At 42.4% G+C, this 110,894-nt stretch overlaps 2 protein-coding genes across 3 annotated transcripts; one reads left to right on the top strand and one right to left on the bottom strand.

The window, feature by feature from the left end:
• Positions 1-35,654: 35,654 nt before the first annotated feature.
• TMEM252 (transmembrane protein 252) lies at positions 35,655-39,274 on the top strand. The gene is made up of 2 exons (XM_063128757.1): positions 35,655-35,932; positions 39,007-39,274. Exons 1-2 carry the CDS (start codon positions 35,655-35,657, stop codon positions 39,272-39,274), a joined length of 546 nt encoding a protein of 181 aa, XP_062984827.1.
• A 2,571-nt stretch (positions 39,275-41,845) lies between these two features.
• PGM5 (phosphoglucomutase 5) lies at positions 41,846-110,152 on the bottom strand. 2 transcript variants are annotated; one of them, XR_010025589.1, is made up of 12 exons: positions 109,838-110,152; positions 99,263-99,425; positions 97,231-97,377; positions 95,467-95,592; positions 93,601-93,791; positions 91,661-91,815; positions 74,240-74,355; positions 67,624-67,759; positions 65,561-65,744; positions 64,405-64,539; positions 45,214-45,381; positions 41,846-42,422 (listed from the first exon to the last, which is right to left on the bottom strand). XR_010025589.1 is itself a non-coding variant. In XM_063129306.1 (11 exons), the coding sequence occupies exons 1-11, from the start codon at positions 110,096-110,098 to the stop codon at positions 45,292-45,294; spliced, it is 1,704 nt and encodes a 567-aa protein (XP_062985376.1). In that variant the 5' UTR covers positions 110,099-110,152; the 3' UTR covers positions 43,947-45,291. The 2 variants fall into 2 exon arrangements, 1 of the variants encoding a protein (XP_062985376.1); XM_063129306.1 differs by lacking the exon at positions 41,846-42,422 and having other exon boundaries at positions 43,947-45,381.
• Between the last annotated feature and the right edge of the window lie 742 nt (positions 110,153-110,894).

The following is a 110,894-nucleotide window of genomic DNA, read 5'->3' as shown; positions in this document are numbered from 1 at the left end:
GAAGCAGAGGATCGCCATTTGGGGAACCCTAGAGGGCCAGACTGGAACTCCAGGAGGACCACATTCGCCCTCCACCCCTGCACTAAGTAATACTACACAATTTGGCTTCAATTTACTTTTTTACCAGTCTGCCATTTAAAATTAATCTTCAGATTGCTAATATAAAGACCGTAACATATCTCTTTTTTATGCTCTCTGTCTCCTGAGGAACCTGTGTGTTTTACGCAAGGCAAGAGAGATTTGAGTTACAGAAGGCCTTTATGTTTTCAGCAATTACTTCTTTGTCCCAAAATGCTAGATGTAATCTGATACCTGCAGCACCTACTGGAAATTAATTCAGTTTGTCTGCAATCTCCATCTTGAAATTTGAGTCTAAACTGCAAATCTCATGGCCACAACATCTGCCTTAAGTTTTGGACTTTTCTGTTTCTTCCCCCATGCCCAGCTTTTTGTACCACCCAGCCTGATGAAGATTTCTGAACAACTCGAAAGCTTGCACATCCTTCTGTGGCATTTTTTGGTTTTCCTAATAAAGTATTGCCCAATAGTGGATTTTTCTTTTCTTTTCTCTCTCTTAGACTTTTATTGCTATCTTTGTTTTAAAAGTTTTATAAATGTATCTGCAAAAACACTTGGCACTTTCCAATTTAATATTTTCAGGCTTGCTCATGAAATATCTTAAATGTTCATCTGAAAACGTAATGGAGCGAGAATCAGTGTGGTGTAGTGATTAGAGTGTTGGGACTTGGGAGATCCAGGTTCTAATCCCAACTGGGTGACTTTGGGCTAGTCACTGACTCTCAGCCTAATCTACCTCACAGGGCTATTGTCAGGATAAAATGGAGAGTAGGAGGACTGTGTGACCTGCCTTGGGCCAGATCTACACCAAGCAGAATATGACACTTTGAAAACAGTTTGAAAACTGTATATGGAGTGTGTCCTGTGCCCCAACAGTTGTCACTACTGTTATAAACCGTTTCAAAGCAGTAGTGTAGATCCTGCCTTGGGTTCCTTGCAAGAGGGGGAAAAAAGGCTGGATATAAATGTAATAGTAAATAAATAAAATAATATGTAGAGACCCAGAAAAGATAGTCTGCTCAAACAACCAATAGTGGCTGCTAATCCATGTACCTGAAACAGAAAAATCTCTGACATTGCCCCTTTTATGCAATTTCCTACACATGGCTGATCTCTATGGAGAATAAAAGTAGCATATGAAGCAGCCCTTAGTAGAAGAATGTGAGCAGTGGATGGATCTCTTGGCTTACTCATACACTGTGCTGGTGGAGAATTGAAATTAAAAAAGAAACCATAGTCTAGGCACACCCTTTCTCTCCGGCTTGACAGATAAGCCATGCAGGCATTTATCTATTCTGTGCCAATGTACAAGGCCCTTTCACCTCAAGGGAGGATCCCAGTGAACTGTGTCTGTTATCTTAACCTGTTTTGCTTTCTACAAACAGTGCTATTCGCTTGCAGGTAGGACAAATTCATATGTACTAATGGTGGATGGCAGATAAGGATAGGATTGGTATTGTTTAGCTTGGAAAAAAGGCGAGTAATGGGAGGCATGATAGAGGTGTACAAAATTTTGCATGGTGTAGCTGATGTGGATAGAGAGACATTTTTCTCCCTCTCTCAAAAGATTAGAACCTGGAGTTATCCTGTGAAGCTGATTGGGTGGGAGATTCAGTACAGATAAAAGGAAGTACTTCTTCACACAGCGCATAGTTAAATTCTGAATTCGCTACCACAGGATGTAGTGATGGATGGCCAATTTGGATGCCTTTAAAAGCGGGTTAGACAAATTTCAGGAGGAGAAAGCTATCAATGGCTACTAGTCCTGATGGCTCGAAGACCTTTGCTAGACCTACCTGTTGTTCTGGGATGGACGAGGGGTGATCTCGCGTGGTAAAGACGCTCGTCTTGATGTCAGGTGAGGCGACTGAAGTATAGAGACGTCGCACCCGCCATTTTTTCCATTTAAAGGGAAGGATGCGCACGAATGCTCGTGTGCAAAGGTAAGTGGGCTTTTTTAACCCTTGTCCGCGATCCCCCTGTAAGAAATGAAGGGGTTAATTGAACTCTAAGCTGCCCTTTGTGTTTTCTGTAGACCCTGCTAGAGGAAGTAGCTGACTCACACATTCCAGAGAGATGTGGAATGGCAGGGAAGGGAGATGGGATTAGGTAAAGGTATCCTGTTTAGCTCACTCCTCTCACACAGGTTGTGTAAATGTATTCCACTCCCCTTTTTCTTTGTGCATCCCACCCCCTTCATTCCACTCCCTTTTTTTCCATTGTCAGCTGACCCTATGTGAATAAAAGTGGTGTGCAAGCTCCGATCAGGGTCCGACCCGGTTCGAGTCGCACCTCAGTATACTGATACGTGGTGTCCTCTGCAGTGCTTTTTCTACGCTCGTCTTTCGTACCTAAGGCCAGGGACAAGAACCTGCCATATTTCTAACAATTTCTGGTGCCGTGGACTCGGATCCGTCCCTGAGTGGGCTGCGGTAGTCCAAAGCTGCGAAGGCACGGTGGAAGAGAAGTCGCGACCGGCTGAGTTCAGCTGTCTCTCCAACGTGGGACCGCGCTTTGTAGCTCCGTAGAACCCACTGGTCGGAAACGGGCTAGGCTCGAGCCACTGCAGACGCGCCTAAAGGGTCGGCCGAGGGAATGGAAGGAGTGCACCAAGACCCGGTGAGTGTGATCTGTGAAACGCCAGACACATAGAGGGAGGGCAGGGTCTGCTTGTGTGGAGTTGATTGAAGGACACTAAGGAGACCTTCCGAGCAGGGTCCGACGGTCCGAGCGAGTGTGGAGCTCTTAGCCGCGGTTCTCTGATTGCAAGCTGAAAGGCGGATCAGGGCCGGCGAGGAGCAAAGCGATTGGCAAGAGCGTTTGGGAGCAGACCCTAGGACCCCGTCACGATGGGTGGTGCACAGTCCCGTTCAGGAGGGGAAACGCCTCTAGGATGTTGTTTGAAGAATTTTAAGGCATTTTGTGGTGATTATGGTGTTAAGATGAAGAGGGATAGGTTGCAGCACTTATGTGAAAAAGAATGGCCTGTTCTGTATCCTTCTTGGCCAAAAGGGGGGTTCTTTCTCCCCGGCACTTGTTAGCGCTGTTCATGTTATAGTGACAGACACAGGGAGACTAGATCAATTTCCCTATATCGATTCCTTGGCAGACTGTGGTCACCTCTAAGCCACCACCCAAATGGGTGTTTGCCTGCAACCCTGTCATGGTGATCCGTAGAATAAAACCTCAGGAAGAATCATTGAAACATTCTGTGAAAAAAGAAGTGTTTCAGCAAAGAGAAGATGATGATCTTGTGCCTCCTCCATATACCATGCTCACGGCCCCCATGGCATCCGCGTCAGAAGAGTGAATCTCTCGCTAGTACCCACTGCCCACATGGCATGACTCCCAAATGCTCCTTAATTCTTGCCTGCCGGAGATTAAGTCCACGATATTGGCAAGAGCAAGAGTGCAGTTTCTGTCTGGGAAGCCTGGGGCCACTGAAAATGAAATTACAGCTGCCCTCCCTACACAGGACTCTGGTTGGGACGTGAATAGTGATGCAGGAAGAGAAAGGCACCAGAGATATTTTTCTCTGCTACTAGAAGGAATGCGAAAGTCAGCCAGGAAAGCCCCGAATCTCAGTAAGGCCCTTGCTATCAGGCAGGAGAAGAATGAGACTCCAGCTGCCTTTTTGGAAAGGCTGAAGACAGGGTTCGAGGAATATACGGACCTTGATATGAGCCTACCAGAGAATTTGCATTTAATGACTATGCAATTTATCGGGCAGGCTGCCCCAGATATTCAGAGAAAGCTCCAAAAGACTCCGGGAGCTCTGAGATTGCCCCTGCTGGCCTTACTAGAGATAGCAAGGGGGGTGTTTGAGAGAAGAGACGAAGAAGAAGAAAGGGCGAAGGAAAAGAGAACTGTGAAGATGATAGCAGCATTTTAGAAGGAAGGAGAGGGGCAGAAGAAGGGACCAGGTGAATTGTGAAGCCAGACCTTGAGATGTTTGTGGATGGATCCAGCTTTGTTAAAGATAGACAGAGATATACCGGATGTGCTGTAATCATGATTAAACCCGCTCGAAAGTACCTAGAGAAATTGCCCAGTAAATATTCAGCTCAAGCAGCTGAGTTAATGACATTAATGAGAGCCCTTGAACTTGGAGAGGGGCAAGAAGTGAACATTTATACAGACAGTTTGTATGCATTTGGGGTTTGCCACGCCCATGCTAGACTTTGGTCCACTCGGGGGTTTGTGTCTTCAAATAGACAGCCTGTACAACACCAGAGTTTGCTAGAACAACTGCTTTTGGCTGTCAAGCTTCCAGAAAAAGTCTCCATAGTGCATGTGCAAGCACACGGGAAGAGCACTGATCCATACCTTCAAAAAGGAAACCAGCTAGCAGATGAGGCAGCGCAAGAGGCCGCTAGAAAAAGAGCTGACTGTGATGGACCTCCCAGAAAGATGGAAGGGGATCCCAGATAGAAGAATTTATATCCCAGAGGCCTTAGTGCACCTCTTTGCTGTAATGATTCATGCCCAGTTGGGGCACCCAGGAATGACAGCCCTGATTGAATATGTTAAAGGGCAAATGTTTTGCCCAGGGATCACCATGGCAGCGAAGCGGGTCACCCAGAGTTGTCAAGTATGTCAGAAGGCTGGACCTTCTGCAAAAGAAGTGCCACCAAGTGGTCGGCCGCTTGCATATTACTCTTTCCAATGAGTGCAAATTGATTTTGCTGAGCTCCCGCCCTCCAAGGGATATAAATATCTTTTAGTTATTGTTTGCCAGCTTACGGGGTGGGTAGAAGCGGTTCCTTGTAGAAACTGTACAGCTTGCATTGTGGTTGTTAAACTGTTACAAGAGATTGTCCCCAGGTATAGAGTATCTGAATGTTTAGAGAGTGACTTAAAGTCTCATTTTACTTCAAAAGTAACACAGGCTTTTGCACAAGCTTTGCAAATTGAGTAGAAGCTGCATGCACCCTGGAGGCCTCAGGCCTCAAGGCAGGTTGAGAGAATGAATAGGACTCTGAAGAGCATGTTGCAAAAATTACAAATAGAACTTCAGATGTCTTGGGTAGAGGCGTTACCAATAGCCCTGACAAAAGCTTGAATCATGCCCAGAAAGGGGATGGGGGTGTCTCCCTTTGAGATGCTTTTTGGATTTCCACCCCCCATTCCCCGGCCACATTCATTTGGAGTTACATGGGAGATAGGAGACAGCCAATTACGAGAACACTTAACTGGCTTGCAGTCCTGTCTTTCACAGCTTCGAGAATATGCAGTGATGACCCAGACACTTCCCTTGGACGCCCCCTTGCATCAATACAAGCCAGGAGACCGAGTGTGGCTGAACAAGTAGAATAAAGTGACTTTGGGGGAGTCTTGGGAAGGGCCATATGTGGTTGGACTGGTGATGCATGCCTGTATAAAATTGCTAGGATCAACTAAGTGGACACATTGTAATAGGTTAAAGCCATACATCCCTGAGGACACCAACGTAGGTCCCTCTGCCACAGTACCGGAAGCTGACAGAGGTCCCACACAAGAAGCCAGCAAGGAAAAGACATACACGTCAAAGCACCTTGGGAAGGCTAAGCTTAAAATCTGTACCTATGAACAGTAGCACACAAGAAAATCTATTGAGGTTTGCAATTGCGAAATCATGAGAATGTGGGCAAAAATTGTGTTGTTCCTTACCATTCCTTCCCAGGTATATGCTCTTGAGTATAAAGAAAAACATCTATGAGAGAAAAATGCATATTTTCAGGATATTAAGCAATTGTCAAAAACCCTAAATGTATCTGATTGTTAGATGTGTCTGCATGTTCCACCGGGAAGGGGAAGAGTAAAAGATTGGTAGTGCATGCTATCCCCTTTAATTATTCATCATAGGTCACAATCAAAAAAAGGCTTCGTAATCGAAGGGAAGTTAACTCTCCCTTAAGATTTAATTGAGGGACGGAGGTTGCTAGAAGAATAATTCCAAGAGTGGGAGTTGCCTTTAACTATAGAGACTTACACCTATTATCCAATTGGACGGAGAGTTTGTTCAATGATACAATTTCTAGTGTTAAAATATTGGCCAAGGAACAAAGTGAAATTAGGAATGTGGCCTTACAAAATCGCCAAGCCCTCGATTTTATTTTAGCCGCAAAAGGAGGTGTGTGTGTTTTGATCAAGTCCCATTGTTGTATGTATATTTCTGATTATGCACCAAGTATTGACCGCACTATCCATCATATGGAAACGCTGATTCAAGAAGGCCCTTAGAAGAATGAGGGAAGTGATTCTATCTTTTCTTGGCTATGGTCATAGTTGCCTGATATTAGATGGCTTCGCAGTCTGGTTCCCATAGTGCTTATGGTGTCATTACTGTTTCTTTTATTGCCATGCTGTATTCCCTGCCTTACTGTTTTGATTCATAATGTGTCTGAGTCAGTCACTCAAAAGCAAATAAGAGTTACCTACATGGCCCTAAGCCAGCAAGATCGAGACTCGAGAAGAAAATACACCATGATACCTCGTGAAAGTAAAACAGATAAGTGAGACTTCACATCATTTTAAAGAAGAAGTGAGTCTCAAAGGGGGGATTGTAAGAAATGAAGGGGTTAATTGAACTCTAAGCTGCCCTTTGTGTTTTCTGTAGACCCTGCTAGAGGAAGTAGCTGACTCACACATTCCAGAGAGATGTGGAATGGCAGGGAAGGGAGATGGGATTAGGTAAAGGTATCCTGTTTAGCTCACTCCTCTCACACAGGTTGTGTAAATGTATTCCACTCCCCTTTTTCTTTGTGCATCCCACCCCCTTCATTCCACTCCCTTTTTTCCATTGTCAGCTGACCCTATGTGAATAAAAGTGGTGTGCAAGCTCCGATCAGGGTCCGACCCGGTTCGAGTCGCACCTCAGTATACTGATACGTGGTGTCCTCTGCAGTGCTTTTTCTACGCTCGTCTTTCGTACCTAAGGCCAGGGACAAGAACCTGCCATATTTCTAACACCCCCGTCCGCAATCTCCCCCACCCTGCTTTGTCCCGATCTCCCCCCACCCTGCCCTGTGTGTGGCTTCTCCCAGCTCCTCGCGAGTAATCGCCAAAGCCGGCAGAAGCCGTGGAACAGCCCAAGACCACGGGAAATACCGGGCCCAAAGTGGAGCCCGTTATCCCGGGGCAAGGGAGGGCTGACCCCTCCCTGACCCCGGGATCCCCTGTGCATCATCTGGACACACAGGGGCGATCCTGGGGTTCACCCCGGGATAAAGACTGGTCTAGCAAAGGCCGAAGTTCCTTCCACTTTCAGAGGCTGTAAGCCTATATACACCAGTTACTGAGGAACATAGGCAAGAGGGTGCTGTTGCCCTCATGTCCTGCTTGTGGGTTCCCCATGGGCAGCTGCTTGGCCACTGTGTACATAGAATGCTGGATTAGATGGACCCTTGGTCTGATCCAGCATGGCTCTTCTTATGTTCTTAGCTATGCGGCAAGGTCACACTGCACTGAACATTAAATGCAATCATGATACATTATTATCAGAGAGCGATTGCGCTAAAATCAGTTTTTGATACCTATAATGGTTGCAATTAATTTGGCTTCCTCCTTGGAATCTAATTTCCATCCAAAGTGATAAAAATGGACGCTGCTTTGAAAGCAGTGTTTAAAACTGGAATATCCTTGGTTCTGCTTTCCCATTACCTTTTAACACCATCAACAAGAGCTGCGGATTTTATTCTAGAGTTTGACACATTCCCTCTTAGCCCTTCATATTAGCATTGGTAGGTAAGAACCTGAAATGATTTGTTTCTCTTTAGGCAGCCTAATCAAATTATGGTCTGGTCTGAATGCTTAGCTGGAAAAACGGATCTATATGCTTCCTTGCCCACAAATATGCTCAGTTATTAAAATAAAACAGCTGTCTTCTCTCTTGTAAATTCATCACTGTATCTCTTTGCAGTAATATTTCAAGTTCAAACAATATAAAACTTGCATTTTAATTACACATTCTGTATTCACATTCAGGATAAAATACTTAAGAACACACTCTGGATTGGATCCAGGATCTGCTTTTTGCAGACAGAAGGGCTCCATTAATGGAAGTTTCCTTCACCAGAATTTTAGGAATCTCCCCTCTCTCACCCCATTCATCAGGTTCCCTTTACCCTCTCTGCAGCATTTTCAAGGGGCTGGAGGGCCAGTTGCACACACCTAAATCTGGCCCAACCCTCCAGACAGAAGGACAGTATCTCTCCCATGTGTTTGGAGGCTTGTTTATGCAAGTCACTGTCAAGCCATTTCCTTTTCAATCAGTCCTTCTATTTTCCAAAGAGCCACTATGCTCTTCAGTGCTCCACTTCTCATAGTAATCAACCGTTATCAACAGTAGCTGTTGTAGAATTTTCTTTACACATTTGCAGAACTATATACAGAGATAGCACTAACAACCGGTTCTAAGAATTTATTCTAGTACGTCCAGGTGATGGCAGCACCCAGTGGCCTTAACTAGTATATGACCAGCCTAGCAGCCAGTGTGAGACAAATGAAGCAGATTGATCTTGCTGTGCTGTGTGTCATAGTGTACATAATCTGGCTGCTTACTCGATATATCAGGTGCATAACATCCATGGCTAACTATTGGCTAGAATGTAGTGATGGGGATCAGCCCACTGGGCTAAGTTTGTGTGACAGGGTGTGAGGAGGGTGTTTTGCCTGTGCCTGGTGCAGGGCCTTTTCTTTGTATGTTTCCTTTTGTTTTGGTGTGGGGCTTGCAAGTTTGCTTTGGTGTAGTGTGTGTTTTGACTGGGGTTGTGCATGTGTGTGCATGTCTGTGTTGTGCCTGGGTTTTTGCTTTGTTTTGTTTTGGGGTGTTTTTTGTTTTTGTTTTTCAAGTGTATGTGCATTTCTCTGAACTTTGCCAGTTTAATCTTCTGTAAAATGGGTATTTTATTGTGATTTGTGGGGGGAAATATGTGATTTGGCATTTGGGCCTGAGACACCCACTTCTTCCTTATACTCTTAGCCAAGTTAGTTGTCTCTGAGCCTCATCAGTTTGTCTTCTGTGACATGGGTGTTGTTGGAGCATACTACAACTATGGGTGATTCTGAGTTTTGAAGCTTAAATGCCACCTCTGCATTTTATTTAGGTTCTTGGCCAAGTTACATTTCTTTTAGCCTCGCTAGTTTTCCTTTGTGAAATGGATGTTTTTGAACTACCACTTCCACCATGGCAGCCATTTTGTGAATGGGGAAGCACATCCAGTTTGTCAGAGCATCTATGATACTCATTCAAACTTCCAAATGTGCCCCATCAGCCCCCAAAAGGTTCCCCCCTGCTTTAATGTTTCCCCTACTAAACATAATGAGCTGAGAAGGGGGGACATGACATGGGATTACTGTTTTGGCTGAAAACCGCATGATCTACTTCACATATAATTCTACCTTGTATACAAGAGAAGGAAAAAGACGTTTTCCAAGACTGCAATCTCCAAACCACTGCAGCTAATATACTTGCATTTAAAACACATTAGCTGCCTTGTGGGATTCACTGAGATGTCATTTTAAATGTGTTTATATTGTAATATATTTAATATATTTTTAACTTTGTATATTTCTATTTATAGGTTTTAAATGTATATGTTTAAAATTTTGTAATGCTGCTTTGAGGCCTAGCTTTGGACAAAAGGTAGGATATAATTAAATATCATCATCATCATCATCATCATCATCATCATCATCATCATCATCCTGCTGTCCAAGGGGCTGTCTATACAGCTTATTTGCCCTGTGGTGGCTGCATGGTGCTGCTGCATCAGTTATACAATGCAGCCTCTAACTCACAGCCACCACGGGGCTTTTCCCTGAAGCTGCGAATTAAAAAATTCGGGGACTTGATTCAACTTTTTGCTTTGAAGCAAAGTCACTATGGTCCTTCCACCATGTGACCTCACTTCAGTGTCAACATGGGGGCATTCCGGGGCAGATGGCAACCGTTGATAGGTGGCTGGAAGACTGGGCAGAGGGCAGGGATGGGCCCAATGAGCCGAATGGCCACAAGAAAACCCCTGCTCCCTCCTGCTGTGGGGATTTCCTTCTCCCATCCCCCAGCAGCGATAACGTGGGGTTTTACGAGGAAGGAGGGGCAAAGCGGTGTCATAAAGACAACCCCTAAGTGGTTTCTGGCTGGCATTCTGAAGTAAGCTGCAGGCAGGGCTTGCAGAACCTGAAACACCTAAAAGATTGCCAAGCAATTCCTGATTCTTGCCAATACAAAGGAAATTGTGGATACTGAAATTAGCATCACTTCCCCAGGCATAACTAAGCTTTGCTAATAGGATATTGCCATTTCTCCATGGTATGCTGGAACAAGGAATTACATATACAACATCAACATGAGTGCCTACTGCAGCTCTTTACAGTCAACAAAGCCTGCTAATCCATTAACATGGCCCTGCCTGTGAACGGACTACAATTAAAAGGCAGACAAAACAATAGGAAAGCCAAAACAAAAAACAAGACTAAATCTTGATGGATCACAAGAAGCACATTTCCTGGCATGGAGCGAAGTTTATGCAAGAAGAAAGGAAAAGTGATTGACATCATCCATCCATCCATCCATCTCTCAATCTTTTTTAGATGGAATAGATAGAACTTTGTTCAACTAAATTACAGAGGGTATAGTATGCATCAGAGTTTAGGCTTGCAGGACTCTATTTTGCTTTTCACTTGAAATCTGAGGTCCACCAATCAGAGCCAGGTGCAAAATAGTGGCTCAGGTAGGGTCTCCTACTTTACAGTCCAGTGTATGCTTTTTCTCTCTGGTAGGCTCTTCCTAGCTGGAAGCCATGGGATTCTTCTAGCTAAGGATACTGGTGGGTTCAGACTCGGCCTCATAGTAGCTGAGTGTGCTCTTCTTACTCTTTCTTAGCTAGACTTAGCATGTACATTGATGGTGCTATATAAATAAATAATAATAATAAATAAATAATAATAATAGACTTTGCAGCCCCGTTTCCCATTTCCTTTTTCTTGATGAAGACAGCCTGAAGCACAATGTCTGGATAATCCAATACTAGTTTTCTGTATCTGACTTGAAATTCAATACCCCGGCTTTTATTCGGTTAGAGTTCAAGAAGAGAAAATCTCTAATTTACACATTTATAGAGATTTGACATGTTCAATTGCCTGCATAGACATTAAGCAATTAATTTAATGACTCTAATTAAGAGGTGCTCTGCTTTCCCAAGCAGCTGCATGAAAGAGATACAAGGCAAATCACATTGGCAGAGATCCACAGATCCACATTCAGAAATGTAGACAATATGTAGAAACCAGGATAGACCTACCTGCCTGGAAAATGGACAACATGGTCAGCTTGACATTGAACTTTAGCAGTCCCAGTTACCTGTGTGCTCCACACCACCATAAGCAGGTCAAAGGTGCCTAAATGGTGACAGATAAGAGATGAACCCCCGGTTCTGGAGCAATCCAGAACAAAGATCCGTACACACTGTCCCAAAGGCTGGATAGAACAGAACGACACATACAGCACTGTTTTGTAGAAGATGGTTCTTGATCCAAATAGGATGAAAGCATGGAAGCCTATTCCGGGGAAGGGAAGATCAGTGCAGCCCATCCTGAGCAGGATTGGTGTTCACGAGGCAGGGGCTGTGATGCCACACAGCAGGAGTGTTGAACCTATTTCAGATCAACGGCCAGAATTCTCAGGAGCCCATTCCAGTGGGCGGGGCCAAAGGCAAAAGGGGCGGGGCCAAAATACCATCACATTTTAACTTAAAGTTCTTATTGCCACTAATGAAGCCTTAGAGGAGGCAATTTAGAACAGAGAACAAACCTCACAAAAGCTGAGGAACTATGAAATGATCGGTGGCTAGAGGAAAGATAGTGGGGCCAGGAAAGGGAATTCCAGAGGGCTGGATTGAGATCCCAGGCTTGAAGTTCTGCACCCCTGCCGTGAAGACGGCTGTGTTAGCAAGCAAGCCAGTTCAAATGCCATCTCCCTTTCTTGGGAACATAGGGAGGAATGTCTGGACTAGAGTTTAAGGAAATGCTCTGATAATTTTCCTTTAATATTTGTGTTTGCCATTGTGGAGCCAAGAAAACAAAGGGCAGCCTCTAATTAAATTAATTAGTTAGCTAGTTAATTAATTTTTCAGTTGCATTAGTACAGGTTTCCCCAACCTGATGCCCTCCAGATGTGTCACCTGCCAATGGGTGTGATAGCTGGGGATGATGAGAGTTGAAGTCCGACACATCTGGAGGGCACCAGGATCAGGTCGAGGAAGGCTGCACTAGTGGCTCTCCTATATACTTGTATACTTGACTTATGATGCAGTCCTATGCATGTTCAGACAGAAAATATTTCTACAACTCCAGCATTGCCGGCTGGGAAATGCTGGGAGTTGTAGGACTTTATTCTGTCTAAATATGTATCGGATTTTGCATCCTAACCATTTAGGAATTACTAGATTAAAAAGTCTGGAGCCAATAAAATGACAGTACTTTCTCATAGCTCACAATCACCATTAGATGGTGCTGTTGCTGTACTTTTCCTTATCACTAGCGAAAATATATATATTAATGAAGGAGCTCCTAGTCCTCCTAACCGATTTAAAAATGAGGTTGCAATAGAGGTTACCTTAAAGACAGGGCCATGACTGCTGGTCCACATCATTTATTTATTTATTTGAGAGGCCTCAACCTTTACTGGCTAAACATGTCCATAGTGCACTACACATTTCCATGTATATTAGGTGTCTGATGCTTTTATTTATAACACTGAAAATCACAGAACAAGAAACGGTAGTGCAAATTAAGATGTGCTTCGTCATGATTTCTCAATATAAGGGGCATCATTCGGACATCTCTAGCAATAGCTTGAAACAAGTCTTAGATACTTCCTCATACTTGTCACATTGTTAAATCAGAAAGTATATTTGTCAACTCCGGAGACCGAAGTTCAAATATAGAAGAATTCTTCAGGCAGTTTGTATTGTGATCTTCAGGCTATCCTTATATAAGAAGAGGGTGTGGTTTTCTCTGACATGAATTTCAGCAGCTGGAGTTGGGGCTCCGACTCAGGGCCTGGCATTTTTGCCACTGGAAGCAAGGGACAAAATGGTGCCCTCTCCTGGCAGCTGAATCTTACTTCCACACTGTGATGGGAAAGCATCCTCCACCACACCAGAGGGCTCAGGCAAGCTTAGATGATGGTGCAGGGCAGTTTGGCCCTCTGAACAAGTGGCTATAGCTGCTTTCCTCCAAGGATCTGCCACCCGAAGCAGCTGCTTCAGTCTGCCTAATGGTAGAGCTGGCCCTGCTCACACTCACCAGGGCTCCGCTATTCAGGCTATTTGAATTGATGTCACGTAATATTAGAATGTGCCATGTAATAATCAAGAAGGATGACTCTGAACATGTAAAGAGTACATCTCCTTTAACACTGGATAACTGTAGTTGACTTCCACACCTTTAGGATTAGAGGGCAATTCTTGAGCTTTCCATACAGGCTGAACTCTAAGCTCCTCCATAACACACTACAGCAGCTTTCCCCAACCTAGTGCCCTCCATATGTGCTGGACTGCAACCCCCAGACAGCATGGCCAATAGCCATGCTGGCTGAGAATCATGGGAGTTGCAGTCCAACATATATGGAGGGCACCAGATTGGGGAAGGCTGCACTACAACTTATTAAGAAAACTTAACACTGCAGTATTCAGAGTGGGAGAGTCAGTGGCTTTGAGCGTCATCACACAGGGGGAAATTGCGTTTGCTTACTGTCGCTTCTCTGCCCACACGTTTGTCCCTCATTACTTCCTCTTTTGAAAGACGTGGTCCATTTTGATCCCGCTGCTTCTGCACACAGCAGGAGATAGGGGCAACTTCCATCTTTAAAAATAAATCAGACTTGCTGAGGTGTTTTTCTTTTTGCCACTCAAAGAAGGCTAGAAGAGGCGGGAGGCGCATGGGAGGCAGACAATGTCATGAGAGGGACCTGTGAAAACCCGTGAGTGCCCAGTAACAAGCATGCAATAAAACACTCGTTTGATGGAGCTCTCTGATTTTTATTTACCCCCGTAGGGGCTTTGTTGTGAGAGATTACTGCAGTAATTGCCTGGACACTTGGTCGCTAGTTATCAATGGGACTTCACTTCAGAAGTAATTTTTTTTAATGTTTTCCTATCCCCATTAATCAGCTGTCTTCAGTGCTGAAAACTGAGCTGACTCCTTAAAATGAACGTGCACACGGCTAGTTAATAGGTCAACAATGCTATAATATTTAACAAGAAGTTCCTGAAGTCTGCAGGAAAGGTTTGTACTATCTGGATATGTTTCACTAAAAGAGATGCAGGCCAAAACCTGGGGGCTGCCTTGATGCCACAGCATTGGTGCCATATTCCCCCTAAATTCCACAGTTTTGCTTCTGTGAGGTGGCACCTGGTAATCCCATCACCAAAGAGGGAGCATGGGGTTTCCCGCAGTCATCCAGGGACTAGAGCTGCCCCACCCTCTTCCTGGTTTCCAGTGACCAATTGCCAAATGCCATCCTCCTGGAATGCTCCCCGAAATGACCACAGAGCAATGTCAGATGGCAGAAGAGCCAGGGTGACCTCTCTCCCACCAAAAAAGTCAAAGTAAAGCCCCGATTTTTTAACTGCGCAGCTTCGCAGAAAAGCCCCGCAGTGGCTGAGAATCTGCGGCTGCATCATATAACTAGTGCAATGCCGATTCGCAGCCACTGCAGGGCTTTGAGCACATAGACACAGTTCCCTGGGGCGTTACTAGACGAGGCTCTAGCGCGCGTTACCTTCCGCAGTCACGTCGAGGCTTCCAGATGACGTTCACGAGGATCCGCCGTTATCCTGCGGCGAAGCCTCTTTCTCCCGACTTTAAAAAAGTGAGTTTTAGGGCGCCTTTTCCTGCCGTCCCGCGGTAATTCGGAGTACGTGTGGGAGGATGTGAGGTCACTGCGGTCCGCACTGGGCAGGAAAAGGCGTGCTAAGGGGGAGTGGTCAGCGGCTTCGGTCAAGCCGCCTCCGCCATTTGCGCGCAGTCTGCCAGCTGGGGCAGCGCGGCGGAGCGTCTTTTTTTTTTTACTCACCCACTGATAGTTTGCGCAGGAACGGAGGAACGGAAAAGTGGCTAGTGTGCTGCTGGGGTGTGTGGGGGATGGGTGGGGGATGTGCGCCTGTTCTAGTGGTTTTTTTTTATTTCCCCAGTGACAGTTTGCGCAGGACCGGAGGACCGGAAAAGTGGCTGGTGACTCCTTGCGGTGGGCAGCTACCGTGGCCGCATAATGGCGGTGCTGTACGCTGCCTGTTAGTGTGGGTACCAGGCTGGCAGAGGGCAGAGCTGTTTGTGGGCTGCTGCCATGGCTACGGCCAGATGTGGGTTGGCTCCTTGGGATGGGGCAGAGGGCACAGAGGCGATCATCGCCGCCGACACCTCAGAGGCATGATGGGAGATGTAGGCACAGAGTGGCCATGCAGACGATTGACCTCGGGTCATATGACACCCGCCACGACCCCCATCAGGAAGTGAGCGCATCAATGTTGACCCTCAACAGCACCAGCAGCACTTCAGCTGGCACTGGCACTGCCGCCGCTGCCGCCGCCAGGGCCGCCGGCGGCATCGCTGACGGCTGCGCAAGTTTGCGGTCTTTCGGACGTGCGCAAACCGTGCAGCGAGCAAAAAAAAAAGCCGCGGCAATCAGGCCGGTGTGGCTGCGCAACCGTGCTCGCGGCGGCAGCAGCACAACCGGCGCAAACTTCCGCCACAAATCGAAGGCAGGTGTGGAGCATGAGGCGTCACGGCTGAACGGGAAAAGCCGCTTTCACCGCTCCTCAACGACGGAACACCCGGTAGGTCTAGCAACGCCCCTGGTGTCTGATCTTGGCTTAGCAAAGCTTCACACACTGAGGATGCCTGGGGGAAGGGGGATACAGAAATATCTTTGGAGCACTGATTTCTTCCTAATGCTCTGACTCCTCAGGGATGGAGAATCAGGATCATGGAGAAGTGACTATTTGCATTTTAAAAAGCAAGGTCTTCCAAGATGTTCTGAGTGGTCTTGATGATTCCAGTCAGAATGGGCTTCGTGGTAATCACCAAAGACAGAGCTGGAAACATAGGCAGCACCAGGGAGGGGCGAAGAACGTAAAGCACCACCCCAACCCCCCAATAGCTTGCCCTTCCATTTGCCCCACCACTGCTACCACATTGCTGGGCTCTTGTGGTTACTTGAAGGAAATGCAAATTTTGACTGGATCATAAATTGGGAATTACAACAAGGCTGCAGTGTTAAGCACATTTACTTGAAAGCTAACTATCAAAATCAATCGCATGGAAGTGTTTTTAGGGTGCCACTCCTGGCTGGAAGGGACTTTACCTGAACGTGTAAGGAACAGAGCAGAATTGGAATCTGGAAGCTGAGACTGGTACACCTGAGGAGGGAATGGCAGTTGGCCACCCTAGGGCAGCACGTGGCTCGTGGCTTAATTTCACGTGGCTTGTGGCTTAATTTCAATTTGGTCTCCGCAAACCATCAATTCAGACCTCTGGCAAGAGCAATCTGTCCCTTCCTCGGCAGCTCATTGGAAGGAGAGGAAGAGAGAAAGGAGGGGATGTCAGAAAGAGAGAGAGGAAAAGGGGCTGCCTATACAGTGCTGGGATGCCATTGCCTTAAGCAAAACCACCCTGCTTTCTCTGTAGCAGGGTGGCAGCAGCTAATCCCACTGCAGAGGGAGGACATGAGGTTTCCAATGGCCATGGGAACACTGGGCACACACCCTACCCTCTGCCTGGGTGGACAGCGACCAATCAGGGGTCGCCAGCTGCTTGGGAACACCTCCGGAGTGAGGATAGATGGCAGATGCATCATACTCGCCTTGCTCTGGGGAAAAAAGTTGGGGTAAGCCCCCAACTTTTTAAAGTCACAGCTTTGCAGGAAAGCCCCATGATGGCTGCCAGGTGGCTGTTGTGCTGTATAATCGATGTAGCACCACTGCGCAGCCACCACGGGTCTTTCAGACCATCTAAGCAGCCCCAAGGAGGTGGAAGAAAGAGAAAACAGGTGACCCTGCCTACTGCCAGTATGTGGCCCCTGACAGATTACCCCCAAGGGGATGCAGCATGTATAACAGGGGTGGGGAACTTATGATGTGCCCCCCTCAGACTTTGACTTCCACCAATGGCCATGATGGCTGAGGCTAATAGGAGTTGGAGCCCATCAACATCTGGAGGGCCAAAGGTTCTCTATCACCTAACCTCTAGTTTTAGAAATGGCAGTTAGAGACTCTCTTTTTGCTTAAACAAGATTGTTTGTCAAAAGGATCAGGCAAAGCTTTAATGGGAGCATCACACCCTTGCTAGACCTGCCGGGATAAGCCGGCAGGGAGGCGGGGCGACGGCGTGCTAAGTTTAACGCGCGCCGCCCAGCCTCCTAGACGGCCGACCCGCAGGGACGACGGAAGCCCTGCAGCGTCGGCCATGTTTTTTTTTTTTTAAAGGGGCCATGTGGGGCCCGAAGCCGCCGGAGAAGGTAAGGGTTTTTTTTTAATTTAATCCCCCCCATCCGCCCCCCTCGCCGTCTCCTTCGTCGCCCTCCGCCCCCCCACCATCTCCTTTGTCGCCCTCCGCCCCCCCACCATCTCCTTCGTCGCCCTCCGCCCCCCCACCATCTCCTTCGTCGCCCTCCGCCCCCCCACCATCTCCTTCGTCGCCCTCCGCCCCCCCACCATCTCCTTCGTCGCCCTCCGCCCCCCACCATCTCCTTCGTCGCCCTCTGCCATCACCTCATCGTCTCCTTCGTCGCCCTCCGCCCCCCCACCATCTCCTTCGTCGCCCTCTGCCATCACCTCATCGTCTCCTTCGTCGCCCTCCGCCCCCCCCCAACATCTCCTTCGTCGCCCTCTGCCATCACCTCGCTGTCTCCTTCGTCGCCCTCTGCCATCACCTCGCTGTCTCCTTCGTCGCCCTCCGCCATCACCTCGCTGTCTCCTTCGTCGCCCTCCGCCATCACCTCGCTGTCTCCTTCGTCGCCCTCTGCCATCTTCCCCCCCCCCCGGATCACCCACCTCCTGGCACGATGGGCACAGCGCATCGTGCCAGGTCCGTGGCTTTTCGCGGCTCCTCGCGAGTAAGCGAGGAGCCGCGAAAAGCCGCGGAACTCTCCACACTTTCCCCAGCTCCGGCCTGAGGCCGGAGCTGGGGAAAAGGCGCGCCATAAGCGACTTCGCTTATGGCGGGTAAGACCAGGCCTCAGCGCGGCCTGTCTGCGGATTCCCCTGTGCGTCATCTGGACGCACAGCAGGGAAGCCGGGACAGAATGCGCGCTAAGGCCTCGTCTAGGAAGGCCCCCAGTGAACCTAGAGGAGGTCACAAATTGCACCATGATTACAAACGTCAAACTCAATGAAGCTGAACAACTTGTTAGGTTTATTCCAACTGGGCTTCCTAAAAAGAAGTGCTTTCTGAAGCGCTTTTTATGCTGCTGTTCATCTTTGGCCAGCGCCACCCTCAGCCTTTACACATTATTAGTTAACCTATTTCCTCCACTGGATCCTCATTAGAGATAATTCACTTCCTGGTTAGCAACATGAGAATGTCATCTATTCACGCAATGTGAAAAATGTGTTTGCATGTTGTGAACTGAACAAATGACAGGCAAAGGTTTTAAATAAAATCACCCCCTTCCTGCTTCTGACCCAGTATCATAAAACTATATTGTTTGCATGTTTTTAAAGGGCCTTAATGAATAGAGATATACCAGCCTAGTTCCTTCCCATGTTTCCTTTACAGTGCAATCCTAAGGGATTGATGCTCTATGGAAAAGGTTGGAGCCCTCCGTCTCTCCTGTCCTCTGCCAGCCAGAGATAGACAGTGTAGGAGCCCACATCCTCTGTGTTCCCTCCCCTGCCCACCAGCACAGATCCTTTCAAGCCTTCCCAACCTCTTCCAAGGACACTGCAAAAGATCAAAATCAGAAAGGATGGTTAGATCACACTAGGCATAATGTATGGGCAGTATTCAGCACTGCCGCTCTGCTTACACAACTGATGCAACACTGGTGTAAGTGACCTCTTGCACAACACCAATAGTTTGATGGGTGTTTTGGGGAAACCTGTCATGCCAGCATACACTTATGCTAGTGCTATGTCAATGGAATGGCAGCATTGGATATTCCCTTATGAGATCAGATTTCTCAACTTCTTCTTTTCCTAAAAGGAGGAGGATTTGGATGAGGGCATTGGGAAAGGGGCAGTTAACCCTTTATCCCAGCTCTGTTCCTTAATAGAGGTCTTCCCCCACCCCATCAGTTGTTATCAGCTGGGGAGGGAAAACACAGGATCAACCCTCCCTACCCCCAGCATTATTGACCCAATCTAAATTGCCCCTTCCCTCTACATGCAGGGCTCTATGTCATATGTAGCTTAACACTAAGAACCACTGGCTGAAGCTACTGAGGGTATGAAAAGGTGTTGCAATACTATCCCTGGTCCAGCAATCTCCTTTACAAGTAAAGCTAAGTGACTGTAAAGTGTTCAGTGCGGGTTTCATTGGTATGTTTGGTTGGGAAAGCAGCTCCCTCACATTCCATTGCAAGATGCTTTTAAAACTTGGGGTGGTTAAATAGTGACTACCAAGCCGGCATACAGGACTAATGTTATGAAAGAGTCCTACTGCAGAAGCAGATCTCTTCCTCATGTTTGTCTGGATCAGGTCTTATTTATTTATTACAATTATATCCCATTTATTATTACATTCAAATATATATACAAGGAGCTGAAAGCAGTGCACATGGCTGCCTGCGTTTATACTCACAACAACCCTGTGAGGTAGGTTAGGCTGAAAGACAGTGACTGGTTCAAGGTCGCCTACAGTAGTGAGCTTCAAGGCTGAGTAGGGTTTTGAACCTGCATCTCCCAATGGCCATGCTGGTTAAGGATTGTGGGAGTTATAGTAAACACAACTGGAGGGCGACAGTTTGGGGAGGGCTGGTGCATTGTATACATATCATAAAAATACACATACATATTAGAATAAAGTTGCTTTTTCTGGAGTGCTGTTTTAATGCCTTATTTTTTTAATTGTGGCTGAGGCAAGGAGATTTGATGATAACGTGTTTTTAAGGGGTAGCCCATGCAGGTCTGTTGCAGCAAAAACGACTAACAGGTTTTTTATAGCATAATCTTTCAAGAACTGATGAAGAACATAATCTTCATAAGATGCATGAAGTGTTATCCTAAGTTACAGGTACTGGAGGGGTGTGAGGGATTGTAAACAGTGAGATCAGAGGGAAATGAAATGCAGAAAGTACAGAGAGTGACAAACGTGTAATTAATAATGGCCATTCACAAAATAGTTGTTGCTGTAAAATACCAGGATATTTTACACAAATATCCTGGTGTTGATGCTGCAGAAGGGATGAAAGGTTAAGAATCATTGTTCTAACCCTTACACTCACAACGGCTGCCATAGTAAACAAGCCAATAATGCCCCAAGGAGGCAAAATGTACAAGACAGACTGAGGGCTTATTCTGGCATACAATTTTCCTACACAAATATATCACTTGTGCGTAGGAATCAAAAGCACGTACACCACATTTGTTTTACTGTGAGTTGCCAAATAGGAAATGGAAACCACCTGAATAGAAACAGAAAAAGTCTATCTGATCTTAGACTTTTTTCTTTTAAAAAGTTTAAAACAATATGAAGGGTCATAAATATACATACACGTATGAAACCATCAACCAGCCTTTCCCAACCTGGTGCTCCTCTGGATGTGCTGGACTACAACTTCCATCATCCTCAATAGCCTGGCATCATGTACATGGTGGGAGTTGCAGTGCAACACATCTGGAGGTTGGGATAGATCACCTTAGACCTTCATCCTGTAAGGAAAGTCGTGCAAAGGGGCAACTTCTGCCTGCCCCTTTCAGTATCCCTTACTGGGTGCAGAATTTTTGCGCAATTGCATGTGTGGTTCCCAAGGACAGGGAGCCACACGTAATCTCGGTCAGATGGTTTTATTTATTTGCTGCATTTATGTATCACCTTTCAGCCAATGCACTGAAGATAGTTTACATAAAAAATATCATGCAATCTCATAGACATAATGCAAAATGAAAAATGTATAATATGAGAAGAGGAAAGTAAGCAAATTCAGATGCCAATCCTTACTTAATATTACATAATTGTTACGGCATCAACTGGAATGGCTGGTGATGGAGACAGTTCTGGGATGGGAGAGGCTGCGGCTGTTGTCGGAGCTGAGCTCACTAAGGGGCTGCCTTTAAAGTGTCACATTGGTGCCCCTTCCCCCCAAACCCCGCGGTTTCATTCCTGTGGGGTTGTGCCAGGTAATCCCCACTCCAAGGAGCGAGCGCAGGGTATACGGCAGTCCTCAGTACTGGAGCTGCCTTTCCCATCCCTCCCAGGGTTTTTACCTTTGGTCTCTTTCAAAAACTATGACACACAGCCTTACCTCATAAAATCTTCTGTAGCATTTCAGCAGACAAAACTGTAAACACGATAAACAAACATTTACAGGCTCCTCCTGCAATCTGCAAAAGGAATACTTCCCTGCAAAAGAGACTCTTCTCCCCACGCTGAAGGCAGCACAGGGGCATTCCAGCAGACAATCGGCTCACTGCCCTGCCTCCTGCCCTCTTCCTGGGTGGACAGCGACCAATCAGGGGTTGCCACATGCCCAGCCACGCCTCTACATTGAGGATGGAGCAAGGTTAGATGGCTGGAGGGCCGTGTTCGCCTTGCTCCATCCTGAAAAGTCAAGGTAGGTGCCCAACTTTTAAAATGCAGGGCTTCTCTGGAAAGCCCCACGATGGGTTCGAGGTGGCTGCTGCGTCATATAATTGATGCAGCACCACCGTGGAGGCACCTCAGGGTTTCCAGAGTGTATAGACAGCCCCTAAGTGGCCCTCTCTGTATCAACTCTCCTGCATGCAAAGGGAATGGATGTAAATGGGAAGGAGGAGCCAAAAGGGACTTGGTCCCAGCTGCATTTATGATTGGGGCAGAGCCCTAATATCTGGGTCTTAAGGCTCCAATCCTGCTGGCTTCCTTGTTGGACAAGGAGGGATCTTGTTTTAATTAGGAAGCAAGTAAAACGAGGATCCATGAAATTGAAAAGGTATTCTCATGATTTCATATGATTTTTAAAGAGAACCCCCCCAAAGCCACCATCCAATCATAGAGCACATCTGCTTCCACAGACTGAACCACAAAAACCAGGGATCCACCATTTGTGGACATGGCCCCTGTGCAAAAACAAGGAAAACAGGCATGGATCCTTATGATTTCATATGGTTTTTACAGAGCAAACCCGCCCCCACCACCACCACCACAATCCAATCACAGAGCACATCGGAATCCATGTTCTGAACCACAAAAATCAGGGACCTACCACTCATGGGTGCAGCTATGGTTCAAAAATGTAGAGAAGAAGCTGGGATTCTCATGTTTTCTACATAGAAAATACCCCAAACCACAAGTTAATCAGAGAGCCATTTTGCCTCCACAGACTGAACCAGAAAAATATGGTTCCGCCACTCATGCGTGCAACCATATGCAAAAACATGGATCTGAGGCAGGGATCCTCAGGGATTCTCATGATTTCCCAAATCATACCCCAAACCACAATCCAGTTACAGAGCACATGGGCCTCCATGGAGTGAACTGAAAAATCAGGATTCCACCAGTTGTGGGCACTCTTCTCCATGTAAAACATGGAGAAGAGGCAGGGATCCTCTTGATTTCATAGGATTATTACAGAGTAACACCTCCCACCCACCCCAAAAAATACAATCCAATTACAGAGCATATCGGCCTGCATGGACTGAACCACAAAAATGGGTTCCCCACTCATGGATCCTTGTTTTACCCAGATCCATTTAATTATTTCTTTAGGATAGGACTGGACCTAGTAGGACCCTTCCCTAGACCTACACGGACTGGGAAAAGGTTTCTATTGACCATTATAGACTTTGCCACAAGGTTCCCGGATGCTGAAGCCCTTTGAAATGTTGATGCCTTGTCAGTAGCAGAAGCCCTATTAAAAATCTTCTGTCGCTTGGGTTTCCCTCATGAAATTTTGAGTGATCAAGGCTCAGCTTTTCTCTCTGATGTAATGAGATGTTTGTGGAGGTGTGGAGGTGTCAAACATATAACATCTGCTGTTTTCCACCCCCAAACAAATGGGCTAGTTGAAAAGTTTAATGGCACTATTAAGCAGATGATAAAGACTTATGTGGCAGACCATCCCTTTGATTGGGGTTCTCTGCATGCATTGCAATGGAATCCTGTGTTTGGATCTACTACTGCGTCTCATGAAAAGACTCAGCCAGGTTAAGGGGGTGGGGGGAAACAAGAACATTATTTATTAGTTTAATCAAATTATCAAGCCAGAAGGTTCCAGAGAGACACTGGCCTTAGCTAGACCTAAGGTTTATCCCGGGGTCGTCCCGGGGTCATATTCTGTGTGTCATTTATGTGAACGGGGATGACCCTGGGACGATCCTGGGATAAACTTTAGGTTAAGCTAAGGCCACTGTGTGTTGAACTGTATAGATCTCAGTTCAAATACCTTTTCAAGTCATAAAAAATCTCATCAGATGAACTTGCATCAATTATTATCTCTCAGCCTAACCTGTAGTCATAGAATCATAGAATAGTAGTGTTGGAAGGGGCCTATAAGGCCATCGAGTCGAACCCCCTGCTCAATGCAAGAATCCACCTTAAAGCATACCTGACAGATGGTTGTCCAGTTGCCTCTTGTGTGGGAGAGCCCACAACCTCCCTAGGTAACTGGTTCCATTGTTGTACTGCTCTAACTGTCAAGAAGTTTTTCCTGATGTCCAGCCGGAATCTGGCGTCCTATAACTTGAGCCCATTATTCCGTGTCCTGCACTCTGGGATGATTGAGAAGAGATCCTGGCCTAGTTTTCAACCTTTTGAGACCCATGAACCACCTTTAGTCTAAACATGCATTCCGAGACCTGATCCTTTTTCCTTTTTTGAATCAATCAATCTTCTTTCAATATTGGCCAGAGGGTTCATTATGAATCCATATTATTTATTTATTTATTACATTTTTATACCGCCCAATAGCCAAAGCTCTCTGGGCAGTTCACAAAAATTAAAACTATAATAAAACAACCAACAGTTTAAAATTACAGATATGGCAGTGCATATTAGTGTGACCTCTTTATTAGACCAACCAAAAGATCACAAAAAATGTACAAGAGATCTCTAGATCTCTTCATCAGGCAAGATGTTTCCAAAAGATATTTTGATGGTGAAGTCACAGTGTCTGCATGTTCAGAGTCCCAAGTTTAAGTGGGGGAGGAGGGGTCTGCAGACATTCAAATTAGGCTCTGAAGATCATGTCATGGCCAGAAGGTTGGACCTTGTCAGTTTTTCTCTCTCCATTCCTCCCCACCCCACCCAAAAAACCCTACTTTGTGCCTGATTAAGAGATCTGGAGATCTCAAATGCCTGTACGTTTTTGGAGATCTTTTGGTTGGCCTAATAAAGGTATGGCCCTGATATGGATTGTGTAATTTTGATAATGGCCAACAGGGCTGCCTTTGTTTTTGTTTTTTGTAACTTGATGAATATTGAATTTAGCCATTCTATGGCAGGACTTTATTCTCTGAGGGTTCATCCCTTCCAGTAGGTAAAACTACTGAATTTAGCTTCAATTGATTCTTTTTTTTAACCTTTGCGAGAATTTAACATCTAAAAATATCTCCAGATTGGTTAATATAAAAGTTTCTATCTGTGATTCACTGGTGAAAGGAGCCTGTGTTTCTCCAGGAAGGAAACATGTCTGAGTAACAACTGGATCTTCTATTTCCAAAATGGACAGAACCGGTGTCAGACTATTTTGCGCCCTAGGCAAGGTGAGCTACTTGCACACCCCCCCCCCAAATAATTGCCAATTTTGATTTTTAAGAACAGATGTTTTGTAGAAAAAAATAAAAAGCACAAAACTTGAAACTGCTAAATTTATTATGTTTTTTTCTTAAAACAGCCAATTTCTATAAAATGTGACCCTTAAAGGTCAGTACTGTGCCTCCCTGAGGTCTGGGCCCTAGGCTGCTGCCTAGTTGGCCTAATGGTAGCGCCAGCCCTGAAAATGGAGGAAACAACATTTCCCCCTTTTTATTCCTAACAAATTTAGGGGTAGCTGCAGGTCCAACCTTTCACATGACTGCAGAGCCTTATTTGAATGTCTGTAGACCCTTCCTCCCTTACTTCATCTTGGGACTCTGACCATACAGACTGGGTTTGGAGAAGAAGCCATCATGCCTCTCCCCCCCCCCCCCGCCCCTGCATGTGCCATATGTGTGACTGCTATTTGCATAAATCCCCATGATACAGTACAGGTTGGCAAGCTGTCCAAACCCAGTACACAGTCCAGCAGGAGTGACTTTGTACCCATCCTACAACCCACAACTTGCAACAGGGATTTTAGGGTGGTTACGAAGCCACCTCTGACCGGCCATATGACAGTTTCAGATGACATGCCAACCTGCGCTGCATCATGGGGAATTATGCAAATGGCGGTCATGCACCCAGCACACACAGGGGTGAGGGGAGAAGCCATGATGGCTTCTTCTCCCTACTTGATTGTCCGCACTCCCTCACTGGGTCAGTTTGCACGATCACAGTGTGGTTAATAAGCCATGGCAGTTAATAAGCAACCCTAAAACAGGCCCTGGGTTCTTCTGGGTGGTTTATTAACCACCTGAACTAACCACCCTCACCAAGTTCAGTTATCACAACAAGCCATGCCAATGTGGGTCATTGTGTTAATTCAGCCAGCATACAACCAGCATGTGCAGGGTGGTTAACAAGCCATTAGGCCTTATTAGCCGCTCTGTGATTGTGCTGACCAAAGGCATGTCTACGCAATCCATTTATCCTGGGGCCAGCTCAAGGTTGTCCCTGTGCATCCAAATGACTCACAGGGGATCTCAGGGTCAACCAGGAACGACCACTCACTTTCCCAGGGATAAAATTGACTACTTTTATCCTGGTTTTTCCTGCAGTCCTGGGACAACCCTGTGGCCAGAGCTCTTGGGTCCTCCCTCCTCCCTGCAAGTAGTGGGGCTCTTTAAATGGGCACAGAGCTGCACAGGGTGACTCCGTGCCCATTGGAGGTGGGAGGGAGCAATTTCACCACCCCCTTTTTGGCACTGAGTTTTATGGTTTTGTTTTTTTACTTACTTTTTCGGAGGATCTAGGCCATGCAATTGCACAATCGGCTCCTTCTTCCAAAAAACCCACACACACTGCACCAGAACTTCCCTCTTGACTTTCAGGATGTCACACTGATGTTTGGACGCTGGGGAAGGATCCCAGAAGCTGGAAAGCCCAAGATCCTCCCCCCTCCTGGTCCCAGAAGGCTCACAGGCATAGATGAGTCCCAAGTCTCTGTGTTTTTATTATTTATATCTATTTATTGCATTTATATACTGCCCCATAGCCAAAGCTCTCTGGGCGGTTTACAAAAAAGAATGAAAAAAATGTTCAGCATCGTCAGGTTTTATTCTCCCCACCCCTCCTGCATTATGAAACATCATGCCTAATAAAGAGATCTGGAGATCTCAAAACCTTGCACATTTTTTTTGTTATTGTTTGGTTTGCGTAATAAAGGTAAAACAACAGTAATAAGTAGTTTAGATTCTTTGCTTATGGTCAACATGACTACTCTTATTTCTTCTATAATATTACGGATCAACATTTGTTTTAAAGAATCGTACTTTATCCCAGAAAAATCACGCTCCCATATAACTTAACAGATTGCCATACAACATGGGATACCTCCTTCAATGATAACACATTATTTAACAAACATCAGCAGACCATTTTATATCTAATCTCCAAATGGATCGTTCGGGTGTCATTTCTGGGTGATCTTATTGCTGGCAAATAAAACAAGTCATTAAGTGCAACAGCAATATTTTCTTAAGTTCAGTGAGTGCAGTGTGTGCTCAGCATCCTAATTATTGCTACATGCCTTGTGTGTGGAGGTCAACAGGCACTGCAGATACAGTGATCTTTATTACAGTAATCTGTAGAAGCTATGGACTCTTTAATGTCTGTATTCACCCATGTGTCCTTATCAGCAAATCTGCAAGGTGTAAAAGGCTAGGGAGGACAAACGGTAACTGAAAACAGAAGGAAATACAGGAAAGAGACATTTAGGATTGCAAGCATGAGCAAAGCTTCAGATTAACAAAATTGATTAAAGGCACAATCCTATGCATGTTTAGACAGAAAAAGTCTAATCATGCATAGGATTGAGCCCTCTGTTAATGCAGGGAGGACTTCTATGGCTGCCTGTGTGTACAACCAGGGTTGTTGGCTGCTGGAATAAAAACGTTCTAATATTTGCAACATGCACAGGGCCTGGAGTGTAGCCTGTCTGTCAAGGGGTAGAGCTCAGAATGAGTTCAGTGGTGGAGGCCAGCCCAGAAGTTCTCGCTAAGTCTGGGGCAGGGTCCAGTTTGCTGTTGCAAACTTTATAAAATGATACTACTGGAGACTGAAATGTGGAACCAGACTGGACGCTAGTCCTTTCTGGATAGTATTTTGCGCAGAAAATAACATGTGAAGGGCTGGGGCAGTGCTGGCTCCAGGTTTTTGAGGGCCCTTGCAGAAGACACCCTGAATGGCTCCCCTCACTCAGTGAGTCTCCCTTCTCACCACCATTGTCACCTGCTGTTACTTCTTATCCTTGCTCCCAGCTTGCTTGCTTGATAGGCAGAGAGCCCGTGAGCACTGGCACTTACTGCTTCTTTTTCACCACCACCACCACTGTTTGGGCAAGAGCGAGAGGCAGGTGAACAAGCAGGTGGTAATGGTGAAGAAGAGGAAGAGATCTAGGGTGGGACTCTTGTCAGTGGGCCCTGCTGGGTAGTGGGCCTTTGGCAGGTGGCCAACCATGCCTACCCTTGACACCAGCCCTGGCTGGGGGGGAACAATATTGTAGCTGCAAGCGCTACCATGACCAATACTTGTTTGTTCAGCATCTGGAAGAAGACTAAGTGTAAGTGCTTGTAGGCACCTCTCCATGTGATCACGTGCTTAAACATGTACAGATCTACACATGCAGGCTCATTTAAGGTGAAACAAGTGTGTGAAGGTGAGGTACTGCTCCCCCCTTGCCTACACATCCATTTCTACACATAACAACATACAAAAAGGGCTTCTGTGCAATTCTTTACAATGTTTAAAATGCTGAAATGAATTCAAAGTGGTGGATGCCCTAGGCTTTAATTCTCAACCTGAGATCCCTGTGATATAGGGAGGAATATAAATGTTTAAATAAATAAATAAATAAATAAATAAATAAATAAATAAATAAATAAATAAGGCAGCCTAGGCTTCCATCCATACTCTCAGGAAAGACTTTAGTTCCTATTATTTCTTCTCCTTCTCCTTCTATATTATATGCCACCCTTCAATTAAGCTTCCAGGGTGGTTTACAAAATCCCCAATAATGCATAAATAAAATATAAAGACAACAAGATAAAAATATGTGTATTTATTTATTTATTACATTTATATACTGCCCCATAGCCGAAGGAGACACACACACATTAAAATGCACTGAAAAGCAAGGGGGGAATGTGTTTCCCTGGGTCTGAAAGTACGGAGATCATAGAATAGCAGGGTTGGAAGGGGCTGATAAGGCCATCAAGTCCAATCCCCTGCTCAATGCAGGAATCCACTTCAAAGAAGTCCTGACAGATGGCTGTCCAGCTGCATCTCGAAGGCCTCTAGTGTGGGAGAGCCCACAACCTCCCTAGGTTATTGGTTCCATTGCCATACTGCCCTAACAGTCAGGAAGTTTTTCCTGATGTCCAGCCGGAAGCTGGCTTCCTGTAACTTGAGACTCTTAGTCCATGTCCTGCACTCTGGGAGGATCGAGAAGAGATCTTGGCCCTCCTCTGTGTGAGAACCTTTCAAGTATTTGAAAAGTGCTATCACGTGTCCCCTCAGCCTTCTCTTTTCAAGGCTAAACATGCTCAGTTGTTTCAGTCTCTCCTCATAGGACTTTGTTTCCAGATTCCTGATCATCCTCGCTGCCCTCCTCTGAACACGCTCCAGCTTGTCTGCATCCTTCTTGAAGTGTGGTGCCCAGAACTGGATGCAATACTCAAGAAGATGGCTCTCTCCATTTGGCTGCCACATCTTACCTCACGGCATTAAAGATATCTAGTGGGCCATGACTGTATTGAGGATCTCTCTCCCGCTCCTAGTACAAGGTGGTTGCCCCAGGTATATTTCCTAGGAACTTCCTTTAAAACTTCGTAAAAGAAACCTCATTTCAACAATAGTAGAGTCACCTGCCACCTGCTGAACGATAAGAGGGAATTGCACCTCCAGTGTTCTCCCATTGGCTGTTCAGGGCAGATAAACACTGACACTCCCCAGGAATTTTCAGAGTCCGACGGGAGTACAACACCGGGTCCCTGGCAGCAATCCAGTGACCATCATGATCCCTTATTAGGAAACCTAGTTCCTGCATTAGCTACCTAATTCTACCCTCAGAAAGAGAAATTAGTTCAGTTGTGCTGCATACGATAAAAGCTTGAATAAATTACTAACACACCTTTGTTCATGGTGCTGTGGATAATAGCAGCTAAACGCCCAGCCAAATAAAGCCAGCAGGCCAAAGACTGTCCTGAATAGAAAATTTTTATTTTTCCCAAGTTGTTGTTGTTTTTAAAGGCAGTAGTGAATTGGGCAAGTGACTGTGAGGGAACCCATCTTTCTTGAACCAGCCCATCATGGCTAGTGCAACCATTAGAACAGGGCTCTTCCACCCTTTCCTTTAAATAGGTGCAGCTTTTCTCCTCCATGTACGACAAGCGGCAGCTGCTGGAATTCCCTCTTCCACACACCTGTTCAAAGTACAGGAGCCGTCGGTACCTTAGTGCAGGGTCAGGGATCATCTGGCCCTCCAGATGCTGTTGGACTCCAACTCCCATCAGTCCCCGCCAACACTGCCAGTGATTGGGGTGTTGGAAGTTGTGGTCAAACAACATCTGGAAGGCTATGCTACCCTTGCTTTGCATCTGGTCACCTGTGGAGGATTCCCAAGGGAAAGACTGTGGATGATCCTGTGCAAGATGAAGATGGTGGGTGGAGGATTTCTGGAGGGAAGGCAGCACTTGAGGAGAGGTGTTAGTAGAGATGGAAGGTATGGAGACTTGAGGAGTTGCAGGGATGCACAGGCCCTCAGAGGCTTGCCTGGTATCATCAACAGAGGTCAGGGAGCAGCACTTTCCAAAACAGTGCCAGATCCAGTGGGAAGCTGAGGTGCATGCTAGACCTTATCTTAGGACATAAGGGGATAAATAGCCCAATGCTTAAGGTGGAGGGGGACTGAAACTCGGAGCCCTAAAGACTGGGGGAAACACAACAGTAAACAAGTACAACAATACATAAGTTACCCAGCTATTCAAGATGTCTCTTGGAAGCCTATAATGGAGAACTCCACCCATAATAGTCTACGAAATTACAGAAGAGAGAGGGACTATTTTCGGAGAGAATCTCCTCATTCACTTTGGGAAAGGCTTGTAGCTTTGTAAGATGCATCTTTGACTTTTCAGGAATACTGGATGAAGTACCAGCAGCACTTCATTGATATGTGGGCCTGGGAAGCCAGGCCTCCTATGGACACATGAGAACAGACTCGCTAGATCAGACCAAGGTGTAAGCCTATGCGGCAGGGTTTTGCTATTTTATTGTTTTACTCTGTACAGCACCATGTACATTGATGGCGCTATATAAATAAATAATAATAATAATAATAATAAGGTAATCTAATCCAGCATTCTGTTTCAAGAACAAAGGAGCAGCTGCCTAGCTTTCATAAGTATCAGAGCCAGTGTGGTGTTGGACTAAGATTGGGGAGACCCAGGTTCCAATCCTCACTCAGCCATGGAGCTCAATAGCTGGCCTTCAGCCAGTCACTATTTCTCAGACTGTCCTACTTCACAGGATTGTTGTGAGGATAAAATTGGGAAGAGAACAATATATGATGCCTTGAACATAAGAACATAAGGAATGTAATAAATAGCGTATGAAGATGATGACAATCCCCTATAATTTTTTTCCAGTGTCTGATACACAGAGGTATATTGCCACTGCACATGGAAGTCCAATTGAGCTATCATGGCAAACAACTGCATGTTATCTTATCTGTATCTTTCTTGCGCAATCAATCTCAGATGTAATATATTGCAACATTTTATGGAGAACACCTCAGCAGAATTTGGTTGTGAACAGTGCAGGTAAATAGAGCAAGTGTGATCACTACTTCTTTGATCATAAAGAAGTACTAAAACCACTGCTTTTCCTCGTGCTTATTTTTAAAAAATCACCATTATTCTTCATGTTCACTGCTTCACCAAGCTATAATTTTGTCAATCAACCACTATCCACTAAGTTACACACACACACACACACACACACACACACACACACACACATGCACACCACTATGCACAGGATGGAATGCCTGGATTTTGTTTGGACTCCAGAATCCTTCCAAGATCATGGCAAGTTTAACTTTTGTAAACCGCCCAGAGAGCTTTGGCTATGGGGCAGTATATAAATGTAATAAACAAACAAACAAACAAACAAACTGCACAGCCCCTACAGGGTATATAGGGTATATAGGCAGGCCCTTAGTTACAATGTTCTTATAACAATCGAAAAAGTTTAAGGAGGGAGGAGCCAAAAGTTGCTGGACTCACAGCTGAGCTGATGGAGGGGGCCTTGCTTCCTTCCCTCCCTCTCATCAGCCTGATGGAATGGCTGCTGCCAGGTGACATTTGGAAGACAGAGCTATAGCTGCTATAGTAGTTATTTAAAGTATTTATGTCCCACATTTCCATTTGGAAATGTTCAAGGCAGCTCACAAACATCTCTTGAAAACAATGTATCCATAAACAATACAATACAATACAATACAATACAATATCAAACATCTACTGCAATGCACTCTATGTGGAGCTGCCCTTGAAGATGACTCGGAAGTTGCAGCTAGTGCAAAATGCAGCAGCTAGACTGCTGACTGGAACATCTCATATAGTATAGATCATATAACACTGGTCTTAAAGGAATTGGACTGGCTGCCAATACGTTTCCAGTCAGAATTCAAGGTGTTGGTAATGACGTTTATAGCCCTAAATGGCTTGGGACCTCGATACTTGAGGGAGCGCCTCTCTCTATGTCTGTCTGCCCAAGACCTGAGATCTGTCGGATAAGCCCTTCTCCATGCGAGATATACACTATGGTGGGACATGGGAGAGGGCTTTCTCTGTTGTGGCACCCCAGCTGTGGAATGCCCTCTTCCTGGACGCCCAACTGGTGCCAACAATGACTTCAATTCAGCACCAGGTTAAGACATGGCTTTTTAACAAAGCCTTTGAGGGCTAAATCCACCAGCCTGCACACTGTCTTGTTTTAATTGGATTTTACTGTTTTAAAATTTCATATTAGTTTTAACATACCATATTAATGGTTTAATTTGTTTTAGAATTGTATATTTCTTGTTCTATTTTATGTGTATGATTTTATCTGTACGCCGCCCTGAGATCCTTGTGAATTAGGGCAGCATATAAATGTTTCAATAAATAAATAAATGTCACCAGCAGATAAAACAGGCACACATCATGTATAATTTCACTCTCCAGGGAAGCTAATAATTTCAATTCAAGAGGCCAAAATCCTGCCAGAAAAGAAAGGTCTTTTCCAGGTGGCAGAAGATGACTGGAGAAGGGACAAACGCAAAGTGAGCCTCCCTAGACAGAGAGTTCCAGAAAGGCTTCCCCTCTTTCCTCACCAGTGCCTCTGATTACAGTGGCTGCTGACCCCAGCAATATGGGATGTCAAAGCTCCCAAATCCCAAGAAAGAGGTGACAGTTTTTGTGTATCTCCCCATGGGATCCACAGCAAGCAAATCCATTGTCACTATCCAACACAAATCTGGGAGTTCCTGTGAATGTGATGGGTGGAACAGCAGTTTGAGGCTCCTATAACACTGTATCACAGTAAAATTGAAATAGGATATAATCTGAATAAATGAAGGCCCTCGTTAAACAAGGTTTACTGCAATTTATTGCACTACATGAATTTCATTGTGGATGTATCAAATCATTTACAAGTTACATGGATGGATGACTCAGAAGCTCACTGGGTTCATTCATATCAGGAAACTAGAAAAAAAATCACGCCCTTCTGATAAACCCAATTCCCAGTTCAAATCCCAAGGTAATCTACCCCCCCTTTTTTTAAAGTTTCTTGCAAAGTATTTATTGGTGAAAGAAACGATGGACTAGATTCCAACAATATACAGAAGAACATAATTCAGGCACTGCACATTGGGCACAGTAACGTTTCTTTTTAGCTTACTTAAAAGCACCCCCTATCATTTCTTGCAATGGACGGAGGGAGGAACTGTTGGTGAAGCTAAAAGTGAGAAGATATGTAGTTTCTGCTGCAGGATTGCATGCACCTCCCATTCATCCTGAAAGGGAGGGTTTTTTTTCAGGTGCCTCAAGTGATCCAACTGAACACTCAAAGTAGCCCCAACGTGCCTGACACTGCTGGTATCATTTCCCCTGGTCCAAATGTCCCCAAAGCATATCATTCTTAAAGCCTGGCCCTTGAAGTTTCAGCCCTTTCCAATTTCAGAGCTGGTTTGGGGGACAGTCTTTGAGGGGAAATCAGCAGGCAGCAGAAGGAATCAGCATCTCCTGCCTGCCAATTGTCCCCTGCAATTGCATTGCCACCCCTGCATAAGCACTACAAGGCAAACACATGGCTGGGGACTCCATATTTGCCTTTAAATGTGCAATAGGATCCATAATCAAATACCTGGAATCTTTAATGAGCCGCTGGTAAAGATTAAAAACACATACACAAATAATAGCACTTCCATTTTACTTTTGTCAGCTGCAGCTATTTAACAAATCATGTTATCTTCCTTGTCACGTCTTATTTTGTTTTAAATGACTTCCACATTGCAAGAGGACTCTGCATTTAAACCCTGACTCTACAGATTCTAGCAGGATTTTCTCTGCTGGCATCACTGACATCGTATCTCCCTCCTGGAGTTTACTGTTTTGGTTGGGCATTCCTGTTTCCTTGGTAATTTTTATGGGAGGGACTCTGGTCATTTATAAGTAGATAGAGAAAGAAATGACAACAGTGAGGTCAATACAGGCAGAACTAGGATGACGCTGATTTATAACTGCTTTTATGGAGCATTGCGTAGTATCTGTTCTTTTCGCTCAGCGGCCTTGATTCCTTTGTACGCTCCTCATAAACCAGATGGAAGTGTACACTTTCTATGTAGTGTATGTAATGAAGGCTGCATTGTGTAACCACCTACCAAGAACAATATCCTAACTCAACCAACCTGTGTTGACAGGCTTAGGAGCAAGCTTTACTGGCAAACTATGGGTACTCCGGCTTCGGCTGCAGAGTTGCTGTAGCTAAAATGTAACCCAAGTGCTAGCAACTACCACAGAGCTTTCCTGGTATTCAAGCAACTTGGTTCCCCCCACCCTCCATCCCTTTATTCCCTGCTATTACCTTCAGCCAACATTCAGTTGTGCCAGTTATTTTACAAATACCACTGCTATTACAGCCTGAAATATGCTGTGCATGGGAGATAATGGGATGCTGCTACTCCGCACACTTCCAGGCTTCTGCAGTGCAAAATGTTTAGAGGGCATCTACTAGCACAAAAATAACAGGATTTGACTTGCTGGACAGTGGAATTGAAGATAGATCTTGTACTGAGAGGAAGGCACAAGCGCAGCCAATGTGCTGTCCCTGAGCTTCTTGTATGACCAGATCCTGCAAAATGCTGCTTTATCACAGCATCTCGCAGGGTTGGACCATTAGGTTGCAATCTGACTTACACTGGCCCCCGTTCAGACAACATGCTAAACCATGCTGCTTAACCACAAAATGGTTAATGGAATGGTTAGCGTGCTGTCTGAACGGGGCCACTAGTCGCACTGAAGTGTGTGTTGGTTAGCATCACAGTTCTAGCTTCCTAAGCTGGCTCTCTGTAATTCTTTAGTATATGATGCATGATATTAGTTAGCATACAGAGATCACCAAGGTAATGAAATGGATTAAATAGTCAAGACAAAGCCCAAAAATGTAGTAAAGGAAGAACAGCTTGATTAACAGCGATTTCTCCCCTGCCCACTTTTTAATAGAACATTAAAATCAATGGAATTTCCTTTGATCAAATAAAAACGACACTTGTGTAAAAGATTGTTCAAACTGTTCATGAGCAACCCAGAGCAGCAAAAGTTTGCAGAGTTTATGCTGGCAGCGAAACAATACAGGAAGCATTTCTTGCCTCTTCTTGAGCAGTGTTTTGATTATAAATTAATCTCTTGAGATCTTACGGCTGCTTCAAATAGTTAATGAGTATCTTAACACGTGTCCAAAGGCCAATTGGTCATGAACATATAAAACTGTGGACCTAGACAGGAAGGAGCACTTAAGAGATACCCAAAGTAGAGTCCAGGGAGGAGCCAACTGCAAAGATGTCGAAGAACGTCTTCTCCTTTCTCCGTTTGTTTGTGCTCCTGATTGGCTTTGCCACTATTTGCTTAGGAGCCTTTTGCATCTCTACAAATTCCTCTGTATGCAAGTGCAATACCTTGCCTATTTCCTATTTTCTGTTACCCTTGGGGTTCTTACTTCTCATCTCTGGGATCTTCTGGAGCACTTATCACGAGGCCAGCAAGCACAAGACCTTATTCCACAGCATTATTCAGGGAAGTCCCAGACTTCGAGATAGTCACATCAATACAATAGACAGGTATGTCTCATCATTTATTTCAGTCCATAGATTGGTCTTTGATGTTGTGCAACCCTTTTCAGTTTGCATGTTTCCCTCCTTTTTGCTTTGTTAAACTTGCTTTATTTAATGCATCTAGTCCTTGCTCTTCTTCCTTCCATGTCTCTCCAATTTTATTATATTATTATTATTATTATTATTAATTGCATTTGTATACCGCCCCATAGCCTAAGCTTTCTGGGTGGTTCACATAAGATCTTTGAGTAGTCCACCATTTCTTAGAATGTGCCCCATCCCTACAAAGACGGCCACCAATTTGGATGGCTTTAAAAAGCCGTCATACAAATTCCTGGAGAAGGCTATCAGTGGCTACTAGTCCTGATGGCTCTATGCTACATCCAGTATCTGAAACAGTAGGCTTATGTACACCAGTTGCTGGAGAACATGGGTAGGAGGTTACTGTTGCACTCATGTCTTGCTTGTGGTTTCCCATGGAGAGCTGGTTGCCACTGTGTGAACAGATTGCTGGACTAGATGGACCCTTGGTCTGATCCAGCAGGGCTCTTATGTTCTTATCGGAGATGATTCCCTCTTTTTACACTTGGCACAGTCCTTGTCCCTCCCTGAAATTCTATTCAATATTTATTAATTAGCTTCCCTTGCTGTGCAGGTTTCTTCACACAGTATTTCCAGGACATTTTGATTCTTTTTTTAAACCTATCATCATGTTTCATATCCATACAGAGCAGTACTCAATATGTATGTTTTTATATATGTTAATTTTTGAGAAATAGACTTACTCCTCCTGACAGCAGACATTTCATCTTAGAAACTGTCCTTTCTGGTTTTAATTTTACTCTAGATCATCTGTTCTCTGTTGTCTTGATTCCTGCTTACTTTTTTATGGCTCAGTATGCCTTCTATTGATTATATATAATATATATGTAATACGTATTGCAACTGATGGTTAAAAATGTTTATTTTATTCACACATTTTAGGCCATTGTTCTGAAAAACTCTTTTAAAAAAATTAATGGCTTGGATCAAGATCACCCATATTGGAGGAAAGGGGGAGAGGTGATTTTTGCCGATTCCCCCTTCCCCTACAACTTTGTTAACATGAAAAATCTGCTCTGACAGATCACGTGATCCTCTGATACAGTGTTGGAAGTGGGGCTAGGGTGATAAAGGAGGAATATGTGAAAATTGCCTCAGTCCTACTGCCTCTAGCAAAAGCCTCTGTTGGATCCAACCCAAGATGGATCCAGACTAAGTTAGTTGCATTTAGGCCCCCTGAAACTAATATGAAATGTTAGTCATAAAAATAAGTACGCCCCTTTGATTTTAATGGTATCTGAGTACAGTTAGCCTAATCTGGATCCAACCCAAAACATTCTAGAGTGCAGCTTTACTTCTGTCTCTGCCATTACTACAGATTAATGTCGTAGAGCCAGCTCACTAGGTGGCACTGCCTGGGTGAGTCAGTAACTCTCAGCCTAGCCTACCTCACACAGTTGTTATGAGAAGCCCTTCTGTAAAAGTGTAGCATACAAAATGTAAGAAATATATAACTGAATGACAAGATGACTTTTTTAGCTCCATGCCTGCTAGTGCACATACAGTATACTTTGAGTCTAAGGAAAACAAAATAGATTACATTAAAATAGTTCCAGAATAGTGTACACCCTGAAATTGAATCTAGGTCTAAGTGTGAAGGCATGACTCAAATCCATAAACACATGTGGCTGTTCACTGTTATCTGTGTAAATGTCTCTGCCATTCCTAGAGTGAAGACTGTGAGCGCTTTTTTTAATGTTAAGCTGGCCTCCGGCCTAGCAAAGTTTGTTAATGGGCCATGGATACAAATGTCACTTCCTGTTTTGTTGTGGTAACAGCACCATAAACATTCACAATTGGTAAAGCAGGAACTCTATAAATACGACACAGCACATAGTTAGATAACCAGGAAGATTTAACACTTTGAAAGAGCTTGCAGCTTGCACTGCAAAATAAATCTCCGAGTATAAATAAACTCGGATAAAATATGCATTTCCTGTTCAAATATGGGGGCTCTAATAGAACAAACGGATGTAACAATTGGACAAAAGTAAGGTTAATTCTTTCCTAAGCCTTAGCACATTCTTGCTAGAAGGTACAACTGTATTCCTAAAAGTGTCAGGGCCTTGCTAGACGAGGCCTTAGCGCGCCTTGAGAGCCGGTTTCCCTGCTGTGCGTCCACATGACGCACAGGGGAATCTGGCCCCAGGCCGCACTGAGGCCTCCTCTAACGCGCCATATGCAAAGTCGCTTATGGCGCGCCTTTTCCGCAGCTCCGGCCTGAGGCTACTCGCGAGTAGCCGCAAAAAGCCACGGACTGGCACAGCACTCTTACGAGCGCTGTGCCCATCTGGCCAGGGGCATCTGGGGGGGAGATGGGGGGGAAGGCCGGACCGGCAGGAGAGGAGGATGGCGGAGGGAGACAGATGTGACACATGGGAGGGCGAGGGGGGCAGAGGGTGACAGGCGCGACACACGGGAGGGCGAGGGGGGGAGAGGGTGACAGGCACGACACACGGGATGGGGACGGGGAGGGTGGGCGGATGGGGGGGCTTAAGTAAAAAAAAAAAGCCTTACCTTGTCCGGAGTCTTCGGGGCGCACGTGGCCCCTTTAAAACAAAAAAAAATGGCCGACGCTGCAGGGCTTCCGTAGTTCCTGCGCGTCAGCCGTCTAGGAGGCTGGGCGGTGCGCGCTAAAGTTAGCGCACTGTCGCCCCGCCTCCCTGCCGGCTTATCCCGGCAGGTCTAGCAACGCCCTCAGAGACAACGCCTATAATGCCAAACTGTTACCTAAATTGTACCCCTGGCCCCCATTTCTCTCTTCATAGCTTCACCTAAATATAGGCACCTTTGGTTCCTGAGGTAATGAATGGTTGTGAGGTACTACCTCTGAAATTTGAGGAGAAAGGACAATATGGTGAGCAGATGTGGAATTTGAACCCCAGGGTTGGTGCAGACTATTCAGCAACACACTATAGACTGTTGTAATTTTAACACAGAACTCTCTTTTAAACCATGTTTTATTGTAATTTTTGCAGGCCTGACTTTTACCCTCCATCTTACGAAGACAGTACTGATCCTGAAAAGCAGACTTTTCCAGTGCCAGTCTCCCCACTGGAACGAGAAGATACTTACAACATACCTCCACCTCTGTATACAGAGAGTAGCCTTGAATTCATTGAGGAAGCCAACTCTCAGGAACAACTGCCACCTTCGTATGAAATATCTGTGCAGCAGCAAGCTCCAGAGCGTGACTCAACACTTGAAGAGACTTCTACTGCACCTGTGCCAGAGACCAACTGCTAATGAAATGGCCTGCCAAAGGACATGAGAAGGAGATAAGCCGTGTCTGCTATTCTGGGACATAGGCAAGGCCGTGGTTAGGCCACTGTGTGCAAAGTACCGTTGAGGTGAACAGAGGACAGTGCTATTCCATCAGTGTGCACTGGTTGCAAAGATAGCCTTGTGGTAGCATGTAGTGGCTGGCCATGTGGCATTAGAAAGGTTATTTCAGATATAATATACTTCTAACCAGGAATAAAACCTGGTGTGGCATGGGTTGTGGATGACATTGCTGGGTTCAAACCAATATTGCTTGCTGGTTGCAACAATTAGATGTTTGTTTACATTATTGTGGTTTTATTCTGCCTGTATTTTTTTTTAAAATGGCTGCAAGAACCAATGCTGTTTTCTAAAGAGCAACGACACTAGAATGATGAAGCGCCAGAGGCAGGGTCATTTTTGAAAGAGTGAAAGAAGAAATCCAAAGCAAAGCATTGTGGTCTAATGACGAATGAGGGAAGCATATATACATACTGAGCGGGGAAAATGTTCTATTCTATCCTTGGCATTTACAAGGATGATGAGAAGCATTTTTCCAAAGTTAAACTCTTGAACTGCCTTAATTACTTTGCAGGCATTCCTCTGTAAAAGGGAATGAATAGATGTTGTAACAAAGTTAGCTGTGGTGAGAGAATGAGATTAAGTCTTGATTGTATCAGACCGTCCAATTCTACAGCCCAAGTAAACAAAGAATTAAATTTAATCTCAAATAGTTACAATGACTTGTATATGAGTTAAACTGAAGAATTTTGTTTTAAACTGTTTATCTGGGTTGTAGACTGTTCTTATTTTCTTTGTGGTTATTATTATGATGATGATGGTACTTTTATGCAATATATATACACATGTATATATACGGAACATAGGGAATAGGTTGAGGACTCCCCAGCCACAAAGGCATGAAGACAACATATTCCCTAGATAAAATATGCTGTTAAGAACATGTTTGTTATTCAAGAGTACTACGTTTGAAAATGGATATATGTATCAATAATGCAACTAGCGATTTTCCATTGTGTACTCTAAGAGCCTCTCAGATCTGGAGGTGGGAGGGAAATCCCTACAGACAGTTAATTGACCTGTAACTTGATAAAAATGACCAACTGAGGTATGGAGGTCATGGACACTTATCCTCTAAAATCATTAACATTAGTTCACCCAATGCCCATATGTAATACCTCAACTTTTTTAAAAATCTCCTGTGGAGCTTTGCCATCTACTTCCTTTGTTTTCTGTTAGCATTGGCTAACTTTGGGAGAGGAAATATTTTGATGAGCAGTTGGCATTTGTTATTTTGTAGTGACATGTTTGTTCTGTGTTCAGACGCTAACTGGTTTACATACTGCTTAATACTGCATTGCACTTTTTTCATAAAATAAAGTTTTGTATTGAAAAACATTATCAAAGAAAAGTGGCATTTGCTTGATGAAAGTGAGCACCGTGTGCTTCCACATTAGACAAACACAATCCCAAATAGAATGCAATAAATTTTTTTGCAGAGCTTCTGAAAGGTTTTAGCAAGTTGCTTCATGACTGAATAAAGAAATCCCACTAGAGAATTTTAGTATATAGTTTCATAGGCATATCCCCGTATGTATATATTTTCTCATCACCATGCAAGAGAGCCACTTGACAATGTTTCTCAGCTTTCTCAAGCATCATCATGAAGCCATGTTCTAGTTTGGAGAATATTCCTCCAGATTCACCATCATGATCTTTTTCTTTTCAAAGTGGTTTGTAGAATTAAGTACAGTTTATATTTCATTTTTCCTTATGACAGTACTGTACAGTAGGTTTAAGAGCCAGCAATTTCCCCAGCGAATGCTATGCGGAATTCCATGGCCAAATCCTAACAACTTCTTGAGTTCGGCAAGGAGGATTTCTAGTGATTCTTGTGGGAAGATGTGTGAGTGAATGATTCACTCAATTTACACACAGATCCTGAAAACTACAACTCTCTGTGAAGCTAGCTATGATCCACACAAATTGACCTAGATCAACTTGCATGGGTGATCCATTTCACTGAGTATTTTCATGCAAAAGAAACCATGAGTTGTTCCTGTAGTGACAAAATTAATAGGCTTGGAACTATTCCTTTATGACCCAGAGAACAGTTATTCCTAAGGGCATGTCCCTATGGGAAGTTACTACATCCCTGATTTAGTGTCTTCATGCATAAGCCTGTGTTGGAAGCTTGTTAAAAAAAGGTAACAAGGTTCACAATATTTCTCCCTGAATGGGTTCCTGTAAGTAACCAACAAGGTGATGTCCAAAAGACGATGTCAAATTAGCAATGTTTGTGCAGTTTAATACAAAAAAAGTTATATTCATTTCTAAATATCTCCCATTTTGCTCAGCACCCAGCTGTTTAGTCCATGACTACCTTATCCCTCTTGTTATCAGAGTAGCAAAGCCACACAGTGAAGGACCACCGGGACATCATAGCAAGTCAACCACTTGCTGCTGGATGATATTTACAGCCTGGGAACTGTGGATGTACTAGTACTGCATAAAAAGAAACCATAAAACTTCTTTTGATTTACAAAAAAAGCTGTTTAATAATTCTGCAATAAAACACTGTGCTTTTAGAAGTGAGGAAACAGTCAGTGCCTCATTTACTTAGATGCAACTAAAAAGTCTGATGTATTTGGCCAAACCTTGTCCTTTCATCAGCAATTTCATGCAAGGCAGAAATATGGCATTGCACTTTATTATATGTCGTAGCAAGTTCGGACAAATATCAAAGGAAGCCAAATCAATTTCTTAAGCACAAGAGCACTCAAGATTGCACTAAAAAGGAATATTTGACCATTGCAATGAACTTTACTAGGCTACAAAAGTATCAGATTGCACAAAAGCCCTCTCAACAAATGACAAGCAGCCACAACTCTGTTCCCAAAGAAAAAACACTCAAATGAGTCACATGTACAAGGAGTTCTTATCATTTCAGTGTCGTGTGCCACAGTTGGAGCTGTGCTATTCTTTCACAGGCGCACAAACCATTTGCTGTACCCAAGCATTCGCTGAGCAATCCTTTCTCCTCTCCTCCATCTGTTCCCTGATGACTCATCCTTTGACCTTCTGATAAAGCATTTGGTGGGCTTTCAGAGAGCTAAACGAATGAGAGAAGTACTGCTAGAACTTCATTCAATTTATTATAGTCCCACAGGTAGCACAGATGATGTTTTATTGGGGATAGTCTCCCTCTGGAGCTCTACTCGACTCAAAACACGCTCACAATTACAACACTTTAGCATGCTACACTGCACTCTAGTTAAAGGAAACTACTTGAAAAACAGTGTTGATATTCCTTTAATGATTAAAGGATTGTCAGTCCTGTTTCCCAAATAGTTTAACCAGAATTATGTAAAAATGGCACGTGCAATGCACTTTAGTGATGTTAAATCAACTCCAATGCACTCAAAATGAAGCCCTCTTAATTCTCTATCCTTTTGCTTGCCTTTTCAAATTTCCTTCCTCTTTTAAAGTCTTAAAGAGAAGAACCTGAATACTGCTGTGTTCTAAATGGCTCTGGAAAAAGTTTCAGAGGCATAAAATGACAGTTACACAGTTCTCAGGGCCAAAATACACGTTCTTCAAATCACGCATAACATTGATTCCAATGCAAACGGTTTTTTTGGACACCCTCCTCCCTGTGGGGGTGGAATTTTGGGATGAAAATGGGATGGGGAAACTTAAATCCCACTCTCCAGGAGTACCTGTGTCCCAATCTGAATTGAGGCCATGTGTGCTTACAACTGAGGTAATTAATCCAATCATTCATGTGTGATTTGAAGAACGTGTAGTTTGGCCCTCAGAGTACCATTTGTCTGAGAGGAGCCAAATCGAAGTTCCATTTATAAGAACATGTGTTTGACTGAGCAGAGCTGGAAGACATCTTCTCTAAGGCAGTGGTAGTTCTTTAACAGATGCTTCTGATGTAATGCTTTAGGGTTAGTGATAGGGCCTTTTAAGGAGACCACAGGAGTATATACAAGAAAGAACATTTATGTCCAGCTTATTATTTTGTGCTGGCTTTTAAGGGAAACACATAAGCAAGGAATTGTTGTGTGAGGACTTGAAACATTTCCTGGAGGATCCATGAACAGAATCCTCATTTTGTTGACTCCTGTTTTTAGACTCATCTCAGGGGACTAACACCTACAACTATATTTCCAACTGTAAAAGCTCAAAACAGCACTCTGGAAATGTCACTAAGTGGAACGTTCAGTTATCATGCACTTATGTAACCAGGGAGTAATGCCAATTTACTGTCTGCACTCCGGTGAAATCTGTGTGCAGAGGCATTTTGGGCATATTCATTTGATGTCACCATCAGGCTTTTTAAAGGGATCACATGACCCTGCCAGTATAAAAGTCTGACTCTGCTATGGCTACTTATCCCTAAAGAAGTGGAATATAAGGCTGTTTCTACACCTGCCTTTTTTCACAGGATCATCCAGGGATCATCCCTGTGCATCCAAATGACACACAAGGGACGCCGGGAGCAGGCAGGGACAATCCCTCCATTTTCCTGGGATAATCCTTAGTTGTAGAGAGGGTCTAAGTTCATCTTGAGAGAGAAAGTTTCTAAAAGTTTGGGATTTAATTCATAATACCTTTTTTTTTTAAAAAAAAAAAAAAAAAGGAGGCAGGAGGGAAATCCAATAATTTCCTTTCCAAAATCAGTAAAATCTAATGAAAAATATGGATCTATGCAGAGGCAGCTACAGCAGCTAAATGCTAAAAGAAGGAAATCTCTTCACGCATTGTTTAGTAAAAGTAAAATAGGTATCTCTTTTAAATTAAAACTGCACAGAGTCACATTCGGATAGAGGAAGGTTTATAAGAAAGCTAGGTGGAAAGGGCCATTGCACTTTTTAATTGCAAGCATGTAAACCACATGTGTAGAGCATTTGTGCTGGTGGGTAGGCATTTGGGAATAATACAGCAGACAAGAGCAGAAAATGAAAGCTGAATGCCAAGGAGTTTGCTGCATGGTAATTGCCTTTCTCTACCTTTTACAGTCAAACGTTTTACCTACATAAAATGTGCATGAATGTAATAGATGCCAGGCTTCAACTGTACAGTATTTGTTGTTTATGGAACTATGTCTGGGAGATTAGGAATGGCAGTTGCCAGTATGATTGGAAAAGATAATTAGTGAAATGAAATCTCAGTGTAAAGCTGCAATATTATGTACACTTACATGGGGGTATTTCTTAGTGGGACCTACTCCAAAGTAAACATGCAGAGGATCAGGCTACACATCTAAAACTAGTAGGGGTTAGAACATCCACACCTGCAGTTTCTGTGCATGAGCTGCATTGCTTTGACTCTGTGCCTAGTGTGGCATTTCATACCAAGAGGAAAAATTCTGGCATCTTGGGTAGTATAAGGCCCTTCTCAGCAGCAGAGCCTTCCAGACCACTGGAGTGACCAAGAGCCCTGTTACATTCCACTTCAAAATCATGGATCATCCCATCACTATCCCAGGAACTGAGAATTTTTGTGGTTTCTGAGCTTTTTCAAAACCTTGGCTACCATAATAGCATTTCCTTTTTGAATTAAAACTAAGGATTTTCAAAATACTAATCCCAAGAACCTGTGCATTGCAACAAATTCAACCAGGGGAGGAGGTAACCCACTCCTGCTTTGCAAATACAGAACACAAGAGTATTTTCTGTCATGCTGGTATTTTGTAATAACTGAGCCTTGACATAAAAAAGGAGCTTTCTCTTTGGTTATTTTTGGGTATAAGAAGATATTGAAGCCATAGTACAGAAGTAAGTGCACTGCTGTCTTAGCAGATCAATGAAACTGAATTATGAACAGCACTGAATTTTGTCCCCCCCTCCCTCTCCCATAGCCCTCAAACCCTTAGAGTAATATAAAGCACAAACAGCGGATGTGTTTGGGCAAGGTCTTCTTTCTCCCTTGCCCTCTCAAATTTGGCCCTGGGTTAGTGATCCTTTCTTGGTTCAGGTGATGACGGTAGGACCCTTTCGACCTGTCCTCTCATGAATCTGAGATATTTTCAGTGCAATTGCTATGAGAGGACTCAGTACGGCCTAGAAGAGAGGAAAACAAATGGCTTTAAGGAAAACAAATGATAATGAACTCATAATTAATTAAAAACAAAACAAAACAATTATGGCTCATATACTCAAAGAACTGAAAGTTCATTGACACACCCACACACCCACATATATATGATATGAAATTAACAAATCCATGAGGGCAAACTTGATTATAACAGGATAGTAAACCTTTCCCCTGTCAGGAAAGAGGGTTCATTCAGTCCATCACATTTGCAAGTTACTTAGCATGCAATCCTCTGAAGTTTGCACATTTATTTACTGTGGTTTTAATTTTTGTGAACCGCCCAGAGAGCTTCGGCTATTGGGCGGTATAAAAATGTAATAAATAAATAAATAAATAAATAAATAAATAAATAAAGAGCCTCACTGAACTTAGTGGATCGTACTTCCAAGTATATATGCATAGGATTGCATTTTTAGAGTGTTTCAGCATTTCCAATGCATGCACTCCAGAAATCTGAAGTGTTTCACTCTCTTCTGGATTGTGCACAAATTGTGGTTGCAGTTATGAGTTACCATGGCTTGCATAATTAACTTTAAAACCAAGAAATATTTTTAGTAGCAAAACAGCCCAGAATAGCATGTCTATAGCACCAAATAAATAGCCTGAACTAGAAATCAGCCAGCTGCATTAGTTTTCAAACTCTTTTGGTGACCTGGAATGCTCTGCATGTTTTGTCCTGCTACTTAACTGCCATGAACACAGCCCTTGTATATAATATACCAGAAAGCCGTGGATATAATTTCAAAATGCCAGGCTCACCCTTTGGGATTTCTAACTTGGGACAAGGGAATGGCCAGCTGTAGATGCTGCTGGGATGATTCACTCTCTCTCTCTCTAATACACACACACAGAGCGCCTTCCACCCCACTTACACACATACACATACTCTTTCCCCACCATCTTTGCACATGGGGAGGTTTAAACCTCTCCTCCTGGAGCATTGAGATACTATCATGTGCCTTCCCATCCCCCCTGACAACAGTCCCATCACACACCTCCCCCTGCCCAGCTGATTGGTGTTGGGAACAGCTGAAGAGCACACCAGTTGGTGCGCTCTTCAGCTGTTTCCAGTGGCAGTCAGCTGGGGAGCCAAATCAACTGAGAAGCAGGGAGGGGGTCAGTCGGGCCTCATGAAAGTTGGCCAAGGGTTGCATGTAGCCCATGGGCCATTGGTTACCCATACATGCTTTAGCATAACTGAAGCATCGAGGCAAGTAGGAAATTACTCATTGAGTAGTAGGGAGCCAACTCAGTATTCAATTTAGAACGTTTTTATTAAGGGGGAAAGGGATGAGAAAGAGAAATCATGTATGGTACGATGAAACATATGGACAAAATAGATCTCTATGCAGAATACACTGACTCACTATAAAGCCAAGTAACTTTGCATGGTAATCAGAACAGGTTCCCCCAAGGAAGTTCAGGTGAAGATGACGGAAGAAAAAGTCATAGTAAAATCACCCCTTCTTTATCTTGGGTAGCCAAGAGGGGGTGATTGAGAGGTAGAGTGAATCCCATCAATCAGGAATTGACAAGTTTAGTGTAAACATTCTATATGCTGGGCCACCTAGAAGATGGGTGACTAAAGGTGATTATCACTAGCCAAGAACGGCTGAAAGAGGCAAGCATTGGGCTGCCACTACCCTTCTGCCAGGACTAGATCAATTCAGTGCCAAAATCCTCTTTCTGTGAATTCAGGGGAAAACATAAGAAATATCTCTATAATGGAGATGGAAGTCTTTGGGCAGAGATAGGAGTTTTTAGAAGGGACAAATAAAATGTGAGGGGAGGTTGGTAGCTCCGATGTCAGTGGGTAAGTGAATCCAGTCTGGGCTTCAGCTAGAACCATTCAGATCTTTAAAGGAGCTATCCAAAGTGCATAGCTCTTTTAGAGTTCTGACTGGTTCTGGTTGAAACCTGGAATGGATTCACCACCCCACTGACATTGGAGCCACTGCAAAATACTCATTTTCCTGAAGATGCACTAAAAGAAAATAACTTGCAAAACAGAGATGGAGCTCTAAGCTCCAATACACAAAATCACTCTTCTGAACCTAAATAAAGATGCCCTGGTAGTGGGTACCACTTTGCTTTGCAGCATGCCAACCTCTCAGTGAAAATCATCACCATCACCATAAGAAAAAATAAATAAAAGTTGAGCAGGGAGCCAAGTGGGCACCAAGGGAGGTATCTGCAGGCACACTGGTGCCAGTGGGCACCATGTTGGAGACCTTGAGTTTAGGCCATTTCTTCATAGTCAACTGCTTTGTGGAAATGAGCAATCTCTCTCTGCTAAGAATGAACATATCATTCTATTTGCCAAGTGTTTTATGGTCTTTTAAGACAATACGCAAAATACAGGCTCATAAAACAATTTTGTTTCTTTTCAATAAACTAACCTTATTCTGCCCTCCGGAAGGAAAATGTTTCAAAAACTTTTAAATAATAAGTAGAAACTGTGGGAATTCTCTGTGCTGTCTCTCACGGAAACATGTCAGCTATATGGTCTCTAGAGATGATTTAATAAAAAGGAGAAAAAAGAAGATCTGCAAGCATTGTCCTTGCCAACATTTGGATTTATAATTTGTGATTTCTGCTGAGGATGGGAAGATCTTATAGGAGAAGCCATGTGTTTACTTAGTGCCATCTGCAAACCATTAGCATTTGTCTCATCTCCTTTGATCTTCCTTTCACACACAAGATCAGCTGTAACACATCCAACATAACAATCCTATTAATTAAATGTCACAATTATATGATTTCAATCCCACCCTATACAGCAGAAATCTATTGCCAAGTAGCTTAACTTTGTACATGCTTGAATACTAACCCATAATTAGCCATAGAAAGCTTTCTCTTAGTTGAGAGAAAAGCTACACCACTGCGGCTGTATAATTTTGGCTAGAGGTACACTAGAGATCTAGTAGATATTTTCTCCCAAAAGTTCAAGAATAGAATTGTAGGTTTACAGGCCTTAGATAAAATCACAGTGGGAAGTTGTTTCAAACATATAAAACAGAGGTTCCCAACTCTTCTGGGTACATGGCCACTGACGGAAGTTTGAGACGAAGATGCCACACAGGCGCCTTAACAATGTGGCTGCCATGGGAAGGCATGGCAAGTCACAAAACAGCAATTTAACAGAAGACAACCTGGTGAGGCTAAAAGACAAGTAACTTGCCTAAGAAGCTGAGTACAAATCAGAGGTAGGCCCCAAAATACAAAACCATTCATTTGAAGCCATAGTTTTCTGCTCAAACAGAATAGCCATTTCACGGAAGTCAAGGCAATTAATTTCATTCTAAAATCAATTAACTTGTTCATATTAATAGAAAGTTCATACCCACATTCATTGCCCCCAACCTCATAACCCACGCAGATTCTGTCCCAAATCAATTCCACTAATTTCTTCTCTGCCAGCCAGCCAACACCCCTGCCCAATCCCTCTCTCTCCCAGCTAATTCACCACCCAATAAGCCACTGTAGAGGCTCTGAGCTCTGAGATGTGTGTCAGCCGCCTTTTTAAATATGTAGGGGCATGTGTCATGGGTTATTTATTTATTTATTTAAGCATTTTTATGCCGCCATTCAGCCAAAAAAGGCTCTCATGGCGGTTTACAAAAGTATTTCTTGACAGTCCCTGCCCACAGGCTTACAATCTAAAAGACATGACACAAAAGGAAAGGGGATTGGGAGGGAGGAGGAGGGGATTATTTGAGGGTTAACCCTAGAACAACCCTCTGATAGTCAACTCAGCCCCCATCTCTCTCTGCCAACAACTCACCCCCAAATTTTACTTCCCATGCTAGCTGACCCGTGCCCCATCTTTCTAATTAAATAATCTGAAAACAAATGAAGCATGCCCTTTTCTTTAGAACAGTTGTGAAGAAAAAGGCAAACTATCTTTATTTGTGTATGCACATAAGCATGTATTGCAGAAGTCCCTTTCTTGACAGAGGCATCACCTCCTCAATGGAGGAAAGAAGGGGACATATCACTAAGGCATGCCTTCTTGTTATTTTTGTTCTAAAATGACCCTATTACCACAATTTTAAGTTATTGTTTTAAGTTATTTCTTTTAAAGAACCCACCACCCAAACAGAGGTCACAAAATAATTGACTAAACAAAAGCCTAATCTTTAACAAAGTATCAACTTCTCCATAACAAAATGGCTACTTCTGTAAAAACAACTTTTGTGGACTAAGTCAGTTTCATATTCTTTTATTCCAGTCTTAATAGGTGGTAAAAGAACAGATATATATTGTAAAGTTTATAAATAGATAATCTAACAAGGTACAATAAAATACAGCTAAAAATAGTTCAGATGCTGATTCAAAATACATAGTAATCGTTTTATTATTCTGTTGTGCTTTTCATCAAGATCAAATTGGGTACAGGCTGATAAAATTAAACTTAGCATAGTCATGGTTTTGCTTGATAAAAGAAAAAGGGAGCTAATAGGGAGCTAAACAGTGCATAAAAGTCCAAGGTTCCATTTCTAATATTTATTGAATAAAATGCATGCAAAGCTCGTGACTACGGATTCATCCTACGACAAGGAGGGGCTCATGGTGTAGTGGCTAAAGTGTTGGACTGGGAGTCGGGAGATCCAGGTTATAGTCCCCACTCAGCCATGAAAAACTACTGGGTGACTTTGGGCCGGTCACAGACTCTCAACCAACCTACTTTACAGGGTTGTTGTTGTGAGGATAAAATGGAAAGGAGGAGGATTGTGTACACCACCTTGGGTTCATTGGAGGAAAAAAGGCAGAATATAAATGCAATAAATAAATAAAGTAAGAATTTTTAAAAAATCAGCTCATTTGCAGGAACCACAGGAAAGGTTTCCAGACTCATACTTTCTTGCAACTTCTCAGCAACCTTTTATACTTTATACATGATCTGAATGTCCATAATCCAGCACACAGTTAAATGCACTTAAAACCACTGAGTTCAATAGACTTAAGTACACTTAACTATGTTAGACTATGGCCTAGATATTAAAATTCACTGCAAAAGGGGTGAGGGTCAGTTCCACTTCAAACCTTGAACTGGGTTTTATGTATTAGCACATTTCATTGTTCTGCTTTATATTGTGGCCTTTTATATGACAATATGGTCTCCTTTTTTAATATATCAAGCAGCTAATTTAGTGCAAGCTTCCTAAAAATAAATTGTATGATTTAGGATTGCGGATCATTACAATTAAGGCTGTGTCCCATATTTTAAAAACAACGCCAAGTTATCTCAAGAATGAACTATAGGTTAACTTGGGGTTGTTTGAGCCACAAACAACCCAAGTGTTCAGGTTCACTTTTCCTGATAACATACTACGAATGCCACATTCGTAGGCTGTTGCAGTAAACCAAACGCAGTGTGTGCACAGCTGCAATTCATGTGTTAATTAAACCCCATTGAACATAGTGGAGATTCTGAGTAGTAAGTGTAAAAGGTGTGGCTGATGTTGCTTTGTGTTATTATTTGTACAGGTTCAGGTACATGGTGCTCCATCTGAAATGTGACCAGCAGCCAGATTATTAAATAGGATTGCTTATCAGGACATTGACTCCCTTGCTAAAACAGATGCGCTTGCTTCTGATTTGTTTCGGGGCCCAATTCAAAGTGGGGGTGATGAATTTAAAATCTTTTAAGGTTTAGAGCAGCCTTCCTCAACCTGGGGCGCTCCAGATGTGTTGGACTACAACTCCCAGAATGCCCCAGCCGACTGGCTGGGGCATTCTGGGAGATGCAGTCCAACACATCTGGAGCGCCCCAGGTTGAGGAAGGCTGGTTTAGAGCCAAGATATCTTAAAGACTGCTTCTCCTGCATGAAATCAGCTCACTTAAGGTCATCATCAGAAGCTCTCTTACAGGTTTCAACTATTCCTGAGGGTCCACCTGGCTTTGACCAAGCAGAGGGTCTTTTCCAACACTCTGGAACTCCCTCATCTTGCCTCTTCCTTTGTGACATTCTGGCAAATAGTCAAGACCTTTCTTTTGAGAAGAACCTTTGGCTTATAACTGATTTCAATAGCTGACTGAGATGGTTTTATGCTACTGTGATGAAGTGTTAGTTGTAGTTTTTTTTGTTTTTTTTTCTGGTGCTACGTTTATAGATTTTGTTTTAATGCATTTCATATGCTGGTTAGGGTTTGCTTTGTTAATTGAATGTTTAATGTTTTATTGTTTTAATAGTGATATTGTTAGTTACCTTAGACTGTTTTTAGGTAAAATGGGGTATAAGTCATTTAAATAAAAAGAAATGCAAAAGTAAATAATTTATAAAATTGGGTTGCACACAAGTTAGTGATGGCCAGCAGCTTAGATGACTTTAAAAGCTTTTGTTCATCAGGATGCTTAACTGGAATCTAATACCAACAAATAACAATCAAGTATCTTTAGTGATTTTGTAACACTCCTTCTTTGTTATCCCTGCTCTGTATTGTTTTATATAATGGTGTATCTTCTTGTTTTATATTGGTCTGTTGACTGTAAATAAAGAAATACAAATACAATGTTGCAGTGGCTAAATAATTCAAATCAGACATCAAAAGCTGTATTTATTAAAAATCATGATACATTCATGGCTCTAATTTAATTGGTGCATACGGCCTTCTCCCCGGGACTAAGTGTAATCTTGTACAAGTTTCAGGACTAATTTAACAAAGATTTGTTTGCTACACAGATATCATAGATTACCTTTGCATTTTGACCAGGATTTGTTTATCTCAGAGACTGAATATTTCCCCACTTTTGAAAGAAGTGAACTTGTGCACACTATAACGATAAAATCATATAACCAATAACTTCTTAATGTGCTAGAATGGATCAGTGTTCCTGCTGTTATTGATAAACTAGTATAATTTCTCTTCCTTTTTAAAGTGCTGCTAAAACAAGAATGAGGGCAATGGAAAAAAAGAGGTGATGCAAGACAGGTATCCTTTAGAATGAACTACGTTCATCAACGGAATTGGGAGAAGGTTAAGATTCTCCCTTCACCACTACCACCCACATCCTCCCCACCCGTACTGCTCTGGAGGGTGAGGAACAGAGGGCTGGCAGGAGGAGAGTGGAAGAAATTCCCATTGCACTAGCGGATGTCTGCTAGCGTAACAATGGATTTAACCCTTTATCTTAATCAACTTAAGATTGCTACTCTAAATATATACGTCCATATAATATATGAAGTGTCATAATGGTTTTTGTAAAGATTTGGAAGGAACAAGGAAGCTTTCTGCAGTATCTGATATGCTTGGCCTTTAAGGAAATGTGTCCATTTTAGGGGAAGCAATAGCTCTGGAATTTCAAAACCTCAGCTGAACTGCCCTTTAAAAGAACAAGACTTGAAGATGTTATAGTATGGCTCACCAGTCACAGGTTGTAGGGTGTAGATTGGGGATAGTATCCAAACCTATCTGCCAGTAGTGTGGAACCCGCTGTTGTAACGGATTTCCGTTCCCCACTGCAGTTCCTGCGCAACCCCCAAATCTGCTCCAGAGGGTTAGGGCCCCCTCTGAAGTATATATGGAAGACACATAGCAGTACTGCAAAGGGGAAGGAAGCAAGGGGAGTTCTGCTCATGCAACACTGGTCTTAAGCCAGGGCATTAACACAAAACAAAAAACGGCTCTGCTCCTTTGCTTTTACCAGCAGACTATGTAGAAATTTGGTAGATAAAGCTTTTCCTGTCATGGAGATAAAGGGATCGGAAAATTTAAATTCTGCATGTCCAGTTAGTGCTAAAGGCAGAGGAGCAAGGTCATTTAACAAGCTTGGCAACTCTACTTGCTGTGTGTGTTAAACAGGGCACAGTAAAAGAAACCCATCTTACTGTCCCTCTTTTCACCTCCTATTCTTGATTTATCTTACTTTGATCAATTCACATATAAAAGCCCTTTGTTTGGGCCCAACCTTTATACAAGGGTGCTTACCCTAGTCTTAATTAGATGGGACAAAATGTCTTGAATAATTCAGTGTTTCACATTGGCAGAACATTCTCTATTGTTTTCCGTTTTGTCTTTCAATGCTTTAGAAAGCAAATCTTCTAAAAAAGCATAACCTCTTTTGCCAAAGATTTGTTAGTCAGGAAATATGTCCAGATTTGTGTGTGTGTTTTACAGACTGCAAAGCTATTAAAATGCACTGCAGGTTCCCTCCTCAGATGTGTCCGGAGTGGAAATCACTAGTTAGTCCTGTCTTTTCCTATGACACAGTTCCGTTTGACTTAAGCTCTGCCAACACTGAAAACAATTTTGCTTAACACCAACATGTTTAAACTTAAGTTGTGGCAATATACTATTACAGAATAAACCACCTCCAGCATTGTCAAAGCCAGGGTGGTATGGCAGTAACATAATCCGTGATGTTACCCGATGGTCCTTCTACATTATATGAATCTGTACGGACCAATGAGGGATTCGATTTCTCCTATAGAGCAGAATGCATTATCTGCACTAGCTACACACATACTATAATCAAAAGGTTGCCATCTCCAAGCATGGAGAAAGTACTTGTTGCTCTAGCATAGGGAGGGGAAATGTGTAGCCCTCTTGATGTGGTTGGGCTGTAACTCCCATAGCACTACCCAGCATCGCCAATGATGATGGATGATGGAGATGCAGTTCTTCAACATGGGCCACCTCATCATTCCTCTAGCAGTTCCAAGGCAAAAAAAATGCAGGTGGCTTACCTGTAACTGTAGTTCTTCGAGTAGTAATTTGCACATTCACACATTATGGGTTCTGTGCCTATGCGGAGCTTCGATTCAATGATCTTCCAAAGCTGAGGAGCGTTTTTGGCAGGAACCCTCCTCTACTGTCTACTGCGCATGCGTAGTGAGGTTCTTGCTTTCCCCAGTTCCCTGAGACCAACTACATGCCTCAAGACCAAGAGGATGTACACTTTGGTATCAAGAAAAAAGGACATTGATACTGAAAGTGGGGATGGTAGGTGGGTTGTGCAGATGTCCGCCATGGAGACCCCACGTCTAAAGGCAGTCGATGTTGAGACCGCTCTAGCTGAGTGGGCTCGAATTGGTTGCTCAAGCTCTAACTGATATGCTACTGAGATCATTTGAACAATCCAGGCAGCGAAGCATTGCGAAAAGACAGGAGATCCACATTTGGGACCCCCTTATTTATTTATTTATTTATTTATTACATTTCTATACCGCCCAATAGCCGAAGCTCTCTGGGCGGTTCACAAAAATTAAAATCATAGTAAAACAATCAACAGGTTAAAAGCACAAATACACAATACAATACAATATAAAAAGCACAACTAGAATAAAAACCATGCAGCAAAATTGATATAAAATTAAAATACAGAGTTAAAACAGTAAAATTTAAATTTAAGTTAAAATTAAATGTTAAAATACTGGGAGAATAAAAAGGTCTTCAGCTGGTGACGAAAGGAGTACAGTGTAGGCGCCAGGCGGACCTCTCTGGGGAGCTCATTCCACAACCGGGGTGCCACAGTGGAGAAAGCCCTCCTCCTAGTAGCCACCTGCCTCATTTCCTTTGGCAGGGGCTCACGGAGAAGGGCCCCTGAAGATGATCTTAAGGTCCGGGCAGGTACATATGGGAGGAGGCGTTTCTTCAAATAACCTGGCCCCAAACCATTTAGGGCTTTAAATGTCAATACCAGCACTTTGAATCGGGCCCGGACCTGGACTGGCAGCCAATGAAGCTGGAAAAGGACTGGCGTAATGTGATCTCGCCGGCCAGTCCCCGTTAGTAAACGGGCTGCCCTGTTTTGTACCAGCTGAAGCTTCCGGACCGTTTTCAAAGGCAGCCCCACGTATAACGCATTGCAATAATCCAAACGAGAGGTTATCAGAGCATGGATAACTGTAGCTAGGCTATCTCTGTCCAGATAAGGGCGTAGTTGGTATATCAACCTAAGCTGATAAAAGGTGCTCTTTGCCACTGAGTTCACCTGTGCCTCAAGTGACAGTTCTGGATCCAAGAGCACCCCCAAACTACAGACCCGATCCTTTAGGGGGAGTGCAACCCCGTCCAGGACAGGGCAAACATCACCAGAGGAAGAATCATTGTGATTTACGGAAAGGATCCATTCTAAATTTGTAAAATGCTAGAGCCTGATGGACATCTAATTAACATAAAGAAGACTACAGTGGAGGAAGGTGAGTGGAATAATACTCTGGTTAAGGTGGAAATCTGACACCAGCGTAAGCATGAAAGTCAGATCTGGTCTCATAACTACTTTAACACTATGGAAAGTTGTACATGGTGCATCTATTCTAAGGGCACAGAGTTCCCCCACTCTACGCATGGTAGGGACAGCCGCTAAGACTACTTTCCAGGATACTAAATGTATATCCGCCGTGGCTATTGGTTCAAGTGGCTTTGACGTTAGTGCCTTCAACACGATAGAAAGACTCAATTGTGGGACTGGATGTCTCAAAGGAGGAGCAAGCTATTTCATCCCTGTAAGAAATTGACAAATGAGTGGATTGGCAAAAAGAGATGTTGGGTTCAATGGGTCTGTGTGTGCTGAGATGGCCGCTAAATACACTCTCAACGATGATAAACTGAGACCTTTGGCAAACAGGGTGTGAAGGAAGGCAAGTATGTCCTGTACCGAGGCGTAACTGGGATCGAAGTCCCTAGCACTTGCGAAATTAACAAAGCTCTTCCATTTCGCAATTTAAGACTTCCATGTCAAAAGTTTTATGGCTACTTGCAGAACTCGGTCGATGTCGGAAGGGAGGTCCAAGTAAGTCAGTGGATCCTCCATGCCGTTAGGCCAAGTGTCTTTAAGTCCAGGTGACAGACAAGACCATTGATTCTGATAATGAGGTCTGGTATTCATGACAGTCTGACAAAGTCGCCCTTGGCTTTTCTCAGTAGGGGGTAGAACCAAGGCTGGCATGGTCACCGGGGAGCTATAGGATATAGTCGGTATTGCCCCTGAAGATAATCTGGAGCACTCGGGGAATCAGCGGGAAGGGAGGAAAGAAGTAATGTAGATCATGTTTCCACTGTAGGTGGAATGCATCTCCCATCCATCTGCAGCCGATCCCTGCCCTTGAACAATAATGCTTGCAAATCGTGTTGCTCTGGGTAGCAAAGAGATCCACTTTCGGGAACCCCCATTCTCGGAGTAGACGGAGGATATCCTTCTTGAGTTGCCACTCATGAACCTTCGAATAAGTTTGACTGAGGGAATCTGCTAGTATATTGTCCTTACCTGCGATATGTACTGCAGACAGCATAATTCCCTCGGGATTGCCCAATTAAAGATGTTGATCGTTTCTCTGACTAAAATTGAGGACCGAGTTCCCCCCTGCTTGTTGAGATGCTGTGTTGTCTGTTTGCACTTGCACTCGGCTGTTAGTCACGTAATCCTTGAAGGAGCCAAGTGCCAGTTTGACTGCGAGAAGCTCCAGTGTACTGATGTGGAGCATGCTGTGCACCAAGTCCCATTTCCCCTGGGTCTGGAGAGGGCCACAATGTGCTCCCCAGCCATGTAGGGATACATCGGTAGCCAGTGTTATGGTGCGTGTTGTGGTCAGGAAGGGAAGACCCTGAGAAATATTCCTTCATTGTGTCCACCACAGGAGGGACTGTGCAATACTCTTATGTATTGTTAGATGGAAACACCTGGTGTTGGCTGTGCCTATGAAGGTTCTCAGAAACCAGTTCTGAATTAGTCTCATGTGAGGCTTCACATATTGAACTACAGATACAGTTGCTGACATAAATCCCAACAGTCTCTGGACATGGAAAGCTGATGTCTGTCAGCGCTGAGCCATGGTAAGAGCTAGGTTGACCAGTGTGTTGATATGATCCTGGGGGAGGAATGCCTGTGCTTTCACAGCGTCTAAGTCTGCGCCGATGAACAAGATAGTCTGCATGGGGGAAAGCTTTGACTTTGTCTCGTTGATGCATAGACCGAGGTTGTTGAGCAAGTTTCGTACAAAGGTTACCAACCATAGGATGCCCTTTGTAGGGGCAGCGATCAACCAGTCATCTAAATATGGATACAACTTGACTCCCTGGGTGCGAAGGTATGCACAGACAGTCGCCATACAATTCGTAAACACCCTTAGTGCCATTGATAGGCCGAATGGGAGAACTTGAAACTAGAATCCCTGTGGGCCTATCATTAAGCTGAGGAACTTTCAATGTACAGGGTTGATGGCTATTTGAAAATAGGCATCTTTGAGGTTGGTCGCTACAGACCAAACCCCTCCGGGGGAGCGGCATAATGTTGGCTAATGTAGTCATGTGAAACTTGGGACTTTTGATGAATTTGTTTAGATTTCTCAAATCTAGTATTGGCCAAAGTCTTCTTTCTCTCTTTGGCACCATGAAGTATTGGGAGAAAAATGTACTATTCCTCTGTAGAGGAGGGATGCGTTCGGTTGCTCCTTTACGAAGAAGGGAGGCAGTTTCTTCCCAGAATGTGTTGGAGGGTGGCGACTTCTTCACAGTGCTGAGTAGAGGAAGGACTTCACACTCGATGAAGTAACCATTCTGAATTATGAAAAGAACCCAGGCATCCATAGTGATTCACCTCCAGTTATGTAGAAATTGGGAGAGGTGGAAACCGAAGGGAGGGGTGAGTGATGGGGAGTGGAGAGTTTCAAAGCTGCCACTTGTTTCCCTGCTCCTGTTTAGATCTCAGTTGTCAGTACTAAGAGCTAGGCACCTATCTCTTCTGTTGCTATGCGTTTTGGAAATGGCCGCCTTGGTCAGAATACTGGCAATATGTGTAATGAGGTGGTTGTTTGCCCCATTTTTTGGTCAGCAATTAGGTACAAACGATTCTTGGCCTAAACCCAGTTTTTTAGCAGTTCTTTTCGCCTTTTGGGTAGTGTTCATGGCATCATTGGTCTTAGCATTGAAGAGACCTTCACCATTGAATGGCAGGTCCTCACTTCTCAACCTGGCTTCGGGATTCAGTCCAGTACAGCGTAGCCAAGCATGTCTTCTGAACGCTATTGAACTGACCATGGCCTTCGCCACACAATCGGCCTGGTGGCGGGTGGTGTTAATTTGAAACCTTGATAGTTTTATAGCCTCTGAATGGAAAAGTCTGGCTAGATCCTTGTGGTGATCTGAAAGGTGGTCTCAGAGGAAACTGATTTTTTTCCCAAAGAAACAACTGGTAGCAGGACATAAGCACTTGGTAATTTGCTACTTTTAGTCCCAGGGTTGATGAAGAATATATATGGCGACCCATCAGGTCCAGCCGATGTCCTGGTTAGGCCTGGTTAGGCCTCATCTAGAGTATTGTGTCCAGTTCTGGGCTCCACAATTCAAGAAGGATGCAGACAAGCTGGAGCGTGTTCAGAAGAGGGCAACCAGGATGATGAGAGGTCTAGAAACAAAGCCCTATGAAGAGAGACTGAAAGAATTAGGCATGTTTAGCCTGGAGAAGAGAAGATTGAGGGGAGACATGATAGCACTCTTCAAATACTTAAAAGGTTGTCACACAGAGGAGGGCCAGGATCTCTTCTCGATCCTCCCAGAGTGCAGGACACGGAATAACGGGCTCAATTTAAAGGAAGCCAGATTCCAGCTGGACATCAGGAAAAACTTCCTGACTGTTAGAGCAGTGCGACAGTGGAATCAGTTACCTAGGGAGGTTGTGGGCTCTCCCACACTAGAGGCATTCAAGAGGCAGCTGGACAACCATCTGTCAGGGATGCTTTAGGGTGGATTCCTGCATTGAGCAGGGGGTTGGACTCGATGGCCTTGTAGGCCCCTTCCAACTCTGCTATTCTATGATTCTATGATTCTATGATCCTTCTTTATCTGCTGGGGAGCTTCCTTTGGAAGATTCCACTATAATACGCTTCGGTCTCTTGAACTCTATAAAGGGATTCCAAACGTTTGGACGTAGGTGTCACGGAGGCAGGAGCCTTCCATGATTGCTTGACAGTTTGAAGTAAAGCTGGCAGAAATAGTATTGCTACTGGGGCAGTAGCTTCTATATATACTGTGTCAAACACCAGGACCTGGACGCACTCTATAGGTTGCTGTATATCCACTCCTAACGATTACGCCATTCTTAGAATCTGATCAGTAAAATCGTAAGCATCTTCGGAGGGAGATGCACCCTCCTGATTACTGACTGCATCATCAGGTGATGAGATTGATGGTGGGACAGAGGAAATAGAGGTCGGGTCAGAATATACTCCTCCACCGATTGTGGTGAGATGGGTCTGCTGCGATCCGTGCCAGTCTGTTGAATGTCCTGAGGTGAAGGGGGAAGTGGGTGATCCTGATCTGCTAGGATAGCCTCTGGGATGAGAATTCACCTCGCAGTAAGGAGGTGCGAGGGGGGGGGGGAGGTGGCAGCTGCATGGTCCATCGTCTGTTGGTGGGTTTGATACAGTTGCAGAGGGTCTCGATGCTGAAGCTCTGGCAGCAGGATGGTACTGAGGAGAAGTGGCGCCCAAGTATCTCGCCTGGTCGTAATAGGTATCATGGTCTCCAGCATATTGCCAGTCGCCATAATATCATGAATGTCGATGAGGGTATGACGAATTGGAATAGTCATCCCAGTCTCGACATCAAGAGCAGTGGCCGAAAAATTCAGTGCTGTCTGGTTTTCCACTCTGGAAAATCTAGAATGGCCAGAGTGGATAGATTCCAGGGAATTAGCCCCTCTGGTGCAGGTCCCCTGATCTAGCTGGTGACACCGATCTCATGGGCGTCAGTGAGTCATGTGGGTATACAGTACCTGGCCCGGGGCATAAGGAGTCCCTAATCTCTCCCTTCGAGACCGACACTGACTGGCGCTAGGATGATCTCGGTATTGAGTGTGCTGCAGCTTCATTGTCTAGTGCTGGTATTGAATGATGAGGTATCAGCCTTGGTACTGAAGATGCCCCCATCGGGATGGAAGTATCTATAGTTGGTAAGGGTGGAAGAATCACACCCTCAGTCCCTTCGGGAGCCTTTTGCAGGAACAAAGAAGTAGGATGTGTCTCACGCTGTTTCTTATGGGCAGACCCCTCGTCAGCGGAATTGGAGTGTTTTTTTCTTCTTATGCCCTTCTATGGAGGGCTTGGGAGCCTTCATGTTTTTTGAGATTTTCTTGGCCGTTGAGATGGTTAATGATTTTGCTGGCACTAGTGAGTCAGAACGACCCATGAGTAGAGTCAGAGATCACTCACGACCAGGTGTCAGAAGGGGAGGATTGTGATGCCGTTCGTTTGCTCAACTTCTGGTTATGTGTCGTTGAATCAACCACCTCTAGCACTTTTCTCCACAGGATCACCTTTAAACGGTCCAATCTATTGTGTTTAGTTTGTTTTATAAATTTCATACAGTGAGGGCAAGAGTCAACTACGTGGGCCTCACCAAGGCACAAAAGACAGAGAGAGTGTCCGTCGGTAGGTGGCAGTTTACTCCTGCAATGTCGGCATTTGTGGAAAGGGGCCTAGAGTGCCATACGCTTCCATGGCGAGGAATGACAACATTTTTTTTTAAACTAGTAACAACAACAAAAGTGACAGTACTAAGAAAAAACACTAAAAACAGAAGAAAAACCTCAGCAGAATCTCCTTACAAACGGAGTGAAGATTCAAAGAAGCTAACTGCTAGTTGGTCAAAAGAGAACTGAGGGGAAGGCGGGAACCTGGCTACACATGCACAGTGGACGGTGGGGGAGAGTTCCTGCCCAAACTCTCCTCAGCTTTGGAAGATCCACGCAAGCTTAAAATACAGCTAGTCACATACACAATCCTGCAAAGACTTAAAAAACCACACCCAAATCTTCAATGCAAGAGAAATGGTGTGATGTATATACATTAAATCTTTACAGGACTCAGCTTCTAAACTGGCTGAATTGCGAAAAGGAGCACCATAGAAGAAAATACATAACTATAAGTATTGCAATTTTCAAATAATCTCTGGATTACTCTAAAAATGGAAATAATTTTGTGTGCTTGAAAACTACATGAAAATATTTAGTTTTATCACTTAAATTGAAAGTAATAGAAAATTGTTACTTGAGTCCCCAAGTCCTTCCAGTCATCAGCATTTTACATAAATTAACATTTAGGGCTGGACCAAATATTTCCCCTACATTTGCAGGGATATTCTTGTGGAAAGGGGAATATTTGGCGATTTTTGTGAGGGGGACTTGAAATTCTAAAACCTTTCATTGGGTTGGGTGAGCTATCTTACCTTTAAATATGAGATTCCAAATTTACTTTTTCTTCCTTTCCTCCTTTCTTTATCTTAAAAAAAGAAGCCTTACCGCTACTTCAAATGGTAGCTCAGCAGCCCAGAGGCGTTCCTGAATAGAATGACCAGGGCAGAATGCTCTGCTGATTAAAGTGGCAATAAGGCTTTTTAGAAAAAAATAAAGAAAAGGAGAAAAATGCCAGCACCTTTTTCTTAAAGCTAAGGCTGCCCAGTGAAAGGTCTTAGAATTTCATCTGTCTCCAGAGACTGAAGACTATCTTTCAGAAACATTCATGTACCATCCCCACAAAATGCCCCACAAATTGGGCCAAATACTTCAGCCCAGAACTAATTTATATAGGGTCTCTGGATATCTGATAATTTTGACAATCTCCCACAACAGTTCTTCACATAAGAGCAAAAATAATTACATAGTCATGGCAGCGATTCTGCAGCTAAGGCTCATCCCAGCTTTTTATTTCAAGTGTAGCTTTCATCACCCTAAAAATTTCAGATACTGCCCTGCACTCTCATCTACTGGGAAGGACTTTCTTGTAAAACTTCCCACCAATCAAGCAAAACTGGAAAGCAAGTATGAACTTGCAGATGTTGGCTGCACTCTGCTGAAATGCTCCCTCGGCCTTTAACTCCTCTTTAGTACAGAACAGATTTTGTTTATAAATACAAGAGGACTCTCAAGCAGCTTCACATTTCTTCCTTACAAGGAATCCAAAACTTGCTTGGACTTTGGCATTTGTGTTTCCCAACTGTAATATTATTGTGGCAAGTCACTGGGATGCATTAGCTAAGTAATTCTCCAGACAAATTGGCTTGACAGCAAGTTATTTTAAAAATGTTGAATTTTAATTTAGATTTGTGTCCTAGCAAATAAGACAAGAAAAGAAACATATCTAATTTCTCTTCCATACATAAATCTTGATAGACTTACATTTTCTTTTTTCCTTCCTTGAGAAAATGTCACATATGAAGAAGGTAACTATGTATACTGTGCAAACAGAATTAGATTATAGAAACCTCAGCCATGACTCAAGTGTACTGGCAAATATAAAAGATCTACATCCATGACAAAGAACTTGGTCTTGCCATAAAGCCTAAAAACTTTTAAAACATATCAGAACGAGCATTCTTAGTTTCCATTCTAGAGAACAGGAAAAGAACAAAAAGGAATCCACTCTCATTAGCCTGTGATTTACAGCTTAATCTTAACCGTGTTTCCTTGGAAATAAAGCCTATTGATTTGAATGACATTCACTTCCAAGCAACTGTGCTTAGGTTTGCAGGTGATGTCAACAGGGCATGGAGCATCGGAGCTCAGCCCTGGAAACTTTTCCCCTTTGCCAAGACTTATCTTTGAACCATAAGACATAATAAAAAGGATAGTGCCTCTGAGCATATGAAGAGACAAATGAGGGTGTTTCATTAAACACTTCGCAATTCCTTAAACAATGAGAAATTGAGGAACAATATTACGGCGTTAAGCTTTCTTTGGATGAGATAGCACTGAGCTGTGGTTGTGGTAAAACTTGAGAATTATAGTATATATCGACATATGAAAAATAGTGGGACCTGCAACACAATGTTGCAGTGTGGAATGCTCCTGTACAGGGCTCTAGCCAGCCAACCATGACATCTTCCAGAATAGTCCATTCTATTCCCACTCCTGTCCCCATCTAGGCCTAAATTCAACACCTTGGATAGCTCCTTTAGAGTTCTGATGGAAACCGGGAATGGATTCACAGCCCCACCAAAATCAGAGCCACCAGCCTAAACTAATTGTTTGATTACCTACTTTGTTTAGTTGACTTGGTGCAGATTTATATAAATTTGTTACTGCCATATACAAAATACATGATGGCCCATCCAATGTGTCTTAGATAAATTCCCACAAATGTTAACAGTTTCCACAACAACAAGCTTTTATATTTGTATATTCAAAGGAACAGGGAAGCAGAAAGAAAATCCTCAAGTGATGGCAGCAGGCTGGTAATACCAGCAGCATTAGACCTTCCACTCCCACAGGGTGAGGCGTCCTAATGGCATATTTGGCATATTTGTTTTATTTTCAAATCTACAAGCAGCTCGTGGAGAGACAACAAATTACATAATATTGTGTCAGATTACCAAGATGTTTGACTGCTTGAGAGAGCTTCCAAATCATTAGATCTCATTCAGAGAATATCAACCAATTTCCCCTGACTATAGGTGCTCCAAGACAAGGCTTTTATCCTGCAGTCACCCTGCCTCAGTCACAGAATTTTAGGGTGTGTGTGTGTGAAGGGTTGTCCAGATGTCATCATCTTCCACTTGTAATGCTCCTGTATTTTCTTACCATTTCTTCCATCTTTTTTCTTACCAGAAAACGTAAAGACAAAACAGGTATGCATCGGTAGTGCTAAGAGCTCTTCATCTGGAAGCACTCTAATAGCAATAAACTAGCTTAACAAAGCTGTTTATTTACAGGGTACCAGATTCACCATGTTTTGCTCATTCATCATGGCGATGTTTTAAGCAGCAATTATGATAGTATTTGAATGTACTAATGCAAATATTCAGGAGTTTTCTCAAGTTTCAGTTGTGCTCATTCAATGAATGCACAACCTGTGAGACACCGGAACACCAGGCACAACTCACCTTGATCCCTTGTCCACCTTCACAGCAGACAGGAACTGAAACTGCGTACAGGTGTAGCAGGCCATAGAGTGGAAAGGTCCACCTCACATCTTTTCCCCCTTCAGACCTCATCCCACAGACAGGATTATTTTGTTCTTCTAAGGGTAAAAGCAGTTTCCATCTGCACTTACTTGTGGTTCCTTTTCGTGTTTGCTGGGGTCCTTTTCATAGCTTTCTGCATAGATCCTGAGGGTGGCTCGCACGTGACTAGAAGCACTTAATCTGAAGATAAGCCTGGAGGCATCGGAGAAAATTATCCGCAGTCCCTGGAAAGAGAAATCGCAGTGCATATGTGGTGGAAAGAGCGTTCTTGAGAATGATAATTTGCTAACAGAATTTTGTAAATCCTATCAACTCTATCAACTAATACACTACCTATTCTTGTTTTGCAAAAGGTCATACTTTCTTATACTTACTCATTTAGCACGATTCTGTATATTGATACAGCTCTGCAGTGGTTTGCAACATGCAATTGCTTTGACTGCCTTGTTGATTAAAGTATTTTATTGGGTTTCTTGCAGTTTGTGATTATATGAATGTGTGTGTGTGTGTGTGTGTGTGTGTTCACTGCCCTGATATCTTTTGATGAAGGGTGGTTTATAAATATCCTAATCTATCAAAATAAAAAAGGCTGTCTGTCTGTGCCATACTGCCGGGACCATGAAACCTAGACACCTGGAACTGGGCATGGATACTAAGGGGGTGTAGGGGTCTGTACTCTTCAGTTTTTTGAAATGCATTAATTAATTTAAATTTGTTTGAACCCTGCAGTATCACCTTCAGTCACTATGTGGCAGAGATCTCTAATCAGCATGTACCTTTGCAGTCAATACAGTTTGAAGCCAGAAGGGATGAGGCAGTCATTCGAGGGACTGAATCCTATGGCCGCCCACTCCCTGCTGCTGTTGGGCAGCTCCCCTCAAGGGGATGGAGTGGCCGCATCCTTCCCACAGGGAACTATAGGAGTGGCACCATGCCTAGGACTCCCAGCAGCCTTCACTGTATTGATCAAAGGGTTACTCCAACCAGTGTGAAGCTGGAACCATTTGCTAATAAGTAAATATAAAGTAGGAAGTATCCATGTATTCACTATAGCTAAAGTTTCAGGTGCTACTGACAAGTTTTTTTGTTGCTGCTATTTTTCCAAATCAAAAATGGTTATAATAGCAAAAGCTAAATTAAAAAAAAAACACCTGTGACTTTGCAAAGTCTTCTTGCAAAGTATTTCCACAACCCTGATTGTATGTTATATGGGCAAGAAGAAAAACCTTTACTTGCTTTTCATACCTGTCTTTTGGTCACAGTGCCATCTACGGGATCCACATATTCAAAGCTGGTTGCTTTTTGCACACTGTAGACATTATTTCCAACAGCAAACTGTTGGTTACTGAAAGACTTGTCAGTGATCAAAGCCTCCAGATCTCTCATGATGAAATAAGCTGTTCTAGGATCCAGCGCTTCATAATCAAATCTTGTGTTACAGGAATTAAAAGAATAGAAGAAACACGTGAAATGTCAATGTGAGCAATATAATTTAACTATGAAAAAGGCAGTGTGGGTTTTAAAAGTACTCAAATGCCTGAGTCTGAATGGCAGGGCTGGAGTCAGAGGTCAGCATCACTGGACATCAGCCCCTCACCCCAGCAGGGGATCTATGGCCAGTCCTATGGGCCCTGATCCTTTTTCTTCTTGAGCAGGTAAACCATGACAAGAACAAGGGAAAGGATGGGGGAATCCCCACGTTATCCCTGATTGAAGATAAGAACAGGGATTCCGCCTTGTGCCACTCCCCACCCACCTTGGGAGGGTGCACCATGTGCAGAGGAATCCTCATGTTATCTCTGAAATCGGGGAGAACATGGAGATTCCTCTCTGCAGGTCAGGGAGAAGTGTTTGAGGAAGGGCCTACAGACAGTATTAGATCATCGCCTGGCTGGATTAGGGAACACTGCAGGCTGCCCTCCCCTGCACAAGCTGCAGGCTGCCCTCACTGCAGCTAAGCTAATGCCTGATCAGATGGGAGGGGAAGGTGGATGTGGCTCCCTTGGCTTCAGTGACAGAGGGCCACATGCAGCCCATAGACTGCAGGTTTCCTACATGTGGAATGAAGTATCCTGGAAAAGGGCATGGCTGGCATCCTGAACAGAAGCACTTCAAACTGCAACGTTTTGTTGCTGTTCCCTCTTGTAAAGTTGAATTGAGCATAAGATGAAGGGGGAAATGGAAAAAACGCAATACAAATAAAAATATTGTTTGAGGATCAAGTTCATTTCTTGACATACTAGCTTAGATGAGGTTAAGTTCTTTGACCTCTTCCAAACCCTGCCTAGCACAGAAGCTTTCGTACAAGAGGATACACTGGATTTATTAATCAGAAGTCCATAGTTCAGCTTACCCTGCAGAGGACTGCCCCTATGGTCTCAATTTCCATGCATCTTCACATGAAGGTCGAATGATGGCAAATTTTTCCATCCTTCTACTCCAGGCAGGGAAGTGATGTTTAAGTCCATTAACCAGCTATAGTAACCATTGGCCATGCTGGCTAGGAATGATAGGAATTGTAGCCTGCCTAGCACATCTGGTGTGTACCAGTTTGGGGAAGGCTAGCTTAAATAAATGGATGCACAACATGCACAATTTGGTTAGTTGGAAAAATACTTCTGACGTGGAGGAGACACGTTGAGCTTCCTGGGGCAGGGAGTTACTGGCCCCATTCAGAAGACACCTTAAACCATGGCTTTAAGCACGGTGGTTAAGCCAGAAAGCCAGGCTGTGTTCAGAAGACACCTTAAACCATGGCTTTAACCATTGTGTATAAAGCAAAAAGCCTTATTCACCATGGCTAAAGCCATGGTTTAAGGTATCTTCTGAATGGGCCCACTGACTAACTGGAGTTTTGGGGAGAACTGCAGGCCCAAGAGGAAATCTAGCAAACATGCCAGACAACACACTATTACGGGCTGGGAAGGACAGATGCTAGCTGCAATCCCTTCTCAAAACCGAGGCTAAAGTGTTCTGCCACTTTAGTCAAAGACAGCATGCTGTTACTGCAGCTGTGATGGCACAAACCATATTTTGTCCTGCCAGAGCTGTTAATCTCATAATTATGAGAGAATGTCTCCATGCAGGAGTTCTCTTTATAGTGGTCACCATTTTTCCTTGCCAAACCACAAACCAGCATTTCCTATATCTGCAGCAGGTTTGTGGTTTGGCAAGAATGCAGCCACATGTGCACCTACTATTCCTGAAATGCATAAAATCTAGGCATAGCACACCCCTCCCCACCCCAAATAAATACACTTCCTCTTACGATGCTGCAAATGGCTCTTCAATAGAGCAGCCATTTTCACCTGCAGTAGTAGTGACGGCCAAATTTTGTCCAGTGTTCTCTGACAATCTCTTCCACACTCTGCTTTCGAGCTGCCATTATTGAGAGCCAAATTAGGACAGCCCAAAGTCCATCCTTCTCTCGGATGTGGTCAGATCCTAAGAGAAAAATATTAAACAGATATTACATGTTAAAAATGATCCTGAAGATGAAAAACTAATATACTGGTTGGTATATATTGTGATTTTTAATTCTCATTGTAAAAGTGATTATAGTTCTGGCTCTATACCCAGGAAACTACAAAAATGTCCAGATGATTGCTATTTAGAATATCCCAGTCAAAAGAATTCAATTGAAATGACACATCTATATTGCCTGTCAATTTACCAGTTATGCTTATCTTTAGAGTATATATTTTAAAACATGATCCAAAGCTGTTTAATCAGGAGGTAGAAAAGCGTTTATGTTTGTAAGCCCATCCTCAAGAAGATTGTGCAGAAAATTGGCATGTTTGTTTTGTGTGTAAGTGGTCCAATTTTCACATCATCTTCCCATGCTCAGACTGGAATTGAATCCATCTGGTAATGCCCAGTAACATCCACACAGACTGTTGCTAGTCTGAGCTGTTATCGAAGCATGCTGCAGCCCGACCAGTACACATTGGGACATCTCCGCTACTGGTTGTCATGCATACCAGCTGGAACAGATTTGAAGAAATAAGAAAAATGAGAGGCTAAAAGGCGTGCTCTGTAATGTAAGAGGAAACTGTTCTCCCTAACTATATGGATTACTTTTTGCTGTATTAAGACTAGGCTTGCATTTGGACACATTTGTCATTTTCCATTACATAAAATACAGTAGATTTCAATTTCTCCATCTAGACCTTTGGCCTTCACTTTACTTTGCTTCATTTTTCTATCCTGTACCTTATCTTTATTTAGGGCATGTAAAAGACAAAACATATTAAAAAGCTCCTAAATGTAGAAGAATGAGATTTAAGTATCAAGGTGTCTGTACAGATAAAGTCCAGGTCATGCAAATACAACATTGAGAATACCCAAAGGTCATCTCCAAATATCTACTAACTACATTTTACTGAATTACTGTGATTCAACGAAGCACACACGTTTAGTAAATCATAAATAAACCTAACTTCAGTAGATCTTCAAATAGAAAATATACAGTATAACACTATTTTCACATAATGCTAAATAGTTGCTAATATTTTGCATATTTAACCACACACACAAGGGAGGGAGAAACCATTGAGCTAACCTATTTAGTCAAGTTCAGAAAGGGAGCAGATCTTGGGTGGTGGGAAACTAAAGTTGCTTCTTCTTAAGAGGAAGTCCCTAACCCACTCTACATAGCATGGCTGATTTAATGCAGCAAGAGAGAGCACATTGAGGTCATTTGTGACAGATGACGCTGTTGTCAATCCACAGCAATCCTGCAGCTTCCCTCTGGAAAAGGCACATTTTCGGAAAGAAGTTTTAGTGCGTTGTTTTTCATTAAAGCAGCTCCTGAGTGGTTTGACAGCAGTGTGGTCCATTCCCCCACATTCAATCTTGGGTGTGCCTATTTCTGTGACCTGTCCAAGGGGTGGGGCTGCCCCTCGCCCCCATTTCCTCTTTTTGGACACAGGCATCTTCCTGCTTAGAGCTACTTCCCATTCACAAGCATTTACACATTGAGAATCTGTAGTCTTTTCCCCATTCAAAATCTCACAGCAACACTGTTTCAAGCTTTCAGAACAGTGTGGTTGCTGCTTTACCCCCATTGAGAATCTGGAGCCTCTTTTTCACATTCAGCATACCGCAGTAACTTTTAATCTTTCACAATATCCCAATGGCAGTTGAGAGAAGAGAGGTGTGAGGTAAACTACAGGTGCTTAATTTGGCAATAAACTTCCCTGAGCAGGGGACAATGGACAGGGGTGGGGAACAAGCCGCTCTCATTCACTGAGCAGTGCCTATGGGGTTGATGATGTTCAATTGTATTCTGCTCACCAAACACTAAAGTATGGGGTTTTCAAAGTGCTGTGTGACTTGTGAAAGTGAATCTTCACAGCTTTGTGTGAAAATTTTTCTCGCTTTGTGTGTTGCTGATGGACCAAAGCTGAAATCTGGAAAACACTTTTCATAGATTACTCCCTAGATTAGTATTCGAAAAAGAGATGAAGTAATTGACTTCATGGCAGGGCCTTGCAAAATCATGCTTTGCCGAGCCTAAGCCCTTTTAAATATATCTCTCTATATAATATAAAAATATGATTGTCAGCACTCACTAGTGTATGTCCCAAAAGTGGGAAAATAGGTTTTGTTTTGGGAAATTCACAGAAGTGACATGTCAATGTTGTGAATGTCAACGTTCGCCAAATTTATCTGGGATTACATCTTTCAAAATGTAAGCAGTAAAAAGTTCGCACATAGTTTCCGTCGTAAGACAAAGTAAACTTTTGAGTAGGAAAACAGAAGCATTCCATACTTTAATGTAATATCTTGGTTTTGGATTGTGTTTGTACTCTTCAAATATGTATTTTTGTCTGTAATAATATGCATGAGCACATGGGCGCATAACTATAAAGTGCTTAATAGTTAAAGAATTTATACTCTGCCCATCAAAAACAAAAAAAATCTTTTTCAGGGAGGCTAAATGGCAGCAACTTTATTTCTCCCTCATTCTCTTGCCAGAGGGAGAATAACCATTTGTGTGGCCAAATGAACTCCTGGTAATCAATTCCCTGTTTAGAGGATAAAGTAGCCTCCAAGCATACAGAAGGCTATCTTTTATCGTAGAAGTACTATGCTGTCCTCCAAATACAGAAACTCTTCCATTTCAACCAAGTTCATTTTGACACATTCCTCTTGACAGCAAGAGTAGCCTGCTCACCCATGAGCTTTCTCCATCAGTTCCGATGCCTGAGCAAATCCCTGCTTGGGAGCTGTTGAATTATTGCTAGTTTATAAAACCACAGTTCCATTTCTCTCTCCTTACATAGGACATCTTCCCATTCAATTTACAGCAGAAGGACGTGACTGTAGTCCATTTAAATTTGGAGATAGAGTAAATCATTTATTCCCGTTGCTGCCAGACCAAACACATAAATTATGAGTAAAGCTTTCTTAATGTTGATGAACACTTTACTGATGAAACTTAGCAAGTGATGGCTGTTGCTACCATCTTCTTTTTCAAAGTCCATGTCATCGCTTATAATACCTGCAACCTACTTACTTCATCTGACAAATTGCTTTGTGCTATTACAAAAAAGAAAGAAATTGCAATAGCTTTGGTTGAAATCCAGGATCAGCTGCCAGAGAACAAGCCTGACAACTCAGAGCCCAATGAAATTTCCAAAGCCCCTTTGTCCTTTTATAGCACAAAGAATAGTTTCATTAACCAGGCAGAAGCCCTCCCATCTTTTATTACAAAACCAAGTTTTTTTACTTTAGTGAACGATTGCAGCTCAGATGTTATTACTATGGAAAATAGCGCCTTAAATGGCGTCAAGCTGACATGGTTGTTTAGGTTCAGATTTGAAAATCTCATCTTGTTGTTTTAATCACAGAGTAAGGTAATCAACTTTTTGGCCAATTAGAATGTTCCCAACAACAAAACCATAACATTGCTGAAGTCTGTCTCTTTTACTGTAAAGTGTAGGTAAAGAATTATTCTTGATATTGGCTCAGCTGCTAAGTATGTGGAAAACAGAAACAACAAATGCTAACATAAAAGAGAAAAAACTCATGTTTTCACTGAGTGAAAAAATCATCATGCATGTATGCATTACTGTTCTTCTCAACCTCTAAAATACTCTTTATATAACCCAGCATGTGTTTATTGTTCTGTGTACGTGCTTGTATGGTATTGGAAACACCTTAAAGAACATAAAAGGGATTATTTTTCCACTGCAATGAGAAAAGCTACTAGCCAGCCTGTGTTCCATTAGTAGAGAGAAGCGGGACTACACTGCAGTCTCTACAACCTCCATGTGACATAAACACCTGGCTAGGTAGAAGCACCTCTCTTGTCTGTTGGTTGGAGTATGAATTGGTCTACTGAATATAAGAAACGCCTCCCAGGTGCAGAACAGGAAAGGCAGAATCATCAGGGATCAACCTGAGAGAGAGATTACATCTGCATAGACTCAGTCGCTGAGTTCAATATACTCCCCAGTGGGTTCATTATAATAAATCCTTCCTGCTATTTGCTTTTCTGTGAAACACTGTAATAGAAACATCATGCCAAGTAGCAAGGGATTTCTTAGAACATTTACAAAAAATTAACTAGCCTATTAAAAAGTTAAATCGTTCCAAAGTTCTGTATCCATTCAACTGAAGAAACTGAAACTAGAAGCCAGAGAAGTTTTTTGTTCTAGAAATAGATCCCAGCTTTTCTCACCAACATTTCTCACCCATATTTTCCAGATTTCTTTGGAAGTCATGTAGATAGATAGACATAGATATACACATGCATGCACACACCAGCTTTGAATGGGTTGGAATAGCTATTTAGTTTGATACAATGAACCCTTCAAGGAAACTTACAAAATTATCAGAGTTGCATACATTGTGCCTATCTTGAGTGAAACCATGCCCGCTGGCACTCCTAGGAATGGTTTCTCTCATGGTGCACCCCTAAAGCCCTCTGGCTTCAAACTGTATATGTGCTGGTTAGGGAAATCTGCCCGTAGGAGCTGAAAATGTTACTGAAGGCTTCAACCATGAGCGTCATCAGACAGGCGTGTGCCGGGGCGGGGGGGCTCCTCCTGCTGCAGTCCCACAATAGCAACAATCTCTTTACACAGGGAGAGAAAGACCACGTGGCACTGTTTTTCCTGCACAAAGCAGGAAATGGCAGGAAGTTTCATTTAAAAAAATAAGTCAGATTTTCTGGGTCTTTTTTTGTGATGGAAAAATGAGCAGAACGAATGAGAGGCAGGCAGGAAGTGGGTGTCATCGTCTAAACAACACCAAAAAAAGTGAGTGGGCAGTAACGAGTGTGCGATAAAACACTTGTCTGAAGTTCCCCCACATGGACACATTTAATTAAAATTAGCTATGGGACTTAAAAAACACAACAAGAAAACACCTAGTATGCCCTTAGTATACATGCTAAGTTTCAGGTGTCTTAGGTTTCATGATACTGGCATATAGATGGAGAGACAGACATCGTCTTGTAGTTCTGTCTGTCGGCTGACTTGACTCATCAATTTGCCTTATTAAGAGTTGGCCAGAAATATGGCAGTGACACCAGTAAATATACTGCTTTTGTATTTATGAAGTCCTGCACAGAACTGACCCCAATGATTTAGAAGTATCAGCAGATGCTTTCCTTGGGGTGATCTCACTTTTATAATATTTGCCCTTTAAGACAAAATCTTGCCAGCTAGTAGAGAAATGTTGAGTTTCCAAAGGGAATTATACTTGGCATTGTTTGTGCCTATTCTAAATATTCTGCTGTGCTATAAACAACATACTAATGCCAGTGAACATCTCAGTTTAATTAAGACATGCTGTAGGAAACACTCCTGGACAATGGTTTAGTGGAGGCAAGGTACTCAATCCCCTCCCCATAATGCATTTTCACTGGTTTTCTTCATAAGAGGAAGAACATGTTTCATGATCTTATTCCATTGTCTTATACCAGCAGTTTACTTAGAGCATGGACATAAAGTGGTTGAAGGCTGAAATCCTATGCATACTTATTTGGGAGTAAGCACCACTGAATAGGATTTTCCTCTAAATAAACATCTGTAAGATTGCACTGTAAGTGAACTGCCGCTTGGTCACAAAGGAAGCATGTTCTTGGTCACAAAGGAAGCAACTATTTGTTATTGTGATAGGCTTATAGCCTATCACAATAACATCAGTTCAAGGCTTTAACACTCATCTTGCCACTATGATGAGTGAAAAGCAAAATATTGTCATAGGAACTTTTGCAGCAGCTTCAATCCAAACATATACCTCATATACTTGACAGACAGAAGTAAAAGCACACTTTTTATAGAAACATATACCAATACATACACACATTCATTTCACTGAAGTATAGGCATATCCTGTGAGAGATTAAAAAAAACCCTTCATTATTAAATTCCTATGTTGAAAATACTGATTTGTTCTTTATTATTGCACATAAATAAATACCTTTTACAAAAACCATAGTTAAACAAATGATTGAAAGACCAGAAGGAGATCTGAGGCATTTCTGGTGTTACAGGATGGGCATGGCAAGCTTGTCACTGATGATGATTAGGACAGCAGGTCAAAGAATTTATATGGATCACATCTTATAGTGTGTACTTCTGAAAAAATCAGGCAGCTTGAGGTTTTCATGGGTTCCAGCATTTAACAGATTTCTGACCAGCTGTGGAATGGATTTCGATTTATGGAAATTACTTGGCACATCTTGTGGTCACCAAGATGAAGGCAGCCCATTAACCACGTATTTTTGCAGGGTAGTCAGCAAAGCTAGAATGTTTACTAAGGCCCCTTTGGGCCAACATATATGGCTGCTAAGCTGCATTTAGTTTCTTTGGTCACAATGCAGGCCTGGATTAAAGTGTACAATCCATAAACCATGACAGAATTGCACTGGATATATATTTTTGCTTCATAGAGTATAAGGTGTCTTACCAGTGCCAAAGCTTTCTTCTCCACAAAGTGAGCACCGGCCAGAATCCATCAGATTTGAGAAGAACCTCCAGCCTGCTGGTGTTTCATACACAGGGACTTTCATAGATTTTGCCACCCTAAAAAAGAGACCACACACAACATTGCACCGTAAAGATGGTTCAGTTAACTTCCATAAATAGATGAAGACATATTATCTAGGACAGTTTCCTGGGACTGCAGACTCTAGATTCATCTATCAGCCAGAGAACCAAGGGCCACCGGGAGGCTGCCTCCCAGGATAAGCATCATGGCAAAGTGGAGACCAACCTGGCCCATACATTGGCTAGAGAAGGGATCTTGTTTCACCCTTCCTTGCCAGAAGGAACACCTATAAGAACTTTGAAATTAAGAACAGGTGCCTGAATTCCCCCCCCCCCCATTTCCCCTCCTAATTCCTTTTCCTTTTGTGTTGTGTCTAGATTGTAAGCCTGAGAGCAGGGTCTGTCTTATTATTAATCTTTGTGAGCTGCTCTGCAAGCCCTTTTTTTTTTTACTGATGAGTGGAGTAATATCCTGTAAATAAATAAGGCAAGTGGTTTGTTCACAATACTTGGGCCATCAGCTACTTGGTTGTATGGCAGCCAAAATCCACACTTGGACAATACCGTTATTAGAATCAACTAAAATGCCAGAAAACAGTACAACAGCCAGCCTTTATGCTTCCAGAAATGGAGATTAGCCATTGCTTCTTTGCTCCAGAATGCTAGGTGTAACCTGAAATCTACAACAACTATCAGTGACTAATTCATTGAGTCTACAATCTCCATCTTGAGACGAGTCTAAACTTCAGGCTTCATGGCCACAACTTGTGAACTTTTCTATTACTTTCCCAATTTCCTAGTTTTCATATCACCTAACCAAGGGTGGGAAACTTGTGGCCCTGTGGATGTTTTGGCCTACAACTATCATCAACCACAGCCAGCTTAGTCAATGGTGAGAAATGATAGGAATTGTAGGCTAAAATATCTGGAGGGCCACAGTTGTATGCTTTTATCTGTACGCCACCCTGAGATCTTATTGATATATGGTGGGATATAAATGTTTTAAATAAATAAATAAATAATAAATATTTAATTGACCTAGCTTGATGAAGAATTTTGGAGAACTCAAAAGCTTGCACATCCTTTTGTGGCATTTTGGTTGGTCATGATGAAGGTATTGCTCAACTGTGAATTTAAGTTAAGAATGGCATTACTGAGAAGAACCGACCAGCCTTTACCCAAGAAGCTAATTTAAGAACCCACTGCATGGGACACAATACTGGCTTAAATCCAATATAGATCTAGTTTAAAATCTTAGTAACAACATTGGTTGTTGTACGAACTTGGTACAGGTAATGGTAACCAAGGGCATGTCTACACCCTAGGTTGTGGGGGGAGGGGGGAGGATCGCGGACCTACCGGCTTCTGCAATCCTCCCCCAGTGTCTTGACAGTCACACAACGTCCTGGAAGGATGTTGCGGCCGCCATTTTTTTCTGAAGAGGGAGGAGGAGCGCAACTACGCTCCTCCAAAAAAAAAGGTAAAAAAAAGCTCCGCCCCCACTCCCCACCCCTGATAGGCACGGACTGCCCCCATGCAGCTCCATGCTCATTTTACAGTTCCTGCTACATGCGGGGACAATGGGAGGACCTGGGAGCAGCAGCCACACGGTTGTGGGACTGCCGAAAAGTTGGATTTTCCACAGTTCCCTATATCCCTGTGCATCATTTGGATGCACAGGGACAATCCAAGGACTACCCCAGGGATATAGGGCTGGTGTAGACATGCCCCAAAATGGGCACAGGCAAATGCATTAAAACTATATTTCCAGGGCCAATTGGTTTGGTCTCTATGGGCATGTTCTGATGAACATCCAAGGCTACTCAATCCAGTTTGTAAAGCTGCAGCTACTTGCTGTGTTTGCACACTTGTGTCTTGCCCATCCCCTCCTCCTATTGTGTCTCTGCTTCAGTGTGAAAATCTTGACTTGCTTTAATGCAGAGTTCCCTGGTTCAGATGCAAGAGGGAACTCTGGCTTAATGCAAGCTAGGACTGTCACCAATGGTGTAGCGGAGCCAGAGTTCATGTGAATGCAGTGCCGGCACTTTTTTTTTATTAGCTGAGGGACACTGACGTCATCTGCGACCAGCCCCCCCCCACCCTCACCCCCACCCGAGACTTCTCTCTGAGCTTTATTGGAATTCTCACATGGGGGACAGACAGATTTTCCCAGCAACGTTGTTGTGAGCTATCCCTGTTTTGGCTTGCTCTTGAACAGGCAATTAAAACCCATCAGCTTTACAAGAGACCTGCTCCTGGTGGAGATGAAAACTGCTAGAACTAGTTTCTTGATATGGGTCAACACAGCTGCTTGAATTTTTGGACTCTCCTTGGGGGCATGGCTATGGTGACTGTCATGATGAGTACCTGCACTTCAAAATTTCCCACTACACCACTGATTTCTACACCAAAGTGGCACACAATGTAAGGGGGAGGGAGGGGTATGCAGACATGGTGCTTGTCCAGGACCTTGGATGATTTCCTGATCATGGCCAGTGATTATTCTTTGATCTTGGTGTGCTGAATTGAACATGCATAATTTAAATTCATGTATTTCTGAACTATATGACACTGAATTTAAATGCCAAATAAATCCAGAGAGATTTCCAAGCGAAGAGAGTCTAAAGACAAGATTAAGGTTCTGATTACATCAATCTATATCCACTGGAGGTTGGCATGATTGTTTAAAACAGCTCCCCCCTTTATTTTAAAGAGCTGAATATATGTCAGGAGTGATCCAGCCAAAGTTGAACATCTTTAAATCCCACCAAAAAAAAGAGTTAATCACATACTACTCCTGAAGTCTCTCATTGAAATAAGCTTTAATTAGATCATGTTTCCTCTCCATTTTCTTCTCACTTTTCCTATCATTTTCTTTCTCTCTATTAGACACAATTTCCTGAGTTTTGCATACTCTGTGGATGGAGGAAGTTCTCAAGAGATAGCCAAGAGTTATTAAAGTCTAAAATATCCATTCTGCCCCCCTCTGCAACACAAACTATATGTAGAAACATTCCTCCTAAAAGAATTTTCTCCAAATCTGATGAATCAGAATTTTTATTTTTACTACATAATTGGAGCACAGAATGGATCAAAATCAATCTAATGTTGATCTTTTCTGGACTAAGATACAAGGAGAACAGGTTTTTAAAAATAAGAACTAAGAAAATATTTACAGCACATCTCTGTCTAGCTTGGCTTTCCGATCTTCCAGGTGTCAGCTGCACATTTTTTTAAAATACTGATGTCAACATGGGAAAGAACAGCCAGAAATCTCTTCAAAATGTACGCCAGCACTTCATTGATACATATTTCACTCCTGGAACCCTTGAGAATGGAAGGCACTATGCAATTGGTTAAGTGGTTTGTAGACAGCTATGGACTTGATGCTACAGGATGCAGAGTACCTCGGGCTTGGAACAATGTAAACAAGCATCAGCACTATTCTCCCTGAACATAACACAGCTTACTCAAAACAGATCTAATTCTAAAATTCGCTAAAATTAAGGACATTGCTTTCTCTGTTTGTTGCCAAACTGTGACATCTGAGACACAACAACCTCAAATACACTTATTCAAGCCATTCAGCTACCCTGTGCCTGTTTAGCCTACCCAGTGCCTGTTTGCATTCTCTTCCCCTCCTTATTGCTTTACTATGATTTTATTAGAATGTAAGCCTATGCGGCAGGGTCTCGCTATTTACTGTTTTACTCTGTACAGCACCATGTACATTGATGGTGCTATATAAATAAATAATAATAATAATAGTAATAATAAATTGCTATTCTAAGAAGAAAAAATACTTACAATGCGCTAATCAAATATCCTTATAATTTCCAGTTTTATTCTTTTATTTTTTAAGCTATTAAACTTCATGGATAGTAAAAAAAAAACAAAAACCCTAGAAGCAAGGCTAAGAATATCTCAAATGCAAAAGTTCCAGTAGTATGCTCTCAAAGCCACAAACACATAGTATTTCATGGTGATTATACAGGACAGTAGTGTACATTTGGGTGCAACCACAATTATATATAGCAATGTTGCAATTATTCCACATTGTATTGTGATTTCCCTGCATTTCCATTGGATCAAATGAAAGTAAGTTAAGCATGATTAAATTTAAGTCATACTCTTTCTTTGCAAACTGGGCTAGTGGATTTGTAAACCAGCTCCATGTCTTTCCCTGTTACAGGGCTTGTCTACACGCTCTATATACCCCATCGTGGCTGCACAGTTGTGCCAACACCTCATAGCCACATCGTGCTTCCCCCCCCCCCCCATGAAACTGTGCCTTTTCGATGTATCATTTTGCCACAACTTTTTACATTGCTCCGATGTCACTATGGTTGTTTGTTGTCTGTCAGTGGTGGCTTCAGTTTGGATTAAGAGAGTGGGCATAGTTAGGGACAGAACCCAGTGCAGGGTAGGCACGGGAGTGCAGGGTGGGGGCGGGTTCGACAAGCCTAGTAATGGCAGCCATGGCAATATTAAAGCCTGGGGAACAAAAGTAAGGGCAGTTACGATGAATCCTGCATAAGTCCAATGAACTATAGAAGTTGTTCTATGCTGCTACAGGCTTTCAAAGTTGCACAGAGCTGTCAGACAACAACAACACCCCAAGGTTTTCTTGTGTCTCCCCCCCCCCCCCCCGGCCTGGATAGCTTGCACTCACTCCTGCCATATAACCCTAGTGTTACCGCTTCACAGCAACGATGCTGCAGGGTTTGGGGGGAATTAGTAGGCAAAGCAACATTGTATAGATGGCCCCAGAGACAAGAAAGAATTTTAAACTACTACTCTCTGGATAGCAAGATACTATATAAAACATATCCACAAAGATTTCCAGCACTTGACATGGACGGTACACTGCCCTAGAATTCTAAACAGAGTGTACAAATGTATCAAATAATTAAAAACACTGACATTTATTGCAGGCACAAAATCACTAATTAGTTTGGGTACATATTTTTGTATAAGAAAGGGAAATATCAATTCCAGCCTTTCCCAACTTCTCTCTGGGAATGCTCACCTGTGAGCTTCCAGTACATGATACAAATGAAAAGGACTAAATGCCTTTTTTTTTTTTTTAAAGACAGCTTGGGTTTTTTAAACAAAATATTTTTTTTTTTAAAAAAAAAATCATTTTCTACCCCATATACTTTACATCTAAAGTTTTTTGACAATGACATCTACAGGAAGGAAGCTCCTCCCTATGTACAAATTTACTTAGGCCACACAGATATTAGAGCTTCACGCTTGCTCAGAAGGGCTCTACAACATGGAAGATTCATGTTTATATGATCTCTTTATGTTCATAAGTTAAACCAAAGATCTATGTGGTAGCAGCCTCAGATGGAGATCATGTGTGGATGACCATAAGATATCAGGCAATTTTTGTAGCCTCGGCATATTTTCATGGGAATAAGTCCAAAATTTAGCAGGGGCTGCTCTCAAATTTAGTGGGCCTTAGCCCCCAATCTATGTGCACAGGACAGCAATCCTAATCTACTGGGTAGAATCCTTCAAGGGAGACAATTATCATAAGCATTTTCCTCTCCCCATTCCAAGCCTCCTCTACAGAGCCTTGAAACATCGGGAATTTGTGAGCAATGCAAAGATGAACCAGATGAGAATATCATAATGTATGAAAACATTCAAGCAACATTCCCCTCTGTTGTTCCTCAGATCTTTGTTAAGATTTGTGAATGAAAAAGATAACATGCTGATTTATTTTTCTTCTTCAAGTGCTGAACTCTGGTGCCTGTACTTTTCATCTTATCCTATTAACACTGTAACAGTGGCAGGCCTGTGAAATGGATGCTTGACTTCTGGATAGTTTCAGTCTGCATGCAGTGTGTTCCCTTAAAAGGCATCAAGTGTATATACCAGGAGTACAACCAAGCAACTGCCAATCCCCCATATATGGCCAAGTGTTACAGCTGTTACTCCCACTGGCTTTAATTTATGAACTGAAAAAGCATAGGGAATGTAGACCTTAACACATAGAACAGATAACCAGGACATTTCAGAGAGGTAAGAAACACAAATGCCAAATGGCCTTCTTGAAACACAAGAATATAGAAATTTCACGTAACTGGATGGAGCTGAGAAGGTCACCTAATCCAGGCCCCTTGCCACATGACAGGTGACTACAGACCAAGTGGCTCAAGCAAACAAGCCAAGTCATATGCTAACTTGTGGAATCTCTGCTTGATGTTGTTAGTGTGTCCATTACCTACATTTCCATTAGAACTCCATTTGGAGAAAACCTGCAGTCAGTCAAACTTTTGAAAAACTGGATTTTGACTAAAAATTCCAACATAAGTCCAAGAGATGCTGCTTAGCTCAGACAAAGGATATCAGATAGTATTTGACAGCTTAGACAAAGATGACTAAGGACTTCTGGAAGATCATATTGTATGGGACCCTGCAGACCAGCAGCAACAGTGGAAAATTCTAAGGAGAAGGAGACCAGTGCTGGGAATGAGCACCCAACCCTATAGCTGATGGAACTCTTTGCCTGCTAAAGTATACCCTTGTCCTGGCATTTTCCCTTAAAGCAGCTGTCTATCCTTGGATTCTGAATGCATTGGTTTATAGATTTTAAAATGCCTATGCATTGATGATACTCTATAAACAAGCCTTCTCCAACCTGATGCCCTCTGGATCTGGCCTATGATTCCCAGATGCTGGGAATTGTAGTCCAACACATCTGGAGGGCACCAGGTTGGTGAAGGCTGGCATGAACCATTCCATTTATGAAGTTAAATTCTGAAGGAAAACCTTATTTATAGTACAATTCTTTACAGGTTTACTCAGACATAATTTCCATTATGTTCAATGGAGAGGACTGCAGCCTCTAGGCAATTGAGTAAGCTGGATACCTCTTTTGTCCTTGATGGTTTCTTTCCAGTGTTGATGCACCTGCTTCCCACATCTTGGCTCTGATCAAAAGCCTGACTTCTACTAGCTGAGAAGATGGAACCAACTATGGTTACAGCCAGGATCAGAAGATTAAGAGCCAAACTGGATGTTATGGCAACTATTCTGCATATTTAAACACTGAACTGCCCAAACCATGTTAAAGAAGAGGAGGGCCTAAAGCACACAGATGGGAAGGTAGAATTCACCTCCTGAAGACAACTTGCTCCTAAGTCCCTCTTCTCCAGGCACTTTTGTCACCACTGCGGCTGAAATACATGAAGTTACCTGGTTGAAAGAAATGTAATTGGGGGAAAGGGGTTGCAGGGAAGCAATCCATGGGTGGAATCAGCTCCCTTCAACTGCACAGCCCCATTGCTTTTAAAATTGGATTCCCCACCTCCCTTTTTCCTTACAGAATTGGGAGAGTTCTACACGTACAGACACAGAACTGCTACCATTACATCTAGCTGAGCCCAGGGATGTCATAAAATATTCATTGCTTGCAATAATGTACTTTAAAACTATGTCATTTTGTTAGATTAGTTCCTGGAATGCTTTAAAACTTACTTCCCTTCATTGGAACCGCTGAACTCATGAAAAATTACCACTGTGTCAAAAGAGCATTCAAACAGAGTCTCCTTCCTTCCAGTTTCAAGACAGGCTGTTCTTATATAAGCAAAACCATACATAAAAATGTTCCACCTGTCCTATAAAAAAGTAGGACAAAGAAACAATATACACTCACTATACTAATATAAGGAAACCACAGCTAGGATCCAAAGGTGTGCAGCAACATGGATTTCCCCCCAATCTATGCTTACAAATGCCATTTTCTGAACTGGCAAAAGGCTCTTTAACTCTTTGGGGTTTTTTTTGTTTATTCGTTTCCGACTCTCCATGACTTCATGGACCAGCCCACACCAGAGCTTTCTGTCGGCCATTGCCACCCTTAGCTCCCCCAAGGTCAAGTCTGTCACCTCCAGAATATCATCCATCCATCTTGCCCTTGGTCGGCCCCTCTTCCTTTTGCCTTCCACTTTCCCTAGCATCAGCCTCTTCTCCAGGATATCCTGTCTTCTCATTATGTGGCCAAAGTACTTCAGTTTTGCCTTTAATACCATTCCCTCAAGTGAGCAGTCTGGCTTTATTTCCTGGAGTATGGACTGGTTTGATCTTCTTGCAGTCCAAGGCACTCTCAGAATTTTCCTCCAACACCATAGTTCAAAAGCATCTATCTTCCTTCGCCCAGCCTTCCTTATGGTCCAGCTCTCGCAGCCATAGGTTACTACGGGGAATACCATTGCTTTAATTATGCGGACCTTTGTTGTCAGTGTGGTGTCTCTGCTCTTAACTATTTTATCAAGATTTGTCATTGCTCTCCTCCCAAGAAGTAAACGTCTTCTGATTTCCTGGCTGCAGTCAGCGTCTGCAGTAATCTTTGCGCCCAGAAATACAAAGTCTGTCACTGCCGCCACGTTTTCTCCCTCTATTTGCCAGTTATCAATCAAGCTGGTTGCCATAATCTATATGGCTGCTATTTCCCCTGATTTCTCCTTTGAAAAGTTATCATACTTAGACCTGGCTGCTTTGAACTGAACAGGCTATGGAGAAACAGAAATATTTCAAATAAATAAATAACCTGCTTTTTTATTTTGGGATGTGCCCCCTCTGGATTCAGGCTCAATTATTTAAAGAAATATACTCTCAGTACAGCTATCAGTTGGGAGCTTCTTTTTTGCAGCATTTCTATTTGAGAAACTTTGCAGCAGAGAATATGGGATATTTGGGTCAGACCTCCTAGCCAAGCCCAATCAGGGGAAAGGAGATTAAACAGAACCCAGTTTTTATGTTCCCCTCTTCAATGGCTCAACTTTCAGCCAAGCTCTAAGGGAATTTCCCTGACTGGCCAGCCGGCCTCTAGCCCTTAAATGTTGCCTCCCAGTGAACATCCATTTCCTGTTTCCTCCACAGCTCAGTTATGACTGCTGTCTCTCACAGGACATGCAAACATATTTTCGTTGCCTGACAACTTGGCTAGCATTCCTCCCACAACCTCGGCTCTGGGGCTACCCCTCACACATACCTAAACAAAATCAAATGTTTGTGCCTTTGGAATTTTTTTCGTGTCCTCATTACTGTCTTTTAATGACCATGCTAGAAAGCCTCACTTTAGGCAGATCACTTTAAAACTCCTTGGCAGCAACACAATACTTAACTACATATAGATGGAAATACATATATTGTTACTATACACAGCCAGTGCTGTGAATAAATCACTGATATCCTGCAAAATGCTATAAAACTGCAATCAGTACAAATGTCTCAAAGCTCAAATATTTGACAGCCCAAATCTACGTTGTGCAATACACAGGATCCTCCTGGGGTATTTTGTTTTTGTTAGAAAAAAATAAATGAGAAAAAAACAATTTGTTTCATTTGTTACAATGCTTCATCATATCTAAACAGAAACAGTCTCACATACTGGAGGAAGATAAAGTTTAGTGCCAAGTTATACAGGTCTGTGTAAATAATGATAACTTGGAAAGTTTAGTTTTGTTAATAGAGGTTAAAGGCTTTACTGCTGTGAAGGAACGACAAATGAGGCGCAGAAGAAAATAAAAAATTCAATAGCTGTGAGTTATCTAAATCTACTGAGAGTCTTCCAAGTCTGATTCAATAGAATTCTCAGTTACATTGTTTTTACATTGTTTTGAAATAGTTACCACAAAACTATGAAAACAGGAACAAATACACTAGGACCTGGTTCTCACGCAGCCTCTCGCCTGCCCACCCCTTCCACTTTTAATAGGCTCCTTTGCAGGTTGTTAGCGTGATGTCCGGACACTTTAGTTGTGCATGGATTAAACAACCCAAAGTTAACCTACAATTTCTTCTTAACTTTGGGTTGTCTAACCCATGAATAGCTCAAAGTGTCCTGATTTGGACATCACACTAACAACTTACAAACAGGGCATTTGTAGGTTGTTTTGCAACCCAGAAGCGGCTTCAGCACTCTGTGTATCCACAGCAAACCATGAGTGCTTTAACCCATAATTTGCCACCAAATGCCACTGTTACCTGCGAACAGCTGGTAGGTCTTATATGATGGATATAATACCTATTCATGTTTGCAGAACTTTTGAGAAGTAGTAAGTACATAAAGAGTTTGGCTTTGCATGAAAGCTAGAAGACAGGCCACAGGGAACAGAGGGGCATTCCGAATTCACCTCTGATAGCTAAATCATGGCAGCAGAGCAGAGTTGTGCATCATGACAGTAGAGCTGTGTGTACGCATGTGTGTGTGTATGTGCATGCATGTGTCTATAGGCACGTGTGCACATGCATCACAACTAAGATACACTAGTTTTTTAAAGAGCTTGGTCTTGGCTCGCCGCTCCGACCATGTTACTCCGCTTCTGAAATCTCTTCATTGGCTTCCAATTCACTTCAGAATCCAATATAAACTTCTCCTGTTAACCTTCAAAGCTTTTCACGGTCTAGCTCCTTCCTATCTCTCCTCTCTCATCTCACACTATTGCCCCGCTCGTGCTCTTCGCTCCTCTGATGCCATGTTTCTCGCCTGCCCAAGGGCCTCTACTTCCCTTGCTCGGCTTCGTCCATTTTCATCTGCTGCCCCTTACGCCTGGAACGCTCTTCCAGAACATTTGAGAACTACAAGTTCAACCACAGCTTTTAAAGCTCAACTAAAAACTTTTCTTTTTCCTAAAGCTTTTAAAACTTGATGTTGTGCAGACTTCTACTGTTACTTTCTACTGTTAGTTTTTCCCTACCCTGTGCCTGCTTACCCTACGCTGTACCTGTTTGCATTCTCTTCCCCTCCTTATTGTTTTACTATGATTTTATTAGATTGTAAGCCTATGCGGCAGGGTCTTGCTATTTACTGTTTTACTCTGTACAGCACCATGTACATTGATGGTGCTATATAAATAAATAATAATAATAATAATAATGGAAATAAGTTATCCCAGAAAGCAATCATCAGAACAGACTGCTTTCATACCCGGTCAGACTGGATATAACAACTGCACCTGCTCAGATCATAATAGCTTCTAAGCTTAAACCTGCCAAATCCTATGGCCGGAGTCTCTCTCTTAAATGGCAGTGTCTGGACAGCAAACAAAATGCTGCTGCTACTCTGCAGATCTAACCTATGCTCAGTATTAAAACAGAAAGGTTATAGAGAGACTGTCAGACTTTTCTTCAAGTGGTTCCAGCCATTCTTCTAACTATACTAAACAGGAAATCCTTCCTGTTTAAGAAGATTTCGGGTTGTAAATCAGTTTTATTGAACTGGTTTGATCTCTCTCTGGATTTTAAACCATTTTCATTACTGCAGTATTGTGTTAATTCCTGCTGCTTGCTTATAGTGTTTTGATGTTTAAGTGCTAGATTTTAATTGATGCTTCAAATTTGTTAATTTGTGTTTTTATTCTTGTTGCCAACCACCTTGAGTTCTCCTGAGGAAAAGTGGGATTTAAGTGCTAAATACATACGTACACTCTGTTCAGACAACACACTAACCCTGTTCAGACAACACACTAAGCCACGGTTAGGACGCTAACCCATTTCAGCAAATGATTAGTGAGTGTGTTTAAACCATGGTTATGTAGCTACCATGGTTAGGAATAGTTCACACAACACACTAATTCATGGTTCACACAACACACTAAGCCATAATGTATAGTTTAAAAAGCTTAAGCACCGTGGCGCGAGTCATCTGAACGAGGGTCTATGTGACAGCAATCTTGAAGTTCTGTTGTTACAAGAGCAACAGGCTGTCTATAATTTCATGTATGAAGAAGGATCACAGCTGATATAATGATCGACTGTTACCATTATGGTTGTATATGTTTTCTATCACATTTTTAATCTTACCCTCCCTTCTAAGAAGTTCAAGAAAGCATAGATTAAAATTATCCCCCTTTATCTACCAGTGTGAATTTCAGTACTGGACTCTGACTTTTCCCTCAAAAAACGCTCTACTAAAGCCTTCAAGAGGTATTTCCCCTATGTTCTCCCCACCCACTCCCCCCAAAAAACCATCAAAAGGCTTCAATAAAACCAGCATAAGCAGTTGTCAGCCTTTGAAACATCATGCACATGGTTTCTTCAAATTAAGGGCAGACAGAAAGAACATGTGGGAAAAACAGCGAGAAAATTCAAGCATTTTCAACAAAGATTTGTGATTTGGCAGCAGCTTTCCAAAAACAAAAGCACTTGGCTCATAGCTCCTAGTTCCTATTGTGTGGAATTGCACACACATGCACTGCACATCAACAATAGCTCTGGTGCCTGACTCTGCAGGGTTCCTGTGGAAAGCGAGGAAGAGGACTGTGCACTACCTAGGTTAACCTTTTTTTAAAGGTTATTCTGCTCCTTCCGGGTCAATTGATTTGGAACATATTCATTTTCTCAGCACTTAACTGAAAACATAATGCTTTTAACCCATCAGTTCCAGGAACAACAATGAAATGGTGGTTATGATTCCATTTCCAATGTATTTTACAATTACTCACTGTAAAGTAAGCCCATGAAATATACTGGGCCTGTTCCAAGATAATATAGTGTTGACAAGCCCTTTATGTTCTGCATCACAGGGCTGTTACACCCTGTGCTAAGAGGTATTTGAACCTCTTCTCAGCAGCTGAAACATGTGGAATTTGGCATTCCATTACTGCCTATTGTCAAGCACATATCCTGTCACACCTTCTCTTTTTGTCAGAAATATATATACATTTTTTGTTTGTTTATAGACTGGTTAAGGTATGCACCAGCTGTTTTTTCTGACATGTCACAAAAATATTGAAGAATCTTGCTGCACCTTAAAGATTGATAAATATATTCTGGAATAAGCTTCATGGGGCAAAGTCCACTTGTCCAGATACATAATATAGTCAGTTCCTATACCGAGTTCAGAAATAAGTAAAATAATTCTAACAATGTAAGCCCAAAAGGCCGTGCCATACAAGTGACTGCACTACAGCGTGGGCAAGTCCCATTTTTGACTAGCGGCCTGGTGAAAAATAAATACGCATGGCAAGATGAACAATGTAAATACATACTGAAAGAGAACAATTATTTTCTGTCATGACCTAGCCATTCCCCGTCTACCAAATCCAAAGTTTACAGTGTCAAAATAACTGATGAGGGCTCTACTTCTGAGTTTTGTTGCTAGAAGTGGAATGAATGAGTAATTTAAAAAACATTCACTCTTGTACAACTTTCTTTGTAATCTATGGACCAGAGTCACACTAGGAATATCGCCATCAATCAGCCTACCAATTTAAGTACCTCAACCTTCAAGCAGCAACCTATGAGAAGCCCTCCCTACCAGTGGACCTCCTCAACAACTTGCAAGCAGCTTCAGGTCTAGTCAACTTGACTCCAAAGTGATTTTCCTTCAGATTGAAAGTGACTAAACTACACAGCAGTGAGTTGTAAGAAAGCAAATAGGGCTATGTTTTAATTCTTTTAATGCTTTTTGAATGCATAGACTGAAAACATATGAAGAACAGCAAAAGAATGTACAAGAAGGTGAGGGTTTCCCTTCCTTGTACTGGAAAAACTTTTGGGAGGAAGAATATATGTGTGATGCATAGAGACCACGAAGAAGAACTCACCACACATTACAAAAGAATAGAAGGGGGTGATATGATGTTTGTCCAAACCAGACGAGAGAGAAAACATCTCCTTACTGAGCATATGGATGGTTTCCTACCCATAATAATTATAATACTACTGTTATACCAGGCATTTTATTCCTGAAAGTTCTGTTTCCATCAACAAGCACTGTAGTTATCCTTCATTGGCTGCAGCAGTCTTAGCTATAGAGCTGACCACAAGGCCAAGTAATAATCCAGACCAATATTCCAGCAGACAAGGTTTTCAGTTCAAGGAAGTTCAGGCAAATGCAGAAGTGGTTCAGATAACAGGCACAGGGTCAAGACACAGGCAATCGGTTCAAGATATAGAGTTGGGCAAAGCAGGAGTGGTTAAACAAGCAAAGGGTCAAACACAGTTAGGCAGTCCAATACATACATAATCCAGTAGCAGAGTCAAGCAGGAGTCCATGGTCATCACACATGAGAACAAGGCAGAACCAGGAGAAGCTGGTGAGAGATTGTTACCAACAAGCTCTCACTGCTGGCTTTTATTCACAAAGGCTGCTGAGCCCCACCAGGCTCAGCTGCTGTTCATTAGAGCTCTCTGCCCAGAGCCCTACTCAACAGCAGTTGCTTTCTCCTGAGGAGGCCATTTTTTGCAAACGAGCATTCCTGCTTACAGGAGGCCTACTGGCTTGTTGCTTGAAGCGACGATGTTCCTGGGGGTCAGGGGGTTGCTCAGCCTCTGTTCCTGAGTCCCCGCCCCCTGTCAGGGAAGGACCTGGAGCTGTTTCCCCTGAAGGCCCAGGCCCCTCCTGGTCTGGTGCCAGTGCTTGATGTGGTGTCCCCCAGGTTTCTGGGAGCTCTACTTCCTTCTTTAAGGATTATTCCTCTATTGAGGACATAGCAGTTGATTTATAGCAGTATTTTAGCTTATGGTGGTATGTCAGCGACTATTTTCAAATCAAAGGTGTTCATGTACATTTATAATGAAAACAGATCATATGCACAATCAAGAGTGTTTAAATTATCATTGATGTTATTTCACTACTAGCATTAATGCCTGTGAAAAAATATATTACATAACAAGTACATCTGACAATCTCTAGTAATGGCTGTAGCTTTAATATAGCATATTAGGCCCTTAGAGTGACCATATGAAAAGGACAAGGCTCCTGCATCTTTAACAGTTGTACTGAAAAGGGAATTTCAGCAGGTGTCATTTGTATATATGGGGAACCTGGTGAAAGTCCCTCCTCCTCACAACAGTTAAAGCTGCAGGTGCCCTGCCCTCTTTTAAATCTGGCTGCAGTATAGCTCCTGCAGCTTTAACTGTTGTGCTGAAGAGGGAATTTCACCAGGTTCTCTATATATGCAAATGACACCTGCTGAAATTCCCTTTTCTATGCAACTGTTAAAGATACAAGAGCCCTGTCCTCCTTTTCATATGGTCACCCTATATTAGGCAGAGTTGAAATAACTCAAATGAAGAAATACTTTTAAGTGCTATTCTTGTGTATTAACTGAAAAAGGGATTCTGTTCTGTTGTTTACCTGGGACAATACCATTGAAAATGACCCACTTTGAGGCATTCAGTTCAATGGTCTTTACAGCAAATTCATGATAAATTAAAAAAACAAGATGACTTGGGGGGAAAATCTAGGCTGCTACAGTCTAAGCACCTCTGAAAAAGATCTGGGGACACCATGTACTCTACAGATAATTCTTAGCTGCTATCAATTGACATGAGAACCAACATTAAGAAGAAATCTACAAAGCAGTGCCTGTTCCTCTATTCAAGAGCAGCTCCAACCTCCAAATATTATCCCTTGATTCTGACAGGTTATTCATTCACAGCTGCTATCTACAGAGGGTTCTTGGCTGAAATAGAGCAGCCATTAATATGCTTGGCAGAAAACTAATCTCCTAAAGAAGAGAAGAAAATCCTGTACACATAAGAAATATGGACTGTTGTGACCGTGGCATGAAGGAATGTACTCATCATTACAAGCTATGATAATGAGACTGTAGACAGGCCGCCAAAAGTACAGTTGGCTTATCCAGTGAAACATCTAAGTAAACGTTACATGAAACACCTAGTCACCAATATCCAGAATCAAAGGCAGCAGAAAGCGGTCATTGGCATGCTAGCTAAATAGCCAGAATACATACAACAATGAATGCTTAACAAGTGAGGAAATTGTAAGCATTACAGAGCATAACACTGAAATGCAAGTTAGCTCTTCCAGCTTATCTGGAAAGTAATGTATAAAGAAGAAATACACCTCAAATCAGATGAAAGGTAGATGCTTTTCCTTCTTCAAATCACCTTGGATAAATAGTTTTTGTAACAAAGCAAAAGGACTGATAAGATGGAATCTAGAATTGGTTTATACAGATGATTTTCCTTAACCAGACATTTTTTCATTCAACTCCACTGAATACTTGAACAGAAAACATTTACTTCAAACCAGGATGGCAACACTGTAGCTAAAACTGGCATTCCCAGAGAGCTTTTATGACTAGACAATATTCACTGAAGGTGTTGAAATGTACTGAAGTGCTTAGAGGTTGTCCTGGTGAACCAAAGTACTAGCAGCAACATTTCCATGAGAGGAATTGTTCACATAATGAACTAACTAGAGAATGATATCTTCAGAATTCATAAGAGGGACAAAGGCTTATCTTTAACATACTTGTTCAGTCACATGCACACCATTTTGTCTGGTGCTTCACTCTGATGAGAAGCAAGATTGTTAAACTAATTGCAGTAGTTCTTTTAGAAGAGTCACCAGATTAAATAAAAAAATGGAACATTTATTATTATTATTTATTTATATAGCACCATTTTAAAGTCTATTGTCCCATAAAGCATGTTTAAGATAGACAAGCACTGCCTTACACATTCACATCTAGATGCTGATTTGCATTTTTCTTTTTATATCCTAGCCACAACAGAACTCATATTATCTTACACAATAGAAAAATCCTGCTTCAGACAGTATTTTCAGAGATTGATGTATACAAAATTAGTATGCAGGTTTCATGGAGTCAATGTATTTATAAAGAAGTTAGGAAAAAAAACATTGAAGTTCTGCTGATCATTGAATACAACCTAGAGTTTTGAACATAAAAAAACCATCATTTTGTTTATCCAGCCGTTTGGTTTTGGTTTCTTCTTTTTAAAAAGAATAATAATGAGGCCATCAGAATATCATAGGGAAATGCTGATTAAAATATTGTTCTAACCCAGAAGATTTCTGAAATATTATGAGACAGACTGTCCTTGCATCATTTCCAATATATCTTAGCAAAAGCAAGAAGGCAATCTGAACAGAAATCTTGTTGAGTTAAAATTCTGTATATACTCATATATGTTGAAAATCAAAAGAAGTGAATAGGAGATTGATCTGGGCAACAGCTGCAAAACGGAAAGTATAAAGGTTATTTCTAGCCTCTTTTTCAGTCCTGCCAGATTTCCATCAAGCACAGTTCACCTGAAGGATGATGGCCAAATATTTGAACAATAATTACTTGTCCTGCCTATAAACTGCAGGCAGAAGACATTCATGGCAATTTGAAATACTTATTACAATGAAATTGCAGTTTCAGATTTTAAATAAGGGGGCATGCCAACTCTTCTTCAAGACCCCATCTGACTATTTCAGTCCTTATTCTGGGAGCTATTCTTCCAATTAGCTTCTTGTGCTGTTGTTGACACTCTAGTAATAAGCGACCAAACTTCACTCATGAGCTTTGATGTATTATCATACCAGTGAATCTTGTCCCGTTACCTGTCCAGTGCAGTACTGGTAGGCATACTCCTACCAAACCCTCGCACAGCCATCTGACGGAAATATGGAATGCAGGAGAGATTGGCAGCAATAATGGCCAGCGAATCAGAAGGGTTCACAAAAAATCCATTTTGACCTAGGATCATATAGCGGTCCTGGAAGAGAAAAGAAAATACATTGGGGCGGGAGGAAGCAGGAGAGAGAGAAACTAAGTAGAGCAGCTCACCCTCAACCTTCTGCAAAATAAGTCATCTCCCAGTTGAGCTCTCTCTTCCTCCCCACACCCCCTGTGCAATCCAGCAAGAGGGAGGCCCAGAATTGTTCCATGGCTCCAGTCAGTCTCGTGGCACTGAGATATGTGTTTCCTGCACAATCCTTTCACTGATTAGGCTCATGGAGAATTATAATTGGCCTGAATAGATTTGGGAAGATCTTAAATCAGAGCAAACATTACTTGTAACAGGTTTTGCATTCCTAGACTTATACCATCTCCTTTTCGTCTCCAAAACATACCCTTTTATGAAGGATGGTGATATATCTATTGCTTTCCATAGCGTTTAAGTGGTAGTACTATGCTAGACCAGAAAAAAGGGACCTTTAAACCAGTAAAGCTTTTATCTGTGTCTTTTTATCAGGGTCTGAGAGATAAATTTTGAACTGCAGAGACCCTCACTTAGACCTGCTAGCAATGAGTGAGGTTATCAACTGCTCCTTCTCTCTCTATTTTGGGTCTTGTAGTGAAACAGATCAAGCCCCAGAAATCTTCTATCCATCAGGCAAAATGGTTGTCCTGAAGATCTACTCAGTAAGGAAAGGAACAGAAACTAGCTAGGAAAGGGAGAGGGCAAGAACTGCATTTATCACAATACCAAACTCAGTACTGGGTTCCCTGAAATGAAAGTGCAACCTTGAATGAAAAGATCTGCATCCTTAGCAACAAAGGAGCTTAAAATATGCTCACAAAAGTAACATTTCCACATATCCCTTTTCTTAAAAAGGAAAAAGCAACCTTTATACAAGCTTTTAGTCTTCCTTTCTTCCTGGTTTCTTTAGTTTAGTTATATTTGAAAAGGCTTCTAGATTGCAGAAAATGTTTGAAATGTTACAGACAATGGCTATGAAGAATGCAAGATGAAATGAAAATGAAAGTAGGTTTTGGTTGAGATTTCCACAGCTAGACTTGTATGCCCAAACTGTTGACATATCAGTCTGACACTATGACCTGGTTCTCACATAATGGTACATATGACATGCATGCTGCTATTAAACAACCCAAAGTTAACCTACAATTAGTGATTAGGTTAACTTTGGGTTATTTAACTCCCAATTAACCCACAGTGAATGGGTTCAGATGTCACAGCGCAACATCCAATTGGGCTGATCAGAATTGCATATTCAAAATGGCAGTGGTACATACCAGATGCATGTAATCAATCCATGTTTTGCCAGCTTTTCATTTGCCAGCCCATCACCTATTCCTAACTCATGACTCCATCCTTCAAGCTCATATTTGGATTTTAACAAAACAGATGTATGTGTGTTTGTCACACTTGATGAATTCCATGTGGGATTCCATGTGTAAACCACACTGAAGTCAACTGCTTTGTAGAAAATACCATTTCGTGAAATATTTTTCACTTAAAACAGTAAGAAGTCAGGTTCACAGTTTTCACCTGTAAATTGGAAGTTCTAAGGCTGGCCCTATAAAGGCAACCAAATAGCACCTTTTGAAACTTTAAATATTTCAGCACTGAGTAATGCCTGACAAATTGAGTCAAAATCCAGAGAGATTTTCAAGGATACAACAGGAAGCTAAACTTTCAATTTCTTCTGAGTTTAAATGAAAGCAGGATATTCATTTGAAAACCCCTTCCTGAAAGTAACTGAACCAATTAAGACAACTCTTTAGCCACCAAATGTAATCTTCCCCAAATACTTACACCATCAGCATCAAAAGCAGCTCCAAATCCATACTCTCCTCCTTTCATCGCTTCCAGCAAGGAAGTTGCATATGTCAGATTTGGATCCGGATACTGGCCACCAAAATCCTCCAGAGGAACACAGTCAACTGCAGAATTGGCAGGGGCTCCTAATTCATCACACAGAATTCTCCGGACATAGGGTCCCATCACTGCAAAAAGAATTTTACCTTCCAGTTTAGAAACTACCTTTGAATTCATGTCCGTAACAAACATCCTCCAATTATATAAGAGAAATGGAATCAATTTATATTAAATAGGATATCATGCCCACCACTACAGGTTATCAAAGAAGATTCAAAACAAAATTTCTATTGAATGCTGTAGTGGCCCTTTCAGATTGAGAATATAGCAGAGAACACAGCAATCCACAACTGTGCTGAACATTTCTACATGATTCCACCTAATGAATCTACACTCATTAAAGGGGGATTACAGGCCTGCACCTAGGCTTACCAGAAACCCCTGATTTTAAGCACTGCCCTTACTCCAGAACATTAGAGCACCAAAGGTATTTATTATATGCAGAGAACAAAGCTATACAAACTTAAAAAGTTTATTGAAACAGTAAGTGCCCTGTGCATTCTGCTCTTTATCAGGGCTATCTCAATATAAATTAGCTCAGCTAAGTGAAATTCAATCTGTTCTTGAGAGAGTTATATGTCTCCTAAAGGAGCAGGTTTGTAGTTTGGAGGTGCTCTTCAACCCAGTATTGTCATTGGAAGCACAGGTGGCCTGAATGGAGTGGGACAACTTTTATCAGCTTAAGCTGATACACCAACTTTGATCCTATCTGGACAGAGATAGCCTAGCTACAGTTAATCATGCTCTGGTAATCTCTCATCTGAGTTACTGCAATGTGTTATACGTAGGGCTGCCTTTGAAAATAGTCCGGAAACTTCAGCTGGTCTAAAAGAGGCCAGTGAGACTATTAACAGGGACTGATTGATATGAACATATTACACCAGTGCTTTGCAATCTGCACTAGCTTCCAGTCTGCTTTTGCCCAGGTTAACTGAAGGATCATCTCCTCCCATATATAGCTGCCCAGAACCTAAGATCACTTGCAGAGGCCCTCCTTTGTGGGGCCATGCCAAATGAAATGAGGTGGTTGGTTACTAAGAAAAGGGCCTTTCAATCGTGGCACTCCAGTTGTGGAATGCCCCACTCAGAGAGGCTCACCTGGCATCTACACTGTAGTCTTTTCGGTGGCAAATGAAGACCTTTTTATTCTCCCAGGTATTTTAGCCCTTTAGTTTTTGTTGTTTTAAATGTGTTGTTGTATTTTTAGAACTTTACATTGCAGCTGGCTTTTACTTTGGTTTTAAATTGTAGCTATAAACTTTAAAAATATATATATTATATTTTATCATGCTGTTGTACTTGATTTTAACTTTTGTGAACCGCCTAGAGAGCTTTGGCTATTGAGTGGTATAGAAATGTAATAAATAAATAATGCTTTAATTTTCAACTGAAGAAATATCTGATTGTTGTGTAAAGTTCAACTTCCTCAAATTATACCACTGCTATGAACTTACTAGGAGATATTACATACACAACTACCTCTCTATCTCTGACTCCACCCTTACCATGTGGATAGTAATACTATGTCACCTTAAGAGGTTGTATGAAACATTACTTGAATAATAGATGTGAAACAGTTTGAACATTTTACTTGTAAACACTAACAGTGCAATCACACTCATTTTTACTTGGAAGTAACTCCAACTGTATTTAATTGGGCTTACTCTCTAGCAAGGATGTTTAGGGCTGCAGGCTAAATTATTGTGCAGTAGCTACCTAGCCATCAAAAATAGCTCTTCTTACCTCCATTCATAGCATCAATTCTGATCTTAAGTTGATTTGGCCCTGTCAGCAAGCCTCTTATGCCACTGAAGTCAAAGACAGTCCGCAGAAGATTGAGGTAGACTTCCACAGAGTCTATTATCTCAACTGTGCATATAAAGGTCAAAGAAATGTCTTGTCAGTCAATGTATTTTATCTTTGAATAATTGAAAATCTGTTTCACAGACAATGTGGGATCTAAGGACCCCACAATGCCTCAGGCAAAGATCACCCATCAAACAGCAACAAAAGCCCACAAATACATTCTTAATATTGTCAGATAGTGTTAGATTCTCTACTATGTCAACTTTTCAGATATTCTGGTAGTAAGTAAATGTCATGTATGTGAACTTAAGACCAAGGAAGGTTTCATAATTAAGGAAGATCCTGTGTCATACAGATGGGGACACAGAGATCAGTAAATTGATCAGCTGTATAATGCTGGATAGTATTAAACAGAACAACAACTTCCAAAAGAGTTGAAATGGCATCCAGGTTCCAGCCAGAATTCATAAGGAGCACAATCCAGCCAACATTAATAATAAAAGTCCCATTGATTTCTGTAAAAGAGTTAAACACATGCTTACATCTTTTCCATCATATTAAATTGGACTTAGTGCTTAATTTTTGTTGGATCATTTTTATATCTTTAAAAAATTACTTTATTGCTTTTCAAAATCTGTCACCCAAGTTGGTACACAACAAATAAATAAAACAAGATAAAAACAGTAGAATGTAGAAATGCTTACTATAATAGCAACATTAAATCAAAATAACAGCTGTAAAAACACACCAGACAATGTAGTCATGTGCCTACAGTAACACAACAACAAAAGATCTCACCCTCAACAAAATTCAATAGAGTAAAAAAAAAGTTGTAGAACATAAAACTAAAGCTGGAGTGCAAGGCTAACATGAACTACGAAAACAATATAGGGCAACTTTCTACAAGCTGGTGCCTTCTAGACCACAAAACTCATCTTCATCTGAGGATGATAGAAATTGTATACCAACACATCTGAAGGGTGCCAGGTTGGGGAAGTATGATATATGATATATGAAGTATGATTTTGTTCTGACTTTATACTGTTAGTTTTACCCTACCCAGTGCCTGTTTACCCTACCCTGTGCCTGTTTGCATTCTCTTCCCCTCCTTATTGTTTTATTATGATTTTATTAGAATGTAAGCCTATGCGGCAGGGTCTTGCTATTTACTGTTTTACTCTGTACAGCACCATGTACATTGATGGTGCTATATAAATAAATAAATAAATAATAATAATAATAATAATAATAATAATAATAATAATAATAAAAGAGTAACACAACCAATTAGTGGGCTGGGCCGCATGGAAGTCATAGCCTGAGTAAAGTCAGCTTCAAAATGGTAGAGGTTATACTAAACATTCTCTAAATTCCTCAACTTATCATGGGGGAAAATATTCTTAAAGATATGATGGGCCTAGATTCTAACTCTGTTGTTGCAAAAGCCAAATGGCTCGGAGACAGCAATTCAAAATGTGGCAAGATCACAATTCCCACTGAGGAGTTCCAATCTCTACTCCAACACACTACAATACCAGTCAGTAATTTAATGCTTTTGCAATGCAATATTCAAAAGTCCTATTAACTTCCACAGGACTTACTCCCGTATAAGTTGGTATAGGAGTGCAGCCTTAATATTTTGCTTTTCAAAATATGAAAATAATAACTTTGAGACCCACACTATGAAAAATAATACAGTACCCCGAAAAGGCTTGAATTTGTTCTCCAGATCAAATTCTTGTCTTCCTAGTCGAGATAAGTCAATTCTCAGGTCCGAACAAATGGCATATTCTTCAAGAGTTTTGCTGATCTGGTAGATTTTATCAGAAACAGCATCTGGAGCTGGTCCTGAAGATATACATACAAATAATCAAAATATTGTTAACTTGAACAAGTCCAGAAAAACTGCTGGAGTAAATATGAAGTCTTTTCTCTTGATAACAGTGTAGATTTGACATAGTTTTATAACAGAACACAATGTGGACTTAAAGTAGTACAAACACATATCAGCAGTATGTGCAAGTTCTATAACAGAGAGCCAGTGTGGTGTAGTGGCTAAAGTGCTGGACTGGGAATTGGGAGATCCAGGTTCTAGTCCCCACTCGGCCATGGAAGCTCACTGGGTGACTTTGGGCCAGTCACAGACCTCAGCCCAACAACCTACCTCACAGGGTGGTGGTTGTGAGGATACAATAGAGAGGAGATTATGTATGCTGCCTTGTGTTCCTTGGAGAGAAAAAGGCAGGATATAAATGTAATAAATAAATAAATAGACAGATATTTGTGGACTCTGGCATGCCTCTGATTATAACTGTCCTGAAATCTACTGGGTCAACATCCTAAAGGCCAAAAACAACATTACCTTAAACACATAGTTAGCAACTACATCTTTTTTTCCCTTTCATTTTTACTCTAGAATAGGTGCAGGGCCCCTGACTTTAACCCTTTCCCCCTAATATGCGCCCAATCAGAATGGGGGGACGGACACCTGCAGTTTCTATTGCAAAATAGAAATGGATCACAATTTTAAATATAAATTGTAGGTCTACCCCCACAATCCAGAAATATTTATTTTAAAAACCTACCTTAATGCTAGGTTCCTGATCCATATTGGGGGCCCTGCACCTTCTCTAGATTTTTTTTTTTAAAGATGTAGCTACTACTTATGCCTTTAAAGTAATGTCTGTTTTGGCACTGCTATGGACTTCAATCTCCTAAGAAGACAAATTAAGTCTTTTGGTTTTAATGTCTCAGCAACAGTGCATGGAACTAAGAAAACACATCTATTCAAAGAAACTTTAATTGAAAAAGTAAATGATCCAGCAAGACAGAGCCACATACACACTTTACTATGACTCAGATGCACATCTCCGTTGGCACCACAGTGTTTCTCTGACCCCTACCGAGCTAGCTGGATGTGCCTATTGCTCTGAATGACAATACACATCTATATCCAGGATCACCAGTTGTTATGCATGAAATGACCTGCATGAAATTGAGCTGCTATGGAAAGCAGGATATAAATTCATTAACTACATAAACTACAGCTGAACCTTGGGTTTTCTAAGATCTTGTATCAAGCTTCTACAATATGGCAAAGCAACCCTCTCAGTAGCCATCCAAGGGTCCTCCATATGGGTAAAAATGGGCCCACACAATAATAAGTTCCATAATATGTACAAAAGACACTAAATAAACAAACATACTTATATGTTTTTAAATATCTGAAAAGATGCTGGCAGACTCCAAGCCTTTTGGATACTGAGAACCTAGGACTATAAAATATTGTGGGTAGTATCAAATACTGCTGCTGTGCTCCCGCTTGATCGGTTGAGCATGTGGGAACCGCTGCAACAAAGAGCTAGTGGCTCTAAAATTCAACTCCAGAAACAAGAGGAAATGCTTGTTTCCGGATCAGGACAGGTCAATAAAGCTTCCTCCTGCACGCTCTGCTGATAAATAAATTCCATAAATGAGCATTTCATCTTGTTTCAGCTTGATTTTAGAACCATTAGCTCCCCACTGTATGAGTGATGGGTTCTGGTAGCACACAGGGAAGCTTAGATACTACCAACTATCTATTACAATTTAGGAAAATGTAGAAACATCTTATTGAAATTTTAAGCAACTTATAGAAAGTCTATGATTATAGGCAAGCTCCTTTTCCTTTCAATTTGCCTTTAAGAAAGCCACAATTCATATTTTTTATAAGATATATCATAGAAATACTAACCTCCATTGGCAACATTAAACTTAACTCCAAATTCTCCTCCAGGTCCTCCAGGACAGTGACTAGCTGTCAGAATAATCCCTCCAGCTGCTTTGACCTTTCTGATAATGCATGACACAGCGGGGGTGGATAAGATGCCATTCTGACCAATAACCAATCTTCCAATCTACACAAGCAAGACAAAAGAAAGAAAATCACATTTGGTTGATATGGGGTTGATTTACTCAGTGATGTAAATTTGCTCAATCATACTGATATATTATTTATTTATTTATTTATTTATTTATTTTACAACAAAAAGACAGCTTGGTTCCAAACAGAACTATATTGCTTAAAGTCCAAGACCTAGACAGACAATATTTAAAGGATTAGACAATTTTTTAAAAGAAAACTAACCCATTATGCATGACATAGTTAAGAGGACAATGGTTTAAAGTTGATCAGTCTGATTCAGCAAGGGAGGTCTACATGCAAAAATGGGTTTTATGAATATGTAGCTGATGTATGCAAATATGCATGTGAATGTACTTTTGCATTCACATCTCAGTGCTCACCTGGAACCCTCACTACTTGTTGTGCAAGACTAGAGTTGATCATGGCTTTTGGCATGAAACTATGTGTGTCATAAAATGGGCTACAAATCTTAAACGGTTTCTTAAATGAAAGCCTAGCAGAGTAAAAATAAACAAACAAACAAACACCAGAAAAACAAATTTCAATGTAGCTTACATAATTTTATTAACTCTGTCAAGTCATTATTTAAACTATAGACATTTCAGAAAAACCATTTAACTTTATGTAGTGCTCTAAAATGCAGATACATAACTAAGAACCTGACGTTATTAAGAAAAATCTGTCAGCTATCCCGGTCAGTGAGAAAGAACTGATCCCTTGCATACACAGAAAACCATGTGCGATCATACTTGGTATGACCATACTAACAACCTGTCACCAGTTAAGAGTCATGATTAGGCCCCGTAACTATTTCAGATGCACAGGTAACACTGGATGGAAATCAGCCAGTCCCCATGAAGATGAAAGAATCTGAAACATGTGAATTCAACTGTAAGCTTAGATCTTTAACTGTCATGAGAGAGAACAGACAGCAACTGCCTTTCACAGTGGCCTTTCAGCTGGATCAAAGAGATGACGGATTGCTAGGACCTGTAGCTTTCCCCGAGTCAAATTTCTGTGTTAAAAATAAAGGCCAGGAGTACAGTGCATTTCAGAACACTTTGGTCTGCTAGGTTGCACTTGCCAAAAGTAGTGTGAAACAAGACTGTTCAAATACAGGAAGTCCCACTCCATTCTTACAACATGACAAAATGTCAGGGTACTGTTCCTAACCATTCATTAGGGTGACCATATAGAAAGGAGGACAGGGCACTTGCATCTTTAACAGTTGTGTATCAAAGGGAATTCCAGCAGGTGTCATTTGTATGCATGCAACACCTGGTAAAATTCCCCTCTTTATCACAACAGTAAAAGCTGCAGGATCCCTGCCCTCTTGACCAGATACAAAAGAGGGCAGGGCTCCTGCAGTTTTAACTGCTATGATGAAGAGGGAATTTTACCAGATGCTGTATGCATACAAATGACACCTGCTGAAATTCCCTTTTCTACACAACTGTTAAAGATACAGGAGCCTGTTTGCCTTTTCATATGGTCACCCTACCATTGACTCAATGTGTTTGGCAATAAGGAAAAGGCCACTGAGAGTATTATAATTTCACAGCTTTGCTCAACTATTGTTTTAGCTTAATATAGAAATAACTTCAGAGTCAAACACACTATTAATTTATCTGGTATTATAATACAAATCAACAGGAGGAGGAAAGATGCACAGAAAACAAAAAATCTTAAATTTAAGGGAGGCATTTAAAAATTGATGAAGGCAATATGAAGGAATGGGACATGTGTATTTATTTATTTATTTATTTATTACATTTCTATACCGCCCAATAGCTGGAGCTCTCTGGGCGGTTCACAAAAATTAAAACCATTCAAAGTATAAAACAACAGTATAAACCATAACATAAAATACAATTTTAAAATGCTCTCTGCAAAGTCGGTTTTTTCTCTCCCCTCATGTAAAATCCCAGTGTCCCTTAAAAGTAAACGATGGTGCTGAATGTCAAGAGATCATAAGAATTCCATTTTTAACTCCCTCTCACTTCTAGAGTATGCATAGTCACCCCCCAGGGTATTCGTCTTATCAGTAGCTGGAATGCAATGAGACCTTCAGAGACATAACAACAATTCTGTTATGATCCCAGTCTTCATACTGGTAGAAAAGTCAACAACAGCATGATATGTAAGGGTAAATAATCCCAGGCTCTTGTGAACAAGATGGAACTGAAACTTTTTCCCAACTATTTTCAACAACTCCTGACCATACAAAAGCATAAAGCAAAGAAGAGGAACAAAAGTTGCAGATGGGGACATACTGAAAAATTAGGGAAAGCAGTAAGCAGGAACAAGACCACGAGAAGTTCAAAATTAAAGACAAACAATAGAACTTCGTAGAACAGCTTGTCATGTTGTACAAACCCAGGCAGGATGACTAGTTACCCACAGGAACAAGCCACCCAGAACTCATGGGTTCACACAACAACCTAAACCACTCAGTGAAGGGTGTTGCTGAACCATGGGTTATCGTGGTTGTCTAAACGCAGCGCATTTTCCATAAAGTGGCTTAACCACCCTCAACAACCCAACAACAAAGCCTTGAGTTCTCAAGGTGGCATAGTCAAGAAAAATAAACCACGGGAATAAGCTACCCTGTCCAGTTCGCATGACCCGACAAGCCATACAGCCAGGGTTAATTACGCAAATCCCCACCCACCCAGCACAGGGAGGAGATTTATTATTATTATTATTTATTTATATAGCACCATTAATTATATAGCACCAATCATTATAAGCCATTACAGTGGCTTATTTCCCCTCTGTGTTGTGTAAACCAGTCTGTTTTATTTCTTTTTTGTTTTGTTGCTGATGAACAAATCAAAGCTCATCCAGGAGAAAGCCCAATCAAACTGTTTTTCTTCCCTAGACAACAATAAAAACTTAACATACCAGGCAGAGAAATTGGAAGCATGAGCAAAGATTAGCATTGAACTGAATTTGACCATCAGTTTGCCTTTAATTGTGTAAACAAATCTAAAGCTGAAGTGAGATAACTAGGTGTTGTAACAGGATAAGAGACCATGTAAGCAAGCTTTGAAATGTAATATGGAACAAGTCCAATTCCAGATTCCAGTTACTGAAACCTGACAGTTGATATATTAATTCCCACCCATCGTTTGCTAAATGGACATAGGTAAAACAAAAGCTAGCCATCCTATGTGGGAATTAGGTGTACTCAGAGCACTTTCAAACAATAACTTCCCATTTTAAAGGTTTTTTTTAATGTGATAGTAGTGAGTGACATCATTATGTTTAGTGACAGACAAGTTCACCCTAGCCCAATTGCATCCCAGTATTGGGGAAAAGGCAGATGATTTATTATTATTATTATTATTATTATTATTATTATTATTGCTTTTGGGGAAAGAGTTCAGCTTGTTTCCAATCCAATCTGACTTCAGAAGTTGCCCTCCCACTCAGCCACCCTGATCTTCCAAACCCCTTTAAATTAAACTTAGCAGGTGGTGCAAAAGGAAGAGCAGCAGTGGCAGTGGTCCAGCCATTTATTATTTATTTCATTTCATTTGTTTAATCGTTTTATATACAGCTTATCATATCAAAAGATATCTCTAAGTGGTCATTATTACGGGAAGGAGGTCAACTCTCTCCATTCATCCCTCTCTGGCATGCTCCTAACATGGCAGGAAGAGAGGAGATCTCAGTGGCTCTTCAGAGTAGTTGTTTTCCCCCAAGGGTGTAGCACTAACCATTGGAAAAACTACATGTCCCAAGGACCATTGGGGCCTTTCCACCAACTATGCATGACAAAGGAAAAGGAAGGAGATACCTGATCTCCTTCTTTCTCTTTCTGCAGCTAGAGTGCCATCATCACTGCTGCTCCTGCTGGAGGTAATTAAAAGGAAGGTGTTTGGAATGGCTGGCTGGGTAAACTGGGAATTCTTTTCCGGCTCAGTTCTTAATCTGAGCCAGAAAAGAATTTAGGGGCTTGTAAAGCTCACCTCTCCTATGAGACAAGCTTTTATAAGCCCCAGAAGTTTGTACTAAGCCCAAGCTTGAAGAACTTTGCAGGCATCTCTAATTCTTTCCAAGAACCTACAGCTGATTAAAAAAATTTTTTAAATTATAACATGAATTGTTTTGGAGTGGTTTTTATCCTTTTATGGCCTCTTTTCTGTCTGTGAAGCTGCTTTTGAAATCATGCCACTTGCCTCTAGATTATTACAGTTTTGTCTTCCCTCAATCCTTTCTGCCAAATTGTACTAAAAGGGTGGAGAAAATATACTGGATTTTTTGACAGATTGCCACAAGCTCTCTGTTAGTCTTGCCAACTGTTTGCTCGTACACAGTGCATTTCTTGTGGCAGAAACACATATTTACAATGTCTGTTGTCTTTCCCATAAAAATAATAGAAAAACATGAATAAAGCTTGCCACCCACAGCAACAACTCAAGTTTTGATCCCATCTGTGGAACAGCATTTAATCAACATTTCATATGCAAAAGGGAAATAAAGGTGCAATCCTATGTATGTTTTGACAGAAAAAAGTCCTATGATTCACGGCATTCCCCAAGCCAGCCATACTTTTCCAAGTTAATGCAAACAATAAGGTTGTGTCCATGTATTCCCGTTGGATGTGTTTCAGAACAGCAAATGTTTGGAGAAGAATGAGTGAGGAAGGTTCTGTGGTTGAGCAACAAAATATTTGTGCACACTGAGCAATATACAGAAATCAAGCTCAAGAGAAAATAAGATGGGCATACTAAAGAGGTAGTATTTAGTAATTGAGGGTTGTTTGGCACTGAATTTGATGTGTTGCTGGTGTCAGGTGAACAACTTATGTCTCAGGGTTTGCAAGATGCTATCTAAGAAGGTTTTAACTTGATCGATGGTGCTGATTTTTTATCATTCTCTATAGATTTCCTGTTACATTAATTTATATGTTTTTATTTAATATTGTTTGGAACAGATTTTTAGGTGGCACAGAAGGCTGCAAGGAGGGAAAGAAAGGTAGAAAGTCCCATTGCCCTAACATTGCCCTAACAGATATCCACTAATATGATGTTGGATTTAACCAAAAGATGCTGTGGAGAACATATATCATAAATGTCACTAGTTTTGGGTTAAGTAGAGTCTATTGCTCTGAGTTTTCTTCACATGAAGAAACATTTAATGAATAAACCAGTTTTCCCCATTCTGGTGTCCTCTGTATTTTATAGACTACAGTTCCCATCGTCCATGTTCAACCCTTCTGGCTGTGACTGATGTGAGTTGTAGTCCAAATCTCTGGCAGGCCCCAGGTTGGCGAAAGCTGGTATAATCCTACATCGCATTCTGAAGTAGAAGACTCCCAGGAGGGCTGTACCCTGTCCTATTTATTAACGTATAAATAGGCTTGTAGATATTGCAAAGGCCATAGGAGTACAGCCAATCTCTCAAGCATGCCAGGCGACACTGCTTGGGGCTTTAAAAGTCACAACTCACACACATTCACATCACTTGCCATTTTAAATGATGCATGTTTGGTCTTAAAAACAAACTGACCCATGTTTCCTAGAAATATAGCTGACTCCTAAAATTGTCTTCACATTTAATAAACCTTCATTGGAAAATGAAATAGCCTCCCATTTATTATCAGTTTACAATTAACGCATAACAAACAGATTTCTAACATCACATTTCTGATTCCCAATTATTTTGAAGAACTCAAAAATAATAACACATTGTACTCACTTAAGAGTGTGTACTTTATTACCTCTCGCAAGTCATGTCATATTTCACATCTCTCTTAGACAAAGACCATGACTTTGAACAAAGCATAAAGAACAGCTACCTCCAATGTTTTGCCAACACACTTTCAGTCAAGGCAGCTGTACAGTTTCAAATGATTATCTAGAATCATTTACAAGAAATTCTGTAAATGGTAATCTCTCACGTTTGAATCAATTAAGCTTGATAACACATGTAGACCAGCAGATTACAAGCTCCATCACACCAGGGGGAAACACGCTCTCCACCGTCACTTTTCCACCCATATTTTCGTTCCTCAGTTACTTCCTCTTTCAAAAGAGGAAGTACACAACAAGCACGAGGCCCATTCAGTCCGCTGTTCTAATCGTGCTGCTTCTCCTGCACACAGCAGGAGAGAGCAGCAATTCCGTGTTTAAAAATACGAGGGTTTTTTTTTGTCACGCAAGAAAAGCCAGAAGGGGCAGAAGGGGTGCGGGAGGCAGACGATGTCATGTGAGGGACCTGAGCAAACTCTGTGAGTGCCCAGTAACGAGCGTGCAATAAAATGCTCATCGGATGGAGCTCTACATCTCAGACACTGCCGCGTCTTTGCTTTCTTATCCTTTACTATGGCCTTCATACATTTTCCTCATTATAACTGAGCGGCATAGTGCACTAAATAGACAGTAATAGTTAGGCTGCTGCCTTATACCAAGTAAGATCATCAGTCCATCTTGCTCAGAACTGTCTACACTGGCTGACAGCGGCTCTTCACCCAGACTATCTGGCATTGAGCCTGGAACCTTTTGCATGCAAAGCCTGTTTTCTACCAGTAAGCATCAGCCCTTCCCCATATTTTAGTTATAAGAATATGCTAGATGTGGGCAGGTTGTTGTTGTTGTTGTTTCAGTTGCACATACTGGGTTGTATCCAACAATGTAATTCCACTGATGTAAGCCGTTCCATCAGCAGAAACGGGAGGGAGGGTGATTTCCCCTTCTTCTCCCCTGCAGCCCTCTGAAACTTCTAGAGATTTTCAAGTGATGCAGAAGACTGCAGGAGGGAGGAGAGATGGGGAAAGTCCCACTGCATTAGCAGATGTCTGCTAGTGTGACATTAGATTTAACCAATTTCTTTTTCTTATATCAATTAAGAATAACAAGATCAGATTGGAGGAAGATCAGCAATAAGATCAGATTGGAGGAAAAAAAGCTTTTGATACATGACAAAATAGGCACATATATACAATGAGCATTTAATTGCTGGGGTGGGGGAAATCAACTCTGAAATTATGATGACATCAAGCAAAAATGTGCTTGTCAAGTTAAGTCACTGGAATGTTAATAAAATCATTGTGGTATCATAACTTCCAGTTGTGATGAACTAGTATCTAGGACTCATTAGCCATAAGACACCACAAAAAACAATCTACAGGCAGAGTGATTTTACTGTTTAAGCAGACCTTGTAGGGGAGCAGAAGTTTTGTTGTAGTATCAGATGAGAGGGAGTTCTCCAACTTGGAGCACTTCTATCTGGTGCTCAAAAACATCATAACAAAGAAAAGACCATGGATCTGATGTTGTAAGGAACAAGACAAGTTTAAGCTATAGAAAGGGACAAAGAAGGAATCTGTTGGGTGAAATACATGGTGTGTGTGAAAGAGCATTATATCCTACCAGAAAGACTGTCAGGTACAGTTCCAAAAAGAAGGTTCAAGAAGCAGTACAAATTTCCCACCCTTCCCTCTTTCTCCAAAGACCTCTCAAATCCAGTTGGTTCCCAACTCTTCTGATAAGCTGAGAGCTTTATAAAAAAGAAAGAAAATTTCCTGGGGTAGTTCAGATCAGTCTTGGACATTCTGCTAACTGTTGCCTGTTTGATCTTGCTTATCCTGCCCTCTGCAATGGACCACCTCCCATAATAATGTCAGCTTATGCCTCCTTGATAAAGCTAGGGCAGGTCTACACTAGTCCTTATCCCGGGATCATTGCTGTGCATCCACATGATGCACAAGGGATCCCACAGGCAGTGAGGGATGATCCCTCCATTTCCCCGGGATAAATGGGACGGCTTTTAGCCTGATTCTTCCCGTGGTCTTGGGATTGTCCCAAGACAGCGGAAAGTGTGAGCGCCCGTCCCAGCTTCGTCCCGCCTCCTCACGAGTAAACGTGAGGAGGCGGGAACCGGGCATAGGGCACGGAGCTCTTCAGTTGCTCCGTGCCTATCGAGGGGGGGGGAGCAGATGCTTTTTTATATATAACTCACTTTTCATTGGAATGCACATGCGCTCATCCATCTGTAAAAAAAAAGAAAAAGAAAATGGCGGGTGCAACATCCCGCCTTCCTTCGAGGATGTCGCATGTGTGTTTGGACAAACAAGAAGATCTCGCGATCAGAATATCGCAAGATCCTCCCCCCTCCCTTCCCTGGTTTAGACATGCCCCTAGTCCAACTTGGGGTTATGAAGCAAACTGAGTTAATGTCTAGTCTAGGTGGCCACTTTCTGACAGAAGCACAAAGGAGAAGGGTTTTTTGGAACTCTGGTAGTGAGCAATCAGCTGAGATCCCTGGGAGAGGGAAGGAGGCTTTGGAAGAGGGTCAACAAATGTTACCCATTTCAACATTTCTTTTCCAAAGTAGGTCTATCTCCATCACCCCCTTACAGTAATTCTACTTCAATTTTATTGAATTTTATTGAATTAACCTCTCTTCAATTTTATTGATCTTTGGTAGCCTAGTAAAGGGGCAGGCAAATTTGTTAGTCTTAAGCATAAATATGGTTCTCTAAAAAAAAAAAGAGAGATTATGATGAGATGAGGACTCCAGTCTTGGGCATTAAAAATAATCATGATAAATACATTCCTGGCATATTGAAAATTGCTATGCCACTTAAACTTGTAACCTTGCCGTAATACATCAGTACTTCATATTTCATTCCTGAGAATCTTCAGTATTAACAGCCTACACATATATGTGTCTGCCTTCATTTTCCTTCTGAATAGGCTTTCAGGCATGAAGAGTGGTTCCATTAGGCAGCTTGGAAAAAATTAAAGTAACTGTGTTTTGGGAATCTGCAACTTTTCACCTGGAAAACAGCCCCCAAATGCCCTTTCTCTTTAAGAAATCATGGTGATAAAAGTATTTAGAAACTTAAAAGGTAGGATATATGGGCAAGGGATATCAGGGCTCAAGACAGTCAATTTTGCAATCTCTGTTACAGAACAGTGGGATTCAATTATTGAGAGTAATGAATAAGGTGGTATGTTAGAATGAGGTGGTATGTTAGACTAAAGTGGGCAAAATGGATAAAGACCCTGAGTAGATTGGTACGTATGGAAGATGCAGTGGATGGCAGGGTGAAACACAGAAGCAAAGTGAGGAAATAGGTACTGCAGCTTTTACATAGGAGTATGTGTAAACTATCCAGGGGGATCAAGACATGGTGATGTGACATCTGAGAAAATTAGTGAGCTGGATTATAGTGGCCAAATGGGAGGGAAAGTGTGGATGGGTGGGTTTACCCTACATGGGTGCAGTGGAGAGGATACAAGACGGTTCACATGTGAGAGGTAAAGGAAAGATTATATAGTACATGGTGGGTAAGATAAGAGCAATATATTGTACAGGAATTTAGTGTCCACAGTAAGGGTGGATAAGAGAAAAACAATAGTACAGCACAGGAGAGAAATACTTGAGAATAAGTATTAACTGCCTCCTTCCCCTATGTAAAATGTACATTTTGATGGTGAGTGCAGTAGGTTTGTAACGAATATTGGAGAATAACATTCAGCTGCATCTGTACTCTGCAAGAAGAATACCAGCACTCCTGCTTTGATTCTGGAGCTAGCAACTTTCCTTGCCAACACAGGCATTGCAACTTGGTTCAGTATGACTCAATGAGATATATACAAATTTATTGTATCTAAATGTTATTTTAACATGGGCTTCAGGGAAAACCTACAGATTGAAATTAGAGCTTTTCCAAAAAAAAACAATGAAACATGCCAACCAGCAGACACCATGGAATCAATTCTTTCACACTATTTGCTCTCTATCCCACTAACAAGGAGCTGCTCATTGACATGACCATAAAATGAGTGTCACTAATTTCATAAGAATGTAAAAAGAGCCATGTTGGATCAAATAAAGGTCTCTCTAGTCTAGCATCCTCTTCACAAAGTGGCCAACCATCTGCCTGTGGGAAACCCACAAGTAGGGTATGATTGCAACAACTGTTTCGTCTATTGGAGAGTAGGCAGGATATCAAGGAAGAATCACAGTAGATAACGGGCGGGGTGGGGTGCGAGAATATAGGAGTCCAGCGAAGGGGAGCAATAGATGGCAGTAGTACAGGATGTGCGGTACATGGTATTTAAGCAGCGCGTAAGGACAAGTGTGGGGCGCATAGAGCTGCACAAAGCCAGCCTGGAAGCATCAACAGCCACATACACGCACACACACGAGCTCACATCACTTCGGTGTGACTTCATCCACAGTAACTGCCTTCCTCTGGTTCTGTACTCATGATTCCTAAAGTGGATTAGAAGGATATCCTCCCCTCTCATCTTCCTCCATAAACACTAGGCATTAGAAGGGTGACCAAAGCAACCCGCCGCCGACCCACCCAGACTGTGAGGAAGCCACCAGTGCGCATTCAAGGGCGCGCGAGCATGCAGGCGCGCAGAGGGGTGTCGCCCTTACCCCGTTCGCCGCCGCCATCTGCACCACCACCTCGATGGCCGTCCGGCTGAAGTACCTGCCGTCGCTGCCCACCACCATGGTGCAGCCTTGGCGGTCGCGCAGGTCAATGGAAGAGAGCACGCTCTGCACGAAGTTGGGCAGGTAGTTGCGCTGGCTCTCGAAGACGGCCGTGGGCCTCCTCAGCCCCCCGCCGCCCGTCGGCTTCTGGTCCTCGTACGGGACCGTCTGCACGGTGAGCACCGGGATGGGGCTCCCCTCCATGGCGCTGCGGCGACCTCTCCCGTGGCAGGGCTCTCAGCCGCTTGGAGCCCCCCTGGCTTCACTTCTTTTCCCCTCGCTGTGAACTTTCTGTTCTGGGCGCCTCACATGGGAAAGGGGGCGAGATCCCCGCCCCGCCCACTCCTCCTCCTCCTCCTCCTCCTCACAGAAATCGCAGCACCGGATGCTCGGGAGTTCTGGCCCCACAGCGCCTCTTTCCCGCCTAATCCGACAGGCGTCCTATAACTGGCGTGGCGCGTGTTTTTTTTATCACTCGCGGATAAAATTTCGCCTCACGAATCCAAGGGGAGAAGGCGGGTTTCTTCTGCTTGGGAACCTCGCAGCTGCTCTCCCCGTTCTTTCTCTTCGCTCGACAATGTTTTGCTGAACAAACCAACTGCCCTTTTGGAACAAGGACGCAAAGGGGGCTGCCAAAGCCTCTTTTGCAAACAGCAGAAGCGGCGGCAGCAGCCTCGGCCAATAATAACCCTGGAAAGAGAAGCTAAGAATTGTTGTCCGCTGCCAGAGATGTAACTAGAGGCTGGGTTCTCTGTGTGTGAAACACATTTGTTCCAGGGGATCACATACTGGCTGTCAGTCAGCCCTCTAGCTTTCTATTTTGTATAAAGCTGCCCAACCCTTTATGGAACAGCTTCATTTTGCTTGGTGGAATTGCCCTTTGGATAAGCTAAAAGAGGGCTCCTCCATGATCGAATCACAGCCGTACATGACACATAAGAGGTAACACCACCACCCATCTATTCTGGGGCTGAAAACTTTAACTGGCACAACCCTCTGC

Source organism: Elgaria multicarinata, chromosome 6, assembly GCF_023053635.1.
Source record: "Elgaria multicarinata webbii isolate HBS135686 ecotype San Diego chromosome 6, rElgMul1.1.pri, whole genome shotgun sequence".
In the NCBI taxonomy this organism is placed as follows: domain Eukaryota; kingdom Metazoa; phylum Chordata; class Lepidosauria; order Squamata; family Anguidae; genus Elgaria; species Elgaria multicarinata.
This window is presented reverse-complemented; position numbering and strand designations above follow the sequence as displayed.

Coding starts and splice junctions, on each gene's coding strand:
- TMEM252 (XM_063128757.1), top strand. CDS start 35,655: ATGTCGAAGAACGTCTTCTCCTTTCTCCGTTTGTTTGTGCTCCTGATT. Junction 35,933..39,006: donor CACATCAATACAATAGACAG/GTATGTCTCATC, acceptor TAATTTTTGCAG/GCCTGACTTTTACCCTCCAT.
- PGM5 (XM_063129306.1), bottom strand. CDS start 110,098: ATGGAGGGGAGCCCCATCCCGGTGCTCACCGTGCAGACGGTCCCGTAC. Junction 95,593..97,230: donor CAAATTCAAGCCTTTTCGGG/GTACTGTATTAT, acceptor TTATATGCACAG/TTGAGATAATAGACTCTGTG. Junction 45,382..64,404: donor AACACGAAAAGGAACCACAA/GTAAGTGCAGAT, acceptor CCTCTCTTCTAG/GCCGTACTGAGTCCTCTCAT.